The 143,136-nt window shown below is 52.2% G+C and overlaps 1 protein-coding gene across 4 annotated transcripts; it reads right to left on the reverse strand.

The window, feature by feature from the left end:
* Nucleotides 1-6,794: 6,794 nt before the first annotated feature.
* Nucleotides 6,795-98,238, reverse strand: LEF1 (lymphoid enhancer binding factor 1; the record flags this gene model as incomplete). Of its 4 annotated transcripts, none has more annotated exons than XM_084252454.1 (11): nt 6,795-6,874; nt 10,987-11,035; nt 12,296-12,403; nt 16,260-16,422; nt 17,177-17,299; nt 18,917-19,000; nt 20,277-20,367; nt 24,044-24,176; nt 94,223-94,356; nt 95,706-95,772; nt 98,029-98,238. In XM_084252454.1, 11 exons carry the CDS (start codon nt 98,236-98,238, stop codon nt 6,795-6,797), a joined length of 1,242 nt encoding a protein of 413 aa, XP_084108580.1. The 4 variants fall into 4 exon arrangements, with proteins under 4 accessions (XP_084108580.1, XP_084108582.1, XP_084108581.1 ...); XM_084252455.1 differs by lacking the exon at nt 6,795-6,874 and adding an exon at nt 10,468-10,502; XM_084252456.1 differs by lacking the exon at nt 18,917-19,000.
* Between the last annotated feature and the right edge of the window lie 44,898 nt (nt 98,239-143,136).

Genomic DNA, 143,136 nt, shown 5'->3' on the forward strand with positions numbered 1-143,136 from the left:
TTGGGGCTTTTGTTGTATGAGTCTTTCTGCCCCACTGTTCTGGCTGTTTACTTGATGTGAGGTACAGCTACTTAGTGGGTTCTTATAGGATCTGAGGTGGTGCTAGAGCCTCCCCCAAAGCTCTCCTGAGCCTTGTTCTGGGAGGTCGGGGTGGGGGGGGTGTGATGCTGAGTTGTTGGGATTTCACCTCACCCGGGAATGGTAGCTCAGGGCCTGTTTCCGGTGGCCAGGGCAGAGGCTTGCAGGCCCGGCATGGCTGAGCGCTTAGAGGGCCCAGTGTGGCGGGGGCCAGCAGTGAATAGCTAGGTCCTGCAAGATTGTAACTTGGGCCTCACTCTGTTCCCAAGTAGCTGGTGGCTGAGCATGGAGTAAGGGTGCTCACCAGGAGGATGCTGAGGGTGCCGGATGCAGAGCAAGGCCCTGTGGGGCACAGGCTCAGGCCTTGCTTGATCTGCTGGGGGGTGCCAGCAGGCCGAGTGGGGTGCACTTCCTGGTATGACTGAGGGCCAACGGTGAATAGCTCGGTCCTGCAAGGTTGACTCGGGCCTCTGTCTATTCCTGAGGAGCTGGCAGCTGGGCCTGGAATCAGGGCTGCTCAATGAGGGGTTGCTGAGGGTCCTGGATGTGCAGCAAGGCTCTGTGAGGCCCAGGCTGGGGCAGCAGAGTGCTGAGTGGGATCTGTAGCTTTGGTTCTTAAGTTCAAATCTTTAATCCATTTTGACTGAATTTTCATGTATGGTGTTAAATATGGGTCTTGCTTTGTTTTTTTGCATGTGACTCTCCATGTTGCCCAGCACCATGTATTAAAAATGCTAACTTTTTCCCACTGTGTGGGCATTATTCTGCTATGCAAAACTGTGTGTGTACTCATGTGGATTTGGCTCTAGGCTTTCAATTCTGTTCCATTGGTCTGAGTTTGGTTTTGTTCCAGTACTGTACTGTTTTGATTATTCTTGCTGCATAATATTGTTTAATGGTCAGAAGGATGATGCCTCAATGTTATTCTTTTCTCTCAAGATTGTTCTGGCTGTTCTAGGCCTTTTGTGGTTCCATATAAATTTGGTAATTGTGTACTCTATTTTTTTTTTTTTTAAGTCATTGGTATTAGAATTGGTATTGCAGTCAACCTCTACATTGCTTTGGGTAATGTGGCTATTTTATTTGATTTTTTTAGGGTTTTTTTTTTTTTTTTTTTTTTTTTTTTTTTACTTATTCATGCAAGAACTGGGATACAAGCCAGAGGTGGCAGGGGTGGGGTGGGGGGCGGGTGGATGGTGAGAGGATTCACCAGAGACAGAGCGGGGAACAGAACAGGCAGACTGACTGAAATACACTGCTGAGGGGAGCAGCAGGTGAGTCAGGAGAGGTCTGCTGCGCCATGTGGGTCGCCCCCTGACTGGGGATTGAAGTCGTGCACCAGAGGCTGCGGACAGCTTCATAGATTGCATCTTAACCCCTTGCGCCACCAGGGAGGCCTGACATGACCATTTTAATGTTAATTCTTCCTACCCATGAGCCCAGGAAATCTTTCCACTTCTTTGTCTTTTTATTTCCTTAATAAAGTTTTATAGTTCTCATTGCACAGGCCCTTCACCTCCTTTGTTTTTTCCCCTAGGTATCTTATTCTTTTTGGGGTGATTACAAATGAAACTGTGTTGCTCATTTCCCTTTTTTCTGATATATTGTTGGCATATAGATATGTCACTGTATTTCATGGATTGATTTATTTTTCATCCTGCCACCTTAACTGAATTCACTTAGAATCTTTTGGTTTCTTTAAGTGTGTTAGCATGCTACCTGAGAACAGTAACACTGTCCTTTCTGCTTTTCCAGTGTGGATTCCTTTTATGTCTTTTTCTTGCCTAACTGCTCCAGCTAGGACTTTCAGGCTGTGTTAAATAGGAGTGGTGATAGTGGACCTCTCTGGCTTGTTTCAGATCTTAGTGGAAGTGCTTTCACCTTTTTAGCATTTAGTGTGATACTGGCTGTTGGTTTGTCCTATATGGCCATTATGACATTTACATACGCTCCAGTTTTTTTTTTAAAGATTTATTTATACAGAACCGGGGTACAGGGCAGATTCGTGGGCGGGAGAGGATTCAGCAGATACAGAGCGGGGAACGGAACAGGCAGACCGATGAAATACACTGGTGAGGGGAGCAGCGGGCGAGATAGGAGAGGTCTGCCGCGCCATGTGGGACCCTCGCCGGCTGGCCGGGATTGAACCGGCACTGCAGAGGCTGCGGGCAGCTTCACAGCATTGCGCTCAACCACCTGCGCCACCAGGGAGGCCCAACGCTCCATTTCTTCCCATTTTTAAGAGGGTTTTCATTATAAATGGATGCTGGATCTTATCGACTGGTTGGTTGTTTTTGTTTGTTTACATCTGTTGATCATTATGTGGTTTTGATCTTCCGTTTTGCATGTGTGCAACTGGGCTTCCATCTCTGGGATGGCAGCTACTTGGTCGCAGTGGCTGATGCTCTGGATAGGTTGCTGTGTTTGGTTTGATAGGATTTTGTTGAGGATTTTTGCATCTCTGTTCATCAGGGCTGTTGGTCTATAATCATTTTTTGCCCTGTCTCTGGTTTGGGGCTCAGGGTAATGTTGGCCTCATAGTACATATTATGTTCATTCTTTTTAGTAAAAAACTGTGTTCCTGGGTCTCCTTTGTGAGGTTTGGCCCATCTCTTGGGCTTTGACCTTCCAGTACCTCATTGAAGATTTTTACTGTTATTTTGAAGTCATCAGATGCTCCTCTGTTTCTGTCTCTGAGACTTGTCTGTCTCTTTCTGCTTTTCCATCTTGTGTTGCGAATCCTCTGCATCTGCGTTGCCTTATTTGTAGCTGTTGTGCGTGTGTATGTGGGGGGCTGGGGGGGACACTAGGGATTCATCTTTGTCCTCTTGTCAGTTTACCTTGGTGTGTGGCGGAGGTAAGAGGGGGTCTGGGTGGTCACCTGCACCCCTTGTTTTGTTCCGGGATGAGCAGCAGGTGCTGAGACTGTCCTCGCCTCCTCCCCGCCTCCTGGCTGTTCCTGTCCGCTGCGGGTCCTGATCTGTGACGCTTGGGCCTCCGGGTGGGGAGAGCAAGGTTGGGCCCACCAGGCTCTCGGTGTGCGATGGCGTCTCACTTGGCTCGCAGGCGGCGCTGTGTGTGCAGTGGACACCCGTGAGCCGACCTAATGCGACGGCGCCCGCCTGGCCGCCCCGGCCCCGCCCGCGCTTCAGCAGGGCTGGGGGGGGCCGCCTTCCCCGGGAGATGTGAGTTTGCGCTGAAGTCCTTTCTGCTGTTTGGGGTTTTTTGGAGTCCAGCCTGGCCCCACCTGGCTTTCCTTGGATGTCTTCCGAGGGGCTTTCAGTGGCCAATTGCACTCACCCCACTTGTGGGGTCCAGTTTCCCTGGTCAGAGCTCCCCCTCCCTGGCTTGGGCCTGGGCCTGCCCTGCTGTGAGGAAAACGCCTCAAGGAATTTGCAGTGTCCTGGCAGGGCCAGGGCGTGGCTTGGGCCGTGGGTCCCGCCCGACGGTGCCCTCAGCAGGCCCACGGTGGTCCCTGAGCTCCGGGGCGCGTCCTGGCAGGGCCGAGCAGGTCCGCGTGGCGTGGCCTACGTTTCCCAAGGGCTCATGTCCGTCTCTCTCCGCGGCTTCGGGGACAGGGCGATGCCCGCCTGTCTCCTGCGTGTCCGTGTAGTGGGCGCGGTGCAGCGGTGCCCGGGAAGGTGCCTGGTGCCCTCCCTGCGACTGGTGGCTCTGGTCACCGGCTGCTCCCGGGGGCCGGACGAGTGCCGTCGTCTGGTAACATCAAGTTGGGGCGGACACAGCGCCTGTGTGTCCCCACGAGTGCAGCCGGGGTCACTCACGGGGGCTCCCTGTGCGCCCCCCGGGCCGAGCTCATTGCCCCCAGGAGCATGTGTGGGGGGCAGCATGCTCTGCACCCCGCAGTGTGGCTGCCGCGGGGCCAGCTCCGTGTGACTCCAAACCCCAGGTCCCCAACTGCACCCCCGCGCCCCTTCCCAATCACCCCCCCTCTGGCGGGGCCCGGCCCTGGGGGTGCAGGGCGCCCCCGCTGGCTGTGCGTGTGCCGGACTCGCGGGGTGGGGGGGGGCTGCCCCGCGGCCCCAGGTGGGCGCGTCACTTGGGGGTTGGGGGGCGCCCCTGCCAGCGCGGCCCTGGCGCCTGTGAGCCTGCGGTGGGCGGGCTGGGCAAGGGAGGCGGATGAGCGCGGCCCTGCCGGCGGGGCGGGGGTCGAGGCCGGCTGGGGGCTCCTCCTTCCTCAGCAGCCGTCGGGGGGCGTGTTGGATGCCGTTTCTCTGGAAGCGCCGGTGCCAGGGCCCGTGCGACGCCGCGCGAGCTCGTGGGCGCCTCGTGGTCTCCCCAGCACGTCCCCGGCCGTGACCGGGCGCCGGGCCTGGCTGCTCGGGCGGCGCCCGTCGGTGCTGCTCGTCCCGCCGGGGGTCGCCCGGCTGCCAGGCCTTGCGCGCCCAGCTCGGCTGTCCGCCCCGGCGCTGCCCAGCGAGGGGCGGACGGTGCCCCGGGCGGGGTGAGGTGAAGCTGCGTCGCCCCGTGTGGCTCCTCGGGGGCTCCCTGCGGGGCGCGGCTGCCCTCGAGCCTTCCCCGGCCGGCTCCCCCGCGGGCGCCCCGGGCATGTGGGGTTTGTGCGCAGCAGCCCGCAGACCTGCGCGTGGTTGGCGGCGCGGGGGTGCGCGCGTGTCGGGGGGGTGTACCCTAGAAGTCGGCGCCCTCCGCGGCGGTGGTGCCCGGGACTCCCCGCTCGCGCTCAGCAGACGGGGTCCCCAGGTCTCCGCGCATCAGCCAGAGGGAGCCGCTGCACGCGCCCAGCTGCCGCCGGCGGGCGAGGCCCTGCCAGGGGCGGGTGGCTCCTGGCAACCAGACAAACCTTGACGGGCGCGCAGAGGGGCGGCTGCCCGGGCCTTCTGGCCTCGGGCTGGCAGGCGGGGCCCCTCCGACCTGGGCTCCCGGGGTGGCCGACGGGCCTTGCCCTGCAGGGGCCCCCCCAGCCCCGGCAGAGCGGCCGGCAGGATGGCGGGTGGCATCGGCCCTGGGAAGGGGGAGGGGCCCAGGGCGTGCCCGGAGCTGCTCGAGGGCCACCAGCCGCTGCCCTCGCCCCGCTCCCGCGCTCCGTGTTCTCGGTGGAGAGCAGCAGGGGCGCGGCCAGGCCCAGCCGGCTCTCCCTCGGCGCCTCCGCCGCTGTCCTTGCTGGTCACTGAGGCATGACACATGGGGCACCGGTTGGCTTCCTAAGACCCAGAAGGCCGCACCGATGAGCTGTGACTGTTTCCCCAAAAGTAACACTTCCTGCCCCCTCTGCTACCCTTTTGTGGGACACCGTCGTGGTGGGGGGAGAGCTGCGAAGCCAACAGGGAAGCTTTCTAGCCCGTGGGTCCCCTGCGCACCCGAGACCTCCCCGTGGCTCCCGGTGGGGACCCGATGCAGAGACTTGGAGCGCGTCCAGGGCAGAGTCAGGAAAGTGATGAAAGGGCTGCTGATGAAAGCTGGACGGCGGGGGGGGGGGGGGGGGGCTTCGCCTGGAGAGGGGACATGTGCGGGCGAGTTCATGGCCCTCTGCAAGGGCAGCCTGCGGCTGTGGGAGCAGCTGTTCCCCAGCTGTGCTGAAGGCGGAGGAGAAGGAACCAGCACTGGAGCGCAGACGGAGGTTAGGCCAGTGGCGCTGGTGGCTCTGCAAGGGGCTCAGGGCGGGAAACCCCCGCGGGAGGCCCTGGGGTCGCACAGGAAATGCTGGTGTGCGGACGAGGAGGTGCCAGTTTGCGAGGACAGGATGGAACGCCGGCTCCCCATTTGGAAGGCTGACTCGGGGCCAGGGGGAGCGGAAGCCTTGGCGCGGCCCAGGCCCGGCTGGCCTGGGGTCCCGGGTGCGGACCGCGAGTGGGAGGCGGCAGCGGGCCCAGACCTGCGCCCGGGGGAGCACGGGTCCTGGGGCGGACAGGGGCCCTGCGGACGGCCCTCCGCTCCCCGCTGGGCCTCTTCCCTCCTGGGAGGGGCTTTTTTTTTTAAATCGGGGCTCTTTGGAGGTGCCGCAGCGCCTGTGGCGGGGGAGCGGGCCGCGCTGGCTCCGGGAGAAAGGCCGAGACCTCTTTTTGTAACTGTTTTATTACAAAGCTTCTTTTAAAAAATGCTCAGCACGTGAACTCCAACTGGAACGACACACACCAGGGGGCGGCTGGGCCAAGGCTGGGCCTCACTAGTTAAAAAATGGGCAGGCACGGCGACGCGCGTCTCGACAACTGGCATAAAATCCCACTACTCGGCTAATAAAAACAGGGGCGGGGACAGGCCGCGGCCGGGGGCGCTTCAAGTGCTGGGCTTTGTACAGGGGCCGAGGGGGGGAGAGGCGGCGTCACTGCACCCGGTCCGCGGAGCCGACCCTCGTGGGCAGGAGCGGCCGGGAGGGCCAGGGCGGGGCTGGCGCGCGAGAAAGGCCTCCGTGCGCGTCCTGTCGCCCAGGGCTGTGACGCGTGTGAGAAGCGGAGAGCTAGCGCAGCAGACGGCCATGGAAACGGAAAGAGTAAATGGACGAAGTTCAAGTTTAAAAAACACAGAAAGGAAGCCCACCCAAGATGGACGCGTCGCGCTGTTAAATAGAAGCTGCGGGCGGAAGGGGGAGACCCGGGGGCGAGGCGGAGCCTGGGGCCTCGCAGGGGCCGGGGTGGTGGCGGCGGGACCCTCAGGCCGTATGGGGCGGGCTCTGCCCACGGGGTGGCAGTGATTGTCTGTGGGCGGCGGCTCGTGGGTGTCGTCCGGCGGCTGAGCTGGCTTCAGCAAGCTTCCATCTCCAGCAGGGGCCCCGGGGGCGCCGCCTTGGCTTTGCACGTGGGGAAGGAGCTTCGTTTTCCACCTCAGGAAGAAACAGAGGACAGGCCGTTAATGGGAGCGAGCTGGGCCCCCTCGCGGGCCTCACCCGCTTCCCACGGGCCGCGCTCCCGGCCTTGCCCCGGCGGGCCAGGGCCGGGCCCCGGGAGGCCGCGTGAGCGGGTGCGTGTGGCTCTGGCTGCGCCGTGCGGGGCGGCGGCCTCTCGGGCACGGAGGACACCGGCAGAGCCCGCTGCGCCCTATGGGGGCCGGAGTGCCCGGGGGCCTGGTCTTTTCAGCCCCAGGAGCACTGTGGTGTGGTGCCGCCCAGGAGCAGCCTCTGGGGGAGCCCCCATGCTGGGCAGCTCGGCCCACAGCCCTCCGTTGGGGTGCCCAGCCCCCCCCCCCCCCCAGCCTCCCCATGTCGCTCCTTCCTGACTGCCAGGCCGCGCGCCTTGGTGGGTGGCGCGACGCCTCGCTGCAAGGGCCTGCTGTTGGAAAGCGGTGGTCGTGTTGTCGGGCAGCCCCGATACTACCCGGGTGCCCGGCTGCGGGTCTCCCCCGCGCGCTTACAAGGCCTCCTCAGAGCTCTACTGCAGGCGCACGCCAGGGTTCAGAAAAGGTTTACTGACGAGGGCAGGGGAAGTGAGGAAGGACAGCCCCCGGAGAGAGTGGGAGACACAGTCTTACATACGTCCTGCCCGATGCCCCATCCGGCATCCCACAGGGCGCTCTGAGAGCTGCCGCCAGCCGGGAGCCGTGAAGTCAGGAGGCGAGCGACAGAGCGAGCCCCCCAGGCCCACGTGTCTGGTTTTGATACCCGCCCTGGCGGCTTCCCTCCACCCTCGGGTCCCAGCCTCCTTCCCTCGGGTGGGGACTGGCTGTGTCTTTCCCCATGTCCTGATGGCTTTGGTCTGGCGTGGGGGCGGCGTCCACACACCCTGCATGGCATGAGCTCGAGACAGCCTCTCCCCCTCCCAGCAGCCGTGTGGGTGCCGCTGACAGCCGGTCTCTGCCTGCCCGTCGCCAGGAGCACCTCCTTCCCGTCGGGCGAGGAGGAATCCTGCTCTTGGGAGTCTCACGCACAAGCCAACGGAACGAAACCACGGCTTGTTCATGCACACCGACCCGTGTGCTTGGATGCCAGGGAAAGCGTGCGAGAGACCTCCGGACAGACACGGGAGGTTCTCACTCACGGCCAGCGTGCTCCATGTCCCCCCGACCCCCTGTCTCTCTCCCCTCCCTGAGGAGCCGGCCGTGGGCATCCAGCACAGATCCTGCCTCCCCCACCCAGACCCTGGGTCCTCCCCACGATGTGTCCATGTTCCGTCTTTCACCCACACTTTCCGAATGCAGGGCTTATCATGACATGAAGACATCTATGTAGAACTGTGAGCGGGCAGCCCCGAGACAAAACGGGGAGCCTGGCTGCGGGCCCGTCTCCGTGCTCCGCTGCAGGCGCGCGACGCGTTCCTAAGGTTTATTGGCGCGGGAAGGGGATCAGGCCCCAGCCCCCCTGCCTTGGCTGGTGCCGGGCTGTGTCTCTCCCCATGTCCTCAGGGCTCTGGCCTGGAGAGGGGGTGGGGTCCGCACAGCCTGTGGGGCATGAGCTCAGGACATCCTCTCCCCCTGACAGCAACAGGACCTCCCCCAAGGGGAGCCCGGGAAGCCGCCGTGAAGAGAGCTGCTCGCGGAGCCGAGGGACAGAGAAGCCTGTGAGCAGACGGGGCACCGACGACGGGAAGGGGAGCGCCCTGGAGCCCCGCACCCCGCTCTCAACGGGGGAGCTGGCTGCAGGGAGAGGCCCCTGACCGCCCGCCTGGGCTGCGCGCCCTGGCCGGCGGCGGCGCGGGATGTCTGCCAAGACGCACGGCGGGGGCGGCGGGTCCCTCGTGCTGGTGCAGGACGCCCGCAGGAGGACAGGCAGGGTGGAAGGCGCCCGGTGCTGGAAGCTGAGCAGGCCGGGGGCCTCGCTCCACCGGGGGCCCGCACAGGGCAGGGGCCACCGCTGGAGCTGCCCGGCCCGGCGCCAGGACAGCAGTGTGGGCGGGGGGCCCCCGAGGACTCCAGCGGCCGCCTCGGGGGGCATGTGCCATGAAGGCCGTCGGCCTGCGGCTCTGCCGGGAGCAGGAGGGACGCCCCACGATGCAGTCGCCCTAGTCAGGCCACCTGCCTGTCCCCCTCCCCGGGCCTCCGGCAGCCCCCAGGGACGGGCGTCCCACCCCGGATGCCAACGGAGAGCTGGCGGGGCAACGAGCTCGCCCCCCCCCCACCCCGCCTGGCGGGTCTGCGGGCCCCGGACACTGGGTGCAGAGGCCCGGGCCACGGGTGGACCAGTGGGCGAGCCTCCTGCCCCCCCCCCCCTGCCCCCTCTGTGCACGGCCACGGTTGCCAAGATGGGAACGGCTGAGCGCCCCGCGCGGTTGCGGGTCGGGGGGACGCGCAGGGATGGTAGGTGGCCGCGGGCAGCAGACAGCGCCGGAGCCCGGGCCGCGGTGGGGCGGGCGCCCAAGGCTGCCAGTTAGGAGGCGCCCTCCGCGGGGAGCACAGCACAGCTGACAGGGCCCCGGGTCCTGCACACGCACCCCCTCCTCTCCCCAGCGGCCGCCCCGCCGGCCTCCCGGGACACAGGCAACAACATGCCTTCCGGGGGAGGCTCCGGGGCAGGGGGGAGAAGAGTGAGAGACACACGGGGCAGCCCCAGCCTTGCTGCAGCCATCAAGGTGACCCCCGCCTGGGGCGGAGGCTGTGCTGGGCTGGGCTCTGCTCTTCTCCCCGGGACGGAGCCTCCAGCCCACAGCAACTCCTTGTTGGGGCAGCTCTCCCCGCGCCCCAGCAACACACACAGCCGCTCCGCACAACAGCCACATGGGACGCTGCTCACAACTCCGCTCGCTCTTGTCTTCTCTCTCTCCTCTCCCTCCTTTCTCCTCTCTCTCCCTCTCTCTCTTCTCTCTTGTCTCTCCTGCAGTGGCACAGGTACCCCTCCGTGGGGAGGCTGCCCCACGGGACCTGGTGGGCCTGGGGCCCCTGCAGACGGCCGAGGCTGCAGTTCCCTGTGGGCCCAGACCGATGGGGTCGTGCTTTCCCCCACCCCCTGTGGCCTGGGCGGCCACCGCCAGCCTTGTGTCCCCATCCTGCGTGGGGAAGGGGCCCCCGCCAGGCACAGAGGCCACAGCCTGCAGGCCCGGGAGGGGCTGGGGGTGTCAGCGCGGGCCCGAGGGCACAGCCAACCTGGAGAAAAGCGCCTTTCGGGAGGAGCAGGCTCGGCGGGGCTGGGCGGTCTCGGGCGCAGGGCCCAGCACCACACTCCACGGTCACACCTCGTCTCTAGGCGCTTTTTAATGGGGAACGAGAGCCAAGGGGAGTGAGCGAGCAGCGCGGGGTCCTCAGCGGGAGGCAGCCGAGCCAGGGGCCCTGTGTGCGGGCCCCAGGCTGGACGCACGCCTGTGTGTGTGGTCACTGAGAAACCTGGGCGCTCAGACGCGGAGGCCCGTACTCCTCACGCCAGCGCCGGCTCGGCTGGGCGCAGGGTCCGGATTGCAAGCAAGAGCGAGTGCACGGTGCCCCCCGCAGGGCCGCAGCTGCGCCCCCATGCCCCGTGTCGGCGGGAGGACCAGGGGTCGTTCTTACCATGTCTCAGATGTAGGCAGCTGTCATTCGGGGACCTGTACCTGCAGAAAATCGTGGCTTTAACCAACGTGGAAGGAAGAGGGTCGCACATTGCAAACGCGTAGTGGCTACAAGCTCCCCCGGCCTCGCTGCCCTTCCTCTCTGGCTCTGATGCCACCACTTCCGCCTGGGCGGCACAAGGCAGTGGCCTCAGAGGAAGGGGGAATAACTAGGACCTCGGCGACTGCTGCCTTGAGCGAACGTGCTGGAAACAGAAGCCCTAACGGCAGGTTTGCTACGCCTCAAGGCCCGGCCCCCAGAAGACCCGCGGGGAGGCAGGGCGGCACGCCTAGAACCGTCCTTCGGAAGGACTTGTGCACACGGAAACCAAGCGGGAGCGTTACAGCAAAGAGAACCGACACAGCAAAAGCACAGGTCACGGCGGGGACTCCGGGTGACAGGGCGAGGAGGGTTGTCGAGCCTGCAGAGGGGAGGCGCCACAGGGACAGCAGCAGGGGTGGCGGGAGGGCGTCCGGCCAGGCTTACCTGATGTCGATTCCTGCAGTTTCTCTCTCTTCCTCTTCTTCTTCTTACCCTGGAAGGGGAGAGGCAAGGTCCTGTCAGGGACCCGAGACCCCCTGTCCTAGCCGGACCCGGGGCAGAAGTCCTCGTTTCTCCCGGCCCTGGCCGTGCCGCTCCACCTCTCATGGGCTCACGGGGGGCTCCAGTACCTACTCAGTGCCCCCTCGAGGGGGTGTTCCTCGGGCACTGACCACACACTTTCTACGTCGAGCTCACGGCCCCTTGCAAAGGGACACTGGCTCTTCCTCTGGCGGCCAGCCCAGCCGGCATGCTGGAGGCTGCTCTCCCCCAGAGCATGGACACTACCTTCCAGTTTTGAAATCAAGAGCTTAAATAAATTACTCATCTCTATAAAATACCGAAAAGCGAAGTGTCGTCATCATACAGCTGCTCAGAAGTAGACAAGACTACGTCAGTCAGATGCTCAAGCTGTGCGGAAATGCCTGGCCGTCCTATCAGTGAGGTCCTCCTTACCAGGAACCCCTCGGCCCCTGCAGCCCCTGCTCCATCGGGCTAACATACGTCATAGGAAGCAGGGCGCCTTCACCTGGAGCAGGAAACTGGACCCACTTCTGATTAGTCTGTGGGAAAAGTCCATCAGATTCCTCGTTGCAAGACTCCTACAACGACCCTACGTGTCGTGAGTCTTGCACTAGTTCTCGCTTCCAGTCCACAAAGCCGCTGCTGTTACTGTCCTGCAGGAACAGCCCTACACACGTGATGTGCGTTGCAGACGTAGGTCCAGCTGTAAAAGAAGCACCTTAACCACTGCCCCTGCTTTCAGACGTCTCAGGCCGTGTCCTCCCGCTGAAGTATTCAACAGTCATCCAAAGGACCCAGGGGGACGTGGGCCGCGCGGAAGGCCCTGCTGCGGAAGGCCGGCCTCAGCACAGCACACTGTCGTGTCCGTACACACACATCCAAATGGAAAAACACACTAGGTGGAGGCAACTACTTGCAGAAATCTCCCTTTGCCCGCGCTGTCGGGTCCCTTAGTCGCTGGCGGTGCGGAAACCTTCCGTGCGCGCTGCCTGCAAGAGCACGTCCACGCACCGTCTGTGACGGCAGGGACCCTTCGCCCAGGCCCAGGGGCTTGGTCCGGGCATCCGCGGGGTCACAGAAGAGCTCCCCTCGGCCAACGGAGGACGGCGGGGTTACTCATGTCTCCCTAATCCCACGGGCCGCCAATGTCCCCCTGGCACCTTCGGGGAAGTAATGAGCTTTCTCACGAACAGGACCCAGCCCCGGCGCCAGCCCCGGCGGGGATACTCACGTAATTGTCTCTCGCAGACCAGCCGGGGTAGAGCTGCATGTGCAGCTGTCTCTCCTTCCGCGCCAGCTCGTAGTATTTCGCCTGCTCCTCCCGGGACAGGGCGTGCCACTGGGGGGTGGCAAACAAGAGTAAGTACAGCGCCACACTGAGAGGGGGCACCCGTAGACCCCTGCCTCACAAGGCAGGAGGCGACAAGGCTTGGAGCCGAGCAGCCAAAGTGAAACCTGGACTTCACTTTCTCTCTCCTGTTCGGGAGAAAAACGCCGCGGCCAAGCAGAGCCCCCCGAGTCAGCCGCTCGCGGCCCCCACCCCGTCTCTCCTGCAGGCACATGACCGAGAGCCTGGCCCATGTGGCCCTCGCTGACACCACGGCCGGGCACGTGTCCCTGACGCCTGAGGAAGGAGGGCCTCCCCGCAGGCTCTGTCCCTGCCCGACACGCACGCAGACACGCCGTCGCTGGACGAGCCGCAAGGACAGACATCGGAGGTCAGTCTGTCCGTGTCTCTCACCTGCCCATCACACCTGCACGCTCAGCAGCCACAGTGTGTACCCTGGCGGCCGCCCAGGCTGCCGTTTTCAGCTGCCTTATCACCAGGAGCAAGGTGAGAGGCGCACCCTGCAGCACCCACTAGAGGATGCAGCTGCGTGTCCTGCAAACACGCTGCTCCCCACCGTCACGCAGGCCGGCGTGTCAGCCAGCACCCAGGGGCGTCTACACAGCTTATAGCTCTGCGCTGCTTGGCAGCTGTTTGCACACGTCTTGCCTCGGGCACCTCCCACCCAAGCAGTTTCCAAGTACTTTCTCATCTTCCCAGATCTTGCAGGAGAGCTGTGCCTGGCAGGGGAGAGCTGCAGGGGGACCTGAGCCCACACCTTGGCTGCACCCCCCAGCCCCAGGGTGGACCTCCCCCTCTTACTGCCTTCACATTCAAGGCGGGGGAATCTTACCCTGTCACCCTACATGCTGGTCTCATCACTCTGTTCTTGTTTGAAAAGGTCAAACAAGAAAAAGGGAAGGGGAGAGAGAAGTTGGCAGCTGAGTCCTCTTCCTCCTGGACTCCACCTCCACGGTCAGCTCCGGCACCAGGACCTGGCTCTGGCACCGGAAGGCCCGTCTCCCGCGGCGCACCTGAGCTGGACAGGTAGGCCAGGCTCTAAGTGTGTTATAAGCGCAGCAGCAAGGCACACGCAGGCGGGTCCAGCCCGGGCCTAAAGGCCAATCAAGTAATAGTCGTGGTTTTTGTATAACAATCAACCGAACAGGTGACCTGAGGGAGTTCTGTTACTCGGGTTCGGTTGGATCGAGCCTGAGAAGGCACGTCCAGGGCAGAAGTCACCCACCTGGCTACTAGCGGCCGGGCGGCGTCCCCATAGCTAGGCCCTGGCCCACAGGGGCCTTCACAGGGAAGAGCAGCCTGGCGGCTCTGGAGACAGGGCGGTGCAGGCTGACAGAAGCTAGCGGGCGGACCGGGAAAAAGGACAAGGGTGAGAGCGGATACGGACAAGGCGCCCGTCACCTAGCAGTACAGCTGTGCGTCACTTACGGCAGCTGCGCGTGTGTGGGGAAAAGTGGGGGTCACAAATCCAATTCAGGCCTCACGAGACGTGAGCAGGGTCCTGTGCTCAGCAGCCAAGAGGATGACAGGACCCCGGCACGCGGCGCTGGGCTAACCACTTCCGGGCAGCAAGGGCCAAACTCTCTCCCTTCCCTGGCGTTCCTGCTGCACTAACTCTACTCGCAGTAAAAAAGCATTTCCCAGAGGGCGGCGGTAGGTCCAGCGAAGCTGTTAGTCTCTCGTACCAGCTAGAGAGGCCCCCTTCGCAGGGACTTCTGCAACACAATCAACGGCAAAGGGCTTCTATTTCTGTTGCTTCCTGAAAATGTAAAGAGTTAATGTTCTCAAAACATCAGATTTCCTTGTCAGTCCTGTTGGGAGCAATACCTGCTGGATGTGAAGAAACGGATCCAGTCCCACCAGTTAAACTGGTGGTCAGTGAGCTCCCTTTAACAAGCTGGAAGGTCCACCGCGAAAAATCCCATGAGAAGGCAGGATTTGTATTATTATACACACTTGAATTCCTATGACTACACACTTAGCTAGAATGCTGGGGAAGGATTTCAGAATTTTAAGAATTCTAATTATCCCAGGGTGAAACTGCATGATTGAAAAGCCAGGAACTTTAAAGAACTAGCGAGGACTATCCTGCCAGAGGGCACTTATGAAAGCACAGAAAGCCTGATCTTAATCAAAGATCTCAAAGACCTAGAAATAGAACCAGGTGTCTAAATGAGAGACAGGCAGCCGCGCAAATGAGAACCATGCTGGGGCCGCGTGGAGGGAGCTGCGCGAGCAGCGGGCGCTGGAAATGTGCGTTCCCAATGGAAGCCCAGCGCCCCGTGTGTGCCGCAGCGGGACATCGGGCCTCCTCAAGGGCCAGGGAACCTCTGACTCAGACAAGCAAACGCACAAGATAAAGCTGCCTTTCGCACAAGCTGCAATGGCACATCAGCCATTCGTGCCCCCCGAGCTTCTCTCTCCAAGGGTCGGGGAAGCGGTCAGCACCCCGAGCTGGCAGGCAGAGCTCGTCCGCCGCGGCTGGCTTGGGAAGTCGCCGTCATGACTGTTATTAAGTGTTTCAGAATCCACAGGGAGAGCGAGGGCTGTATCCAGGGCACCAAAAGAGCTATAATCTACCACCCCACCCTGCCCTGTACCCCTGGGGTCCTGCAGATTGGAAAGACGTGTACTTTTATTCTCTCCAACAGGCCTCGATAATGCAAGGCAGCCCGCTGCCCGCCGTCTCCCGCCTGCCTGCACCTCGCCTCGGTTTTCGCCAATGAATGCTGACATGTACGAGGTTGGTAACCAGCATGGTAACAATGATCAAACACGATTCCCTAAAATTCACAGACGACCTGCCTCCTCCTCCGCATGTTCATCTGCACCTCCTGCCTCTGAGGGTGCAGACTGCCGGCAGCTACCGTAACAGCAGGCAGCGTCCGCAGTGCAGGCGCAGTAGCGCTGACATGCTCGCGTTTCTGTGCTAGCGCTGTCAGCGGAATGAGAGGCAGGTCAGAGCTTTTCCACTACTGGTCATGTACCCGCGACTGCAACCATTTCCAGCCAGACAAAAGCACCTGAAAAGAGCTAGACTCCAGCCTCCAGCCAGAAGGCCAAGTGTCTGCCTGGCTGCAGCCTCGTGCCAGGCGCGGCTGACCACTCAGGGCCCCGCGCACACTCTAAAGATGCAGCAGGGGCCCAAGTTAGATCATGGGGAAGTGGCTAAGAGAGTCGGTCAACACAGCTGTCATCACCAGAGTAATTAGTTGGTGATGGTACTAACTGGACTTGTAAGCATTTCAAAGTGCTCACCTCTAGCTGTCTGCTCGAATCTGCTAGAATAAAGACTGTTGGAACGCTCTCTCAAGACTCTTCCATCCAAAGGTGAATGGAACAAATCTGCTCTGTCCTGGGTGGGGGGCCCTTTGGGGACTCATCCAGAAGCATGGCTGGCCCCCCGGGCCTCTCTGCAGGAAGCTCTGAAGGCGCCAAGCACTTTCCTGTCGTCTCCCACACGCGTCCCCCTGGAGGGCCCCCCACCCCCGCCCCCCTTGCTGGTCACTGGGTTCATTACGCGGAACAGCTGTGTCCTCACATGGCTCTGCCCTGGGCCCTCCGTCATAATCCCGTTCCTATCTGAGACCCCTGCTCTTGACACGAGCAGTACTGTCACCACTCTACGTACCGGGGCCCTGCCTAGCTGAGATTTGGGTTGTCGGCACACTTTGTGCTCCACGGAGGCGTGCTACAGCCACCACGGTGCCCGGCAGACACAACACGCCCTGCGTAACGTTTGCCGCGTGAGCACGAGGAGAACAGCACTCGCTGAGAGCTGTTTCCAGCGCTTTCCATCGCTGAGCCCCGCCTTCCCCTGGACTGGCCCAGAGCGCGCCCCACTTACCCTCCTGCCCAGGATCTGGTTGATGGCGGCGCTTTCCTTCAGCGTGCACTCGGCGACGACGTTTGCTCTCATCTCTTTCATGTATAACATAAAAGCGTTCAGAGGCTTCTTAATGTGAGGTCTTTTGGGCTCCTGCTCCTTTCTCTGTTCATGCTGAGGCTTCCTGAAAGGTGGATGTGGGTGTCACGGAAGGGGTGGGAGGAGAGAAGCAAGCGCCTCTTTGCACACCCACGGCAGCCAGGCTGGGGACAGGCTCCAGGGTGCTCTACCCCCGCCTTGCAGCGCGGAAGATCAACTCAGGGACTCCGGGGGAACGAGGAGCCTTTGGTTCGAGAAAGTTCACCTACATACGCGTTTACCAGCCCCCGGACCTGGGCGTCACCCCTCCATCCTCTCGACAAAGCTGACACACGGCCGACTCGGGCACCGTTCCTCTTACTTTCGGGGGTGTCAAGGCCCTCGTTTGAGAACCCGACGAGGCAGTAGACTGTGCCCCGCCCAGGAACACTGGCTTGGCCTGCGCTGTCGGGGCCTGTGGACGGTCGTGCTCCCTGCCCCCCAGCCCGCCCACACCCAGGTTCAGAAACGGAGGGGCTCATGTCTTCAGGGGGGTGAGCCCTGCGGTGACAGCCGGGGACCACCCCGGGCCGGCGGGACCCACGGCTGAGAGCAGCGGAGCTCGGCCTCAAGGTACCTACAGCCGCCGTCCGCGTGGCTCAGCACTCCCGGGGACCCCCGGCTAGTGAACGGGCCCCGCAGCTCGAGGTGGCGGAGACGGTGGCCGCGTGGGGCGGTCCCTGGGCCCCATCCGGCCTCAACCCACACGAGCACGGCGCGACTCCGTGGGCACGTCCCCCAGCCCTCGGACCACCGCGGGGCGCAGGGGAGAAGCTCGCCCCTCCGCCGCGGCTACTCACACGTGCATTAGGTCGCTGTCGGGGTGCGGGTGCTCCTGCTTGACCTGAGGCGTTACGATAGCGGGATGAGGGATGCCAGTTGTGTGGGGGCCGGGAGGGCCAGGAATCATGTGGTGGGAAAACCTGGGGAGGAAGCAGAGGCGGCTCTGGACTAGCTGCGTGGCCGCCCCCGCCCGCCGCCAGCCCGCCGAGCCCCACGCTGCTCCGCCCGGCCTGGCCGTGTGTCCCGCCCCTGCCAGCGCAAACCGCGGAGTCCCTGACTGGCAGAACTGCTCTCTGGAGCGAAGGGCGGCATCTGGCATTTTCCCTGGGCAAGCGCTAGGCCACAGGATTTAGACAGACACTTTTCCTGCACAGCAGCCATCGGAGAGGAATGTCAGTAAGAGCCATTCTGGGAAGGATAACACCAGGAGATGCAGCATCTTCAGGGATTTTGACATAAAAGCTGAAGCATTCCTGGGCGAAGCAGCCCGTGAGGCGACGGCTCACGGCAGGCAGCTCGACCCGTGTGGGCACAACTGAGCCCGAGAGGGACAGGCCCCTTCTGCAGGCCGACTCGCTCAGGCGCCTCTGCGCCATCTGGAAGTATCTACAGAAACGAGGGCGGGTGGGGTCCTCGCCTTCTGGACCCCGGGCCGTTGTCCTCAGGGTGAAATGGCTGCAGCCAGAGGCTTGTGCCCAATACGCTTGTGGGACATAAAAAAGCCCTTAAGATTCCCAGCGCCCCCAACGGGGAGGGAAGCCGCCACGCGGGGCCAGCCAGCCAGACACGCTCCCCGCAGCGCTGCGGGCGATGCTGGAGGTGCTTTCAGACTTTGCTTTTCCAACTCAAAAGTAAGCGTTGGCGTGAACGCTCCTCGCAGGCCTCGGCTGGCAGCTGAGCGGCCCATCCCCTCATCTGGGCGGAGAGGATGAGGTGGCCCCGGACCCGGAGGATTCCAGAGCCACATCCTCAGTGCCCGAGGAGCGCCCGGCAGACCCACCGCCCGCTCGGCCTCAGCCCCCCCCCCCGGAGCACCCGCGCAGCTCCCACAGCTCCCGGGAAGGTGTCCCTGGGCGGGGGCGGTGGGGGGTCCTGTCAGCCCCTCCCCAGCAGCTAGAGAGCCGTGAGCAACAAACCCTGGGGCTTTTCCCCCCCAAAGCTGAAACTCATCACAGACACTGCGAGGTTCACACGGAAAAAGAAAAGCAGAGCTCACAACCGGGCGCGGCCCCCACCCCCGCGCCCTCCACAGAGCCACACCACGCCACGCCGCGGGCGCCGCACCCCAGCCATCCTCCCGAAGCAAAGCGGGGTGCGGGGGCACAGCGCGGGCGGCCGAGCGAGCGAGCTTGCACCCGGGGTCCGCAGGGCCTGATTCGCACACTAGGGCGCCGCGCGGCCTCCCGCCGGGGAGCCCCGTCAGCTGCCGGGTGGCCGCCTGGGTCCAGGGGCTCTGGGCGAGCTGGCACATCGCACACCGCCGCCTGGGCGGGGACGAGGGTCCTGGAGGCTGAGGAGCGCAGCCAGCGCCAGTCTCCCCTGGGGTGGGGGGCGGCGGATTCCCCTGGGGGACACCAGGGCCCGCGGGTGCGGCTGGGGCCGGCCCGGAGCCCCGGGACACCTAGTGTGGGAGCCAGGCACGCTGCAGACAGACGCGGCTGGGCTCTGCGCCCTCCTCGCCGCGGCCAAGAGGCAAGCAGAGCGCGGGATGCAAGCGCAGGACAGCGGCCGGTCCTGGGCGGGGCCTCCCCACCTACCTGGACATGGAGGTGTCCACTGAGAGTGAGGACGGGTAGGGTTGCCTGAATCCTCCCGTGATGGGATAGACAGGCTGACCTTGCCTGAGGTCACAGAAGAAAGGAACCCATCAATGACAAAGCACGGGCTCCCGGGCGGGCGTGAGTGAGCTGGGGGGCAGGCGCTGGGGGACTGACCGGGCGCCCTTCAGTGCGTCCTTGCTCCCCGTGCTGCCCCTCCACCCCAGCAGGGCATCGAACAGCAGCTCCCGCCATCGCCAGCCTTCATGCCCCCTCCCTCCCCCCAGGCGCCTAACATGGCTGCGGACTACAGGAGCCCGCGTGGCGCGCGTCCCTGCAGGGTGTGTCCTGTCAGGCACTTTGAGGGTTGCAGGGAAGGAAAGAAAGAGAAAAAGAGGAATGAAAAAGTATTTACAAACCCTGCACCTCCCTCCCCGGCCCATGCCCTCAGGGACATCATCCCCCGTGCCCGTGCCCCGCAGCGTGTCACGCGTCCACGCTCCTCCCTGGCAGCCGCCAGCGCGGCCCTCGGCACAGGGTCCCTGGCCCGGGGCAGCCAACGCCAGGCGGGACCACGGAGGCGGCTGCTGCGAGGTGCTCGCACCATCGGGACTGAGGGTGTGTGGGGGCTGGGTGGGGAGGAGGCGAGAGAGGTGCCTGGGGCTGTGGGGGCAGAAAGCCAGACGAGGGGGAGGGGGTGGACGGCTATTTTCGGGGTGGGGGAGGGACCGGGCTGGCAGTGACAGGACGACAGGCGGCACCGCCCCGCATCATCTCCTCCTTCCCCGCGCCTGCGTCGCTGCCACGGGGCTGAGGGCAGCGCTAAGAATTTTGAAGCTGGAACAGTCTTTGGAGTCAGGGAAAGGAAAAACCAACCCCGTCCATTTTTCGCCTTTTTTTGACGACCGTGAACTCAAACTGACCCTTCCTGAGAAATGAGAAGGTGCGTGCAGAGTCCGCGGCGGGCCCCGGGCTGTGCCGCCCCCCCCCCTCGCTCCCGCGTCAGCACAGAGATGCCCAGTGCGCCTAAGTGGGTGCTCCAAGGAGGCAGTTCACAAAACGAGAGAAGAGAGACCGCACTGCACACTCGGGACGGGCAGAGCCAGCGCCCGAAGCCACAAATTGATTCCATAAAACTAGAAGCTTCAAAGCAAAGCTACCGTCGTCCTCCACACATACTAGCAAACTGATTCAATCCATTTCAAAGCCCGAGTGTTGTTTCATCTTTTAAATGGAAATGAAATAAAGTTAGCACCTGGCTAGCCGGTGGGCGGTTTCTTCGGCTCCCCAAGCGCTATGTTGGCCAAGCTACCCCCCAGGACAGGAGAGGGGAGCAGAGGGCCCCGGCGCCGGAACTTACCAGCCGAGAGGCGGGGTGATCTGTCCGACACCACCCGGAGACAGGGGGTAGAAGGTGGGGATCTCGGGAGCCGCGGGGTGTCTGGACATGCCTGTGAGAGAAAACAGAGGGGTTGGCCTTCAGATGCGCAGCACAGCCGGCTGTCGCTGCCACAGGGACCCCAGAAACTCGGGGCCGTGACCCCGGAAGCCCAAGGGAGTGACGTTCATCATCAGATCCACTAACACAGTCTGGCTGGCGCCCCTAGATCTCAATGCTGGAGTAAACGGGTTGAGACAGTACGGGGTGCGGAGCTCCTGAGGGCCCTCAGACACCCAATCCAACCTGACTCCTCCTCTGGGCGCCCCCCCAACCTGGGCCAGGATTAGGTCGGCTGCCCTGTTCCCGTTTTCACTGCCTCCTTTCTGGACACGCGATCTGGGGGCTGTGATACCTCAGAGGATCAGACATTCATTAGGAATCATCAGCCCCAAGTGGTCACCCGTGATAGGACTCATGCGCTGTCGGCCGCTGCAGCTCCAGCTAGGCTCTTCCTCAGCTCGAGGGCTCTGGGCTCTGGGCCAGGCTGCCCAGGATCAGCCGCTCCCAGGGAGAATGACCGGGCCAAAGGCCTGCCGCGTCGCCTTCCTGGAGGCCGCTGCCCTCAGCTGCGCCTGAACCCGGTCCCTGTGCATCTACTTGTGTGAGTCTTTCCGGGGGGACAGAGGGGCCGACACTCACACACAGGTGCAGACGGTCATGACTCAGACCCAGCGCACCCTGGGGAAAGCGGTTCGAAATGGAACAAAACCACGGAAGTTTCTGTGCACAACGAATCTGGCTTTCAAAGACCTTTCTCACATGGAGAGGTACAAATTCCAGGCTTCCCCCCGAGAATGTGCCCTCAGTGGTTGGACAAATATGGAGGTCACACTGGGAACTAGGAGAGAGAGAAGATGCGCTGAGGGATTCTGCTTTTTCACCATTTAAAAGCCAGCGAAGGTCATTCGGACGTTACAAAGCCACTGAAGGCCTTGACCACGTGGGAATGACTTCAGAAGCGCTGCCTTCAAAGTTGATGCTCCTTTGACTTTGCAGTTAGGACAGTTTCTCCATTCCTACAGGAAGTAGGTGGGAGAGCGCAAGGTCTTCAGTCACCACAGAGAACTTGCGTGAGATCACCTTGTGTTTTTAGGACAAGAGTCTCGAATTTCCTTTCTTACTGTAAAGGCTACAACTACTGCTCTTTTGCCCACCGTGAACCCCAACATTCATTCCCCGGGGAATGTTTCTGGGGGGCGGGGGAGGGTCAGCTGAGCAGCAGGTGCGCCTGAGGGAGCCCCACAGAGGGGTCTCGCACATAAGAATCGCTGAGGAGTCTGTCCAGCTGGCTGCCTCCCCCGCCTGAGAGACTCCTCGAACCTTGGCCTCCAGCGGGGGGCCGCCCAGTTTTGAAAAGAAAACCCAGACCTGAGAAGAACCGCATGGAAATGCAAACTTGAACACCCCGAGTGAGGGTCCAAGGCCGTGTTGGACCCCCCTTTTCGGTGGCGATGAGCGTTCAGGCAGGTACGCCCGGGCGTGCTGGCAGGTTCCGTCCGGGGCTCGTACCCTTGGACTCAGGCCGCGAGTCCTGACTGCACTGCAGGCCTCGGCCTCCGTGCTCCTGAGACACAGCGTCAGAGGTTCCAGGTAGAAACGGAGGAGGAGGGGCCTCCAGGGAGCGGGAACCGCAGCAGAGGACCCACTGCTGGGGCTGGGGGGGAGGCCAGGCCGGCACCAGCTCCTGCCGCGCCGGGCCCGTCATCGGGCGTCTGCTGTTCAAATCCTACCCCTGTCAGGGTCCCGTCCTGGACCAGTCTCTCTTGGAACTGCGGAGTTCGGTCACTCCGACATGAAACGACAAACTCAAAATCATGTGACTCTCTTCTTTCCAAGCTAAGGGCTCCAGAATCCCAGAGACACGCGGTGAAGTCCAGGATACAGACGGAACTGAGGAAGGGCTCTCTCGAGTACAAGACACACAGCGTGGCTGCAGCGGCCGGCAGGCAGCAGGCGCGGCCGTGCATTCCGGGAACAAAATAAAGACTTGCAAGAAAGCGTCGGCAGACAACTTCGGACCGTGCCTGCGACCGCTGCCTTCTCTAGCTGGGCAGCGTTTGTTAAAGAAGTTTGGAGGCGCAAATAAATAATAAATGAATAGTTAAAAGCAAACTAAGACGCCCTGTTGGGCTCTTTTTGCTCGTAGCTGGTTCCAGGCTTTTCTCTCTGCCTCCCAGATGGGCGTCTCTGGCTCCGGCCTGCTGTGGGGAGGGGCCCGCAGGCCGCGGAGGGCCCTCGGGAGGCCGCATCTTTGAGGTCACAGCGTGGCCTTGCGTCTCCCAGCCACCTTCCTCCCGAGACGCCCGTCTCCTGCCTCCTCACTGCCCATCCGCGGCCCTGCCTTGCAAGTCTCTCACCCTTGGACTTCCTGGGTGAAGGGGGAGTGGAGTAAGGCAGGCAGGGAGGGCAGAGGCTGCGGCCACCTGCCAATGTCTGCAGAGGGGGTTCTCGCAGGTCCTCCCCGTAAGGGTGCTTGGGCTCAAGTCCAACGTCCCCCTGAAACTGAGTCCTCGAATCACAGGTTCCTTCTTACCAGGGAGGCCCATGGATGTGACTTTCCCCTGCGAGTGTTCCCTGCAGGGACGACGCGGCCTCTGAACGCCACAGGTGTCGGTGCCCTTACTACGCTTGTCCACTGCAGGTCAAAGACAGGGCTGGACAGGGCTGGGATGCTGGGCGGGGTTGGGATGCTGGGCGGGGTTGGGATGCTGGACGGGATACATCTGAACTTTTAAAGACCAAGCTGTGGTCCGGGAAGAAGCAAAGGCCAGGCTGTGAGTAATTCTTCCCTGGGGTTTGCCTGGTAGAGGGACGAGAAGGCTGCAGAGCCAAGTTCCTGCCCACGACCGGCCCCGCCACCCCATGCAGACAGAAAGCAGGCATCTGGTTTGTCTGGCCTCTTGGCTGTATGTGCCGGTGTCAATGAAATAGAAGCAGAATGTGGCGATAATAAGATTCTTGTTGCTTTGACTTTAAACAGAGATGCTTTTGTACCTTAATTATTATTTACATCTAAGCTGGTGCTGGTAGGTAACAACAAGAGGAGAAAACATGACAGGGATTCAACTAAATAGGCCAAGAAGCCTCAAAAAGAGAACTTTTGAAGTAAAAATCTACTCTGTCCTTTTTCCAACCTTTTAGAAACACGACCCCCACTGCTCCTGCAGGGGGCGCCGAGGACTGACGCGAGTAGATGTGCGGGACTCCGTGGATGATGACACTGTGGTTCCTGGGTTTTCACAGCTGTCACTCTGGAGAGAGCCCTTCTAGTTATTATTATTATTTTTAATTCTAAAATATAAAATCAGCAACAAACTCTGCATTTACAAAAAGTTGCTGTCAAATAAATGACTCTTGTCTCCCACGAATGCGTCCTGCCCTCCCCCCAGTGACAGGGAGCAAAGGTGGTGGGGGGCCGTGAGGTTGTGCAGATTGGCGCCAGGTGGCTCCTCGAGATTTCACTCGTGACTATAAAGCAAGAAAGCAAAGGAACAGACCAAGCCAAGCCAAAGCAAACCCTGGAAACCTGACTGTAGAATCGAGCAGATCAAAGGGGGCCGTGGGGAGCCAAATGGCGGGGGGAGCTCAGGATCTATCATCCACAGCGTTGGGAACCAACCTCACCTCGAAGGAGAATAAAACAATTCTTTAAAAGGCAGGAGGGCGGCCTGGGGGCGACTCCTCACCTTGTTTGGAGTTGACATCGGCCGGGATGTGTGCTGGGTGCGATCCTGGAGAAAAGTGCTCGTCGCTGTAGGTGATGAGGGGGGTGAGAGGGTGGACTGCGTGGGACGGCTGCACCACGGGCACTTTATTGGACTGCAAAGCAACCACAGAGTCCGAGGTTAACACAGGCCTAGGCCCAGCCCCTGTCCCCAAAGGAGCGGTCACGCCACGCAGTAACGGGCACCACAGCACACAAGAGCCCCACCCAGCCCGGGATCCTGGCTGTCTCATCGAGCCGAGCACCCCTCAGGTACATGGCTCCCCCTCCGCGTCAGCGGTCACTTCCCCAGGACCTTTGGCGATCCTGCCCTCTGTCCCAACCAGCGTCTCTGTGCGCTCACAGCACGCTCCTCTTGGGCTGCTGCCTCAGGGTGACTCCCTGGGGCAAATGTGCAGAGCGTTTCATAAGCCCTTTATCCGTTACATGTGTCTGGCATGAGGAAGGCACTCGCTAAAATACTGTTTCACTAACAAATGAATGCGCCCTGCCAATCTGAAAGGGCAAATATTTAAACAACCCAGCAAATGCAAATTTGCTGCAGCAGTATCCCTTAGCTTCCAGAACTCCCAATTCTGTAGCTGGACATCGGCAAGAGTCTGCTGAAGGTTTTTCATGTTGTATTGCTTTGTCAAGCACACGCGACTCCCCACTGTGCTCTCACCCCGCGCCCCCAGCAGGCAATGCCACTTTTTAAAGGTTCAGGTTACTTACTGGACTTCATCGATTTGAAATGGGTGATCCTTTTGTTTGGCTAAAGTTGAGTTCCCCTCCCACCCCGGTAATGGCCCCTGAACTCAGCCCGTAGGGAAACAGGACTCAGGCACCTTCACCTCATCAGGACATCGTTTCAACCCAGAGGACAGGAAACACCGTCGCCGACGGCCAAATAGGCTTCGAATTTTCACTTCTACAAATGAAAGCCTCACCGAGGTCTTGGGCAGAAACACTAGCCATAAGCATGTGCGCACTTAGGCCATCAGCATCTAATGAACTGGGAAGGTGCCCGAGATCTCCAGGTCGGACGCGCCTTCGCCACAATTAGCGTGAATGAGGAAGATTTCCACCGACCGACAGACTAAGGCGCAGTGAACCCAGGTGCCCCAGAACCAGGCCTGCGTCACAAACGTCTGCACACTTGGAGGTGAGAACTGCTCACAGCGTAGCGGGGTCTCAGGGGCCCCCGACACTTCCCCGGCTGTGGCCACCCCGTGACAGACGTGGACTTGGACTTCATGAGAGTTTCATTTTCGCCCATGAGGTATCACAAGCTGCGCGACTCCGCCGGGAAGGTCTGCCCGCGGGAAAACCAGGCACGCTGAGCCCTGGCACACTCCTCTCGCCAGCGAGAAACAGCCATTCTCTGCACACACCCCCCCCCCCCCCCCCCCGCATCGCGACTTCCACCCAGAAGAAGCTTACAGGCAAGAGCAAACGCAGGTGGTTCTCTGGGCAGTGCCGCCCCCAACCCGGATGGCCCTCACGGCACGAGCGCGGCTGCCGCAGGCGGCCCTGGGGCTGGTGGCCCCGCGCGTCCACCCGACAGGCCGCCGAGATCTCGGCCCCGCCCTGCTGCTCTCTCAGCACACACGGCCACGTACATAGTCACGCCAGGTGGGAAATCATGGTGGGCCTCAGGGGTTCATGACGCAGTTTGCCGAATGCACAGAGTGAGTCTGAGCTTCTTAAACACAAAGACTTGAGAACGCTGGGGCTGGGCCTGGGGTTGGGGGCGGGGGTGAACCTTTTCAAAATGGAAGCGAGAATCTCAACACCCCAAGCTGGACTAGATGGATGTATTCCAAGGATCCTTGAGAACAACTGTGCTCAGTTCCATTTCAAAAGTCTCCCAGGACGCATCGTGGCCAGTCTGTCGAGACCTTTTCTTAGGGCAGCGCGAGCAGGGAGCGAGGCAGAAGCCTCCGGGCTGAAGGGCCGGCCCGCGCCCGCCTCGGCGAGCACCACCTCGAGGAGCCTGCGTGAGCAGGCGGCGGCTTCTCAATGTCTGACCTCACCCTCCAGTCAGAGAGCTCAGAATCTGGCGCCACGAATTTCTGCTAAATTATGCTTTCCTTGCTCTCCTCTTAATTTTACGGTTTTCAACACAGATTTGCTTTCCTGTGGGAAGGAGATAAGAAGCTGGGGATTTTCATTTAAGCTCTGGCCTTGTCTTATATTGTGCAAGATGGATGGCGAAAGCAGTACAAGGAGGTGTGTTAGGCCAACAAAGATCATGTCCATTTTGTGGCCAAACAATAAAAGCAACTTGAAATCTCGGTAACAGTGAGGGAGCTGGATCCTAAGGGTTCCGTTTGGCCCCTGCTGCCCCTCCAGGACGCACGGGGCAGGCCCAGCCAACACCTCAGATGTTGGCATCATGGCCAGGAGTCTTGGGCCTAACACTGGGGGCTGTCTGTGAAACTGAGGTGACTGTGCTTCGATACAATCTGCCTCAGTGTTAAAGACAGACAACGCAGCACCCATCCTTAATTCTACTCCTCTGGTCTCCCAAGAATAGGAGGTGTGTTTTGGGGTGAGGGGAAGAATAACTGACCCCGGCCTGGCCTCTGGACAGCTGAGGGGCCTGCCCGGGCACCCATGCGTACGTGTGCACTGATCACAGCCCTGAAACGTGATGCTCCAGCCCAGCAGTGATGGCAACATGGACAAGCACTCCCACCCCCGCTGCTTTCTGGGGGCCTGAAGTGGGGAGGGGGGTACTGGGGACAGAGAAGAGACGTGGGAACCAAACAAGCAGGGTCTGAGAGGTGCCAGCAGCTGCAAAGGCAGGGACCAGGACAGGCCCAAGGGCCTCGTGGGGGCCTTCAGGTCACTCGAGCCAGAGCTCTATGGACCCAGAAGCTCCTGCCGCAAAGGCCTTATTTCCTAAGACGGGAGCTGAGGAACTGAGTCCCCAGGCAGCAGGGGACCAAGCACTGACACGTCTGCTCTTGTCCCAGCCCTGCCCGGCTCAGGCCTTGAGGGCCAGGGAGGAGGGGCTGGGGCAGAAAGCCCCGCTGCTTGTGGTGGAAGTGGAGGAGAGACACTCCTGTGCCCAGGCCCTCCTCCACCCAGGGTCTGTCTATCTCACACCTCTCTCCACAGAACCCGGGCTCCTGACCAACCCAGCCAGCAGAGGAAGGGCAGACCCAGTCAGGGCATCCTAGCTTGTGGGGGCCCCAACTCCATGGTCCAGGGGTAGGGTGCAAGCCATTGGCCCGCTCTTGCATGAGAAGCCTCCCCTCCAGCCCCGAGCGAGTGTTGCCTGCACTCACCTGGCAGGCAGGACAGGGCCACCGCCCTGACCTTCCACACTCACGCTTCATCCCCAGCGGGCGGGCGCGGACGGTGAGAGAGCCGGAAGAGCAGGACTGGGGGCCTCTCCAAGCCACACCCGACGCTCACACCCACACAGGGGTATTCGGGACCCCCCCACACACAGACCCGAGCCTTCCCCATGCTGACACCCTGGTCAGGCCGTCTCATCCACGGGGCATGTAACAATCATAGCCACTAACACAAGTGCCTACTGTGCGCTAAGCCCTTACAGAGCCTCTGAGGCAGGAGCCATTACTGCCTTCCTTTTACAGAGGAGGAAACTGAGGCACAGAGACACTCTGAGACCTTCGTGGCTAGTCCATGGCAGAAACAGGACAGGCTCCAGGAAGCTGGCTGTGGCCACCCAGGTGGTCCCGCAGGGACGGACCCCTTGGGCATCACGGCTAATAAACCCCACACCGCCTGTGGGCACCAAGTGGGTGCCACTTAGGCACCCTGAGAGCCAACCCCGGGGCGGCATCCCCAGGCAGAACTGAGTCGGCCCAAGGCACGCCAGGCGGTAGGCATGTGGCCCTGGCAGGACAGAAGGCCAGAGCCTACACTGGCTGAGGCCCAGGGCCTGCTGGGAGGCGCCTCACAGAGTGGGGGGCCGTCTGCTGGTGGGGAACTGGCCCCCCATTCTGCACATCTCCACATTTCCAGCTGATCCACAGTGCAGACAGGCCCCGCGGTCACCCCCCAGTCCTGGAAATAACTGCAGCCAGGGGAACTGTGACCTCCGCCCACTCGCTGAGCTGGGATGGTGTCCGGCCCGGATGGCCGCGGCGGGGTCTGACTTCTGTTAAACTCTTTGTAATTCTGGGGCGTGTGAAATGGAAGCCAGCTATGACTGTTCACGTCGGTGAAAAGGCGCCCACAGAGGGGCGTGCTCACTTCACTCTGAGAGAACACAAAGATTCTTCACGCACAGGCTTCGGAGTCACCTTCAGGGCTGGGGGCCTGTCCTGAGACCCGCCAACCTTGAGCCTGGCTCGGAAGCGACAGGGCGCTCAGGCCCTCAGCACCACAGGCCTCGTGACCCGGAGGGGGCCTGCAAGCAGGAGACACACTGCACCACCCCAGCGACATCTCGGGCGTGTGGCAGACAGCAGTGCCAGGCCAGAAGCAAAAACATTCGAGGGCAGTTTGTTCAGAGCAGAATACTAGTGCCCAACTCACCAGCCTCAAAGGAATTAGCGGGTCTACCCATGAGCGACTTCCCTTCCTATCGTCCACTGATAGATGATGCAAACACTGTTTAAAAAGCAGGTACCTGAGACAGAGGAAACAGACATAAGAAGACACTGAGGAGGCCCAGGATGTGTGCGGGGCCGGTGGAGTTGCTGGACGCGCACGGGGCTCCGGGGCAAAGGCCGTCCTGCTGCTGCCGTCAGAGGACGCCTGCCGTGCTGAGGGGAGGACCCTGCCGTCCAGATCAGGCCCGGGGTGTGGTCCGTGGGGCCCCGTGTCCGAGCTGCAACCCCAGGCAGCACCCGCAGGGGGCAGCATCTCCCCTAGTCATACAGGTGAGAAGTCCCTGGACACGCAGCTACGCGGCCAGCAGCCCAGGACACCTGTGCCCAGGTCTGACACCGAGTCCCTGTCAACCTGGCCCAGCGCGACCCGTGCCCCCGTGGGGAGCGAGGCCCAGGTGTAAGGGTAACACGTGCCACACCTGGGCCCGTCGGAGGGTACCGAGGAACAGAGCCCTGGAGCAGCGGCGGAAGGGAAGAAGGAAGATAAGGAGCACCCACGGCTCTCCTGGGCCTCCCCGGATGCCATCCCCAGCCGTGTCCTTTGGCCCAGAAAGCACGCCTAGGCGAGGGGTCAGGATGTCTGTTTCGTGCAGGAGAAAACTGAGATTCTGAAGGGCCATTTATACAAAATGACATGGATGTTGAGGAGCTGAGAGACAATTTGAATCCCAGCCTCAGTGCACCCCCAAACCTTCCTCCCATCATGCTGCTGAAAGCCCTCTCACCCTGGAGAACCATCAGAAAGGGCATCCCATGCTTGCCTGAACAGATAATACACCCTATGTTTGCTCATTAAAAAAATCGCTCACAACAGCGTTTCAACTTTCTGCTCCCACCTTATCATTATTTCAAAAATCTATTAAAATACGATAAAAATCACCGAGGATCCTCCTGGGCTTTGGTCTATATGGGTTTATCTATATACTTATGTTAAATATGAAGACTTTTAAAGCACTTTATGATTCATTCAAAAATGAGAACCCCATTCCATGTTAACATAAAAACCACATTTATGAAAAACTGCCACTTTATTTATTTATTTTATAGAGGCATGTTTTATTTATTTGTTTGTTTGTTTGTTTTGTTTATGCAAGCACTGGGTACAGTCAGAAGCGCAGGAGGGTGAGAGAATTCACCAGAGCCAGAGCGGGGAGCAGAGCAGGCAGAAGGACCGAAGGACACTGCTGAGGGGAGCAGCGGGCGGCAGGAGAGGTCTGCGCGCCATGTGGGACCCTCCTCCGGTGGCCGGGGAGCAGCTGGGGATCGAACCAGTGCCGCAGAGGCCGCGGGCAGCTTCGCAACCCAGCGCTCAACCGCTGCGCCACCGGGGAGGCCCACTACCACTTTTTTAAACAAACAGACAAACAAACAAACCCTAGCAGGAAGGGTGGCTTTGTTTTATCTTATTTGCAAATCTCTTTAGCACCCACCTCTCCTTTAAGAGGAGACAGCTGGCATCTCACTGCTGCTTCTGCACTCAACTCCTCCTTCTAATATGTTGTTTTGGTTGCAGAACATAAAGAAAATCTGACCTCACACAGATATATTGTTGGAAATGGGTTGTTTTACTACTTTTCTCAGATAATTATGGATCCTCTGTGATACAACATGCAAATTTTGACAAATGGTAGTTTCTTAAAAGCTAGGAGCAATGGAGGGCCAAGATCATACCAACATATTCTCCTAAAAATCCGCTGATAACCTCGCATCTTGAATTTGCCCACGGACAGCTCTGTATACTGCTCATTGGAAAATACTGGTTCACTGAGCTGACACATTTCATTATACAAGAGAAAATCCACAGCCATGGCCAGCATTACTGATCTCATCAGAAACCCTCAGGAGCTGGGAAGCTATCAAGCTCCCAGTAGCCGAGGCAAGTTTTCTTGCATCTCAAATATTTGCTTGAATATTTTTGCTTAAAGGACTTGGGAAGTTATCAAGCCCACTAGCAGATACCAGTGTTGTAGAACTCCAATTTTTGTGTGAAAGCTCAAATTTTATCACTGGCAATAAACTCAGTCGACTGTTTCCATTCAAGACGGAGACTCACTTTGCTCATTTGTGAGAAAATGTGGCCGAACACCAGCCAGAAGCAGCCTAGCTTGCTTGTTGGCTGAGTGTTCACGGGTCAAGTTTTAACACAATTAGAAACGGTCCCAACTTCACCAAGGTTCTCCTAAGTGACACTGGCATTTTGTTTTCGTGAGCAGGTGGGAAGCTACCGAATTCCATGACTACAAGGCATCCACTAATAGTCCTGCCCACCAATCCATCCATATCAACTCAGCTCCGGCGGGAAAGACAAAAAAATGTGTCAGTGCTACCACGAGAACAGGTTTGACCTTGTGAACTCGTAACCCCCAACCCCAGACCACACTTGGAGAACTGCCGCCTGCAGTACAGTAATAGTAAAAATAAATAAATAAATAAATAAAAATAGGCAGCTGTTGACAGTAGATAATCCAGCCAATAAAGTGAAAGGTATTATTTCAGTTTGGTTGGATTCAGAGAGAACATGATTGACAGGCTACAAATGGAGTTTTTTTGTGGTGTGCTAAGCTATCATCTCCCTTCTCACACTTACTACCGTTGGAAATGGACTCATCAAGAGAAATCTGAAAAGCAAACACAAAAATAATACATACCACATCCTTTTAGATGATAAATTCCGATTTTAACAAACTTGAACTCAGCATGGAACCCCAGACGCCTGTTCTTTGGCTCAATTTTGATTTACTTTCTTTAACAGGATGTTGGCGAGGCGGTAGCTGGGACTATGGTATGTACCCTTTGGTGTGAGCAGCTTTCCTCAGCCCTCTCAGGTACCCTCAGCCCTGTATTTTGCCGCTGCCGCCCACGACCGTGGCTCTCCACGCACCAAACGCATCAGACCGCCCTTATTTGTGTATCTCTGCTCACAGGTCGGGCCTGAGTGGCCTACGGTCACGTCACTCAGTGGGGACCTGAAGATGTCCTCCCTAGGACTGGTGGTCTGAAGCGGGCTTTCAACAGGACGAAGGCCGCTCCTTCCAGAAAGAAGCCATACCTTAAATTAAAACGGGTTGATCTTCGCTTTCATTTCCCACCGCTACAGGAGTTGCCACGCACCGCGGCTTCCCACCTCGCAGCTGACTGGCTTGTGGATCCCGGGGCTCGAGCAGGCCCAGGTCCTGTGTGGCGGCCCTGCAAGCTCAGCTCACGGCTGGCAGATCACTTCCTCCCGGCTGCCCGCTGTCCTCGCGGCTGTCAGGTGGGGGCCGCCCACCTTCCCTGACAAGGGGCCCCCTCTGCGGCTTAAAGGCAGAACCGGCACCTCCAATCTCCGCGTAGGGACCTCCGACTTCCTCCCCTATGACCAGCGGACAAACTCCTGTGCTTTCCGGGCTCCCGGCATTCCACAGGCCCACCTGGCCATCTCCGTCCTGAAGCCAGCAGTGAGGGCGGGCGGGGGGTAGCCAGGATGAGCCAGGATCTGCCAGAGAACCCACTCACCTTTCTCCTTCTGCCTCTTATTCACAAACCCTTATCAGCCGCGAATCAAAGGAAGTGCCAGTGAATTCTGGATTCTGAGACTTGCGCAAGTTCTGAAGTTGAGACTTTTTTCCCTTTTTTTTAATCCAGGGGCCCCCACATCCCGAGGGCATTGCTCACAGGGCGGGCAGAGGGAGCCGTTCAAAGAGCAGGGGACAAGCGTGAGAACCGGCACGCGCCCCCTCCGTCCTCCCGCAGCTGGGCGTCAGGACAAGGGGCCCTGCACCTGGGCACCCGGCGCACGAGGGGCTGCAAGGGGCAACCGCCCAACAGGGCTGAGCGTCCACTTTTTTGAAGAAAACTTTAAAAGGGTGTTGGTTTCCCGGCACCAGCATCAACCAACAGGCCAGACTTGGGCCCATCCTCTGCCTTCTGAAAACACTGTTGACAAAACATCGCTCTTTCACTAAGGGCCACCGTGTTATTATGAACTTCTGTCCAATCTTAAATTTATCTTCATGGAATTATCTGACCCTTTCAGGAGACTAAACTGCCTAATAAATTGTCTTACCATTTATGAATCACCAATAATGCACCTGATAAAATAAACACAGCAGAAAGGAATTCAAGCCAAGGAAGAGGTTTAAGAAGTTATGGTGGCAACAGTTAACATCTGGACGTCTGAGGGAGAGCGAACGAGCCAGCGAGTTTTCCCGTCTTCCGCCCCCAGGACCGACGCATCCACACTTGTGGTCACGTTTATTTCCCTCAAGGACATGGAGGCTCAGAAGGTAAGCTCAAGGCAGGTCCCCCAGGTTTCGACCAAAGTCGCAGCAGCGAGCCTCCTGTGGCCGGGCCTGGATTAAAGATGGATCCGTTTGATCCCAAAAGATGAACTTTTCCCCGGGAACTGCTGAAAAGGAAGGGCAGCAGAGGAGAGTAAGCCGCTCTGGGAGCCCAGGAACGCTCCCTGCTCAGCGACTGGAATCTCTACATGGAGGGAGGGGGCTACGGCCAGGGGTACAGAGAAGATCAGAGAAAAAGGAAAATGACTTCTAATGATGCGAGGTTGCGACATCCGATTATTTAATTGATTTCACAACACCTGCACCACACCCCCCTAATCCTCTGAGAGCTGCACTGATCTTTCAGGTGAGAGACTGTCCTTCGTCCATGTTGAGATTGTCCCTTGAAAATTAAGAGAAAGAACTGGAGTTGATCCAGATAAACAAACCACAGAATAAAACAAAACAGGTTTAAGACGTACCATGTGGTGGTAAAATGGGCCAAGCCAGGTGAAATATTGGCTGACTCAGAAGTAGACGAGAGGGACAAAGCGTGGCTGAAGGAGGGGGCCCCTGGATTCCTAGGAGGCAGGAGACAGAGTGAAAAGGGGGAGGTGGTAGGGCGGAGGCAGCAGGAGGGGGAGGCGTGGGAGAAGAACTCAAAGGGGAGCATGCCTGCATGTCACACGTTGCACAGTAAGGTCACAGTAGAGAGCAGGACTTGGGGGGGGGAGGTCAGATCACTGCCTGGGTCACACACTGCGGCCTGCTAAGGCTTCATACACACACACACACACACACACACACAAGATCACAGGGCAAAGGGCTGGGTGGAGGTTGTACAGGCAGGACAGGAATGGAGTGGCCCGTGGGCCCAGATTAAAAACTGCTGCCCTAGTCCCAGACGAAAGTGCTCTGGCCACTCCCCCTGGTAATCTGTGATGCTGATTAAGCTGGTCCCCAGCCAGCTTGTCAGAAGTGCTATCTGAGCTGGCTGCTGGGACTGAGGGAAGGGGAGCAAGTCAGGGACAGTGGGACGGAAGTCAGGACAGCTTAGTGTGCCCGGGGCTCGCAGGGCAGGGCAGTGGGTGGCAGGAGGAGACGCTAAGGCAGCTCCGGGCACTGCTGTGGACGGACAGATTTGGTCAGGATTTCTGGTTCAAGAGGCTCTCTGCCCTCACCCAAGGTGTCTTCTTTCCTTCCGCCGCACAGGGACTCCTCTGTCACTGGATTCGGAGGGAGGGAAGCTCTCCCCACAGCGCTCAGAATGTCTGGCGAGAAGGTTTGCACCCAGAAGTGGGAGACCCCGGCCCCCCCCGGGAGAGGAAGCCACCAGAGTCCGCACGTTATCGCGGTCAGGGGAGGGCCACGAGTGTGTATCTGTAGGCCACAGAGGGGCGCGGTAAGATTCCACAGGCATCGGGGTGACAGACCCAAGCTAGTAACTTCGCACTGAAAAGGGCCCTTCGCACTGAAAGTGACTATGAAAAGCATTTATTTATCGTGGTTCAAATGACTGCAGATTTGTGGGATGCATTTCTAGGGCACTAATCCGTGGGTGCACATGTCCCCAATAAGCCATCTGTGCTTTCAACAAGTGCCCTGTCAGGAAGGTGTTCTCTGCTTTAAACTGGGTGTTTTGAAAACACAGTAGTAACACTGAAGCCTACTGGGGGGAGGGCGCCCATATTTTTTACTGAACGCCTGAGTAGTCAGACAGCAAAAGAAAAAACACTAGAAATAAATTCTTTGGTGTTCAGCTACTATTAGTAACCCAGAGCTGAAGTTTAGCAGGAGACTCAGATGGCTTTCCAGAACCCTGTGGGGGCAGGGAGTAGCCCTAAGAGCTGCACTGTCCCCCCAGGAGCCACAGGTCACCAGCATCCGAGCCTCTGGCTGGGCACACTCCAGATGGAGAGGACATGTAAGAGCACACTGGGGCTCAAACACGCAGCGCGGGGGGGGGGGGGGGGGGGGGAGGGGAAGGAACATCAAATATCCCCATAATTGTTTACACTGATCACACCCTGAAACAACCCTTTGGCTTTATGACATTGGATACAGTTATTACTAAAGTGAATTTTCCCTGTTTCTCTTTCCTTTTTTATTTTTAAATTAATTAATTAATTAATTAATTTATACAAGCACTGGGTACAGTCAGAAGTGCGGGAGGGTGAGAGAATTCACCAGAGCCGGAGCAGGGAGCAGAACAGGCAGACTGATGAAATACACTGCTGAGGGGAGCAGTGGGTGAGACAGGAGAGGTCTGTCGGGCCATGTGGGGCCCTCGCCCGGCGGTCGGGGATCGAACTGGCGCTGCAGAGGCTGCGGGCAGCTTCGCAGCCCAGCGCTCAACCGTTGCGCCACCAGGGAAGGACCTCCTTTTTTTTTTTCTTTAAATAAATCTTTTTTTTTTTTAAGATTTACTTATTCATGAATACAAGAACTGGGGTATAAGCCAGATGTGTGGGAGGGTGAGAGGATTCACCAGAGACAGAGCGGGGAACAGAACAGGCAGACTGACTGAAACACACTGCTGAGGGGAGCAGCGGGCGAGACAAGAGAGGTTTCCCGCAACATGTGGGTATCTCTGCGGCCGGCCGGCCGGAACCCCCATTGCAGAGGCTGTGGACAGCTTCACAGCACTGCGCTCAACCGCCTGATCCACCAGGGAGGCCCTGTCTTTCCTTCTCTGATGTGGCTATAATAGTCCCAGTCCTATACACAACTGGCATTGTACTCCATCAGCTGCCAATGCTTTACGGTTGGAAACTTTTAGGATCAGCCCCTTCCCTCCGGCAGTCCAACTTAAACAAAACAGAAATGGTAGGAATACTTGTTAGTAAAGGTTTCTTTCATGGCAAAGGAAATGTGCGGATAAGGAGAGGGCAAATGGGAAAAGCTGAGCGGATTTCAACATTCCATGCTGAGGATGGAGTTGCGAAGTTTAAAACCAAATGTCCATAAGACAAGTAATAAAAAAGTATGGCATTTCATGTAGTGGTGAAATTAAAAAAAGATGACTTCACAACGGCTGCCTCTACAGGCTGGATGGAGGCTTCTGAAGTGGCATGTCACATGCAGTTAGAGGCAGCTCCTTCCACCACTCGGCTCAGGTTATTTTTGAGAACACCTAACATGCATTTTCAGACTCAGTACAAATCAATGAGGACCTCATCCCTTGACAGGTAACCATACTTTCCATCTTACGTCACAACAGTTTGTCTGAAAAGAAAAAAAAAAAAAACTAAACAAAAAAACAGAGCTTATCTTGAGTAAAAATGATGCTGATAATACTATCTACAGGATATACCTGTATGAGTCAAAAAAAAGAACCTTTTGCTTTGGACTTAAAACCAAAATCCTGAAATGAGTTGGAAATTGAGGGAGAAAACTTAAATGACAAATAAAGGGGCTTCTGTGGATTGGGTTTTATGTAATGCTGTGCATTTTGATTCATTTTAAAGCCCCCAAATAAGTCAGATTACAGTAGAAACCTTTCCTTGAAAATATGTTTCAATGGTATAAAAAGAGGAAGCAAAATGTAAAGACCTTTCGAAAGATACTCAATTCTATTTTTATATTATAGAAGAGAAACGTTCATTGCTCATGGAAAATCATCACAGCAAAGATGACAACAGCTATTTGCGGGTAGCAAAAAAGGTGCTTCTGTGAATATTAAAGCAAAGGTAAACTCCATTTTGTACCTTTTTTGTGAAATGAGAATTTCCTTCCTGGATTTTACTACGCGCCTCTTTTGAGGAACATGCTGATGGGCTCAGGCAGATAGTGAATGGCTGATCTACAAATCTTTCCCAAGAGCAACCTAGCTCTTGGTTGAGCTTGATCTAGTAATCTCACCCAAGCAGATGAATCTAGGGTTAATCTACCCTTAATTAACCTACCCTTAATTTACAGCACTGCTCTGCAGCTGGCCTGCACCCCCAGCTCCCCAGAGCTGACTGCTAAGTTTTCAGGAACTCGGAGAGCCTGGCAAGACCACCTTGGGGGCATCATCCTGGTCACAGCGGAGTTCTATACTCCATGAAGGGCGGCAAACACGTAAAGGCAGTGTCACTCCTCCCCGCGATGGCTGCTTGACGTGCAAAGCACACCACAGTCAAACCCTGAATCCTTTCCTAAATTACAGGCTGAAAGACACTTTTCTTTCCTATTTTTCCTTGACATGCAACAGGACAGAAGTCCGATCTCTGTCCAAAACCTCTCCAGAGTGAGAGATGGCAGACATCATCACTTGACATGACGTAGGACCATCTGACCCAGGAGTAGGGCCCCAAGGGTGTGGGGTGTGAGGCATGGTGAGGAATGACTCAGCCTGGACACTGGCCTCTGGGGTCACTTGGCAGAAGGCATGAACAGCAATGACAAGAGCTGGGTAAGAGATTCATGGGTGTTCTCTTCCGCTTCTCCAGGGAAGAATTCATAGAGCCCCAAACACGCACAGTACTTAATTGTTTTGGAAAGTCATTCATAACAAATTCATAACAAATGAACCCAGAAAAGGAAGCCATTGAGACGACTTCCTGTGTGCATCAAGGATGGCGGCGTCCAACACAGAGCAGCCCACTGGAGGGCGCTGGCCAGGTCAAGAGCATGAAGTCCTGCACGTGGGCTGACAACTGGCAGGGAGGAGATGGAGCCCACAGGCTGCAGCACATTCACCCCAAACCAGGAACATTAATCGTGGCCAGAGAACATGAGGCTCAATTCAGGGCCTTCCAAAAACAATTCTGAATTGCAGGGAGAAGTGCAAAGGAGCAAAAATAATTCAAGGGCGACCGAAACAATGTTTGCAAGACATTCTACTCTCTGCCTGGACAATGTTTTTCTAGGGTTCTACACTAAGGCAGGGGTGGGGGACGGCTGGTCTTTGGACAAAGAATAACAGCATATTGGGCCTCCCCGGTGGCGCAGCAGGTTGAGCACTGCACTGTAAAGCTGTCCACAGCCTCTGCAGCATGGATTTGATTCCGGCCCACCAGGCAGATACCCACATGGCACAGCAGACCTCTCCTGCCACCCGCTGCTCCCCTCAGCAGTGCATTTCGTCGGTCTGCCTGCTCTGTTCCCCACTCTGTCTCTGGTGAATCCTCTCACCCTCCCACGCCTCTGACTGTACCCCAGTACTTGTATAAATAAATCAATCTTTTTTTAAAAAAAAAAAAGAACAGCATACTGAATTTGAAGTCAAAACACCTGGCTACCAATGATGGTGGGAACTGTGGCAAGTGACTTTCTATCTTTCAAATTCCTCATACAATGAGGCCAGTATCTCCCCTAAGTCTGCATCAGGGTCAAATGAGATCATGCGTGGAAAAACTCTCTGCAAACGGTAGGACTTGGTGTCAACGGAGTATTAATTCTACTTTGGGGAAAAAAAACAGAGCTCACGAAGTTTGTTTCCCACACTGGCAAAGTTATTACCTGACTTTTATAAGTAACAAATAAAGCAAACTTTGGCCTCAGAGACGTCTGTCAGTTACTACTGATTTGCAGCCTCCAGGAAATCTCTGCTCTCCTATTAATTTCCTGGTTTAAGACTGTTTTTTTCCTATGGCTCAAATATGCTACAATATGGTCCATCCACATGCTTGAAGAGTCTCTCAGTTTGCCTGTTCAATATTATCTCCTGCTCCATCTGAATACCAACGTTGTAATGATGCTTAAGTGGAGGTAAATGAATGGATGATGGCAGATCAGATAATGTGGAAAGTAGAGGTTCATATACTGAGGGGCCAAGCAGTGTTCAGGGATGATCCATAAGCATAGGACGTAGCAAGAAAGGTAAACATGAGTCAGAGGATGTGGGGGCAAGAGCCTGTCTTGATAACCAGAAGCTTGTGGATTCTAAGTGGCTACCAACAGAGAAGAAGATAAGCTACCAACAGAGAAGAAGATAAAAAGGATGAGGTACATATGCTCAAAGGAGTACTACTCTGGCATAAAAAAGGTGACATCTTGCCATAGGCACCAATATGGATGACCCTGGAGGAAAGTATGGTTCGTGAAATAAATCACATGTTGGAAGCCAAACACCCCATGATTTCATTCATATGTGGGACATCAGAAACCAAACTAGTAACTCTTAGACTGCAGGAACAAAATAGAAAGGGGCAGAGAGTGAGCAAACAAGGTAAATGGGGCAACAATACGGTAAAGGGGGGAAACTCGACCTATGGTGGCGAATATAACGCAGTATGTCCACGCTGACTCATGAAGTCGTACAACTGAGACCAATATAATGTCATAAGGCAGCGCTCACTCAACGAAACATTAAACACACACACAACATCTTGAAGGATGTGACCCTGAGGGTTGAATTCCTGTCATCGCTAAGTGAGAAATGCGTGGACTGGAATATCTTCAGTGTCCTTTCACGCACCCATGACCCCATGGCCTCTGAATCTCTGAATCCCAACAGCACCCAAATGCTCTGTAGTTCTGACTCTTCCAGAAGTGGCAACAGAAAGAGGAGGTTAGGAAAGCAAAAGTCAGAGCTGCACGTGATCAGAGGGTCCTACTGACCTGAACATTAACTCTATCAAATTAACAGCGGATTGGGTCCCTCGCCAAGGCCCCGTCTGGTCGGGTGGCCGTGGTGGGGTGATGGTGGGTGTGGGAAATCTGAAGGACATCAGTGAAGCTAACAGAACAGAGGGAAGGACCAAGAGCAGGAGCACACTAACTGCCATCAAACTGCATTTCTCCCAGGGCAGGGAATGGCACAGCAGTGCTAATAATGGTGATGGGAAGCAACCTCCAGATGGGGGGGTGATGCAGCCAAAACTCCATGAAGAGGTAGGCAGCAGAGGCAGGAACATACACTCCCAAATCTACCTGAATATCCTCCACTAAAGCAACCTTTACACACAGAGTCAACTGGACCCAATGGTGACCAGGCAGGTGGCATTTGCCGGCAGGGCAGGGAGATGACTCTGGAGGTGCCCAGAGTACACACTGGCCAGCCAGCTGATGGCCAGGACTTCTGAGTCGTAGGAGCTGTGATCACAGACCAACGGTCCGCAGACCAGCCAAGGTGGAAGAAGAGCCCTGCTCCATTTCATGGAATCCAGGTCTCCTCTCAATACTTCATTCCAAACAGGACCTCGCTCGGGTCCTACGTTGGGTCTAGTTTTGAGTAAGCCACTCCAAGGAAAGGCTGGCATCTTGGGGGAGAAAAGCCGTAACTGAACAATTATGAAAACAACCAAATTTACATTAGTTTACCGTGTTTTCATGTCGCTGATGTCACTGGGACGCCACTATTTGCCCTGGAAGGTTTCAGACAAGCTCAGAGAAGTCCAACATTACATAGTAAGTAAAAAACGCTGGACACAATCCATTCTCTTTCTCCCAAAAGTTTCCAAGACCATTTCCTGATAATCCAGTGGCCTAGAAACCCTCTCACTGAGTTGGCCTCAAGAGTGGAATGGAAACACGGGCCGCAGGGCCTCAGAGACAAATTAAGCAGTCAATGTGTGACCAAACAAGACATCACCTTGGAACCTCCCTTCCTCTTGAAACGCCACCACGGTGATCATCACCTGTGTTCATGCTTTAGAAAGGGCGACACAGGGCTCCACTGGTGGTGCAAGGGGTTAAGAAGCAACCCATGAAGCTGTCCACAGCCACTGCAGCACGAGTTCCATCCCTGGCCAGGAAGATACCCACATGGCACGGCAGGCCTCTCCTGACTCGCCCACTGCTTCCCTCAGTGTATTTTGTCAGTCTGCCTGTTCTGTTCCCTGCTCTGTATCTGGTGAATCGTGTCACCCCCCGCACCTCTGGCCTGTACCCCAGCTCTTGTGTGCATAAATAAATCAATCTTTAAAAAGAAAGAAAGAAAGAAATGGTGACACAACACCTGCCATCTTAATTCACTAATAACTAGCTGGATCCAGCGTAAAATGATTCATGAGCCCAGATACTCCTGAGCCAGGTGGATGAGTAGCATGTCAATAAAGAATCTGAGTTATCAACCTATGTAGAAGGAAGCCATCCACACAACAAAGAATCATCCTTTGCAGGGGTCTCAGTGTGAGACGCCCTCAATTTCCCATCTTAGGTTAATACTGTCATTGCTTCGGCTCCAACTCTTCCAGTTAATTAGCAATGCGCAGGGTATCAGCTCACCTGCATTGTTACTGCTTTTATTACCTTAAAAAGAAATGAAACTTTATTTCATCAGAATTTAAAATGTCTATGAAAAGTCTTTAGGACTTCACTTTTTGCAGTGATCCTGGTTCAGCCACTTTTAAGTGTTAATGTGGAGATAACACAAATTATTGTAAAGAGTAAGTTTTCTTTTGTTTAGCATAATTTGATTTTTTTCCTCCCTAGTTGATGACTAATTCAGATGTTTTGGTGACTTGTTTTAACCCCTGCCTCCCTTTAAAAAACTTTTACTAGGGCCTCCCTGGTGGCACAGGCAGATGAGCACAGCACTATGAAGCTGTCTGCAGCCTCTGCAGTGCCGGTTCGATCCCCGCCAGCCTCGGAGCAACCCACATGGCAAGCACACCTCTCCTGACTCACCGGCTGCTCCCCTCAGCAGTGTATTTCAGTCAGTCTGCCTGTTCTGTTCCCCGCTCTGTCTCTGGTGAATCCTCTCACCCTCCCACGCATGTGGCCTGTACCCTGGCTCTTGTATAAATAAAATAAAACCTTTTAAAAAAATAAAATAAAATAAAAAAACTTTAGATAATATTTAAAGCTTTAAAAATATTTAAAAAAAAAAAAGGTTTTTCGGTTCCTCATAAAGTTAAACATAGAATGAATCATATGACCTAGCAATTCCACTCACAAGACCTAAAAGCAAATGTTCCCATAAATATTCATACATAATGTGCAAGGTAGCATTATTTATAACAGCTAGAGTGGAAATAACTCAAATATTCCTCAACTGATGACCACATAAACAAACTGTGATGTAGCTACACAACGGAATATTATTCAGCCATAAAAAGGAATGAAGTCCTCACACATGCTGCAACGGGGTGAACTATACAAATCAGGCTAAGTGAAATAAACCAGACACAGATGGCCACATGCTAAGTGAGTCCATTTATTTATAAAGATTTATTTATTTATTTATACAAGAACCGGGGTACAGGCCAGACACTGTGCGAGAGGGTGAGAGGATTCACCAGAGACAGAGCAGGGAACAGAACAGGCAGACTGATGGAATGCACTGCTGAGGGGAGCAGCAGGTGAGACAGGAGAGGTCTGCGTGCCTTGTGGGACCCTCGCTGGCTGGCCGGGAACAAACCGATGCTGCAGAGGCTACGGACAGCTTCACAGCGCGGCACTCAACCGCCTGCGCCACCAGGGGAGGCCCTAAGTGATTCCATTTAAATGAAATGTCCAGAACTACTGGCAAGTCCATAGAAAGGAAGTAGATGAGAGCAGTGAGTGGTTGCCAGGGGTTGAGAGGAGGGAGATTGAGACCGACTGTTCATAGGTAAAGGGCTCCTGTTTGGAGTGACGGGAGTATTCTGGAATTAGACAGCGGTGAGAGTTAAACAACACAGTGAGTATACTAAAGACCACTGAGGTGCACCGCTTAGCTGGTGAACTTTATATTATGTGAATTATATCTCTATCCACAGTTTAAAGAACTAAAGGTACAAGAACTGATGTGGACAGACATGAAGGCTCATTTTACTTCCTAGGTTAAGGCAAATCTAAGTAAAACGTTACTGTGGCTCAGCACTGCATCTCTGAACCTTGCTATATTACATGCTCTCATGACCCCCGGAAGGCTGACACTGGAATCATCTAGAGCCAAAGCACAGCCCACTGCACAGAAGTACTTTGTGTGTTGAGGGACATCTATGGTGGTCACATAATAAGGTCATATGTCCCCTTCCCTATGCACATACTTGTGGGCTGTCTCCCCACTCTGACATGAGGCCGTTGTCCCCTCCCCTGTGCTGTCTGTAGTCTGTCCATCAGTGACCTCCATCTGGGCTCTGCAGGCACCAGCATGGACAGACAGGTAGGAGCTGGAGGGGTGTCTTTCCAGGTGCCCTCCAACATACCAGAGGATGATCCAGAGGCAAACTCTCTGGGAACCCGTCTGCAGACCCAGAATGCAGGCACACATGGAAAATTCCAGGGCATCATGCCGGCCCCGATACCCACTGGAAACGACACCATTTTAACCAGGAGTGTTAAGTACCATGGTTTCAAATAGTCTTACATTCTAAATGCAGCAGATTCTTAAATGCAGGAGTGCGTGGAAAATTCAGTTCAGACAAGAGGGTTGGAGTAAAAATCTTCGAGGCCATGTCCTCAGGATTTCAAAATTGGTTTCACTTCAAGTATCTCCATTTTCCCAAGTGGTTTCGAAATTAACTTCAATAACATTATTCCAATCCTGATTTTTACTGACATGAATGAAGAGTTTAAGTCTTCCATGTCATTATTCTTGGAAGGATCTGGCTAAATTCTCCTGACAGAGCGATGGAAAGGATGGCGCATCTCCTCCCGCTTACGGCTCCATCAGGCTCTCCTTAGCCCGTCACAGGACACAGGCGGAATGACTCCTAGGCTCCGGAGGAAACACGCGTCTCTCCTACAGGAGGGGGAGCTGCCCCTTCAAAGTGATCCAGCGCGAAGCAGTTTATTAACAGGGATGCGAGAGCTGGAAGGAGGCTGGGGGCTCCCGGCCTGACCACTCGTCCCTGGTGAGGAAGGCCAAGTGCGGGGAGTCAGGCCGCAGGGTCCGTGCTCGGTACCCGGAGCCCCACCAACGTCAGCCCGAAAGGCCCACAGGGAGCCCAACCCTGGCTCAGAGAGATCAAACAAATGTTTGCATCCAGCCAGCTCCCTGGCTGTGAGGGGGCCTCCTGGGCGAGGGCAGGCCCAGCGAGGAGCCAGGTGGAGGGCGCGAAGGGACCCAGACACACGCGTTCAGGGAAAACCCAGGGCAGCTGGCATGCAAACCAGTCTGGCAGAGGGGGGCATGAGCACCACCAGCAGGTGAGGACGGAGAGTCCAGGCTGGGCGGTGGGTGAGGGAAGAGGTTTCCAAACCCGAGGTTGCGAGGCTGCCCTTGGGCCTGGGGGCAGGCCGCGGGCAGGCAGAGCACTGGTTTCTGTGTCAGGGCTCACAGGAAGCAAATCCGCACCACTCACGTTGTGCCACAGAATAAGCCAAGGGACGTGCACGGGTAGAGTGGAGGCGGGGCTCCCGGGCCTGAGTGGGCCCCGGCCATCCCGCAGAGACACGCTACTGTCAGTGTCAGGGGTGGGCTTCAAGCGTAGAAACAGAAGTGGTTTCAAAAGCCACTTCAGCCTGCAAAAATAGATACCAAGAAAAGTGGCATCACAAGATCATCAGAAGTCAGGCGGCTGTGGTCAGCGCCCACGGGTTTGTGTGCCCTTTTGACCCCGGGCGCCGAGGGCAGCCATCTGCAAGGATGTGGGAGGTGGACGTGGGGACCGGGGGAGGCAGGAAAAAGGAGAAGCAGCCCAGGCCAGTGTCCCCAGAGTCCAACTGGGGACTGGCAACGTGGGCTGACTAAAAATTAGCAAAAGACCAAACCCCTCTTCAGAGAAGGGGCCCACTGGTCTTGGTGGAGGGCAAGCGGGCCAGTGAGGGACTCCTCGGCCCCCTCACAACTGCTCCCCACACGTGTCCAGGTGTCCAGGCTCCCGCCCTGGGAGGGGGCTGAGGTCGGAGACCTTGAGGCAAATGTGATGGCGTTTGTGGTGCAGACCAGGAAGGGGGTTTCTTGAAAAGATCACACAGACTTAGAAGCTTTAGTTCTAGGAAAAAGGCAATTTCGCAGTGTCCACACACAGACAAAAAAAGACTTAAAAAATGTGTACTGAAACGTTAACCACAGTGTTAACTTGTGACATAAGAGATGGTTTGTATGTCAATGCTTTTCTGCACGTTCCAGAATTTCTACCCAAAATACGATGTGTTAGCCTTATAACGAAGTGTTGCGTTATTAAAGAGGGGGCCTCTGGGAGGGCTCCTCCGGCTTGCTAGCATCAAGGCACTGGGTATGTCAGACAGCCACTGCACTCAGCCTCCTCTCTAACGCCTAGATTTTTCACAAAACCTCCCTCGTTTCTGTCAAGTAAATGAGAGTGTGTGCGCGCGCACACACACCCCCCCACCCCCATTTTAGGTCCACCAAAGGAAAACACCTGGGTGTCATGCCCTCTGACAGCAGGAGCCCAGCGGCCCAGCTTCCCATTTGGCGCCTCTCCCCTGCCCTTCGTCAGAAGAAGGAGGGTCGGAGCGGCACCTCGCTGCAGGCAGTGGTGGCCACCTGCGGGTCTGCTGGGAGCCAGGATTTCCTCAGGAGCACGGCCCTGCCGACTCAGGCCAGACGCCCATGCTAAGCTGTAGAAGGGGACTGGGCCCCAGGCGGCCGAGGGCTGAAACTTGAACCCAACAGTGCCCTGGGTGTGTGGGGGACACCCAGCACCGTTGCAGTGGTTCTGGAAGGCGAACAGCTGCAGGGAGCCTGAACTGGATGGCGGAACACTGACAGTGAGCTTCAACCTCACGCTTTCTTCTCCCACACCTCACCCTCCCCGCCCGGCACCCTCCCATCTCATCAGGGCTTCACAAGGGATGATGGTTGTGTAGGAAGCCAGCACATCAGCTGGTAATGAAAAGTCCCCGAGTCCCCGGCTTATCTGCCCTCTCTGCGTCATCACACACGCCTCTTTCTGGCCTTTGGCTCAGAGGAGAGAGACCCTGCTCCTCACAGCCTGACCTGGCTGGGAGGTGCGGCGCTCATGTCTCACTTGACTTGGTTTTTCCCATCCGAATGCAAGCAACGACATGCACTGAAACTGGCACGTTCCTTCTGAATATGCTTGAGAAATTACATGAAAATCAGGGAGCTGCTGCTTGGCCTGGGATCTGGGGACCCTTCCAAGAAAGCCAGAGCAGCTGTGTGGCCAGGGCAGCACGCCCCAGCGGCTGGAGACGTGCCCGCTGCCTCTGACCAGCTCCTTCCCACCAGGTAAATAGCGTCACCCGCGAACCCCATGCAAATCACCACCTTCTCAGGTTCCTCATTTATTAGGTGCCCTTGTGTGAGGTTAGGGTTAGCAGTTAAATATTAGGTTCAAAAATAAACAGAAAACAAGCAAACAAGCCCTTCCTGTGGATCTGCAAGTCTCTCCTCCCTGCACCGTCCCCTCCCCCCAAACATTAGCTTCTTAATTACATTAGAAAGAATCTGGAGCAAAGATCTTACAAATAATTAGAGTTGACTTAGGTGTGTTTTTCATCCTCTCTCTGCAACCAGGAACACAGGATTGGGCCTAGACCAAGGAACAAATCAAGTAGGGTCCCTCCTGTGTCCCCAGCTTCGCAAGCAAACTTTGATGCATAAAAACTTACAGGTACCCAGGATGTCGTTTTGGTAACAAAGGAGCTTGGTGGACAAAGGAAGATCTGTTCAATCTGCTAGAAGCGACTTCTCTGCCGTGGGCACGCGATCCGCGGGCATATGTGAGTTAGCGCCTGTGTGGAAGAACTAATTAAACTGGAGGGAAGAGGAGAAACCTCGCACCCGGGAGGCCATGAGCGGGTGAGCCGGGCCCGATGGGAGCGCTCTACACAGCTCCATGATTAACAGACGGCGCTCACCACTTCTGGGCTGCCACCTAGCAGTGTCTCTGGGAACGAGGAGGGGACAGGTTGTCTTCCGGGACAGGACGGGGATGAGGGGAATCCCTGGTGGCTCAGGGGTTAAGCCTCAGCGCTATCAAGCTATCACAGCCACTGCGGTCTGAGTTCAATCCCCGGCCAGGGAGCAACCCACATGGTGCAGCAGACCTCTCCTGTCTCGCCCGCTGCTCCCCTCAGCAGTGCATTTCAGTGCATCCGCCTGTTCTGCTCCCCACTCTGTCTCTGGTGAGTCCTCTCACCCCCCAACTCTGGCCTACACCCCAGTTATTCTATGCATAAATAAAAATTTAAAAAAAAACAAAAACAATGGCGGGTGATAAGGGAGGAGGCCAGAGCCGGGCCACCCGGGTCTGCGTACTTCAGTCACTCACTAGCTGGCAACCTTCAAGTGCCTCCACCTTCACCTGCCACACTTGGAAAATGGGAGAAAGACCCAGAATTGCAGGAAGAGGACAGGTGTTATTATCTGCACGTCACTGAGACCAGTGCCTGTCCGTGGAGAGCATGACGTTAGCACCCACAGACACCATGTATGTGAGGCACTTGGAGGGGCGCCCCACATGCGCCAGCTCTCAGAACTTGTCTCTGATGTAAATTCTCCTCAGGGTCGTGAACACCAAGGCGCCCCACGAGAAGTCAAACATGGCCTCCGGTCGCACAGATTCGTAAAATTGCCAACAAGTTATTTCCCATCATCAAGTCCCAGCTCTTAGGGGGGAGGAAGGGCAGGAACAGCAGGTCCCCGGAAACGCCCGTCTCCCCAGCCTCGTAATTAAAAAGAAGTCACCATTACCCAGCGCAGATCTGTTTGAAGTTCACCGGAGCCTTACCAATACAAATTACTTTCTCCCAGTGTTTCAAGCAATTATCACTTTTAAAGTCCAGGGGGGAGGGTGTGAAAGGGAAAGTGATGAGGATTTGTGGGAGAACTGCCTTTGCCTTCCACTGTTTACGTGTGGCGAGGCGAGTCCCTCTCGGCTCCATGGGGAGGGCGGACGGGCAGAAGGCAGGTGGCAACGCCGGCTCAACAGCCGTCCAGGTAGAAAATTAACATCCCTCCCCACAGCACTTAAGTTTCCGTCTGCGATTTTTCGAGGACAGAACACGGGTCACCAAGGATTATAATCCTTTCCTGATGGGGCCATGTCTTCGCTTTCCAAAATGAACATGATTCATTATTTTATCCCGGTCTGAGGTCAGGATTCCTCACAGCCCTCCGAGGGGGCACTGACTACCCCTACAACCTAATGGCTTCAGTCTGTCCCTGCTGACACAACCATTTGTCTGCTGCCTAGAGGCTGCGGACAGGACGGCTCTAATTGTCTCTGAGATTGACACTTGAGCTACTGACATTAAATTAGGGGGAAAAAAAACAACCAACAAGGTTATTTTCCAATAAAGAGAGAAGAGCAATGTCTTTTATTTCCTCCCCCTCCACGTTGTGCAGGAACCCGCCCAGCAGTCTGCACCCCGCTGGGCACCCTCCTGGGCAGGACCGATGATCTGGGCACTAACCCTCCGCTCCACCCACTTTTTTGATTTTGGTACTTTATTACTGTATCATTTCTATTGCGGTAACAGTGGTTTGCAACACGACATATAATTTGGGGGTGTAAGTCCATACCTCTTTGGATGTGTCTATAATGCCATGCCCACTACCAGACCCCCACATTCCTCCACTATAGCCCACCAGACCCTCCCTGAAGGTCTAGCTAGCTCTGCTAGCTTCAGTTTTGCGGTGAGATTTCTAAGATTTCTTTTGATTTAGTTCATCTGTTTTGTTTCTCCCTCTTCTACGTATGAGTGAGAACATCTGGTATGAACCTTTTTCCTTCTGACTTACGCTGCTTAGCATTACCCCTTCCAGGTCCTCCATGTGGTTGCAAATGGCGATGTTTCTTTTTTTTTTTTTTGGTAGCCTTTTTTATAGCTGAATAATATTCCACAGTGTATACATGCCCTGGCTTCCTAATCCTTCCTCTGTCCTTGGACACTCGACTTTGTCCCGTTTGTAATTGGTGTCCAGTTACCCGGCCTCTCGGCAACCTCCACTGTAAAACAGGAACGCCCCCAGCCTCCACCGTGTTTGAGCATGAGGCCAAACACTGAGAGGACCCGCGGCCCTTGCAGCTGCTACGCATGAACCAGCCACCCATCATGTTTCTTCCAGCTGTGTTCGGGCCTACAAGCCTGTGGTCTCTGAGACCTGTCCCGGCTCCGGGTGACTTACTGCATGGGAGTGAAAAGAATCATTTGCTAAGCGGAGAACTACGGGCGCTCTCTCCAGATGCTAAATTTCCCAACAATTAAGCAAATCTAGGGGAATGACTTCCCCTCAGTTCCTCCTAAGCAGTATATAGGGCTGATCAATTCCTTGCCCCTCCTCCTGCCAGGACGCCCACAGGACACACCAGAAACAGCAAAGCAAAGCTTGTTCATGGTGCTGATGGGAACGGAACCCTGTCCAGGAGACGCACCCAGCCAACCAGACTCCACCTTCCTTCCATTCCCAGCACTTTTTCTGAATGTGGCTCAAGCCTGGGTGACGTCACAAGAGCTATATTTGTATCTGGGTTCCCAGCAAGATTGCCTGTGGCTAAATTTTGAACATAAATACACCGCTGAGTGCACCTGCCCCCTCCCAGCCCCCAGCCAATGAACCACACAGTGGGGAAGTTACCTTTTAGCACTGCCTGGCCCTGGAGCTCCTGCCAAGAGAGGGCAGGAGGGGAAGCAGGCATGCCCACAGGACTTCCCACCCCTCTGCAGCCACCATGTCAGTCCCCAATCCCCACCGTCATTATTCCAACTGCCTCAGTTAGCAAGAGGGAGAGCGGAGGAGGATGAGGTCCAGGAAGACACAAGAAGGTCTTGGCCTGTAGTTACAGGGATGCATCTTCCCCTTCCCTCAAGTACGCCAGGCCGACCTCCCCCCATGGGTCAGCGGTAACTGCCAGGGAAGGAGTGAGGTGGAGACAATCTGGGGGCTGCTTCTGAGCGCAGGTGCTTAGGAGCCAGGGTGTTCAGCGCAGACACAGTCCCGTCTAAGAACATCATGGGAGCAAGTCCCGAAAACAGCAGAAATGTGGCACCAAGAAACCCTAATCACAGAGATATGACTCTCTCAAGTCATTGCACCCAAACCCCTGAGCAACACGTGTCTGAGGAGGATGCAAATCGACAGTGCCAAGACCATCAAGGCCCTGGGAGAGCCCAAGAAGGTCAAGGCCAGCAACCCCAAGGGCAGAGCCGCAAGCTCAGTCCACTTGGCTACACAGCTCACCCCAAGCTCGGAGACAAGCCGGTGCCCGCATGCCAGGGCCTCAGGCTCCGACAAGGCCCGCTCAGACGAGATCCGGCTTAGACGACTCAGGCTCCCGAAGGTGCCCGTGTGCCCACGAGGGCGCCAGAGCAGAGAGCCCTGTCTGCGATGTGAGCCCAGAGGGCTGGTGTGGCTCCGGCTGCTGTCTGCGGCTGCTGTGCTGTACAATAAACCTGAGGCAGGGGCTGTCAAAAAAGACAGTGATGGAAGGAAAGAAACCAAGGAAATGAGGTGCTGGGGTGAAGTGTGTGGGCATGAAGGGTGGGCACCAGCCAACCCGACCCGCTGCTGTCAGGAATGGAGCAAGCGAGGCTGCTGGGTGCGAGAAGCCCTGTCCCTGGAATCCGGTTGAGACCCTGTGGTGGCCGGGCGTGGTCAGGCGAGGGCCCCAGGCAGCCGCTGCCATCGGAGGAGGCTCCGGCAGGGCCCGCGCCATGCGGCTGCACAGAGCGCTCCAGCCTTCGGGTCAGTGCATCCTGACCTTGGTTTTCACGGGGAGACCAACTGCCCCTGGAAAGGCTCCCCAGGCTGTGCTGGCCAACCCCACCTGCAGGCACCCAGGCCGGGCTGGCGGCGGCGAGGGGCCGGCATCCTTCCGCAGCTACACGGCAGGCCCTGATCTCAGCTCCGCCCTCACTGCGTGCCTTTGGCTTATCCTTTCTGCGCCTCACTCCTTCCTCGCGAGCCAGCCAGGATGGCAGCGCCTGCTTCTCGGAGCTCTGACAGAGTAAGTCTGCCACTGTGCAGTTCTGGGGACATTTCCTAGCTTGTGATAACGCTAGACACATCTACTTGTTAAATAGAGAAAACATGAAAACAAAACCAGTATTGGATGCACGAGGAACCAAATGTCATCTGTACAGAGTATAAATGGCTTCACGTGAACAAGAGTCTCCTCATTTTAAACCCAACACTTTCTCAGCAACGGCCCTCTCCGAAAACAGACCTAACCAGGTGGCGTCACCTGTCCCTAAGCTGTCCCCAGGAGCACACCAGCAGGCCGGGGCAGGAAGGCAGCCAGAGACAGCCCAGCACCGGTGAGGCCAGGGCCGGGCCTGGGGGTCTAGAGCCACCCCGGCTCAGTGACTGCCTAGTGCCAGCCTAAGGAGAGGCGCAGACATCCAGAAGAAAACGGGGTGCTTATTAACCGGCGATCCTGGCGAAGACCATTCTCCGTGCTCAGCGCCATCCAGTTCACCAGAGAGACACCCCCACGCAGACAGTCCGCTAGCCCAGAACCTCAATTTGCAAATCAGAGATCAGCCTCAGACAGAGGCGGGAGCACGAGGACTGTGGGGCGCACGCAGAGCAGGGGCAGAAGGCGAGGGGCTGGCTGGGAGGCCTGTTTCGGGCTCAAGGCGAGCATCTCCTGGAGACTGTCCCTTGTCAAGTCCTGACACAGACCTGCTCACAGAGCGGTCGCCTGCCTGCCGTGTGGAGGGGACATGGGGCCCGGGCCGGGGGCACCCACCCTGCACACAGCTGCCGCCTTCCACGCGGGCTGGCCCGAGACATCCTGTTTTTGCCGCAGATCACAAGCACCCCGAGCCCGGGTCTGCAGCTCGTGCTGTGAAAACAGCAAAACAGACTCAGAATTATTCAGCAGGGCTGCCCTGGCGCTCCTGAAGCCAGAGGGAGGGGCCATGCAAAGCGGCGGCGGCTGGGGCGGGCGAGAGGGGGCAGGGAAGACAAGCAACAGCGGCAATTTCTACCAACTGACCGCGGGCTTTCACCCCGCTTGGGGTGACCGTGAGCACACCACAGGGCGGAGTCGCGGCGGAAGTCAGTTTGCTCCACTTCCAGCTCGGAGAGACTCGGCTCTGGACACTGATTACGTCATGTGGACACAAAGAAGAAGAGACAGGCAGCAGGTAGATTTAAAGCAGCCTGGATTCCCCATCTCATCTTTCTTTTATTTTTAATAAAATTTCTGTTTACACCACCAGGTAAGTTTCAGGGGTACCGTTTCACACCTTGAGGCGTGTAAGCCTCACCTCCCCACCAGAGCCCTGGTGCCATCACGCCCTCAGACTGACAGCGGCCCCCCGTCCCGGCCCCTCCACCCCTGGTAACCACCGTGTTTTCACACAGTCTATGAGATACTTCTGTTGTGTTTTGTTAGTTCGTTTGCTTTGGTTATTTATATTCCACACATGAGAGAAACCATCCGGCAACTGTCTTTCACTTTCTGACCTACTTTACTTGTGATGGCCTCGGTTCCATCCATGTTGTTGCAAAAGACAAGATTTCACCTTCTTTTTTTATAACTGAGTCGTAGCCACTGAGTTTTTTTTTTTTAAATGTTGTTTCCAAGTCTTGACTATTAGGAATGACACTGTGGTGAACACAGGGGTGTGAGTGTCTTTTCAAATTAGGGGTTTCATATTCTCCAGATATGTTCCCAGGGGTCCTGGAGTCGGATCATAGGGTATTCCTTAGTTTTTTAAGGCATCCTGGATTGTTTTGCTTTGCTTTGTTTTAAAAAGCAAGCAGGGAAACCTCAGGAAGGAGCTCATAATGGTTTACCTCTTCTAGGGAAAGTTATCAGAAATCCACTTTTTTGTTCTGTAAATTCTGAAGTCAGAAGTTGCAAACATTCAAACTCGGTGACTCTGGAAGAGCCCAGAACACGTACTATTCAAGAAAAATGAGAGACCAAAGAAAAACTGTCCTCAAAGACTTTCTCCTTGAAAGCTAAGCCATTTGGTAATAAGCAAATTCACCTAAACAGTGTTTTTAGGCTCAAATAAAGGCATCGGTGTCAGTAAGTCAGAGAGGACAAGACTTGCCTAAATGACAGAGGTAAGAACAATCTGTGCAAAGAGCCACATAAATAGTCCCAGCAGCATCCCCACCACCATCATCACCAATGCCACCCTCAGCATCACCACCATCATTGCTGTCCTGGACATAGCAGATGGTAAGAAGTAACAACTGGATTCTTCCAGAAAATGGTTATTGAAAAAAAGAGAACTTCAGCCACCACTGCGCCCCAGGTCCTACGTTCAAGGGGAAAGTCGGCAGGAGGAAAGAGCCTCTCCACCGAGGAGGAAGAAAAACAGGCCGAAGTACATGAAAACATCTGTTCTTCAGGAAATGCGGAGGTGCCATTGGTGCACGTACACAGCCCTTCTCGCAACGGAAGAAACGGGGTGCCGTGTTTGGGGAGCCAGGAGACTGTGAGTGAACAGCAGCTGAGGGCAGGGAAGCGCCGCGCGCACTGGGGGGTCGGGAGGGATGCAGAAGCACCATCACTGGTGCCCAATGCACAGAAAATTGGAGCCGGTCTGCTGGGTCTGAGAGCACCACCGTCCACACTCTGAGCAGACCTGTGAGTGTCTTTGTGACCAGAGGCCCCAGAGCCTGGGCCCTCAGTGCCTGGGAAGAAAGGACAGGAACCATCCCCACTGGCCCGCTGAGGATGGTCTACATCCAAGAGGCTGATGTGATGCAATTTATCAATTATTTAAATGATAAGTCATCAACTAAAGAGCCCCTTCCTTGTGTGTACACACGCTTATGTACACACACACACACACACACACACACAATTCTCCTCCGTGGAACGTATGGCTCCACTGGCCATGCAAAAACCCAACTTTCTCTCCTGGCCATAGGCTGCCCACACCAGTCACGCTCAGAGGCACAGCTTAGCCTGCGTGGCAGGCAGAGGGCGAGCACAGGACTTAAGGAGAAGGGGCCACGAGAGATGCAGGGCCTGGTCTAGTCCCAGGTGAGGGAGCCGCCTTCCCTCCCGGGGCCTGACACTCCCCTCTGTGCTACTTGAGAAATTTTCCCACTTAGGAGCTATTCTGGAGAGTTTTACTTGAAAGACACTGGTCTTTCTAGAGACAAGACAGCTCATCACCTCAAAACAGGTAACTCTGAGACCCCCATGGAAGGTGCATCCGGGGCTGATGCTGCAGGACAGGTAACAGCTGTTTAAACCATCAGGACGGAGCCAAGAAGCTCATCAGACTGGAAGAGGCTAAGGAAAAAGGCAAAAGATAAAGTTTTGTGGCTGCTGTAGCAACAGATAAGACTCTAACCCCTCTCTCTGTGTCTGGAATATACTAGAAAAAACAATCTGTAATGGAAACTGTCAAACAGTGCTCTGAAGCTTTTCCAAGAATTACAGCAGTGCAAGACCTTGAGACTCACGGACTTGTCCTTGAGTCTTTCCAGGGAGGGAAGGGCGTCCTCGGGAGGCAAAGCCCTCTGCTGAAGCGCTGCCCTCGACAGCCGGGCAGGCCGGGGTCTCTCCTCTTCACCCGGAGCTCCTGCCTTTACAGGAAGACTTGGGGCTGTGCTCACGCACACCCCGGCTCTGCTTTTCGGGTATAATGAGCAGAATCCCATGGCTGTGTGGGATGAGGATGGGAGCCAGCGGTGAAGAGGGCAGGGGCACGGGGCTGCACTCAGCCCAGAGGACAGAGAATTAACGAGAGGAAAGTGCCCACAGAGTCCCTTGAGTCCACTCCTAGCTGCATGTTCCCACAGGACCCCGATTTGCCCACCATGGCCACACATCTGAAATCCTCGGCGACGGCTGGCACGGAGCTGTCAGAGCTCAGCTCAGGGTGACAGTGACGGGGTGGTGGGGGGAGTGGGGGGTGGCTGGAGGCGGAGGCTTTCCCACTGGCTTCTGAGGCCGCTGCCTAACTGCCCTGTGCCTCACCCCCCGCCCCCCAACCAGGGAAGGATAACAGGATCTACTTGGTGAATAAATCCAGAGTCGGGGAACAGGGCCGGACACAGGAACCATCCAGCAGGGCCCATAGTCCATGGAGAAAGGGGCAGGCTCTGCTCTGTGGCCTCCAGCCTCTTTGGGAGAGGGCCCGTGACCACAGGGGCTGGGGGAGAAGGGAGGTGGTGTGTGGAAAGGGGGGGCACTCGGGGCTCCACTGCACACATCCACACATCCTCTCTTCTCTGAAAAGTTTAACCTTTTCATCTGAAAGAGGATTTGGCTTCTTTCTTTTGAAAAAAAAAAAAAAAGAAAAAAAAACAACACTTTTGTTTCTCATTAGAATTGTTAACTCACATGCAACAACTAGAAAATCCAAATTGAAACAAAGGCGACCCAACTTTCTGCCGCCCAGGAAAAAACCACTTAACACAGCCATAGCTCTTCCCAGTCTTTCCCGCCACTGAAGTTTCACCAGCACGCGTGTATTCAAAACCCAAGTGCCAGCACCCTGTGGTGTGTTGGTGTGTTGTGCAGTCTGGCCCACTGACGTTCCTGACGCCAGCATAGCTACGTGGGTGACGCTGCAGCTGCATGCACCGCTGTGAACACCTTCACGTCCACACTCAACCTCCACCTTCCTCACCTCGCCAGGATCCCCAGAAGAAATCCGAGACAACCACTAAAGCTTGGGACAGTGACACCCCCCCCCCCAAATATGCTCCCTGAATTCTCGCTGAGGCCTAGGGCTAGAAAGTGGCTTCTAGAAAAGCCTTTCCACCAAGGAGCGAAGCGGGAGGCTTCCAGCAGATGGGAGCTCCAGGAATGCGACCTTCCCCAGGCCTTTGATCTAACAACCTGCTGGTGGAGGGTGGAGGGTGGAGGGCAGGGCGCTGACTGGCCAGGGCTGCTGGGGAGGCAGGGAGGGGGGTGAGGGACCCTCCACTGGGCAGCCCGCCAGCCTCCTGAAAGCCACTCCAAACCTCCAGCTGGAAGGATTTTGGAGCTCACCTACCAACTCCCCATTTTCGAGATAAGAGAACCAAGGCTGGGAAGATAACAGGACTTAATGAGGACTTGCGAAACACAACTGCATTTTAGCCAAGATAACAGCCACAATTACTATTCCTACCACTGGGAGTGTTTACTGGGCACCCGAGACAGCGTTCCACAAATGTTCCATCCCAAGGAGAGCTCCAGCCGGTGAGACGGCTGTAATTATCCCCATTTCAGGGAGGAGGCGTGATAAGGCTCAGGAAGACTCAACGGGCTGCCCCAGATCGCAGGCTGGAAAGGGGTCGAGGTGGGAGCAAGCCCAGAGACCACGCTCTCTGTGACAGAGAGGCCTTCTTGCTTCCACTGCGCTGCACACTGCCAAGATGAGCCAACAGGTACTCTCTGCTGATCCCGAAGGTGGCCAAGGAGCCCTGCTTTCCTCCGCGACGCCCTCTCGTTACAAACATCCATTTCTGCACTAGCTAAACCTCCACCAGAGGACCTGCTGGTGGTCAGCCCCACAGGGAGGATGTGATGGTGATTCCGACACCAGCTGGAGGGTAACTTAGGGGACAGGTGATCACCGACTACAAGAGCAGGCAGGTGACAGGCTTGCTGAATTCTTCTACCTTTCTGGTGAGGCCACTTCAGGCTTGGAAAGGCCTCGGGCCAGGGACTCTCCCCAGCTCATAATTACAATGCTTCTCTTGCGTGATTATCAGGTAGAAGACAAAGATTTCAAGTAGTTTGTTTACTTATTTTTTTAAAGGCAGAGTCTCCTCTCAGAATGACTCATGTGAGCAATTTAAACAAACAGCTGTGGCCGTGAGGGCCCGGGCTGGCCCAGCCGGTGAGTGGGCAAATGTGCTGAATCCGTGTGAGCTAATTACATCAATCTTGACTCATTTTCTTTAATGAGACCGTGTAGCGCCACATCCACCCGACCTGTTTTCTGGGTTTTGTTTCACATACATTTGTTGATCTGGTCTCGTCTGTTTGGGGCTGTTTTGGTTGAAGCAAAAACTTTCTATTTTGTTTAAAACCGTATTTGCGTCCAAGGCAACCATGTGCCATTATGGGCTGTGGTTGGGATCAAATACACTGACACAACACCCACCCACGAAGGAGACAGAATTGTCAGAGGAGGATCTGCACGCTTCGCCTGCGCCTTCCCCGCAGCCGTGGAGATCACAGATACGGCCGCAGTGCACACTTTCTGGGGGGCTTTTTCTCCTTTCCAGAGTAACTGGATGGGGGCATGGTACGAAGGTTTTTCTCTTTCTTGCTCCCATTTTTCTTAATTGGGCTTATGGAATTTTGAGGTCGAAAGGTCAAAAGGAAAGGCTCTGTCTGGGGTGGGGAGGGGCACCTCCCACCTTGAGGGTGAAAGCTCTTGTCCCCCTGCTGAAAATCACCAATGGAGAGAAAAGCAAGCCTTCCATCCTCATTCTCATTCATCTTTTTTTTTTTTTTCCTTTAAAATGGGGACATTTTCTGTTTTCCTTTCATTTAGGGGGAAAAGTTTGCATTCTTGATCTGCTTTGCACCTACTGAAGTTGTGTCTTTGTTTTAATGAAGTAAAACCTAGTCATTCTCATCACAAAGACATTTCTGAGTCTGTTTTAAATATAGGATAGGGTTCATTTAAGAATGCCATTTCAAAATGGAAGGTCATGTACAAAATGACAATGAAAGCGACCCACTTAAAAAAAAAAAAACAAAAAAACAAAAAAACGCTGTAATGCAGAAAGAAAAAAACTCAAATGCTCAGTTGAAGGTTTTGGGTCTTTGCCAGAGCAGCCTACTTGGGATTATGCTGAACAGCTCATCCCCAAGGGCCTTCATTACAAAACCACCACGATGTCTCATGGATTTGGTAGACTCAAGTCTTTCATAGCAAAGAACCTAAAAATGTCAGACTTACTGAACTAGCAGTTCTCAGATTTTTCCTTTCAAGATCCCTTTATACTTAACATTTATTCCGGATCCCCAAAGAGCTTTAGTTATAGGGATCCATCTATCAACATTTACCTTATTAAAATTACAACTGAAGCCAACTAAAAACAGTAGTTTACTTAAAAACAACAGTAGTAAGTTCACGAATGGAACGAACGTAACATTTTGGTGAAAAGTAGGTGGCAGAGTTTTAGTTTTCAGAAAGCCCTGCAACATTCAGCTGGGTAGGAAACAGCTGCATTTTCCTACTTGCTTCTGCGTAAAACCTGTGGTGATACGTTGTTTTGGTTGAAGTAAGTGCAGGAAACCTATCTTCACGCAGAGGAGTGGAAATAACTATCCTAACAGCCTTTGGAGGTCATTATGCCACTGAACAAAGAGTGGCAGCTTCCCACAGGTCAGCTGTAACCTGGAGTGTGGACCGGTACCAATGACCCCTTCTCTGTAACATGAAATCCATTAGCCCCTTCATACCAGGCAAGCCGTGGGACCAACCTAAATGCCCATGGACAGATGACTGGATAAATAAACTGTGGAAAACCACTCAGCGATTAAAACAGATGAAATAGGACCTTTTGGGAGAAAATAGATGGACCTTGAAGTGATGATGGTAAGTGACATGTCAGAAAGTGAAAGCTGTCACCAGTTGTTCTCACTCACTTGTGGAATATAAATAATAAAAGAAAATAAACTAACAAAACAGAACAAAAAAGAATTCTTAGACCCTGTGACAAGTATAATGGTTATCAGATGGGATGTGGGGGGAGAATAGCAGAGTGGGGGTGATGGGGTGTTGGCCCTGGAGTTTTGGGGAAGGGAAGCATGTGAACATTCGGAGAGTGGGGTTGTAATCTCAAAATTCTATAATTGTGTAAATGATGGATGGGCAAGTCAATAAAACTGGGCAAAAATAAAATCCATTTGTCTATTTTGCACATTGGATGGTCAATATTTGTAACAGGCATGGATCACTTGATGAGTGTTCATTAATTTAATTATGCAGATCTTCCAGATGTTGGCACATTTCATTAAATTACAATAACAACATTAAAGTTGTCAATGTCCCCCACTATCTCACCAGAAGAGACTTTAATGATCAAACTTCAAGCTTATGGTGAGGGATGTAAGATTTCCAAAATTCTAATTTGCACTTCAAAGTCTGAATTTTATCACTGGTAACAAATATATCTGTTTTCCTTAAAGTGACAGGCTCAGGTCCTTTAGGGCTGGTAAAAGGTTTACCAGATGACCCAGTCTGACACACCATATTTGACTACCGTTGAACTATCCAGTCAATCATTCTGTGAAGAAGAAACTCAAGCACTCAACAGACAGCCTTGGCACTTCACCACTCAAGAAAAGCAAACTATGTGCATGCCCATTTCATCACCAAAATGCTGAAAAGTACTTGAGGGCTTAGGTTGAAGAGGATAGAATTAATAAGATTTATTGTTTTCTCAAGCAACGTGTCCCTTCAACCCAGTGTCCTATAGTAAAGGAGAGAATGACTATTAGGTATAATTGGTGACACAGCCTTAGTTTGTGATAAGCCACTAACACTTCCCCCAGCATTGCTTTCATACCACCAGTGAAAAGGACAACATAATACGCGTGGCCAAAACCAGAGACTTACATTATCATAAAGCGGCCCTGATCTCATAGATGTCCCCAAAAGTAATTTAGGGACAAGGAATTCAGAGACTAGACCTTGAGAACCCAGCTACTAAACCATACTAAGCCATTATCTAACGGAGCTGGTTTCATTTTTACTCTGGGCAAAGAACAGAGAAACCAAAGCACAATCCAAACATGCCCTAGTATTTTGGGAAGCAGTCAACACTTCCCTTTTCCACATCCACCAGACCAGCTGTTCCCAATAACTTGGATAACATTTTCTGGCCAAGATCTTGAAAGAGTGACTTCTAATAAATAATTTATAAACATTCCTCCAATGTGGACTGACGACTGCTAGCAGCAAAGGAGGGTGGCCTCCTGCATGCTCTCTGCTACAGCCATGTCTCATGCAGCAGTCATTGTCTTTTATCCACCACATAAGCATGGCATATACATGTATTTTTTTTTATTTCTTATTTGCCATTATTAGCATTTAAGGTTATAAATTTCCCTCTAAGTACCCTTTTGGTAGCACACCACTGGCTTTGAAAATATAAACTTTTAACTACTACTCAGTCTTAAATATTTTCTTGGACCTTTCCTTACTGATAAAAGGGGGGTTTCCTCGGTGTCTTTTTCTAATTACCAGGTTTGTGATCAGAGAACATGGTCTGTGAGATAAGTAATCCTTTGAAGTTTGGTAACAGTTGATACCTGGCCCAATATTTATATGCTGGAGTTGTTGGATACAGCGATCCACATAATCCACTTGACCAATCTTGTTAATTGTATTGTTCAAATTTTCTGTAGCTTAATTACATTTCTGAATGGAAAGGGGGTACCTAGTGACTTATCAATTACTGAGATATGCTGCAATCCTTTATACTAGCAAATATATTCGTATTTCCTTAGGGGCCTGCCAATGTTTCCTTTATAAATTTTGAGGCAGAATTATGAGCATAGCTGTTAGAATTATATCTCCTTTTGTCTGATATTATATTTAGATCAGATTACTCTGCATTGGTCCTTGCATGTAATAATCTTTTTTCCATGCCTTAACTTTCACAATTTTCCTTTTTTTTTCTCCTTTCATATACTATATTTTAGGAAATTTCTTCTGATCTCTCTTCAATTTCATTAATTCTCCCATCAGCTAAGTCTAATCTACTCTTAAATGCATCCAATATGGTTTTTAACTTGAAATATGTTTTTGTTTTCTACACGTTGTTTCTTTTTCAAGATAATGCCATCATATTTATAGCCTCATGATCTTTATATTTTTTTGACTCCCATTTCTATTTGTTAAACATAACTAAGCGTAAACTAATTGTATTTTCTAAAGCTGTATGGGTCAATGCAGTAGTCACTAGCTATGTGGCCACTTAAATGTAAATTAAAATTAAATAAAAATTAAAATTCAGTTCTCAGTTGCACTAGATAAGCGCTCACAGTCACGTGCTGGGGCCATGACCATACTGGGTAACATGTATGGCAACACTGCCTAAAAGACATGGTGTCCAACCCAAGTCAACCTGTTGACTATGGTTCAGGGAGTCATGTTTCCTTGTGTGGTATGATTTTCTTTACCATGAGTGCCCGTGTCTTGTAAGTTTATCTCTATTGGCCAACATTGAAGGTAAGTGCCTCCAGAATGGACTTTCCTTGGCTTCTGCCACATACAGGGAAGTATAAAATTAGGATGCAAGTAAAGAAAATTCTCAGCTAGAGGCCTTTGAGTCCAACCAGATAAAATGAACTCAGGTGGCAAAGTCAGTTCTGGTTATAATTCTCAGGGAAGTGTTTCTCCTAATCAGTGCCAGGATTTGAGAAAGAAACTTCTCTTATGTTTCCATAAGAAGGTGGGTTCATCTTATTTCTAATTCACCTTTACACTGAAGAGGTAGTCCATGGGATCCCAGTTTTGTGCTGGGATTCAGATTTTTCTATCACACTCCATTCTTTGTCCGGTACACCCTGTCAGATGTAAACTGAATTTGATATACTCGGCTCAACAAAATTTAGCTTGCACGGCCCACTTACATCACCAGTTTCCACTCTGACTTATTGTCTTAGACTCTTGGTCTCCCTAGTCAGCTTCTGGATTCAAAATGTGCATTTTGATAAAGAAAAAAACCTTTTTATATCTGATATGCATATACATGTTTGTGTGTATATACAGTATATGTGCACATATTTGTGTATAGATGACTGTAAGTAAAATATGTGTCTGCAAATTTGGCTCATTTTATCAGAAGGGTTGGTGGGAGTATCTCATCTACTGTGATGCCAGAATTAGAACACCACTGCCATTTCTAAGATGCCTGCTATCAATTTTAAATCTAAAATCATGAGCTACCATTTATGGAGTATCTCAACTTAGCACTTGTCAAAACTTGTGTTTTGAAACTTTCAAAATGAGTAACACTACAAAGAATTACTTTGGTCATTAAGTAAACTGTCCCCGTTCTCACAATAAGAAGGACAGATTGAACCCCAGATCTGTCTGCTACCCAAAACTTTTCTCTTAGCCAAAACAGCTCAGCATGTTTTTTCTAACATACACAAGGCAGTTGGCCCTGGTCCTCAGTGTGAAAACCGTGGAGCCAAATGCTATTCAGATTTCAGAACTGTCATATATAACAGGATGTATATTATGTTACATCCCTGGGAGTGGCTGGAACAGCACACCTTCATAAAAGACAAGAACACTACTTCAGCAAAACTCAACAGCTCTCACACCGAGAGGAGCAGATAAACTCTTTCAAATACCTCCCCTTAATTCTTGTCAGCTTTGACCACCAAATAAGTTATAAAGGAGCTTTCCGATTTCAACTTTCATCCTTTGGATTTCCACATTCTTTTACCTGCAAATAAGCTGTTCAGGGTCTAACTTGGAGCTGGGACTAAAACTTTAAAGGTGTTTTCTAATTCTCCATTCTAGGTATCACAGATAGTTCCACATATTTTAATGAGGCATTGTTGGAAGCAAGCTGTGGACATTTTAACTTGTTCAATCTGAAAAGATTTCGCTAATGAAAGCTAATGATAAGGAATGTGGCTCCTCCCAACTTAGAATCTTAACACACCTCCAGGTTTCCTACTGCTGACTGGCAATTGTTTTTCTCTGGACTAACACAGTGAGTCCTACCAACGGCCCTCACCCCATCAGTATCATCTACAGCCCTGGACTCCTGCTTTCAAACCTAACCTTCCACACTACTCTTTTGAATTTCCTACTGTTACAGGAGGAGTGCTTAGTGTTTTAGACTTTACACCATAAACTAGTGAAAATGTGTGAAATGTCAATAGGTATGTTCTTTGTACTGATAGTCGATGTGCCATTAGTGGGATTTTTGCAACTATAAGGTCTTCCAGAAAAATCATTTATTTGCTATATATCACCATCTTAGAAACATGGGTTTTGTTGCTTGTTTTTTTTTTTTTTTTGGTTTGGTTTGGTTTTTTTTTTGAAACACACGTTTAGAAAATATTTTAGTCCTCAAAGTTTAGAAGCAACTGATCCACAACAGAAGGCTTAAACGCAGTGGGGTGAATGTGCCGTCTCGTCCCCAGGCAGACTTCAATTTCACGTCATCCACCAAGAGTGATTAAATCTGCTGCGATTCACGTATGAGCCAACCCTCAATGGACCATGTTGGATTATTTCAAACTCGAGATTCAGAAAATTACTAATCCTAACAGTGTGAACACTGTGGGCTTTTTTTACATGTAAACTCACAAAATGACCCACCATCTACCAATGTTGAGTAGTTAGGTTCTTAGATGGACATGAGACAGCTGTAGAGGAATGGGGTGTCTTTTTACTGTTTGTTTCTGGAAATGGTTCTTCTCTAGAGTCCAGTGGTCTTAATTCCATGTGAAACTCACTCATTTCCCACTTAAAGACTTAAATTTTCAATTCTAACTGCTGGCTAAATTGCAGAAAAGCTTACATACATATGCATAAGAAGCCCATTTTAGATTCTTGATAAAATAAAAAACACTTATCATGGATATTTTTAGTAAGTATTTATAAGTTATTTTAGTCAATATGTCAACTTCCCCAATCAAAATTGTTCACCCACATCCTTAACCAAGACTTAAACTGAATAATTTGAATTGGACCTTCCAGTACTTTTTGGTATGTACACAAAGGTGCAACCGGGATGAAGGAAAGGTATGCAGGAGAATCAGAGTTAGGAGAAATCACAATTGGGATAATGAAGCATGACCGTAACATGATAGTTTTCGACATGTCAACTCCTGATATTTTACCCAAAAAAAAAAAAAAAAAAAAAAGAGGCAAGCACTGGTCCTTTAACCATCGTTGACGGACGGGTGCATTGGGGCGCAGCTGGAGGGGCAGTCACGTGAAGGGGGGGCCCTGAGCTGAAGCATCTGTGTGCAGTCCGAGGCCAGGGGAGAAAGGCGGACTGATGACTGCCCACCCCGTGTGGAGAACGTCCTGAGGGACGCAGCCACAAAACACTGCCGGAGTAATGAAGGCCAGCTAGGGACCCAGGGGCTTCCCGGGAGGACAAGCGAGCCAGGTCGGAGATGGGGGAGTCATCTTCCCTGTGGGGCACAGCCGGGCAGAAAGAACAGCAGAGGCAGAGGGACAGGTGACCCTGGACAAGTCGACTTTTGGGTCATCCTTCTCTGGGGCTCCTTGCCCTGCCGCCCTCTAACCCGAGGGAACTAACCAGTAAAGGAACAAAAGAAACCTAAAAGCAACCGTGGCAGGGTAAATTAAAGAGCATTTCCGAAGGATGAACTCAGAGGTGACGTGTCACTGTCACTCTGGAAAGCAGCGCGGGTAAAACCCCAGCGCACCCCGCTAGGTCCCGCCTTCGCCCTCTCCCGCCCCCACAGCTGAATGGAGAGTCTCTCGTGCTGCCAGTCTTTCTCCAGCTTCCGACACCACCCAACCTGCTGCTTCCAAGAGGAGGAGGAAGGCGAATTTCCTTGCACACCTTGGCAGGGTGCTGGATCCCCCCCAGTCCTCCTGATTATATGAATTCTGGTCAGTCCCAAATTGTTTCTGCTATGAAATTAGTCAAACCATTAGTTAAGCCAACTCACTAGAACAATATAAAGCCTTCCATTCCCAAGAAGCAGGGGCCAATTTGATTGCTCTCCTGCCTCAAGCATTGTGAGCACTAAAATTCCAAAGCAAATTATAATTTTCAGAGGAAAAAATATCTCTGAATCATAGTTTTTCTAAGCCTCAGAGTCATAATTTCTCTTCTAAGGAGTAGTTACAAGCTCCAGCCATGTATGGATTACATGAATTTTGAAGGTTTTGTTCTCAAGAAAACATAGCCCTCCATGAATAATGGAGAGGCAGAAGGAGAGAGAACAATCCAAGTGAAACAAGACTTTTCTGGATTCTGAGAAAGTTCCAACTATGCAGCAGAAGCCCTGGCCTGGGTGTTGCACTTAAAAAACAAACAAGAAAACTACAGTCCCCCTCACTCTCCATATGTCTATCCAACAACCAAATATCGCCAGCGAACTGCAGCCACGGTCTGGCATGCAAAACACTTCGCGCACCAGAGACCAACACAGTTTAGCCAGCGTCAGAAGCAGCCGGTCACGAATCCTAGGCACAGAAATGTGACGTTCTCTTGGGATACTTTCTCGGGGCCACCCCAGGTATCCCACCGTCTGCTCCAAATGCCTGAGCCTGTCTGACCAACTGACTCTGCGTGGCGGCTGCTGAGGAGAGGCCCAGGGCCCTCCAGAGCGAGCGGCCTGCAGAACGCGGGAGCGACCACCCGTATCAGCGCCAGCCTGAAGCTCGTGGGAAAACAGTCCTTCATGCACGGCCCGCTCAGCTTAAGGATGCCTTAAAATAGCCCTTCGTACAAGGCTTTCAGGGCAGCAGCTAAAAGTTAGGTTAAAAAGGGAGGACGACGGCTGGGCGCTGCGGAACCGGCGAGGAAGCCCGCACGCGCGACGCCCTCCCCACGAGGCCGCGAAGAGCTCGGTGGACACCATGGGCGCACGCTGCGGAGGAGGCCCCTGAAGCAGGAGGATGCGCTCCCGGGCCACCCGGCAGGCCCACGATGCCAGGATTCCCCCACTGACGACTTACAGCTCGGCCCCCTGGCCCGGTTCCTCTCCCCCTTTCTGGAACGCAGGCTCTTCCCTGACCAGCGCGGTGAGAGTGAGCGTGTGTGTGTGCAAGCACATACATAACCACGCATACACGCACTGGTGTTAAACCAGATTGAACTCTCACATGCGCAGTTCTTTCTCACTGAAGCCACTCGGGAGTACCTGGCAAGGCCAGAGCACTGGGTGAGAAAGACGCGGGTCTCTCTCCTGGCCGTCACGTCGCCTGAAAGAAAGACATGTGGCAACACCGGCCCCTCCAGTGCCAGCGCCCAAGTCCACCCCTGTGAGGGGCTGGAGGTGAGTGAGGTACCCCCGAGGCCAGATGTGCTAGCTGACACAGCGCCTGCCAGTGGGGCATGGGCCCTGAGAGGATGTAAGCCAAGTTTAAGAATCCTAACAAGCTAAAACTTAGCCCGCACCAGCCCTGCTCAGCACGTGGTGTGCGGTAAATCTTCTACCAGAAAGCTGGAAGCGAAAGATTTAGGGATGTGCTGCACGGGGTGTGATGACAGACCAGCGGGATGTTAGAAAGCACACAAGAGGTCAGGGGGCTCTTCCTCTCTAGCACGGCAAGCGGAGAGACGGTGTCGGGATTGAAGTCAACCCGGAGGGAAATGTCAAATGCAGGTTCAAAGTTTTTAAGGATGAACTGGATAAGAATGATCTAGTTGGGCCATGGGGTTGACAGAGTCAGGAGCCCGGAGCATTCCAGGGCCAGACGGATGTGTCCGCTCAAGCAAGATGAAATCTAAAGCGGAAAAGTAGGGGAAGGCCCTGGGTCCAAGAAGAACTTACCTCAAGTGCGCAGAGTGTGAAACATGCAGTTGGGAAGCTGGCCGAGTGCGTTGTCTTAGCTCCCCGCTGCTTGTCTCAAGTCAGCTGAGTACCCCAAGGGGGAGGTTACCTGAGTCAAGAAATCTTTTCAATTCTGTACCCCCCAAATCTCACTGTGTCTCAAAGCACACCCTTCCCATGAGCCCCTTCTCACTGTCCTGATGAGAATCCCTTTCTTCCCCCACCCCAATTCTCCTTCTGCACTTTGAGCTTCATTTACTGGCCCGCAGCATGGGGTGGCCTGGGCCCCCCTCCCAACCACACTCGTGCCCTCCAGGCATCTCCATGGGAAGGACCCCAGGCTGCTCACTGAGCAGAAGACAAGCACCACCTGGAGGGTGGTTTCTAGAATCTGCCTGCGGAGTTCTCACTAGGTGGGGGCTGGGAGTACAAGTTTGCATGGCAGGAGATTCCCAGGGGACCGGACGCTGCTGAGCCAGGACCACACTGTGAGAACCGGGGGTCAGGTCAACGTGAAATGCAAGTCCACGCACAACCTGTACTTAGGAGCTCGTCTTTACAATGGCTACGGCATGGGAGGTAATCATGAGACACAAGAAAGAACGTAGAGCAATCACAGGGAACTCTGTCATTAGGGGCCTGCACCCCCTGGCATGCTCCACTCCCCCAGGTGGAGCTTATGTCCTCATTCTCAGAGCTATGGGGCTCATTCTCCAGAGCGCGGGGGCTAAAGCGACTGCCCTTTAAGTTACTAAAGCAGAACTGGGAGAAACTGACTGGTCCTCCCTCCTATCAACTCCTTGGCCACATCCTTGAAAGAGGGAGGCGCAGCACTCACGCCCCCACCAGGAGGGGCTCTGTGTCTCGGGTGTCGTTACGCTGGAAAGGTCCGTCTGACTGTCAAGTTGTGAGCAAGTCTTCCAGAAATCGGGCTGGTGTTTGTCTTCCCAAGACGCCTAATGACACACTGGTATAGCTCCACGATCTGACCCTTCGGACCCTATGCTTTTATACAATTTTCAGATTTTAGAAGAGTAATAGGGCATGTGTACTTGTGTATTACACAAGCCCTCCGTGGGACCCCGGGGGTACTCTCTGATCGATACCTGTCCAGGTCTGTAGTAAGGCATAGGAGCATTCACATGGGGTGGGGTAAAGACTGCAAATAACTTCACATTAATTAGGGTCTGATTTTGCCACCCAATTCACCCCCAGAACATCTCACTCTTTCAGCTCCAAACTTATGGACAAAGGACTATGGACAAGAATGGTGTTGTCCTTGGCAATGCACAATGTCCTTCTACACCCACGGTCCTTCAACCAAGTGAAGACGGGGCTCCTAGCCTCCCCAGCACACCTTGCCGTTCTGCTACGATTATCAACCAGTGTGGTGTAATGAAAGCTGATGAAGGAAAAGGTCAACTTCTCACCCCAAGAGGCCTATGTCTTTACTGGAAGTTCAAACGCACAACAACACGCCTCACAGGAGAGCAGACCAAAGAGGCGGTGCTTATCCTAGAGAAGGCCTGTGAAGCTGCCAGCTGAAGGAGAGATTCGGTTAATTCCGGACGCAAGATGCCCACATGGTGCTGGCATGGCCTTTGATAAAACATGCATCAGCTTTCCCTTTGTTGCTCTGCCCTTCCACATACTCAATGGGTTCCCCAAACTGCAAGAGTTCAGCTGCACTGGGTATTTGGCCAAGCTGCCCCCAACCACATCAGATGCCATCTCTGTGCTTACGAAGCAGAGGCCAACAGAGCGCGGGTCCTATTGCCCTCCACGCAGCCAGCGCTGTATCTGACGGCGCCCAGGCTGATCTCCCACCTCACAACTGCTCCAAGGAGCCAGAGATAGCAGTATTTCACATTTGAGGAAGTTAATACCTCAAGAAGTTCATTGCTGGGCCTCCCCAGTGGCGCAGCGGTTGAGCGCTGGGCTGCGAAGCTGCCCACAGCCTCTGCAGCGCCAGTTCGATCCCCAGCCGTCGGCAAGGGTACCACATGGCGCGCAGACCTCTCCTGCCGCCCGCTGCTCCCCTCAGCAGTGTATTTCGTCAGTCTGTCTGTTCTGTTCCCCGCTCTGGCTCTGGTGGATTCTCTCACCCTCCCGTGCTTCTGACTGTACCCAGGGCTTCACACAAGACCAATAAGGGTCGGGCTGTGGGGCCCCACAGTCCGTTCTCACCCTGCAGCACATACTGCCATCAATCTACGCCTTTGCAGAGGATGAAGAGGCTGCCTTTCCAACAAGTAATCAGGACGAATAGAAAATGCTAGTTCACTGCATTTGGTGAAATGGGACCAGTGACGTGGAGGAGGGTTATAGCATGGACCGCTGCACAACCTTGCAAGCTGAGGGGTCCAGACACCAACATAGGAAGGCGGACAGTGGCCCCAAATCAACACCAATTGCAGGTGTCACCAGGTCATCAGAACACCAAGACACGCAGCTACGTTCATGGAACTCTCTGGAACAGAGACAGGGACGCGCTGGAAACTCCGCTCTCTGGGCAGACCGCACTTCAGCCTTTCCTGAACTGAGGGAGAGCAGGGCGTGGAGGAGGAGGCCCAGAATGGCGGGAGCTCTGAAACCAGAATGCTTGTGAGGACTAAGAATGTTCGTTTAGCCTGGAAGAGTGGAAAGGGCCAGAGGAAGGCGAAGAGCGCCAATTCCAGACACATAATGGAGGGTCACTCCATTCTCTCAGGGAAGGCCCTCAAGGGCACGCGCCCTTCCCAGCAGGGCCGGGGCCTTGGGGAGCGAGAGGTGAGGGGCTTGTTCTGGCAGAGGGCTGGCCCCACCTCGGGGGAGGTATCGTGCTGGTCTTCCTGGCCCAAGCCCAGGGTCTCAGCCAGGGCCTTGAACAGGGACCTGTAGCCAACAAAGCCTCTGCTTTGTCCACAGCCTCTGCTGGCTGGAGCTGGGAGCCAGTGGGGGTTTGAGTGACACTTCAATGACATGCCAGCAGGGGAGGGATTTTTAGGCAAGCAGAGACTTGTAGCCTGCCTCGAGCCCTACAGTGTAGTAATTATCCACTCTGAGCCCTTCGGGGGCCAACCTGCTTGGAGCCTGCAATTCCTCCTGCCCTCCGCCCACTCAGCCCCTGGGCTGGCTCCCAGGAACCTCTTCTTTTTGGCTTCACCCTGCCCCCCTCCCAGCCACCCACCCTTGCCCAACTGTACATCAAACAGGACGTGCGATTAAATACATCCTTTTAAAATTCCTCAGGCTGACTTCTTCCTTACCCATCCAGAAAGAAAATCAGTCAAGCAAGCAGACCAACCCAACAGAAACTGGGCTGGTTTCAGCTGCGAGCAGTGCCACGGTGCCCTGGAAGGTGATGATGGAAAGACTTCATTCGGCCCTTCAAGGGTTAACTTTCAGGTAGAAAACAAAATAAAACAGGAGGCAGACAAGAGCAGAAAACACCTCTGAACACAAAGGCAAAATAACTAGCAGAGGACTCTCCTGTTAAAAGCCTTAAAATCAGAAGAAAGCCGAGCCCATGTCTTCCAAGACACCCAGCCGGTTGGTGGCCTCTCCCCAAATAACTTCTTCAAGCAGCACACAATTTTGAGACTAAAAGAAGTAAAGCCATTAAGCTTTTTTCAATTTCTTTTTCCCCCACAAACAACACACAAATGAAGCTGGAGGTTTCCCACCCAAACAAAAGGTGCAAATACTGTTTTAAATACCAAAGCCACCTTCACATCAGGGCTTACTTAGGTTTCCAAGCAGCTTCCTGGCCTGTGGGTGTGATGGTGGAGCGTGGGAAGGCACAGGGGGTGGGATGATTAGGCCCATGTGGCCCAGTCTCTGTACCTGGAGGAATGGCCCAAGCCAACTATCTGACCTCGCTGGTCTCATCCACCATCTTCCTGAATATCACACATTAGTTTCTCCGCCTACATATTTTTTCCTTCAAAATATGTGAATTTGGCTTGCCCTTTTTCCCATTCCAGATGCTAGTGGCTTACAGAGGCAGCGATTCTGGAGTAATGACTTCATATTGCCCTGCAGACTGCGCCCAACTAAGCAGGTCAAAATAGAACATGCATATCACTGAGCTTTCCTTCAAAAGATAAGCTGGTCTCCTTCATATGAAAAGGGATTTTAATAAAAGGTGAACTTTTGTTTTTTCTCAATCCCAAGTGACTAAAACCTAAGAGTTTAATGAATTATTAACGGCACATCTTCTCCCATGATCACAAATAGCCTGTGGGGCCAAAACAAAGAAGCTCCTATTTTTGCATCTTCACCAGAAATCCTAGCTTAGCTGAGACATGCAGGACTGACCCCACCCCTCCGTGGACTGGGCGCTGCTGGGGACAGGACGTGCAGAAAGCCAAGTATCAAAAATGATCAACAGAGGAGACAGTGCCTCTCCAAAGTCTGCAACAAGGTGCAAATGCTATTTTAACTGGGTGCAGAATAGACTTGCTCTTTTCTAACATCAACAGCAGCAGCCACATTGATTAGCACCAGTGTCAAGGACGCTTTGCAGTGGTACTGCCTTTCCATAAAGCCCACGGGGCCTACTCATATTGCTCCTGTCACACAGATAAGGAAATCGAGGATTAAAATATTTAGGGAACTTGCTTAAGGCCCCAGAGCCACTAAGGGGTGGAGCTGAGATTCAGGTCAGGCAATCTGATTCACGAGCTGGAAACGCTGCATGACACAGACGTGCACATGCGTATCTGTACACGCATTACCTGCACATTCAGGGAGTGTGCCTGACAGCAGCCCTGGCACACATGTTTCTACATAAAAGGGGCTCAGGAACCAGGGTGGAAGGGCTTGCAGGTGGCATCTTGAAGGTTTTGACTTGGCACAGGTGGTCTATGCGGGGGGCTGAAGATACTGCTGGAGATTGCAGTGCATCCCCGCCACCCTTGGAGTTGCCACTGGCTGGGAGAGGAGTTCAGGAGTGAGGGCTGTGATGTCAGGAATTCCAAGGTTCCCACCTGGGCCTGAAGGCACCTGTGCAGGCATGCACCCTTCCTCCTGTGCCTGTGTCCTTGCGTGTGGACGTGAAGCCGTGTGTAACCGCATCCCCTCAGTAGTCTGGAAGGATGACAGGGTGGGATTAAGGATAGGAAACAGCAGAGAGACTGGAGTGGAGATGTTGGCAAAGCTGGGCCTGAGGGAAACTTGGAGGGCAGAGGCCTAAAAATACAGAATGCCATTCCCTACCACAGCTTCCTTCCACGAACTAGAATCTTCAAGAAGCTTCTGCTCTCAGGGCCTATGGCACATACTTTAAGTTTTAGTGTTTATAATAAAGTGCATGAATTAATAGTAAAAAAACAAACAAACAAACAACCCTAAGCCTGGGGAGAGTGGCAAGGGCTCCGTCATGGTTCTGCTGGTGAGCGGCACACCAGGAGACAGAGGCTGTGACCTGAGGGCCGGGTTGTTTTCCACTTGAGTTTATTTAATTTTCAAAACAGTGAGTCATCTGCTCTATGCAAATCAAAGCTATGATGGTTTTACTCCAATGCAGAACTACAGTTTATATACAGAACACGTTTCTTTAAATAGCGAAACACCCAGTCCTGTAACGCCAAGCTAACTCTCACCTTCTCCCGTAAAATCTGGAAGCTGATTTCCCCGCAAGGGGCAGGCCGGATGCGGGGCAGCCTCTGACAGGAACACAGGTTCAGGGCTCACCGGTGAGGGGGTGAGGGAAACAGAGGTGCCAGGGGAGGGAGAGGAGCTCTGCTGCATTTAATGAAAGACCTTCAAGGAAACTAACTTGGGGCTCCATCTTGGGGCATCTCAGAAATGCTGATAGCTGTACCATGACTGAGCAAATCAAGGTCACTAGAAGATGATCTAAAAATATAAGCCTTTTTTAAAAAACAAAAAACTGTAATTTGGATTCGTAAAAACACATTCTGGCTCATATATCAAAATGCTGGCCAAAATGCTTTGGAGAGATGAAGTTAATCCCCCCAAATATCTGACATTACCCACAAGAAACGGAGGAAAAACACAGATTTCTTTACCTCGCGAGGAATTCACCGGGGCTTTCCAGCTCTCCTTAGAAATTCAGCTTAAAGAAAGAACACACGCTAGAGAGATTTGCCTCACTTTTCATGTAAATCTACAGCTTTCAATAAACATTCAAAAAAAAAAAAAAAACCTCCCCTCAATTTATATTCAAAATATCAGGGGATTACTGAAACCCCTAATTTGCTGTTGAAGTCTGTGGCAAGTTTTATACCTCGAGTGAAATGCAATCCAATTCCTCTGTGGCTCTATTTAAGAGGGAGGGGACGCGAGTTTATTGAAGCGATGCCCCAGGCAGCCCTGGGGCGGACTGGATCCAGTTGGAAAATAACTGGCAACCCCAAAACTTTTTGATAAGATAAAAATTCCTTGATGTTGGCTCACGCGAGGCCCACTTCAACTCAGCGCTTGTCCTCCGAGTCTCCTTGGCTCTGCCGTTCCTTTCCTCTCTCTGCTTTAGCATAACTTTATTTTTCTCTTTTATCTCTCGATAACTGCACCCAGGGACCTGGAGGGGATTGATTTTTTGTTTTGACTTATTGTTTGAAGCTCTGTAACTCAAAGCAGCTCTCACGCCTCTGATGTCGACGCTAGAGCGGCATGAAAGGTAAACCCGGGCCTGGGTAGCAAGCTGAGCACAGGCAATGGCATTCTAGAACCAGCCCTCCAGGTTTTCATCCCATTTCGCCTGCCCCCTCGGGAGCCCCCAGCCTCAGCTGGGGGAGCTGGCAAAGCACAGGGCTGTCCGACGTCTTTGTTAGGTGACAGGAGCGAGTTAAAATGAAACGACATGCCTCCGCTCGGCTCGGCGTGCCATGGCGCGGAGATTAAATACACGTCGGCGTAAAGCAGAAAGTGGTTTCCTACCTGGAAAAAAGGCCCTGCTTTTGTTCACAATGAAAGGAAACTTCAGCACATTTCTCAGGGCTGCCTCAGAAAAAATCTAACAGTCGAAAGCAGGGGAAAGTCGGCCCAGGGACAGAATCATTTCCCCAAAGGCCTTCAATCAAGATGAAAAGAACGCCGGGCTTTTGGGGAGGCAGGTTAACGCATTCAAAGCAAAAAGGTTGCTCTCGCCCCCTGAGATGTTTAAAGACACACTCGACGAACGTTAGGGGGGAAACGTAGCCGTGTTTTCAGCCTGGTGTCAGCAGAACACACGCCAACTTAGCAAACACCCGAAGGTTGCGTCCTTTCTCTTCCAGTGCGACTCCCAGGTGCTCACGCGTGTTCCCCCCTCCTCCAGCCGGCAGCCAACTCTCCCGCCAGTCTGCACCAGGGCAGAATCCCACGGGAGTTTTTGTGGGTCTGTTCCCCGAAGTTGCTCGGCGTGCTGAAATATGGTTACATATGCAAACATCATCTCCCAATTGTATCCTCATTTTCTGCTCTGCTGGACAGCGTGCCCGGCGTTTGTCACCGTGGCCCCCCCGCCCGCCACATCATTCATGTGTCTATAATTGTCATCGAGATGTGGCATGTCAGCAGGACCCCACTGTTCTCGGAGCTCCGTCCCCCCACAGTCACTCAGGTAACAAACCCGTAATCTCGCCCTGTTTTCATGATGGTTGAATTACACATAATTGTTCCTGCACAGTGATTGATTTCTGCCTGAATAGAGACCTCTGCCTTTTTTCAATGCAAGCGAGTGGCAGCCAAGTCTCTCCATCTAGGAGAGGCAGCAGCCTTTGAAGAGATCAAAGCCAAGGCCGCAAGCAGTTGTGCGCCCTGGGAATATGGAAAGCCTTTATGCTCTCAACCCCATTTCCAGCATCATGCTGGATTGCAGCCGCATTACATTCTGCCAGCATTCTTAATGCTTTTAGTATTGACTCTGACATCACCGATAGCTGTTTTAAAGTAACAAAAGCCGAAAGATGACTTATTTTCACAACTCTGTAATTGGAACATGCAAAGATGGGGGGTGGGGAAAGCAAGCAGGAAGGGGAGGGAAGTACATTTGCTTTTAATTTAAAGCAGCACAAAAGACAGCCCAGCCAAAAAATAAATATATATATATGCATATGTGTACACACACACACACACACACACACACACACACACACACACGTTTCCACAAATGAAAAACATGTTTTTCATATGGAAAGATCAGCAGGGGCATTTTTATAACTCAGACCACACAAAATGAACTGATGGGCAAATACTCACTTTTTCAAGTCTGAGGGCAAAATGAAAACGAGGGGTAAGTGATTCCAATTGGGAAGAGGACCCTAATATGCTCTGGGGTGGAGAGACTGCAGACACCTGGCACAGGTAAACCTGGCACAGGTGAACCTTCGCCCCCTCCCCCGGGACGTGGCCTGGTCCATTACTCGCGCAGGTCTGAGACATGCGCTTGTTATGAACACAGGTTCAGTTGGGGAATGGTAAACATATAATTTCATATCAACACAAGCAGAACAGAAAAGTCAAAGGAGGTTTTCACTTCTGATTCCAGACAGCGAGGCAGAGGTCAGTCTGCCATTACTAGACCTTGACACTTGATTCAAAGCCTCAAGCCACCAAAGAGTAGAAAAATCCTTAAGGGCAGGAGAACTAAATTATACCCATGCCAGCATTCTTTCTTAAAATGGCAAACAAGAATGAAGGTATTTCTGAGCTGTTTTCTTAATTAAGGCATGCTGGCTGCTATTACTAAGCACACTGTGTAAATCACCCATTACTGCGTTTGAAATCGACATGTACAACAAACAGGCCGACAGAAGCAGCGTCATCTATCCCTGGAATGAGTGGCCTTGTGCTCTAGGCCCAGGAACCTCCAAACCCTGATGCTCCAGTACTGAATTGGCTGTTTTTGAAAATATCTGCTTAATTAACACATGTAGTTCTACACGGAAACTCCAAACATAATAAACAAGACCGTAAGATGGGGAGAGTGGGAAAGCAGAAATTTTTGAGAACATATAAAGTTGAATGCATCTCGTTTATCAAAGTCCCCTTTCCACCAGGATTTAATACTGTCTAGGGAGATGTTCGTGAACCACCAGTCTTTACTTTTCCAAGTCTGTAAAGTTCTAAGACTTACTGACATGGAAGAAAAGTCTATAACCTGACTGGCCCCTTCCATACCGTACAGAATCTTTTAGTTCTGAAACACTAAGTATCAGGCGAACAAAAGCTGCCTTTGTCTGGCTGATCAGACTGTGAACCAACAAGCCTGGTTGTAAGGTACCCAAATTTTCTTTGAAAATTTTCTCTGAAAATGTGTTGAACTGAAAAAACTCTCTCATCAACCTGCCGGCCTCAGTTTACATGGCTATACTTAAAACATTTGTTTTCCTTGGGGTTTGTTTTGGAAGAAGGGGTGCAAGCTGCATGAATTCAGAATGGTGACAGTAAAATCCAGCAAGGAAATACAAAGAATGACGTTTCAAAGTCTGGATGTTTTTCTCGTAAGCAAAACGCTCTTTCCTCCTCTTAACCATTTTCAAAAAATGCCAGAAATAAGTTGCAGTTATTAAGTACTTTTTCTCCAGGTTGCATTCCTAATAAGCTTATCACATTTTCCATGTCCCAAGGCCTCAATCTAATTTCAGATTATCAGGCAAAAATGGTTCCTTTTATGATTCCATCATTAGCCTTCTCCAGCACAGTAACAAGCAAAACAGCCCCTGGAAGCTGCAGGCCTCTCATTCAGGCCTGAGCAGGAGTCAGCGTGCGGCCAGCTGCAGCCCAGCCCTGCTCACCAGCCAGCACTGCCCTATGGGCTTTACGCAGGGAGGCCCGAGGTCTTCCAGGCTCTTCTCAGAAACCTCAGTCCAGAGTGATGGGACTGCAGGTGAGGGGACCAAGCACCCTCAGCCTCCCTCCAAGAGAGACTCCTGGGTGACTGCAGAGACCCAGGCAGCACTGGGTCCCAAGTGGACCTGGGCATCAGGCACGCTACTCCTGCCCCTCAGCAAGAAGGCCCCTGCACACTGAGGGGACAGGCTGGTAACACAGATAGAAGGGAGACTCGCTGGGGGCAACTACATGCTGGCCTGGCTATTCTGCCTTTCAGGGAGGGTTTGGATGCCGCTTACTGAGGAGAAAATGGCACAGCCTCAGAAGTGAGGGGGCAGCTGCCTGGAATAGCCCAGCCTGGTGGGACCCCTCCAGGGGAGGCAATTCAACCACTGCGAACCAGCATTCCCAGAACCTTCGCACCATCAGATGCCACGCTTCCCGGGAGGAGCCGAACCGAGGCCAATGAATTGCGCCCTCTGAGGCCGCTCTCCACCTGCCACTTGTTCCACATGGCAGCCCTCTTGTAGGGCTATGTAGCTGGCCGCCGCCCCCCAGTTCAGAACGGCACAGACGGGGCTGATGCTTGGACAAAGTTTCCACCTGCCCACCTCTTTCTCCACGTCAATGACTGCACACCCGTGGGGACAGTGAAGGCCTGTGCCATCAGGCCCCTGAGAACATGCCCATGTGATGAGCAGGCATGTGCTCACAGAGGTCACCACTGCGCCATCACTGACAGACACGGGACACATCTGGGCTTAAAACAGAGCATCCTGCACCGATGCCTAATGGAGGGGAGGCAACAGCAGGGTTCCCCAGGGGCTGGGCAGGGCCAGGCCAGGCGACAGGACGCCAGAGGTGAGCATGGAGCACACTTCCAATGAGGGAGTGACGATGGGCCCAGGTGTGTGCACTATACTGTGTATGCACAGGGTCACATGACCAGCATCACAGCAGGGCCACAGGCACCAGGATCAAATGGCAGCGCCACGGCCAAGCTCCACTGCGCACACACAGCGTCACACACTCCAGATCACATGCACAGGGGTCACATGTACTAGAGGTCACTAGACCAGTGTCACACACACCAGAATCACATAACCAGAATCACACACATTGGGTCACACACCCACTGCCACTGTGCGGCCAGCCTCCGGGGTCCTGTGTTCCCTGTAGGCACCCTACATGGCAAAGAACCAAACCCCTCAGCCAAAGAGAGACTGTATTCCTGAATGCTGAGTCATCTGCTCTCACGGAAACGCCACACGGACACAGCAGCCAGATGTCAGCAGTCTCGGGGGTCCCTGTGCGTCCAGCCAGCAATCCCAAGCACACATGACACCACGCACCGCCCACCGTGGGGAGAAAATGCACGGCACCAGCATGTGTTCACAGCGAACATTTTACGCTTCACGGGACGTGGGCTGGGCACACGGTCACGGGCCCCTGCTGTGTGTCAGGCGGGCAGACCTGCGAGTGGATCGCAGAAGGGTGCTCTGTGTGCAAATGTCCACGCCCACGGATGAAAATGGCAGTGCCAGCGGTCGCTTCCAATGCTAAGGCTTCGGGAGACTGCAGCAGAGACATGGCCAAGCTCCAACGAGAAGCAGGCACAGCGAGCAAGGTCTCAGCTGCACTGGGAGGCGTCCGCCGTGACCATAAGCATCACGCCAGGCGTAGGCACAGCCCGTGGTCCCGGGCGGCAAGGGAAGGCAGTGGGCCGTTCCCATATGGTGAGCCGCGGGCACAGTGTCAAATGACAGCGGCCTGCTATGAAAATATTCTCACCACTGACCTGAAGACATGGACGGTCAGCTGGCTCGGACTTCCTTCTTCCCCAACAGACTTGGCTGATGCACAGGTCCGCAGCAGGGAGCAGGGCGGAGCCCTGGGAGTGACATGCAGCCCTGACCGCTGCAGAGGAGGGAGGAGACCCGCACCGCACGGCCGGACCGGGCTCACCTGACCCATGAGAGCAGCTGGCCACAAAGGCCACAGTCCACATGGGGACATGTAGTCTAAATCATTAACCATGCAAATGTGCTGACATTTATGTAAAATGTGTACACACATATTCATATATATAGCACAGTCATTTGCATACACACTCATGTATTATATATTATGTACGTATGTGTGCACATGTCACACGCTCTATACGGTGTCTGCAGGTATATGTGCAGTGTGTTACCTGTTATGGAAACGTATGCATATCCTGTGTATTGTTACATGCACACAACTGCATGCCCTGTGTATTATGTTACACATGCATACTTGCACACTGTATTATGAATATACCTACACACTGTTACATATGCATGCGTGAACTGTACGTTACATGAGACAATGCACACGTTGTGTTTATTACACATATACGCATGCATACGTTGGGTATTATGCCTAAGTCAGCACATGTGCATCCCCTCCATGCTACGTTTATCTCCACATGCCTACACATCATAACGTGACCCGAGCAGGGAAATCTATTGAGAGAAACAGACGTCCAGTTGCTTAGACCTGGCTGGAGGTGAGGGGTAGGGAGCTAAAGGGTCATTCTTAGAGGGGATGGAAATGCTCTAAACTGACTGTGGTGAGGGCTCTTACCCCCGTGCACATCCTGGAAACCAGGAAACAGGGCACTTCAGGTGAGTGAACTGGGGAATACATGGAGTGGACCCCCATAAAGTCTTCGTCACTGAATAAATGTCAGCTGAGTGAGTGAATAGACTCCTCCTCCCTCACTGGAAAGAGAAAGTCAGCAGGGCGAGCCTTGTGATGAGCCCTCTGAATAGCCAACCACCGTGCGGCTGAGTCCGTGACCCTGGAGCTGACCCATGACTTGAAAATGAGCCAGGTGTGGGCAAGGGGTTCTGGGAACGCCTTGGAGAAGGGGGTGAGGCAGAGCAAGGTGTGGGTGGGTCTCTGCGGACAGACCTCTTGCAGCCGTGAGTCCAGCCAAGCCTGGCGCGGGGTGTGGCGGGGCGTGCCAGGTCTGCCTTGTGCCCCTGTTACCAGAGTGCAGACAGGTGCCCCCAGACCAGGGAGGCAGGATTGGGCGCGTTTCCTCCCTGCCCCATGCATCCGCCCTTGCTTCACACTGAGAACAGGAAGCCCTCCTTGGCCAGAGCACTGGGGTCAGTGCTGACGTGTCCAATACAGTAGAGGCGCCGAGGAAGAGCGGGCATGCTTCCCTCTGCACTCGGCTCAAGGGTCTGGCACCCAGCAGCCCTGAGGCTTTCAAACAAGGGATTAGTGCCCGCACACCCTCGGTGCCTGCACAACCACTGTTATCGCCACTTCCAGACAAGAAAGCCTGTTCCCAGAGGGCCTTGCTCGAGGCCTTGGGACCAGTGAGTGACGTGCCCGCCTCCATGCGCGTATTTCCCCACCAGGAAATGAGCAACAACAGAAATTGTCTTTAGAGCCTGTTAACATTTGTTTTTCCTCAGGTAGCCAAGTATTTCCTAACACACACATTATCGAATTTACTAAAACACCATGAACAAAACAAGCTAATGAAAAATAAACATCTCAGCGGTCCCTGAATTGCCATCTGCTGCCAGGAGGCTTCAGTCCTTTCTGTTGTCCAGCCGTGGTAGGAGGAGGGGAGACTTTCTCTTTGAAACACTTCCTCTCTGAACACTTTCCCAAATAGGTGAAGACCCCTCATAAGATCAGGGAACATGCTCCTGCATTGCTACGTTGGGCGTGAGCCTCCTACGCGTGGTGAAAGGCGCCCCACATGGGTGCTGGCGCCTGAAGCCACAGCTCTGCCTGGGCATGGCCTTCACCTGCAGGTGAGGGACCCCCTCCACGGATCCTGACAAGCGCTTCTACTGTGCGGGACAGACATCATTTTCAAAGGAGTTTCCTGCTGGGTTTCCACCTTTCAGGACCGTTTCCAAAAGGTTTGTGAGGAAGGGCATGGAGGCAGCAGGTCAAAGTCGGCATGCCCAGACTCGGGCTGTGGCCACCCAGGCCCACCCGTCCGCCTTCCCAACACCCTGACTCTGCCTGCCCACACCAATGGCAGTCAACGCTCCAGACCACCACCACTCACGACGGGACCTGAAGGCACACAGAGCAGACGTCGCATGGGCAAAGGTTTGGGGGGGAGGGGCTCCTGACATATGTCCCACCCAAATAAGAGAGGAGGGTCAGCCTCTGGGCCTTCTTTCTGACCAGCACTGGCCAACCTGGCAGCCATGCTTAGCAACGGATCCATCTGACATGCTTCCTGGTGATGTTTTCACTCACTTTATTTTTCCATAGTTCTGGGGTTTCTGAAACAGTCTTAGATTACTTAATATGCATAATCTTTTAATTAAAACATTATCTATTTAGCAACTTTCCTGGCCCAACCCAAACACCTATCCCCAATAAAGAGAGTACCTCTCACCCAAACTTCTAGTGGGTCACACTGGACTGAAAGCAGAAGGAATGAAGGGCAGAGGTGTAGACCGAGCCCTGGGTCTGCGGTGACGGTTTCCCAGATCCAGGGAAACCAGGCTGGTGTCTGTCCCTCTGGGGTGTGATCCAGTGGGACTTCGGGTGCCTCCCTGTGTGGGCTCCCTGAGCGGGCACTGGCTTCTGTGTCAGGATCCACAATGTGGATAAGCATGGGTGCTTTCCAAATCGTCACTCCAATTCAATGAGTACTTAGGAGTTGAACAATTAATGCTTCCTGAAATGAGCACTCTTTGGTGGCTGTCTGCACTCTGCCGGGAAAAGCTGGCTAACCCTGAACTTAAGGGCGAGTTCAGAGACAGCTCCCACGATACAGGCTTCTTGTGATGAATACACTGGCATGAAAAGGCCTATCTGGTTCCTGTCCAAGCCCACAAGGGTTAAAAGAGCTTCACCAGCGTGCCCTCTCCTAAACTCATACCAACCAAGTGAAATGCTCTCGTGTTAGTCAGTTGTTTATACAATAACCAGCAGGTACATCTCAATTCTGTTGTTAAAAAACAGAAAAATGACCAGAAATTTGGTGAATGGTTTTCAACCATTATTATTTGAAGTATAGTTGATCAAAATGGTAAATATGTTGCATAAATAAAAAGCTTCCAGGCATCAGGAAAGATATGGACAAACAAGTCACATAAATATGTACAGATAGATATTTATGATGTATTTCTATAAGCTTCTACTTAAATAGATTATAATAGACCTACCTCTACAATCAATTTAAATCTACATAACCTATAAAAATATATTCTACAGAAATATAGATTTTTAACAAGGTCTCATTTTAGCAGTTTAAGCAATAACAAAAACCTTCATTGCCATAATCGAGGATAAAATGAGTAAACCGAAATCTTTTTATAGCTATTAAGTATGAAGCCATTAATTTTAATGGTGATACAGATCTATATAGAGCTATTCACACGGCAAGATGAGTATGCAATATTTTCATGAAAAAAAATGCAATAAAATAACCTGATGGGTTCCCTGTATAGAATTATAAATGCAAAAAGCACAGGGAAAACACGTATATGTTTGTACATGTATATATACTCCACGCATTAAAAAAAATTTTTATCTGAGTGATAGAAAAACAAGAACTTTCTATTTACTTTTTTCTGATCTTTAATGCGCTTTCCCAACTTCTTGAAAAATACACTACTTAAAAAAAGAATGCCCCAGAAAAAAAAATAAACACATTTCCTTTGGCAAGAAAGAAGCTTGCTCCTAATGAGTCTTTCCTCAATGAGAAAAGTTTCTTCACTTTTAAAGGAAACCCACTGTCACAATTTCTCAGGAATGATAACAATTCCAGTTAATTCTAAACTAATTTCTCTTCCTTAACCTAACATCATGCTACCGCAAAAATCACCACTAAGAGCTTCTAAAAAAGCATCGCACACCACATTTTAATTGCTTATTGTGCAAAGAACACTCTTTGGCAGATTTCTCCCTGCAAATGTTCTTACGGAATAAGGAGGCAACCGAATTTTTCAAAGAGATTCCAAGAATCACAAAACCTTTGGCTACATAGCTACGTGATTGATCTATTTAGTCCTCAAGACTTGGGGACACCGCACCCCTAGAAGTGAACAATCAGAATTCCCATAAAAATGCTCCATTTTTTTCAAAACATGTCAGATACATCCAAGGAACAAATATTCCCCAGGAGTTTTCAAGACCCCATTGAGCAATCACATGGTTATGTGTTGAATGAACCAGGGGACAATTTTCAAGTATTCTTAGAACCTGCTATTTAAGCCACCACTAAAGCCAAATCATTCCCACTGTTTAATAAAACGCAAGCATAACGGATGCTTTTTATCCTCAAAGTTCTTTCTTGCCAGGGACTAAGGACTATTCTCAACACCTTTTCCAGGCAGAAACTAGTGGATATTAGGGGTCCCAGCTCTTGAATCAGGAATACTGGCTTAGATTCTAAGTAAGTTTTGCCACTTATGAAACTTTGGGACTAGTGCCTTGGTTTCCTTACTGGAAATGGGGGATGGCTGGTGGGATTCACTCCACAGCCTTGAAACGCACAGCCTATCATAAAGGGGCATGCCATGGGCACCCCCAGACTAATGCCAGCATGCCATTACTCCCCTCACCCTGGGCAAGGTGTAATATCTTTTCATCACTCCACAGAGGCTCCTCACCCAGGTGCAGATAACTTCACAGGTATGTGATCTTGCAAGGCACTGAGGCTAAGCCATGGACACAAGCGTCCCAAAACTTGCTCCTGCAAATTTATTACTTCCACTAATAACCCTGCCCTCATCATAGGTTAGGGGTTTCACCATCTATGCATCTCCCTTCACTACATCCAACTGGTTGCCTTTGACCTCCGGCTCTCTAACAGCTATGACTTCCAAGAATAAGGTCAAAAGAAATGTATGCTTTTGCAGACTGTCCCCTTTTATTTTCACAAAGCTCCTGTAAGGCAAAAATCATTTGCAGCTTCCTCATGAGAAATTCCCTGGCTCTACTCCTCTAGCATCTTCTGCATTCCATGGCAGAGATGGCAGGAGAAACTGCCATGTACAGGATATGTGATGTGAGCACATGCCCACTTTATCTGCTACTCCACTGTCCAGTCTGTCTTACAAGATCTTCAGCCCTTTCTGTGCCACTGTTGCTGCCTATGCTCTCTGTGCCTCAGTCACCTCATGTGTCACCACAGACATATGGGACATCACCAGGGTATTGCGGGGATTCAGTGACTTGCTATACATGCAGTGCTTGGAACAGACCCCGGTCTGTGCTCCATGCTCCGGACTTCTAGCAAACGTCCAGTTTCTGGACACTGTAATTCATTAAGCTGACACCATTTCTAAGCTCAATTTCAGGTTGGAAATCCTGTATGAGTTTGTATTTTTTAATCTCTCTCCATTTAAATATGAATTGACAACTGGTATTCTTGCTTTCCCTCAGTGAAGCTTCAAAATGTCTTCTGTTTATACCACAAACATCTGGAGAGTAGCCTGCTCTGTATCAGGTGGTACACAACAGGGCCTGAGCAACAGAGACCCAAAGATACTTCCAACCCTGAAGGAACTGATAACAGTTAAGTGATTAGACACAGAGACAACCAACTATTATAGATGTGGAACAGGGGGATGATATGATCCTATCCTATGGAAACTGTTGGAGCAAGCACCTGGCTTAGCTGGTGGTGGTATCAGGAGGGGCTTCCTGGAGGAGGTGTCACTCAGCCTAGACCTTGAAGGATGAACATTTTGCTGGCAGGGAATTGGGGAAGGGATTAGGGAGTAGGTCAGGGAATGTAGTTGAATTGTGAACAGTAAGGTCAGGCTTGAGAGGTGTGTGGTTCCATACTGTGGAAAGTTTTGAAAGCAATGCTCAGGAATGTGGGTTCTACTTGGTAGTGAAGGAAGTCTGAAGTCTGACCAGCACTGCAGGGCCCTCCATGAGGGGTAGGGCTGGGGCCAAGGCACCTGACCACCGTCTTGATCCTCTGCTTCCAGGTGAGCACAGAGCAAGTTTTCCAGCTCACTGAAGCCTCAGTATCAGCTACAGTATCAGTGTTTCCCAAAGTGCACCTCAGTAAGTCTGAAGGTGACTTGTTATAAGAGCAGAACATGACCTGGATCAGGAGATCTGAAAGGGACACATATCAGCCTTTTCAAGAACTACCCAGTAATTCTCAGGCATCCGGGCACTTCCAAAAACACCACTACCAACTGAATCTTTTCACAAGTAGGAGAGGTGGAATCTGTGTTACAGGGAACCCTCAGTTCAGAGAGGTTAAGAAAAGGGCAGATGCACACACAGCTGCTCAGAAGCACAGCACTGGACCCTGGGCTTCTGACCTCACAAAAGTGCTCTGCACAACTGCAGGCTCTGTGTGTGTGTGCATGCATGAGTGTGTGCATGCATCCGTGAGCGTGTGTCTCTGTGCCTGTGTATGAGTCCACCTACATCTGTGTAGCGCACGTGTTTGCATGTATGTGAATGTGCATGTGTATATACATGTAATCTTGGTGTGTGCTTGTATGCACACACACATGTGTATTTACTATTGCTGTTCTTGGCCTGCATCAGAGCAAATCTGATCAGAGTTTGTGACTCAGGAGACAACCCCATCCCCCCGGCTCCCTCCCACATAGTCTGGCCAATAAGATAGCACTTCTGTGCTCTTGGCAGTAACTGGCCTTTCCTCCACCCTCATTCACTTCCCACATGGGAGAGAGCCCCTCACTGGTGCCTTGAAGGAGTCTGTGACAAGGAAGGCCTGCTCTGTTCTCTCCCGGGGCTGCCTGCCTGAGCCTGCGTCTGTTCCTGTCTCCAGTTCCACAGGGCAGAAGCCCCAGCCGCACTGGGGAGGCCTGTGCCTCAGTGTGTGTTCTGTGTGGACGTCAGAGGAGTCCAAAATCAGCCTTATTAATAATTAAGATGATAGTCTGCTGTCCATCTGGCTGGCTTGCTGACTGCCACCGGACTGATTGTTGGCTGGGAGGAGGTGTGAACATACTTCTCCCAAAAGCAGCCAAATGTGAAGGTAACTAAGTACACACTTTTATGTGCGGATTTCAATAAAAGTGTTTTCTTAAGGTTTAAATGGCAATGTTGGGTTAATTCCAACTTAAAAAGGTAGATTGCCTTGGACTCTGTTTCTACTTCTGGCATTGTACCCGAAGGAAACAGCATCTGAGCAGAGATTGAGTTGGAAAATATGCATTTCATCATAACGTTGCTTAAGGCGGGGAGGGAAAAAGTAACACCATCTTTATGTACCAACAAGAGACTGATGAAATAAATTAGGCGATCATTTAAAATGAGAACTGAAGAGCAACAAAAGTATCCACTGCATATTGGTGTGAAAAGGAAAGTTACAAAGTGTTGTTTTCATTGCCCTGATGTGTAACAACTTGTTATCTTTGAGTCTGTCTCTGTAAGTGCATGAGAGAGGTCTCCAAGGATGCAGGGCCACTGAAGAGTGATGGACTTTTCTAGTGAAGCCATTGCTTTTAGTGAAGGTAGTATTTCTTTTTATTCCCATAAAATTAGTTATTGAAAAGAAATCAACAAAGTCATCAAAGAAGTAGCTGCCTTTTTGGTATTTCAGTCAATATTTAGATTCATTTCAGCGTTCTCAAAGGCAAACGTACTTAAAATGAAAATAAACAAGTCTTTAGGCCTTGAGGATGGGCACTGATCTGTAACTTGCTCACCTGGTGCAGGTTATAGCTGTCCAAGGAGCAGACACACACACACACACACACACACACACAGTTTTCGGCTGGGATTAAGTGAAATAAGACAACCGTGTCAACTGTACAGCACGGTTATTTTGTGGCCCAAAGCAGCAGATATTTTAAAAGCTACTTGCTTTCCCTTTAAAAAACAACAATAACAACAACAACAACAAAAAAAACCAAAACCAAACCACCAAGCCTGTGTGTACAGAAAGTTGAGAAAAACCTAGCGCAAGCAATACTGGGGTGGCTTCCTTCTTTCCCTAACCCAACTGAATAGCCCAGATGAGCCCAACTGCAGTGACAGGTCAATGATTTCTCCTTCGGCACTCTGGCCTCATCTCAGTCTTTAAATGTCCACAAGCTGGAGCCTGAGGCAAAGCCTAGATGCTGGCCTGAGACTTCAGTCCGTCCCCCTTGGTCCCAGCCTGCGCCGGTGCCCCGCGATGGTGGCCGCAGTTCTGACAAGGCCTCAGGGAGAGCACCGAGTGGCAGGACTCTGAACCCAGAAAGCCAGGCGGGCTCCACGCTGAAATACACTGACCACTCAGGGGTGTAACTGAGAGAAAAAATAAAAGTCTTGAAAAGAGAGAAACTGGAATTTTCCACGAAGCTGGGAAAGCACTGATTTCTCCCGATTGTGGGGCCAACAGGCCCACTTGGGCCTGACCCTTGTAGGGGCCCAGAAAGCAACAAAAAGTCAAGTCAGGAGAAAATACAATGCAGCCAAAGCTGACTTGCCTGTTGTCCTCGGCACCCACATCCCAGACCCCTCTCCACGTACTTTTCACACTGGGGCAAAGAAACCCAGCATCTCACTGATGACAGGGGTGGGGGGGAGGGGGGTGATCCAGAGTGGTGCTGTCTGGAATTCACCTCTCAGATATTACAAGGACCTGAGGCTCAGCCATCTGCTCTCTCACACAGCTCCCTCCCTTCGCAAAGGGCTGGGGGCCAAGAGAAAATCAGGTGGGAAAGGGATCCAACAAAGAAAGTGGCCTCTGGAAAGGACACAGCGGGCGCCCCCCGCCCCCCCACTTCTGCAGTCTCTGAAGGTTAGTGGAAGGTCCTCACAGTGTCCCTATTCCAGGGCAGTGTGGTAAGAACCAGAAACTCTTTTCCTATCTCAGGTGCTTCCTGGGTACAGCCAGGTCCCTCCTGTGGCTGCAGCCTCACCACCAGGTGGGGGCGCCCCAGCTTGCACCACCTGAGAGACCCGCTGCGCTCTCACAACTGGGACTGAAGCAAGCGCTCGGTGGGCTCTGTGCTGGCTGAATGGTGTATCTCCGCCAGAGGCCCGCAAGCCAGAGAGGAAGAGACCATTTTGTAAACAAGAAAGATGGTGGAGAGTCACCACCTTCCCGAGGCTTCTGGGAAGGAGTGGCCTTGGACCAGACCCCTCTCCTCCTCCAGAGGCCCCGCCTAACCCCACCTGGAAGGCTCCTGACTCCTGTCTGCACACTGCAGAGGGGCAGGCTGCCTGGCTGGAAGAAGGGCCCTTTCTCTCCAGGGAAGAACACAAATGAATTCAAAAGCATTGTTAGCCACGTGGCACTAAAACAGCAACGAAGCTGGCTTACTCCCTGTTACTCTTCTACGTCCATCTCAAGCACCCATCTAAAAAGAAGCATTTCTAGCCTCTCCTTTTCAGTTCATGCTCTAGGACCTATGTAAAAGGTAAGTACTTCTTCCAGTCAGTCCTCATCTGGGGTGAGCCCCATTCTTGCTGCAGAAGCAGCTCCCCACTGACTGTATTTAGCTGACAAATGGAAACCTCACTTTCTGGAAGGGGAGCCTTTGACTTCCTCATCCAAGATACTGACGGATGCTCTTGCTTCCCAATGATGCAACACGTCAGAGAAAAGGCAAAATAACACCAAGGGTTACGAAGTAGACACTTTTCAGATTTTGCTTTAAGCATCACGTTTGCTTTGATAAAACAGGAGCCTTTGAAAAGATCTACTGCTCACTTTAACACTTCTAGCACATTCTTTATTAATTCAGCAGATCCATTCAAGTGTCTGCTGTGTGTGAGGCTGAACGCAGCTGAATGTAACAGCTCCTAAGCCATCAGTAGCGGTCAATGGGTCACACAGCCAGTCCGCATCAAGCTGATTATCTTGGATTCCAAATTCTTCAAGATTTAAAAAATAATCCTTTTAAATTTTTAAAAGGTTAAAGTCTCCTTTTGGCGTTTTATCCCAAAACTGGTGATAATAACACAAGCAAAATGGACCCTGCAGCCCTCAGTCAACCTTTGTATTGAGCAGAGGGGCAGCTGGTTTCTTTTAAAGAGGGAATATAACATCAACCGTCAATTACTATGATGATCAAGACTTGATGCTGCAGACCCGTCATCAAGTTCCATCCAGAATTATTTGCAGATAGAGACGCAACAGTCAAAAATCTAATCCTATTCAAAGAGCCCATCCCCCCCCATTAACTGCTAAAGTAAAACTCATTTCTAGACCCTTGGAGGTGTCACCTCTCGGCCAGCACTACTTGTCCCACGATGGGGCCAAGGGGACAGGTAACCAAATGTCCTTGCAGTTTTGCCCATGCGTGGGGTAAACGAGATGGTCAGGCTTTTGCGTCATTGGCCTCTGTGGCTATCACCTGTGGCCTTGATTGTGCCAATGCAGGAGGCGCTTGGGAGCTGGGCGCGGGCACGCGAGCCCGATGGTGGACACGTGCAGGGCGGAGGCGGGGGCTATAAGGGCGGCGTACAGAGGATGAGTGACTGCAGAGGCAGGATGATGCCGGAGACAGCCCAACGAGTGAAGACTCATGGGGGGCTGGGAGGCCTGCCAGTCTCCCGGCCCCCCAGCTCTACCTGGCCCAGGCCCTGCAGCATTGCAACCTGAAAAAGCCACGGGGGGCTCTGGGACCGCCCTTTACCCGTCTGCCCACTCTACAGAGAACCGGCCCCGTGCTCGCTGCACAACAGCACACGAAGGCGGCGCGGCCCACTCCTCAGTGAGCCTGGTAAGTGACCTACAAAGAGAAGCCGATCGATCCAGCAGGTCTAGACGGTTAGCGAGCACGGTTATTGCGTGTAAACATGCTTAAGAGACTTTCTGATCTGAAGGGCCTCTGCCAATGGAGCTGGCCAGATTCCTACACTGCTGGAATGTCCAGGCCGCAAGCGGCGCCCTGTCCGCCCTCTGCTCAGCCCCATCCTGCCCTTCGGTGTATTTTCGATCCTCCCCAGTCTCCGTCAAGTCTGCAGGTGCCTCCAAGGCGTAGACTCGGGAGCCCCGCTAGGCCTGAAGTGGCTTCCGCCTGAGAGCAGAGTCCACATTCCTGGACTGGGACTTCAATGGCCACAATTAATATTTTAAAAGTGATAGAGAGCCTAGCATGTCTTTTCTAATTATGTTGAGGAGGTCTGCTGGAGGCCTCTTCCCGGTGGGGGTGAGGGAGGACCTGCTAGGAGGGCACGGAGCAGCAAGGGGGCTCAGTGCTTTTCCACAGACAGGCCTCAAGGCACTGTCAGGACACGAGTCTCCAGTAAATATCCATATCCTCTTTTTTTAAAAACCTCCAGTGCATTCCAGCACCCCCGCGTGGGGCTGAGCTCTACTTTGCCTGCAAACAAAATGCGTGCTTTTCTGATGCCCGTGGACAGAGCTGGCATGTGGCTCTTTAAATCTTAAGCCCACCTCCAAGTCAAAAGAAACCAGTTCTAGAAAATTCCACTAGTCTCTAAAATACACAGATGAGGAGCACAAGGCGCCAGAGAGGAAGGGAATGATCCAACCATTTAAAAATAATTCAGTCATATATACCAGAAATGCTTCTGCCTGAAGGACTGACCAGGTTAATTCAGAAAACAAGACTCAACTGCTCCAAATTTTGCTCAGTTGCTATTAGGGAAGAGAACTTGGGAGGCTGGAGTTCAAGTCCAGGTGGACCCACTTGTGAGCCCCATCTTTTAAATCCCTCACTGGTGTCTGGCCACAACAGAGACTGGAAACACCTAACGGGGTGGATGAGGGTGAGCCCGGGACCTGCAGGGGGCGTGGGGGGGGGACTTCCCAGAGCAGATCTGCCTGATGGTGGCTCAGCATTCTTGTTTTAGGAAATCTGTCCTCCTGTCTTTATGCGCGGACAAGAAATGGCCAAGGACTTATCTGAACAAGTGTCACCCTCTTGTTGCACTGCTACTCCTGTGGGGCCCCGGGAGACATGGCTGCTGGAGACACTACCCTGTGAGGCTGTCCCAATACTGGAGCAGAAGCAATGAAGGATGAATCAAATGAAGGATGAATCAAATGAAGGACTATGGGGTCTGGGCGGAACTTCCACATGTGCTCCTGAGGTCCACATTTCAGATCTGAGCCAGAACACACTTTCTAAAGGGTAACTTCTGGGCCTCCCTGGTGGCACAAGGGGTTAAGCATCCCACTATGAAACAATGCACAGCCTCTGCTGCACAAGTTTGATCTCCGGCTGGCCAGGGAGCTACCCACATGGCGTGGCAGACCTCTCCTGTCTCACCCGCTGCTCCCCTCAGCAGTATATTTCGTCAGTCTGCCTGTTCTGCTCCCCGCTCTGTCTCTGGTGAATCCTCTCACCCCCTGCGTCTCTGGCCTGTACCCAGCTCTTGTATGCATAAATAAATAAATCTTAAAAAAAAAAGTTTAAAAAACAAAATAAAGGGTAACTTCTGCAGTGGAGGCAAAGAGGAAAGCCCAGGGCGCTGAGCTTCAGGGACACAACTCAGATCAGCAAAGTAAAAGTTATAAACCCAGAAGTTAAACTCTGGTTCCTGGCAGTCAAGTAAAAAGACTTCATCTTTGCTTGACACTCTCGCTCAACACACAGGCCATGGTCCCCTCTCCCCTGGCGTGACTTGTAAGTCAAGTAGCGGCCGAGGAGCGGCCTTCAAAGCTGACCGCTCACGGCAGCCCACCTGCGAGCCTTCGCACCGAGGTGGGCAGCCACACACGCTCAGGCTTCGCTGTTTGACCCCACACACAGACGGGGGGTGAGGGAAAAGACAAAGTGTTAACAAGTATAAGTCTGTTCACCAGAAATCAAAATATTGATTCCTTGAGGCAAATACCAGGCGCCGGGAACGAGTGGCCCGGATGCATGAAAACAAGAACCCCCGACTCCTCTCAGGAACAATGGCTGCGAACAACACGGAAGCGAGAAAGGGAGAAAGCCAAGGCGAACAGCTTCCTTTCCCACCTAGAAGTCCATCCCCAGACAGAGCAAGAGACACAAACACGGTGCAGCGGATGCCACCAGGTGCTCCTGCGGTCGGGGCCACACGGCTTCCTGCCCTGGGCTGCGCCTTGCCCTCCACAAGCCTCTGAAGGGAAATGAGAAATGAGCTGTTTCTCTTCGAAGGTGCTAAGCATTTGAGCTGCATGAGGAACAAATGGAAGCTTGACACCTAAGATGAATAACCACAAGGCTCCAGGTCCCAGAACTTTCACTGGGTTCACACCAGCCAGGCCCTGGGCCCCAGGGGGGCGGGGGGGGGGCAGTGAGGACGGAAGGAAATAGTTTTTCTTTGAATATTTGATCATCAGCCCACAGGGGATTTTTCATACATAAGGCTCAGGGAAAGCGAGGCTGGGGATGTGCTGCTAATAAACTCTCCGGAGCCTTTGCTCTGAAATATTTAACAAGCTTCTGCATTTTCTTCTCACTCTATGAAGATGAACTCAAGCCGAGGTTTACTGTGCTTTCAGAACTCACACGGACACCAAATGTGTTATTATCAGAGGCGTTCTGGGTAGGCCCAATCTATCCCAACTAAGAATTCTTATTTAACATTCTGTGAGACACCCATTCGTAACATCCCTGGGACAGACACACCTCTCAGAATCTCAGTCCCGGAAAGGATGTAATTAGCCAATTAATACGTCCCTTCAAGAAGGAAGGAGGCTGGATGGTGAGAGTGGCTGGCAGGAGTAGGTAGCCCTGCCTAGTCTCAGGGGAAGCCGGGCCAGCGCACCGTCTTTGCTGGTCTGAAAAAGAGCAAAAGCTCTTTGTTAACGTTGTCAAATGTGAGCTAGCAGCAGAAACACCTCCGCGGGCCAGGTGGTCCTGGCTGGTATGCTCTGGATTACCTGAAGCCACACAAACGGAAAAGACTGGGTGGGGAAGGGGTGGCAGGGGCCTCCCTGCAGATGTTTTTGATGGTAACACCTGTGGGCAGCAGCTGCTGTAAACAAGCAGTTGTTGATAATGCAAATGTAAGCAACAGGGTGGCCACCGATGGTGTATGCTCCCACCCCCAGCGCCCACCAAATGGTCCCCCTTGCTGCCCGACTCCCCAGACTCCCCAGAAGAAGTAGAAGTCAGTCACACACACCAGCCGAGTCCTGCTGGGGGCAGAGCCTGAGAGCAAGAAGACAGAGTGTGGTTAGGGTAAAGACGAGACAGAGGCTGCCTTCCGGTTCCATGTTTTGGATCTCAGACACATTAAAAACAGCTGCTAGGTATTAAAAACCAAAGGTTGCAACTCACTTCAGTGGGCCGGACCCTAAAAAAATAATGGGTATTGCTTTGTGGTGAAAGTCCAGAAGCTTCTGGAATTGTGCAAACTGCAGAAAATCGCATGAAAACCTGCCTAAAACAATATGCTCTAAAATCTAACAGAATGAAACACAGTGGGCCATAATGGGGCAGGCCAGGTCCTGGCCACACCCCTTTTTCCTCCACCCTCTACCCACCAACATTTATTCTGGCCACAAACCTTTCCCAAACAATGAATGGCTGTTTCACTGACCTCAAAATTTTAATACAAAACCTAAAACAATAAATATCCTCTGTTCTTTCAACATTTCAAAATGAGGAGTACAGGGTGGAGGCTGGGGGCGGGGACTGAAGAGACCTAAGGCAGGGTGCTGTTCAGAGAGAACAAGCAGCTTCGTTTTCAAAAAATCTTGGGGATTATTAATGACAATATTTTTATTATATTGACTACAGAAATTTATTTTGAAAGAAGTCGTTGAATTGAGGAATAAATTCCACAAACAATCAGCATTCACCGTCTAAGACTGTATTAGTGGCTATTTTGTATTGTTACCAAGTCAGAAACTAATTTGTCAGAAAGGTTATTGTCGAAAAAGTGTTTCAACAGAAACCTTCAAGTAATCCTTATCGAGACATTCTCCTCCCCCTCTCAAAAACACCAACAAAACAGCCAAGAAGAAAAGGAAAATCTGAACTAAATAAGCATTTCGTTCAACAAATATAGTCTCCCACAAATTTTAAAACTCAGAAGACTTCATCGGGTGGTCTGTAAATATAAACCTACATTGGCTGGTGATAGTTCATTTTTTTCTGTAGGAGATACATCCACGTGGCAGAGACAGCTATGTCGTTAAACATCTGCAAAGCTTTTTAACATAAAAGGTTAAATTGCCATTTCCTATAACAACCGTCACAAGATCTCCCAAATCACCATTTTAACTGCTCTGTGGAACTGAGAAAAATCATATTCCCTACTTGAGAGGTCAACTATACATTTGAAACGTCTGGAAAACCAATGAGTGTGACTTCTGAATCACAGCATTCACATAAAGTGGTTCTATCATTTCCAAGAGAAGGAATACAGATAACGGAGGTAAACACAGCACTGTCCCTCACTGACCATGTCAGGGAGACCACGCCCTCCCTGCACCTTTGGTCAACTTCTGACTCCCAGATTCTGTTCACAGGGGTACCAAGCAGAGCCCTTTCCCTGAGTGTCTGTGCCTGATACGTTTCACTTGGTGGAAACAAGGCCCAGTCCACAGGCACCATTACCATTCTGGCTTCCATTCCCGTGAGGCCCGGAGGGCCCAGTTAGCCCTGACCCCTCATCCCTAATCCCCAGCCACACAATTAGAGTTGGGGTTTGGGTGGCAGAAAGGAGTGAGGCTGGAAAGAACATACAACACACACACAGTAAAAATACATCCATGACGGAGGGGGTGATGCTCAAGGAGAGCCCCAGCCCAATACTAAACCAGTCTCTCCTCAGAAGTTTTCTTGTTCTTAACAAATGAGGTTTCCATGCCCCAGCATGAGAGATTATCAGCACGAAACACACCTGAAATGCTTCCCAGTGCATCTGCATGATGCAGTCAGAATGTCAGCGCATTTTCGGGACTTTTAATGCTGAACGAACCCACAAGATTAAAAAGGAACACTTTTCATGAGGGGATCTTGAATAGGTACTTTCTCAACAATAGACAATCAGGAAAAATGGCTCTCCCCCAACAGATCTTAAGGAAACAGCAGCTAAAACCACTGTGTTAAAAGCCGAAGTCATATTCCAAACGCTGAGCTCAAAAAGAGCCCAAGTGGTGATAACTCTAGTTAGCTTATGGGCAGTATTTAGTTAATGAAAAGTTAAATCCATTTTTCCTTCTCACCAGCACAGAAAGCATAACGTTCATAAAATCATGAATTTGTTGACTGAACTTCACTTGATTTCATGTTAACCCATGATCTGTTTTTTATTAATCTTAACCAATAAAGCAAAAGTTAAAATTCCCAGGGCAAGACATCAAAAGTAGCACCAGTTAAAGCAGCCATTTCTCACAGCAGTTCTTACATAGCAACGACCTGTCATATAATGAAAGCATTTCCCACATGTTTAAAAAAACAAACATTTGCCGAAATATAAATTAATTTGCACTTCGGAAAATAATTTGCAACATCAGCATGTTACTCACTGTTCTCGGGATGGGTGGAGAAAGAGATCCATTTGACATGTATGGGTCATTATTCATATTTGGCATCATTATGTAGCCAGAATAACTGGAGTAAGAGGGTCCCTTGTTGTAGAGACCTCCGTCTGGATGCTTTCCTGGGGAGCCAGAGAACCGTCAGTGAGGACTTCCTTTTTACATCGCTGTATTTTTCATCAGAAAAGCTAATACATAAAAGATTTGCTTACAAAATATTGTAACTGGATTATTATGCTCCCGTGGATTGACAGTATTTATTCTCTTAAATGGCTTAGCAGTGAGCCAGATGTTTTAAAAACATGTGGTTCAATTTACTTCCACTACTGACTGGTGTTTTTACAAAAATAAGTGTTATCCATGTAATGCAATTTGTTCTAATACTAAAAACTGGGCTAAGAAATACAGACACACAAAGCCACATAAAGCTCAAAATCTGTGAAAACAGATACACATGGTCCTCTCCCTATGCTCACAGATAAATTTCTATGATTGTCAGTAAGGCAGAGCTTTACACGAACCTCAAAAAATCTACCTGTGTTTTAAGAGTTGCAGAAAATTTCTAGATTTCACTGTTTCTAAGGTTTGGGCCAGTAACCAAATCATCAGGATTCACTGCAGGAGACTTCATTGTATGTGCTGCACTTTTGTATGCCTGTCAGAGACATCTATGTGTGTTCAGTATATATGTTTCTTCTCTTTGACTTGTGTGACTACTTTGTAGCGCAGAAGGAAGCTTGGTGTCACGTTCTAGTCCTTTCTTTCCTAGCTGACATAATGGGCGTACAAACACTCTGTTCAGGCCTGGCCAATTGTACCTAATTAAAGAACAGACATGCAGCCTGTTTGACAAGGAAACCCCACAGATCACTAGATCTAAAAAACAGATCATTTAAAAAGTTTTGAGCAAGAATCAGAAACATGGAGAACATGTGAGCGTGTTCTCTGTACATGTCCCTAAGGTGAAGACCCAAGTTTTCCGTTTTTTACAAGGCAAATTGTTTCACTGAGCAAGTGTTGCCTGCCCTCTCCCTGGAATCACAAACGGCAGTTTGACAAAAGAAACTCTGCTTGCAACGGCTCTTGTTAGCAAACAAGCCAGGGTGCACTGTCCTATAACCATGCAGGAAAAATGAGGAAAGATCCAAGCCCATTAGAGGTTAGGTAAAATGAACAAGGGTATACAGCTCATTAGACATTTCCTCTTTCACAAGAATCTGGAAGCCACCTGAAATCCAAAGGCCCCTAACTCATTCAGAGCCGGTTTTTCAAGTATCTAACTACACATTCAGATTTAGGAAGGTACAGGCTTCTCATTCCCATCTTATTAAACCAATGGGCATGGAGACTCTTATCACAACAGGATGCCGGTTTGTTGGGCAAAGGAAAAAAAAACAAACAAACAGCAAAACACGGGTAAGCACCACACACAGCTAGAAAGTAAAGTTGGGAGAAACAGAGCAGGTCTTACCATCATCACTGTGCTCTCGGGCCTTGTCGTGGTAGGACTCCTGGGAGGTTTGTGCTTGTCTGACCACCTAAGGGCAGAAATCCCCATCCCCAAGAGAAAGAAAATCACCTTGGAGTTCATGGCAATCATGACTTAAGAGCGTTGTCTGCTGGGAAGTCGGAGGACTAGGCGCAACTCCAAACTACCTGTTCTAATCATGTAAGAAGGGTAGGCTGGGGCTGAGCACTGGCAACCTTTCATGTTCTCTTTTCAGCAGGTATTTCTGAGTGACTACCAGCCGCCCAGGAACAGAAAGGATAGATGACAATAACAAAAACAACATGGTAAGTTGGGGAAGATACACAGGCTTTCTGACTGCTCTTTGTTACAACTCACTTAGGCAGGCGGCTTGATGCCGAAGGTGTCAGCAGTTTAAGCTAATGGAGGCTGGTTTTGCTGGCCTCTCCCACCAGGGTTCAATCAGGGCTGATTAAAAAGCCAGCTGAAATATTTTGCTACTGAAAAGGACTTTTTAAATGTAAACAAGTCAGCCACTCACAGATGGAGTTTGGAGGCCCACTGCCCCCAAGCTGGAGCCAACAGGAGTTGGGGAGGGCTGGGAGCAAGCTGACAAGCGCGAATGCCCACGGTTTAAGGGAGGAAAACTTGAGAGTCTGTTGAGACGCCCCAAAAGGTAGCCCAGTTAATATCAATTCCGGTAACCACTATCCACCAGCCTCAACCACGTGCAGCGGATGGCGCTGGGTGCCCTGCCTGCTCCTCACCGTGGCAAAGAGGCACAGAGCCTAACACCTGGCTCCGGACCCCAAGGCCAGTGTTCTTTTCCCAACGCAGACGCGTGTAGGAAAGGGGAAGTGGGCCGGGAAAGGGCACGCAAAATGGGTAGAAAGAAACAGCTTGCTGTGCAAAGGCCCGTCTGGGCTGTTATCTGGAGCCGTGGACTCGTGTCTGCGTATTCCCAGTGACCTCCTCCCTTCCGAAACTCACAATCGCAAAGCTTTTACTGGGTTTTGGGTGCACCCTAACCCCTCCCCTAGGGCCCCCCCCCTTCAAATTAGGACCGCTAGGTACTCCTCGAACCCAGTCTTCCCAGACATACTCACCCCAGCCATTGGGATAAAGGCGATAACTCAGAGGTGTTCTTAAACGTGTGGTTTAAAACCCAAACGTCCCCGCCCCAAAACCACACAGTTTCTTTCTGGGGGCAGAAGGATGCCATTTAAGGGAAAAGGGTCTACCCCTCCAAGTTTCTTTGGAGGGAAAAAGTCTTGACGAAATCATCTGAATGTCAGGCAGGCCTTTTCTACCGGATTTCCTCTAAAGCCCTTCTCAGCTGCTGAACAAGGGTGGCCGGGGGAGTGTCGAGTATCAGGGTCCATCTGCGCTCCCCGCGCCGGCCCGCCCCCCCCCCTTGAAGCAGTCGGTGCAGCCCGAAATAGCCCTTCCGCAGCCAGCTCTCCGGTTCTCGCCCGCACCCACGTGTCTGTATTTACTCTCCTCGGGTTACAGGCGCGCCAGCCCGCAGCGCCCGGAGATCTGATAACGCGCTCCCCACCCTCCCGAGTGGGTGCCCGGCTCGCCACTCTGCCTCGTCTTCCTCTGGTGTAGATTTCAGGCCTGATTCGGGCCCTAACTAACCCCCCATCAGCGGGTGCTTTTTCCTTTTTCTTTCTTTAGGCGACGAGGGTTGAGGAAACCGATGTTTGGGGCCGCCGGGCTGGGCGCGCCTACGGCGTCCCTGCAGCAGGATGCCGCGGGCGCACGGCCGGTCCCGCACCGCCCCCACGGCCCGGAGGCCCCTCGGCCGCCCGCTCCGCTCCGCTTGGGGCCAGCTCCGCGGCGGTTGGGGCGGCCCCGCCTGCCTCCGGCCCACGCCCGCCTCCCTTCCTCTGCGCCCGCGGCTCCGCTCGCCTCCATCTGAGCCTTTAGTGGTTTAACGCGCTTCTGCAGAGGCGCCCGCGCAGAGCGCGCCGCTTTCCGCCCTACGGAAGAACTTGGCGCGGGTGCCGTGCAGACAGCCTCGCGCGCGGCACCGCGCCCTCCAACCCCACTCAAAAGTCCCCAGGAGGAGCGCTGCGGGCGCGGGATGGCTGCTCCGCCCGAGACCAACGGCCGGCCACCGAGCCCCCAAACCGATCCGGCAGAAGTTTCTCCGCGCACCCTCCAGCTCCCAGCCGAGACGCGCGCACAGCGCGGGGCAGGGCCCGGCACGCCGCTCCCCGGCCAGAGCCCACCCGGGCCCCGAGCCCCGCGCGCTCCCCCGCCGCGCCTCCCCGGCCCCGCCGCGCGGCCCCCGGCTCCGGGCGGCGCTCCGCTCGCTCACCTCGTGTCCGTTGCTGGCCGGGATGATTTCGGACTCGTTAACCAAGGAGGACTTGATGTCGGCTAAGTCGCCCTCCTCCTCGGGGTGACTGATCTCAGCGAAGATCTTCTCCTTCTGGGGATCGCCCTCGTCCTTGAAGGGGATCATCTCGTCCGTGGCGCAGAGTTCCGGGTCTCCCCCGCCGCCGCCGGCCCCGGAGAGTTGGGGCATCCCGACCCCTCTGTAATCTCCGCTCCGCGGGGGGAGCACCCAAGGCGACAGCAGGAAAGAGGGGGGGTCAACGAGAGCGGGGGGAGGAGCCCTGGAAGGCTGCGTGAGGGAGCAGAGCGGGCGGAAGCGGGACCCGCAGCGGGGGCCGCCCCGGCCGCCGCCCGCGCCTTCCCGCTCGGCCGCGACGGCCGCTGGCGCCCGCCCCCGAGGCCGGACCGCGGCGGGCGGCGAGGGCCCCGCAGCCGGCGCCTCCGGGGGCGTCTGCGCGGCGCGCTCTAGGCTCGGCCGCGCCGCGACCACCCCGCGCCCGCGCCGCCGGGTCTGCGCGCGGAGAGCGCCGGCCCCGAGGGGGCGCGGAGGGGTGTTCCGCGGGCCGAGGAGGGGCCGTCGGCGCGGCGCTCCGCCAGCCGCTGCGCCCTGGCCTCCCGGGTGCCGATCTGGGCGTTTGTTTTCCGAGAAAAGAGGGGAGCGCGGCAAAAAGGCTCCGTTCGCCCCCGGGAGAAGGTGCAGGGAGACCCGAGATAACGAGAGTCCACTTCCTGGAGGGTGAAAAATAAAAAAACCAAAATACAAAGCAAGCGCCACTCGGGCTGGAGATGTCCGTTTAGAGCTTCTTGTTTCCTGCCCTTTCGCTTTGGCGTTCCTGCTCCAGGCGCATTTGATCTGCTGGAGGGGAGGAGGGGAGAGAAAGAGAAGTTGGCCAAGAATAAAGTTTGTGCCGGCGAGCGCTGGGCGTCGGCGTGGAGGGCACGGCCGGGTCTCGGGGAGTCACAGCGGGGGCCCGGACCCCAAAGCTTCTGCCGGGAGCGCGAGCCGGCCACGCACGCTCCCCAGCCCGACCCTTTGTTCCCGGCTCGAGTTCCGCAGCCCTGCTCGCCGGCTCGCTCCCTCGCCGCTCCGCGCCTCCGCCGGGCCGCGCGATCAAAGCGGGCGCTGCCCCCTCGGGTCTGCCCCGCCGGGGGAGGAGACGCCGGCGCTGGGCCGCGTGCCGGGCTCCGGGCGCGTCGCGGCTCTCCCGCCCCAGAGCGCGCGGCCCGGTCCCTCCTCCGCGCCCTGCCCCGCAGGTGAGCGGCTGCACCTCCCCGCCGCTTCTCCTCCTCCCGCGCCTCGCCGGCGCTGAAAAGCTGCCCACTTGCGTCGCTTCTCCTCCCCGCCCCTCCCCCGCCTCCAGCGCTCCGGCTGCCCGCTGGGGGCGTGGAGGGGGATGGCGAGAGGGAGGTGGTGATTGAGGGTTTTTTTTTTTTTCCTTTCCCAGAGCCTGTAGGACGAGTCCCAGTTTGGGGATGTGTGTGTGTGTGTGTGTGTGTGTGTGTGTGTGTGTGTGTGCGCGCGCGCGCGCGCGAGCCCGGAGGAAGGGCCGTGCAACTTGGCTGGGGGGCGGGGAAGGACCCCGCGCTTCTCGTGGCCCACGGAGAGGCACGCTCTGCCCGCGAGAAGCTGAGCTGAAACTCTGCCCCGGTGGCTAAACTTCGTCATCCAAGTGTCCTCTTTTGCCGACCCCCACCCCCCGCCGGCTCGCCCCCCTCGCGCGGGCGGGCGGGAGATGAAAGGGAAGCCGCGCAGCTGCGGTGGACGCCGCGGCGAGGGATGCTCCGGCCGGGCCGCGGCGCAGGGCGCAGAAGGGAACCGGGAGAAAGTACCAGACGCCACTAGTCAGAGGGAATGGAAGGCAGGGCAGGGCAGAGAGCTGCGGCTTCCCGAAACACAATGTCCACTCGGGCGAGTGAAAACACAGTCTCCAGCCTTGCCGAGGAAAGTCCGACGAGGAAGAAACCGAAGCCTGATCTCTATCGCTCCTTAAACAAGATCCCTTTCATTACATCCCCGCCGTGGGATGCACAGAGAGGAACGCTAGGTCTCCTGTGGGTTTTCGGAAACACAAGGCACAATGTGTGGGCACATCTTAGAGACAGAAGAAAGAAAAAAAAAAAAAGAAAACCACGGAGGGGGAAGAGAAGTCAAAAGGAACCGGGAGGGCCAGGCCAGGAGGAGGCAGGACGGGGCTCTGGCACCTGGGACCGCGCACTCAAAGGGACCCTTGAGGATGCAAATCCAAATCCAACCTCCAAAACCCCCAGCCTCCACCATCTCTTTGATGTATTCTGTACAGGGACAGGACTTTCCAGGAGATGCTTTGTGAACGCTGCAGTGTAAGGAAGCTGAAGTTTGAAAACACGCTTACATTTCGGTCCTTGGCGCTCAACCCTCCTGTTAGAAGTCCAGGCAAAATTATGATACCCAATACAGCAGCCAGCTGTAAAGCCTCAGGACAGTAAACAAAGGACAGGCAGAAATAGGTCTCCATGCCCCTGAAATTGAAAATAAGGAAAACGCCCTAACCCAGACTATCAGGCAGGAGTACTCAGGGCAAGACCCCGCCGCCCGCCTAAGGGGGCCGTGGCTTGCTGGTGGCCACTGCGGGTGTCAAGACATCAGCGTCGCTGTAAATGGGCACCAAGGTCGTTGCTACTTAACAGCTACTTCCTGGCTGTGGGAATTTATTAGGGAGCACTTTCAAAGACCATGTCCTCTAAAGGATTCAGCTGGTCAGATAAAGCTTGGCCAGGAGCCCCCCGTAAATTCTATCTGTGCGATTAAATACAAGCACGGGGGATGGGACCCAGGAAAGGAAACAGATTCTATCCACTGCCATGCTTTAGGGAAGGGAATCAGAAAGAATATTCTGTTACAATCGGGCTGTAAGGCAGTACCAACACCGCTGGAAAGAAACCCAATTCTGGTTTCTGGTTAGCGGCTCCGAAAGCAAGGACACCAGAACTCACGCGGAGGGCATGGGTGCAGTGCCGCAGCGATGCAAACGCCTAGCTGGATCAGATTTTATAGGCTCTGTTCTGAAAGAAATATGGGAAAACAAAGTCAAAAACGTCCTCCCACCAACGCGCCAATTTGACCAATAGGGAAAGAACTGGTTTCAGCAAAGCAACCAGACTCCACGCTCCTTTTCATCAAACTGTCCGGAAGGGGAGGTGGATACACACAGAAGGGCCAGTGGGCATTTTCTGGACCCCGAGGAGAGATTAAATGAGGGCCCCGGCATCCCCCCCACGCGCCTTTTTAAGTGCTGTAACTAACTCGAATTCCATTTTTCCTTCATGTTAATTAGCTGGGCTCCCTGGCTCCCCTGGAGCTAAGCGCCCGCCCGGTGTCCTGGGGATTAGGGTGCTCGCGAATGTGGGAATTCTTTGGAACAATAACTGGCGGGGACTGTTTCCTAGAGGGCAGAGGGCGGAGGGCCGGAGGGTGCCTCTGGTATTCCGCGGCAACCTCTCCTTTGGAAACGGTTGCTAACGAAATCTGCCGGCGCCCCGCTCCGCGCGCGGAGCCGCTGATGCTCCAGGTGCGTGGCGTGCGGGGTGTCCACCGTCCGCTGCGCGGTCGTCAGTCTCCCGATGGGCGGCACGTAAAAGGGGCTTTAGTAGAAAACTTTCACCAAGTCCTTGACAGCTTTGTGGGGGGGGGAGGGTGCCACTTCCACTGAGGTCCGCCTGTCCTGGAGGGGGTGCAGGGGTCGCGGGACAGCAGTGCAAGCCTGGAAAACGCGCCTCCCGCCCTGCGGGCTCGGGGACGTCTGGCAAGGTCACCCGGCAGCCCGGTGCGCCCTGAGGGGCGTGGGGCTGCCGTCTGCGGGAGCGGGGGGGCCCGCGGGAGAAGCCCCGCCGCCCCCGCTCGCGGGGGTGCGGGCAGGTCGTTGGTGTGAGCGCGGCGGCCGGCTGCAGGCTGGCCGTGCAGGTTCGCTCCTGCAGGATGTGGCTTTCAGGGGGCGTTCTGAGTGATTGAATTCCGACCGTGAAACGACTGCCGGGGGCTGCCGGCTGGCTGCTGGTTTTCCCCCTCCCGGCGGCTTGGGTGGGTTTGGGTTTAGCTCGGGAGCGAGGAGCGCCTCGCTGTACATCAACACTTCCTTCTGCGCCCCGCGCCGTCGGCCTCGCTGCGCCGGGGGACACGGCGCCGTCCCCAGCCGGGATGCGGGCGGGGGGCGCAGAGACGAGCCCCCGCCCCCAGGGCGACCCGGGCCCAGCGCCCCGCGGGGCGCGGGCTGGGGGCCTAGGAGCGTGACCCTCCCCTCGGCGACCCTGCCGCCCGGCGGGGCCCCCACGGGCACTGCAGCGAGCCCTAATGACGGGGAGGGGCGAGCAGCGCGGCGCCGGGGCCCCCCCCCGCCCCGCTCCACCCCTCCCTCCCGCCGACCCCGCTCTCCCCCGGGGTGGCCTGGACTGTGTCCCAGCCACAGCCTCGGTGGGAGCCCGGCGGACGGGGCGGCGGGGCCCACGGAAGAGGCAGCGGGAGAGACGCCAGGGGCCGGCGGGCAGGAGCGGCAGCCCGAGCCCGGCCCCCGCGCCCGCCCGCGCCCGCAGCTGCGCGGACGCCGCGGAGAGGGAGAGCGGCCGCGGGAAGTGGCAGTTTGCGTCCCAGGGGCTCCTCCGCCGCCCCCAAGACCGGCAGATCAGCCCCCGCCCGCGGGGGTAACGAGAACTCGCGGACCGTGACAGTGTCGCTCCCAAATCCGGCCGCCCGCGGACGCCGGCTTCCGCGGGGCCCGCGCCCTCGGCGCCACCAGCTCGGCGCCTCCCCGAGGGCCCCTCCCCGCCCCGCGCGCGTCCGTGAGGCCCAGCCTGGGCCCCGCGTCCTGCTGGCCCCGGCCTCCGGGGCGCCCCGCGGGCGGCCACACCCTGCGCGCGAGCGGGCCCCGGCCCCGGCCCCGGCCCTCGGGGGTCGGGCGCGCACGTCCCGAGGCGCCCGGGGGCGGGGGGCGTGGTGGAGCCGGCGGCCGCGGGCGCGCGGAGGGCCGAGGGGAGCGGCTCCCCGCCCGAGAGAGCCCCCGCGGGCCCGGCCAGGGACGCCCGCGACGGCGCGGACGGGCCGTGGAGGCGGCGGCCGTGTGGGGCCGCGGGCCGGCCGCCGGGCGGGCTGGACGCGGGGCGCTCTCCCCCGCGCCGGGAACTTTTCTCAGGCGCCCGGACTTGGCGCGGGCACGGGCCGGCCGCCCCTCCCGCCGCGCCCCAGCGCCCCGGGCCCGGGCCGCGCGCGAGCCGCGCCTTCCCCCGGCGGAGGGCGGCGCCTGCGCAGGGCCCGGGCGGCGGCGCGGCCTTTGAAGTCCCGGCGGCCGCCGCTTTCATCCTTTCTTTTCTCCCTCGCAGGCCCCTTTGTGTGACTAAATTTGGCAAGAACATGGATCCCAGCCAGCCTTTCCACGTGTGCGCCCAGCTCCCAGCTGAGAAGGCCAAGGGTTCTCTTCCGGGTAAGGAGACAGGGAGAAAGATCAAAGCGTGTGGGGAGCTGGATCTGCAATGCGAATTGAAAATAAAAATCAAGCCTGGACACATTCCAGTTTCTAAAGCAAAACCAACCCTCAGCGCGGGCCGGCTGCTGGGGCTCCGCTCCCCCCTCCCCGGGCTCGCCCGCTTCCCGCAGCCCTCCCTGCGCACGTGGAGTCCACCCGACATGGGGAAGCACTTAGCCGCTCCAGATTTTGTTTTGCAGTCATTTTATTAGGGAAAATATCTTGTTCGTAATTACCGTTATGTGAAGCTGCATTTCTGCAGCCATAAATATTGTCCCACTTCACGAGGCTTCACACTTTGCTCCGCGGCCACGGTGGGGAAGACGAGGCTGACAGGGCGCGAGCGCGCACGGCGGCCGGCGGGCCCTTTCTCCCTCCCGCGCGGCGCCGAGGCCGGGGCCTCCCCGAGGAATCGGGGCCGGAAACCAGCCCCGGGGGTTTCGGTGAAAGTCCGCGTGATCCAGTCACTGGCTGACCTCTGTGACTTGAAATCCTCCTGCTGAGAGACTTCAGAGTCTTGCCCCACACCCCACTAGTCAAGAAGCTCGTCTTTGGAGTTTAAAGCCTGGGGCCCCTGCTTGAATACATCTCTTGGTCCGTGTTCTCCACCCAGAGATGGGTAACAGTGTGCTTCAGAGGCAGAAATCTCGGGGCGCTAAAGCTAGACTCCCCCACTTCTGTGGGAACCTCAGGCAGTCCATTTCACCTCCCCCCGCACTGTTTCGTCTCTGCAAAATGGGGGGGTGGCAGCCTCTTTGGGAAGACTGCAGTGAGAGTTCCGAAGGTGAGCCTGTCTGCTAATGTCAGATCTCATTAGTCCAAGAAACAGACGATTCTTCACAAGTCCTGTCATCCACTAAGCTGAAAACCTGCAAAGTGCTGGGAAGCTTAACCAGGGAGCCTGCGGGGTGGTCCCACACCCCTGTCCACATCGGCCACAACTGCGACTGCCTGACTCAGTCACCTGAGCAGGGGCAAGCCCCAAGGGAGGAGGAACATTCCACGGAGTCAGGGGATGGGCCTCACACTTATGATGGGCTCCTAGTGAAGTGCTGCAGGGACAAAGCAAAGTGACAAGGGAAACAACAGTGTCTGGGGGAGTGGGTATCTGACAGCTCCTGCGAGCCCCAAGAACAGCCTTAGTCAGACCGGCCTGTGAAGGGCGGGTGGGCGTGTGGGTGAAGAACTCTCAACAAGAGCAGCAACAAAACCAGGAAAGGTATAGAAGAGGTGGTCTGGGGGACTGCAAATTCCACCCACTTGTATATTCCAGAATAGACCACGGTTACCTATCTCAGAGCGAGGCTTCTCACATTTACCGGGCAATAAAGCTTGCGGCTGGGCTGGGTGGGGAGTGCTGGGGGACCGTGGCGTACCAGGGCGTTTCGCTGTCTGTGCTTCCAGCCTGAGCCTCCCTATCCCTCGTGGGGGTGCCAATGTTCCCCTTTGCTTTCGCCATGGCCCAGGCTGCCCAGGGGCAGAATCCTCCAGAGCTGTGCCATCTCCTGTGGCTGCCACACTGGGACTTTGCAAATGGTGTCCAAGGGACTCTGATGCAATTTGGGGGCTGGGAGGTGGGGGCTTAGGATGCATCTTCTGTTTTTAACATTTCCCCCAAATGTCTCATATTGGAAGTAGATGGGTTTGGAGTTCACTGGTCCAGTTCCGTCTTCCTGTCTTCCCTTTCACTTTACAGATGCAGCCATTCTGAAATTTATTCTTGGCCCAGAGAGGAACATGGACAGAGGCGCTGAGGGGTCTGTCTTATTGCCTTTGTTTTTCAAGGAGATAGAGCGCAAGGATGAGACCCTGAAAATAGTCCAGAAAAATCCGGGATCCTGTATTGAAAAACATCGTCTCTGAAGGGGAAGGCATGGCTAAAGGATTCTCTTATTTCTATAAATCTGTTTCCTGGGTGGAGCCAGCAGTGGAGGTGTTTCTTGAGTCGTAATTGCACCTCGTAAGATGGAGGCCATGGTAGTCTCCTTCGGCTTCCTGGGCTTTCGGAGCAGGGCCCTGGGCACTGTCAGCTTTGGGCCAGCGCCTAATCCCTGGTTCGAGGCCAGAAGCCAGAGCCACAACCTTCTCGCCTAGAGGCAAGAGCAGAACCAGCAGAGCCATATGGAGATTAACGCAGAACAAGGTCATTAGCCGCATTGTTTATCCAGCCACTACACAGGGCTTGTGTGAGGTTCAGCTGCAGTGGTTGCAGCCAGCCTTTGATGTGTGTAATCTGGACGGCTGAGTCCTCCAGGAAAGTGCCCAATGAACAGGGACTACATCCCATGTCCAGGAAACATAGCGACCCAGACACAGACTTGAACAGTCTTCTAGTGAGTTCCATCAAGCGAGGAAGCCAAACTGACGGTCAAGAAAGACCCACCTTAGTGTCAGGGCATGACTGGGGAGTCCTGGGAATGGAACGGTGTGTTCATTTTCATTTGAAACCTGGTGACTACTTTAAATCTTCGTTTATCTCTCTGAGGAGGAACTTGGCCTAGGTAACATTTGATCTTGAGGGTGTTTTCCTTTGTAAAGTGCTTCTGTCCATGAAGACAGATTCGCTGAGTGGTTGTAGCCATACTAATATATACATCAGTCCAAAATGCAGCTTCTTGTTCTTCTTCTAACTCCTTAAGCAGCTGTGATTAAACTCAGAATTAGCAATTATGGGGCTAATTCAGAAGGTGGAGAGAGCCAACGCAAATAGTTTAGGCTACAAGATTGTGATCTGGCTCGACAAAACATTTCTCTTTGGCAAAAATAAAGCAGTTTGCCTGATCCGAATTTGATTTACAGGTCCCGCCATCCCATTCCGCAATTACAGATCTCAAGTCCGCTTCCCTCAGGTTAAATTGGCAGAGGGTGAGGGACAGAGAAAAACTACCAACATGTGGGCATAGACGACAATTCCTGCCTGTTCGGATAACTCCACAGACTCCCGAGTGCATCTGGACGCTTGACTTACCCAGATATTTGCCCTCTGTCATTCACATTCTCTGGATGATTTCTAGATTATTTTACTTTGTATTGCAGGAACAGCAAATCTCTGGAGGCTGAGTCAGATCGAGCTCACAGGCCCTCTCCCGCCCCATGGCAGCAGCCTCCTGAGACCGGCCTCCGGATTCCACGCTTGCTGAGCTCAGCGCGTGGTGCCTGCCACGGTCCCTGCGTCACAGCAGTCCGCCTTGGCCTTGACGGTCTCCTAGCCATCTCCTTCCAAGGCTCACACCCACTGCTCTCCAGCCTCCTCTTTAGCTCCTGCCCTGCCCCCAGCACCTCCAGCTGCCCCCAGCACCTCCAGCTTCCCGGCTGGTCCTGCAGTGTGTAAGGTATGCACACATCCACACACACACAATACCAACAACCACCACACATACACACACCTTTATTTGCTGTGGCCTCTGCCCACAAGCTCCTGCCAGATAGATATTCACAGATCACAATTATTTCTCATTATTACCTTGTTATCTGAAAAGCAGCCCCTCCCTCACCCCAACGCTGAGCCCTGTCCGGCCCTCACAGGCTCCACCTTTCTCTACAGTCACTGCTTGCTCTGCTTTTTATTCTTGTTGTTCACTGCCTTTCTCTCCCACAGCAAGGTGAGTTCCACGACAGTTGAGACTTGACTTTGTTCTTTGCCCACTGCCTATCACAGTCCTCGGTGCGCAAAAAAGACACCAGATACTGTGTTGAATAATGAACCAATGAACCCTTGAACCTCAGCGTCCCCATCAGCAGCGCCTCCCCCTCATGGAAGATGACATGTAAATGATTACAGTTACCTGGCCCGTAGGAGTCCCTCCATCCACAGGTTGTGTCATTGTGTAGATCAGCACTGCCGATAAAAACAGAATGCAAATCACTTTAATGACACAGCTAGGAACCAGTTAAATTAACTTTCATATACTTTCTTTAGCCTAAATGTCTACACTATCACCATTTCAGTGGGCTATCATTACAAACACTTACCCGTGAAAGAGTCTGCATTCTTTCTGCTTGCCAAGGGTTTGACGTTTAGTGTAGTGTCACTTCCCTACAGTGCTCTTGGTTCAGCCCAGCCACGTATCCAGGGCCCCAAGTATACACGGTTAAAACTCCTCAAGCATCAGTGGAGCGTCAACTCTTCAGTGACACGTTTTTGTCTGATTTTTCTTTGCAGCTCCTCAGAGCACGTCACACAATTCGCTCAAAACAGTGGGTGATCAAGAACGCGCAAAACAACATTATTAACAATGTTGTTAAGGACAGTTTTTTACAGCCAATTGAGACTTGCAGTTTCCTTAGAGGGTGAAATAATGTCTTTGTGAACTAGCTGGAGATTATAGTAATCATTCTTTTTAAGGGCATTGTAATAGTCCTTTGCATAGAACAGGGCCTCAGTAAATGGTGTGGCTTCAATGCTGAACTGCGTCTGAGTTCATTTCTACGGTCTCCTAATAGACTTACCACTGGACTTGAGGAAATAGCTAAGTCAAAGATTTCCTATAAAGTATTTTCTATGGGCCTCCCTGGTGGCACAGGCGGTTGAGCGCCGCACTGTGAAGCTGTCCGCAGCCTCTGTAGGGCCAGTTCGATCCCAGCCAGCTGGCAAGAATCCCACATGGTACAGCAGACCTCTCCTGCCTCGCCCACTGCTCCCCTCAGCAGTGTATTTCGGTCAGTCTGCCTCTTCTATTCCCCACTCTGTCTCTGGTGAATCTTCTCACCCTCCCACGCATCTGGCTTGTATCCCAGCTCTTGTATAAATAAAATAAAATCTTAAAAAAAAAAACCTTTAAAAAAAAGTATTTCCTAGAGTAACTTTTTTTCTCCCCTGTAAAACTACTAAGTTCAAAGTTGTCTAAGTTCTAGTCATCTAGGATCACTGATTTCTCAGAAAATCTGTAAATGGGGAGCTCTGACACCCACCCAGAATTCATCTGTAGCTCTATTTCCTCTCTGATTCCTTGGCCACACATGGGCCAGACATCCCTCTGTTCCCTAACCCAAGATTTCAACGAAAATGCCTAAATAAGGCATCAGCCTGAGGATTAGGCACATGCTTGTTAGTGGCAGAAATTGTTCCTCCCATTTCAGAGATTTAAATCCAGAGGCAGTAAAGAAGGCAGGGTGGTTTCCTAGAAGAAACGTGCGCAGGACCTTGCCAGGTTCTGGTGAGGGATGCACCCGCAAGGCCTTGATGTACCTTTACGGCAGAGAAACTTGGACATAAGGATGTGAACATGTCAGCCTTTATTGTGACTTTGAAAATGACCTATGGATGCTTCCATCAAAAGCAGTCAGGTATCAAGCTGTCACGTATGTCACCCCTAAGTGAAGGGTATTTAAAAAGGAAACAGCTAGGTATGGTAACAATGATTCCTGAGATGATTTTGCAAGCAAAAATATATTCAAAAGACTCTCAATGAGATGTTCATAGAAATATATAGCTCATAACTTTGACAGGTCTAGCTGTTTGACTGGGGAGGTGGGGGGAATTAAATATGTTCTAGTGTCAGACACACATTGCTTCATTGACCTTTTGACCCATGGCACACACGTCCACGGTGTCCATTTACAGCCGAGGTGGGGGGCAGGCCAGACCAGCTAGGTCTGTGTCTCTGTCCCCTGATGACCACTCGCTAACACCCCAGACCATGTCCTCGCTCATCAGTGGATGTGTGTTTGCAAAAGTACAGCAGAGCCCTGGAGCTCTGACCCTCATACAATTGTTTTCAGTCACATGAGAAGGATGTTACTGGCATATTGTTCACAGGGAGAAGCAGACTATAGGAGAACCAGTGCAATCCTGCCTTATCTAAAATCCAATTCTAAAATCCTTCTGAATGTACTTGTCGCCATGTAAGCTCGCAGGACCAGGGCATGCTCATGGCTGTGTACCTGGTGCCCGGGACAATGCCTGCCAAAGGGTCACTCAGCCACTGCCTTGAAAAGTTCCAGAATGACAGATACTGAAGTCCTAGTTTTCTCTGAAATAGTGGAGGCATAAGTGATTTTTATTTTCTTCTTTGTGCCACGTCTAAGACCTTGTATGCAGTGAATCAACAGTCATAAAGTAAGAGAAATAGATTTTAAATGTGATATGGTAAAAAGTACATTTAAAAAATAAGAGAAGTGGGCCTCCCTGGTGGCTCAAGGGGTTAAGACGCAACCTATGAAGCTGTCCGCAGCCACTGCAGCACGAGTTTGATCCCCGGCCAGGGAGATACCCACATGGTGCAGCAGACCTCTCCTGTCTCGCCTGCTGTTGCCCTTAGCAGTGGATTTCAGTCCATCTGCCTGTTCTGTTCCCCACTCTATCTCTGGTGAATCCTCTCACACTTCCCCCCATGCCTCTGGCCTGTACCCCAGTTCTTGTATGCATACATAAATCTTAAAAAAAATAAGAGAAGTGATTATAGGGAATTTGCACAGTAATAACAACCAGCAAACAATAAAAAGGAAAGAAATTGATAAGTCATCAAAGGAAAGAAGAAAAAGAGGCAGCCTAGCTGGGCACCACGGCGGAAGTTAATCACAAGGACTCTGTTTACAGCCGCAGAAGCATGGGTTTTTAAAAATTGTAAAGTAAAACTTAAACACAGTGAAATGCACAGAACTTAGGTTTACAATTCATTGAGTTTTGATAAATATATTACAGCTGTAAAACCATCCACCTGAGATAAAGAACATTTCAATCCACCCCCCCATGCCCCCGCCTAGAAATTTCCACATGGCATGAACTTAATTTGAAGCGACTTTAAGGCTCTATTTTGGTAAAATGTCCTCTGTTGCTAGTTTGTTCTTTTCTTACTGGACACTTTGAACATGATCTTTAAACTCTTTACCAGCAAGATGAGATGTCTTCATCTGAAAACCTTGGCAGACTATAACATTCAATTCCTGAAAATGTGCTAATAATGTACCTTAGGGGAAGGGCAAATTGCTGCATGGAAACATGACCAGGTAAAGCAATGAAATGCGTATACTGTCAGTAGTTTTTCAGTGTGACAGGTGAAATGCATCTGTTCCCTGCCCTCCACCCCCCAGCCATCCAGACACAATTCAGGAGTGGCCTGGGGGCTTCAGACATGGATTTCCAGGGGAGGAGCCTGTGGGAGTCAGTTGGGAAGGAAGTGACGCAGTGACTTCCGGAGGCAGTTGCCACCCAGGGGCTGGGAACAGCAGCTCCTGGGTGGGTGGAAACCCAGGAGAGTGAGACAGTGGATTTGAGTGTACGTGCATGCCTCCTGGCCTAGCAGGCCTCCCGCCTCTGACAGACCTAGTCCCCTACATCCAGCAGGAGGGGCTGGGGGATGTAGCACAATGCGGTGCTCATTGCTTAGAAAGAAAAGAAAGAAGAGCATTTCCTGGATTTCTCTTATGGGAATTGTTAAAAAATACAGACATTTAAGTCTGAAGTCCTTGTGCTCCCCCCACGCCCTCACTCCTTCATGCAGTTAAACCTGGGCTTCCAGGAAGGGGACATTTCACCACCTGATATGGGGCCAAAGGCCCCTGGCAGAACAGCAGGATGAGCAAAGGCGTCAGAGTTGTGCAGAAGACGACAGTCAGACAATTTCACAGCTGAGAGTCGGAGCGTTCGGGGGCTCTCCTGGCATGTCAGAAAGACGCCACGAGCTGTGAGGGTAAGAAAAAGCAGCAGGTGAGGACAGCACTGAGGGAAGTCAGCTCCTCGCTGCCCCTTGCAGCGAGGACACTGAAGGGTGTGCGCTCTGAAAACCCTCTGAAAAATGATTCCTCGGGTGAGCCTGGAGAATTTCAGTTCACCTCTGAAAAGGAAGGGAATCAAGAACCCCCAGGAAGGGAGCTTGGGTGCCCAAAGTGTCAAATTGTGCCCGAGCAACCCCAGGGCCCCGGCGCCTTCCCATAGGGGCGTGCATCGGCAGCACGGTAAATGAGCTGAGGGTGAGCTGGTAAAAGGGGTTCACTGCTAAAAGCAGGCTGGCTGGACAGAGGGCAATGGCCCGAGCTCAGTCCTAATCTGTGGACAAAAAGCAGGAGAGGAAGTTTACTTAATAACTAAATATTTTCTTTTGCTTCTCCCCTTTGCTTGTGTGGGTGTTTGTGTTTTTCACGCAAGAGTCAATAATACTCTGTAATTAATTATCTTCATTATTCCAACAATAACAACACCCCAAACAATCTCTAAATGAAAACCGGTGTTGTTGCAGCTATTCATTTTCTGATGAGGGAAAGAGAAAAAAAGGCCGGGAAGCAAAGGCACACTGCCCGCGAGGCCGCGCGTGTCCCCGGCTCTGCTGACGTAACGCTCCTGCTAAGTGACGTGCTCTGCAGGAACATGGGACTGTTGCTAGCCTTCCCGGCATGTGGTGGAGACACTTCATGGAATCAGCTCGAGTTCGCTGTGCTGTCTCTCTGGTCCTCTTTTATTGAAGGGGGGGCCCCAAGGGGGAGAAGTGGAAGGAAAAAAGAGAAAGAAGGAAAATAACAGTAATTCTTTTTATAGCCTAGAGCTATGATCCTTTGACTCAGCCTGCCCTCACGTCTCGTAAATCATGGGGGAGTGATACCCTCTTTCCTCATCCTTCCTTCTTGTCTTTGATAAAGGGGACTTCGCAATGACCTAAACATGACACTGCAGACGTCACAGCTGACCCACCAGCTGCAGGACTGTATTCAGACCCGCCCGACGCAAGGTTTAATGTAAAAGGAAAGAGGGACGATGCCCCCCTTCTCCCTAGCCTGGGCCTCCCCGCTGAGGACCTGCCACTGTGTGGGTGCTCCCTGGGAACGGGCGCCCAGCATGTGCAGGCTGGCTTGGCGAGCGTCCAGAGGGCAGCTTGTGCCTCCTTTCTTCCCCCAGTCTCCTAACCCTCTCTTTCGGTCCCTGTGCCTCGGCAGCAGGGAACGAGCCAGAAGGCCTTTCCTGACCGTGCGCTGTGCCCACTGTCTGCAGAGGGTGAGCCAGTGGGCTCTGCCGAATACACAGCTCACTGTCTGGTTTCTATTCACTGTCTGCGCGAGCAGACAGCCCGGTCTTCAGCTCAAGCAAAAGGCAAAGCAGGGCCTCCCTGGTGACACAAGGGGGTAAGTCTCAGCACTATGAAGTTATCAGTAGCCACCGCAGCATGAGTTCAATCCCCAGCCATGGAGCAGGACCTCTCCTGTGTCGCCCGCTGCTCCCCTCAGCAGTGGATTTCTGCCAATCCACCTCTTCTGTTCCCCACTCTGTCTCTGGTGAAGCCTCTCACCCCTGTACCTCTGGCCTGTACCCCAGTTCCTGTATGCATAAAAGATGAATCTTTAAAAAAAAAAAAGCAAAGCAGAAAATTAAGCCAATCTTATCTTAAGCAAATATCCAATATCTTAGGCCAAACACTCTACTGCTGAAGAAAAGTTTGTTTTTTAAACTTGAATTAACCAGTGAGTCAATTACATCAAGCAGCACTAATATTCAGTGATCGCTTCATTTGTCAAGGGGGGAAGCAGACATTCTTTGAGGTGCTTAAGTCACAGGCACAAGAAGAACCTCTTGCTCGCACTCTGGGCTTGCATCGGGCCCTAGTTTTCCACCTAAACTGTGCACCTTGATGTCACCCCTCAGTGCCACACATCTGCCCCACCAACTGCATCCGACACAGCTGACCGATTCTCTTGCGTCACTTCCCCCACTGGCTTCTAGGATGCCATCTGCTTCTGGGTCTTTCCTGGCCTCCTACCCTGCCCCCCCCACCAGCTTCCTTTGCTGGCCCCCATCTTCTCCCTGACCTCTGAGGGCAGAACCCCTCCTCTTTGACCTCATTCATTCTCTTGATGATGTCACCCAGCGTCATTCCTTTACACATGTTGCAGGCGCCAGCCGCCCCTGGCCAACGTCTGTGGCCCGGACCTCGCCCCTGCCTCACAGATGAGCCCACAGGTCTCCCCACTGGATGTCTAGTAGACATCTGAACCCAAACAAACTCACAGTCCCTCAGCTCCTCCTCACATTGCCCTCCTCTGAAGAGGAGATAGAGGCCACTGTTGGCTGCTCTGGTCAAGCTTGGAATCACCATCAGCCTTCATGCTCCTGACCCCTCTCATCAGATCTTGACTCACTGATTGGCACCTACTGCAAATTCTCACCAGAACCAACCGCTCCTCCCATCAGGGTCAAGCTGCCTTCATCTTTCAAGGCTTCTGACCTGGGCCTTGCCTGTCTCCCCGTTCTTGCCCGAGTCACACTTGCTACTGTCTGCAGAGCTGCACAGGCCCTGCTCCCACCTGCTAGAGCAGGTCTGCCTGCTGGGAGCTCTCTCCACACCACCAGTGCACAGTGCCCCCCCCAAACCCCCACCGTGACCCACACTCACCTCTGACTTCTCCTAACTGGCTCCCACTGCCCTCCCCAGCTCACTGGCCCAGACTCGCCAGTTTCCTTGCTGTTCTCAAATCTCAGGCACTGCCATGCCCATGATCTTTGCACAGATGTTCCTGTGTCTGTCGTAATCCCTCTCCAGATCTTCACCTGGTTTATTCCCTCACCCACTTTGGGGCTTTCCAAATGTCCCTTGTAAGTAAGGTCGTCTCAGATCATCCCATTTACCATGATGTCACCCCACTGCAGACAGTCCCCCTGTGCTCCTGCTTCATTCGTGGCACTAACTGACAGCTCATATGCTTATATCATTTATCTATTTCTTTTTTTTTTTTAAGATTTATTTATTTGTACAAGAGCTGGGGTACAGGTCAGAGGCACGGGAGGGCAACAGAATTCACCAGAGACAGAGCAGGGAGCAGAACAGACAGACGGACTGAAAACACTGCTGAGGGGAGTAGCGGGCGCGACAGGAGAGGTCTGCCGTGCCATGTGGGAATCTCCCTGGCCCTCTGGGAATCGAACCCGCACTGCAGAGGCTGTGGACAGCTTCACATCGCTGTGCTCAACCCGCTGCACCACCAGGGAGGCCCCATTCATGTATTTGTTGACTTTCTTCCCCATTAGAATGCTCTTTCCCAGAAGGAAGGGACTTTGGTGTTTCCTTCAGTGCTGCATCTCCAAGCGCCCAGCACAGCTCCTGGTATACAGAGAGCCCAGTAATGCTGGCCAGGCAGAGCGTCTACAGAAGCACACATAACACAGTCTGGACACACACAGGACCCATATGTTCTATCCTTTGCTGGACTGGTGCGCTCTACATGGGTATAGTATAGTTTTTAAATCAACCAATCAATAAGCCATATTTCAAATATATCAGGGAAGTTACTATACTACAGGGACTTGGTGGTCCTTTTATAAGGGCAAAAATCCACTGACCAGCACGGCCCACTATCCTCATCCGACTATGCTGTCCATATAGATTTCCATCCTCATGAACTGCTTCCATAGACTAGACATTCTTGCCAACCCCACCTTGCCGGGCAGGTAGAGATGGTGAGGCCATTTCTAATCAATGGGGAGGAAAGGAAATTTAAATTGAACCATATTTTGCAAGGTATGTTTTCCGGTGGCTGTGGTTGGTGAGACTCAGCAGGCCCCTCCACAAAGATGGGGCCAGGTGCCCCCTCCAGAGCTGCTCCCGGCCTTCCCGCTCGCTGAAGCCTTCCTGGTGTGGGGCAGCCTTTGCTTGCCAGTAAGGGAGATGTGCTTCAGGAGGAACAGGCCCAGTGAAAGTTCCTTGGACTCACATAACGAGAACGCGACTTCCTTTGCTATTCTCTTCCGGTCAGTTTGGTATCCGACTTGGCTGCAGCCATCCCCACATGTTCCCTTTATCAGGCCAGTGGCCTCCTGCCAGATTTCTCTGCTGAAGTCACCTCTTGCCTCTGGGGCCACTTTACTGCCCACCAGGAAGACCAGGAATGTGGGGGATTCAAGTTCCAAGGATCAGCCTTCAAGCACTGACCCAGCAGTTGGTGGATGAATCCCCAGCAATCACACCTTGTGTGCCATCCTATTCCAAGGAGAGTTCCACACTGGCGCCCGGGGTGTCCCTGGGGGGACCACGGTTCATTTGCCTGGAGTGACCCACTGGCTGGACAACACATCACACGCTGGCTTCCTCCCTTTTCCTGCTCACCTCCCACTCCAGGTTGGTGTTCCCAGGCCCCCTCGCTGCTCAGGCCCACTTCTTGCAACTGGATCCTTGTCAGGGTTGGCTTCTGGAGGAATCCAAACCAAGACAGTACCTGTGAGTCCTTACCAGTTCCGGTGCCTGTTAACCTGCCTTTAACCAGAGCGCCAGCTCAGGCCTCAGCCTGGAAGCGTGGGCTGCGGTGAGCAGCTGGCTAGAATCCCCAGCAGTAGTTTCTTTCCATTGTGCTAGCCTTTCAGTTAGTTTCTATTCATTGTGTTAATGACTCTCCATGGACCCTTGTAATACGGTATTCCCCGCTTCTTGGCAGTTGTGTTACGTCACTTCACTTTTGTGAAAGACCTATTCTTGACAACAGAAAAATTACAGAATATTTGATGACAAAAGGCAAAAAGGAAAACACCTTCATCGTGGGTTTTGCAAGAGCTGTTCCAAAGGCAGCGGCAGCAGAGAGAGAAGAGAGAAACCACCAAGTCCTTCTCAGAACCAATTCCTAAGGCTGTGGATTCATCATTTCATTCCTGCCTTACCAGAGTGAATGCAATGTGGATTCTAATGTATCTTTGGGGTATGGTTTAGTAGGTTATTTGGGGGGGGGTGTGTTTGGGAATGCTCACAACGTTTCCACTTGAATGCTCACTGCTTGTTTACTTGTTCACTTTAAGCCATTAGGGTTAGAGAAGGTGAGTAGGGGAAACCTGTATATATGGATCCAGTATAATTTAAAAAGAAAGTTGGCTTAATATATATTTATTAAATAATAGGCCTAGTAAAGGGATTTGATAAGCATCATGGAGTTGTGTGGCTGAAGCTTGAGGAACACCTTGCTTTGGGCTCCTGAGTCAGTTTTGTGGGCTCACTGGGGAGCCAAAGTTTCCTGCTATGCTTATGTTGCCACTTTCCCAAGCAACAAGCAGCGTTACGTGGTGGTAACGATACCTGACAACATATCTCCCAAAGTTAGCGTCTTTCTGTGTCACTCCAAAAGCCTGAGCGCCCTGGCGACGCTTGCTTCATCCATATAGTTCTTAAATGTTTCCTTTCGGAAGAGCGCGCCTTCTCCTTTCTCCCTTGCCCGCAAGTCTGCCGGGAACAGAAGGCAAGAGCACGCACCATAATCTCAGCGCCACAGTGACTACTGGCAGTGTGGCATGTTCCTTCCGGATCTCCCTCACCAGCACGCACAAGCCAGGTGCGGGCGCCTCACGCAGCTCCCCGAGCCCACTGAGGGCAACACGGGTTTTCACTTGGGCCAAACCACTTGTTCCTGGGCCGCCCTGGCAGCACTGGCCCTTCTGGGCGTTCTGCCCTGCCTTACCGACAGGAACAGCTCCCCTGTGCCCCCCACTTACTCCCCCCATGTGCTCATTCTCTCTCTGCTCACAAGGGTCCCCTCTCTCTGCTGGTTCTCAAACACAGGCTCATCTGTTTCCCCAGAGCCATCTTGCTGATGCTTGAAAGTTGGTCCAGCCAACTCTTGAACCCAGACTTCTCAGGGCCAGAGGGAACATCCCTTCCTGGAGAGCCCCGGTCACATCAAACTCATCATGTCCAAGATGCTGCTTATAATTTTGCCACAGAAACCCAAGCTTCTTCGGTATTTCCAATCTCATTCACTGAAGCCCAAATCAAGATGTCATCCTTGGCTCGCCCAGCTGTCCCCCTCGGGACTAGGAGGACCAGGGCCCCGTCCCTGCCCAGGGCTCCTCTGGGCCAGCTCTCAAGGCTTGGGGTGTCCCCCAACTCCTGTCATCCCTCGGCTACCTTATCCCCAAAGTGCTTTTTTACACAAGATTTCATCATGACACTTTTGGTTGTTTTTAAAAGTCTTCAAGGAAGAGCCCGGAATGATAAACAGGAAGCTGTTACCTCTAGGGAATGGGGCAGGAGCATGTGTCATGTGTCTTCGGCACTGTCCGAGGACTTGCTTCAGCTTTAGCAATGAACATATGTTATTTATACCATGAAAATGAACACAGACAAAGATTTTCAAGAGGCCAACATGCTTGGTGAGCGGGCCCTGATGCATCCAAGAGGGTGTGCAGCCCCTCCGCTGGCAGGAGGATGCACATTCACCCTTGGCTGCCTCCTCCCTCCCAGCGTCTGACGCCGCCCTCTGTCTAGACACCGCTGGCCTGTTCCGAAACATGCTCACGACTCTCCTAGGAAGGGCTTCCCCAGCCCAGAGGGCACAGCTGTGTCCATACTTTGCCACCAGGAACCCAACCCTGTGACACGCCTACTCGCTGCCCACCCGCGTCCACAGGTCCCTTGAGGGTGTCTCAACGAGCACTCCCCTGCAAGAGACGCCCTCCCCAGGCCAGCATTCTGCACGCCTGTGTCTTTCTAATCCTGGCAATGATCTGCAAAGCTCGTACCCTGGCTTGCAAAATGAAGACTGGGCTTCCGGGGCGAAGCCAGGTGGTCATGGAGAGCCAGGCCCCGCAGCTGTGAGCCAGGGGCGCGGAGGCAGGGCCGCATCAGAGTTGCTCACTCAGGCAGCCCCCATGACTCAGAAGCCCGTCCACACTCATGTCTGAGCCGTCGGGCAGGATGGCCACGGCCTCCCAGTCTTACAGGCCTACCTCACTCCAAGTCCTTTCTCCACATCCTCCCTGAACGAGAAGCCCAAGGGCACCCAGAAGACCACAAAGCAGTGTTCAGGGGTGGCCGGTGTGTCTGCACCCTTGTAATGTGCCCAGAGGGCACTGTGGGTAGTCATTTAAGGGCATTTGCCAAGTTCCATACAGAATAGCAAGTCCTCAGGCAGAGTAACTGTGTCGCTGACCAGGGTGTGGGCCAGATGAAGGCTCTGGGCGGGGACTCCGCCCCGGGGGGAGCCATGGCTGTAGAGCCCTTGGGGCCTCTGGGCAGTGGGAAGGGAACCAGCAGCTACTGCTGCTTATATCACCAGGGCCTTCTGCAGGTCTGGGAGAGGTGGGGCCTGCCCAGGGCACTGAGCCTGGCAGTTAATTGTATGCATGTGCACATCTACGTGAGCCTCTCTCAGTGTGTGGTGGGGGCAGAGCGGAGGCTCAAGGCAAAGCACAATAACGGGGGACAGAGACCTCTGGGCATGTCAGGGCTGGAGAGGTGGGGGTGGTTTGTGACAGCCTGGCCTCGTTTGGGTCTGGGAGCTGGGGTATCTCTTCCGGGAGGTTCTCTTACCGAACTTTCCAGACTGAAATGGACTGGAGAAGATGCAGGCAAGTGGCAGGAACTTGGAGACACCTGGTCCCTCTTAGGGGCACCTGCAGCAAATGTGTGGGCCCAATGAAAGACTGAAAGTCAGTATAAACTCAAGTTGCTTTAAAGATGTTCAAAGAACCTGCTCTGAGGTTCCTTTCTGGAGCCAATGTGCAAACACAGAGAGCAAGGAGGCAGGCAGGCAGGGCCCAACCTCCTTGCATGCCCACCACACCCCAGTGCCCCAGTACAGGCTCTGGGCTGACCCAGGACCACATGGGATCCAGTGGCCAGAAGGTGCAAGGTAGGACCTGGGCTCAAGTGCATAGCTAACACCAAAATGTGTTTCATGCTAACACCTGGGGGGGTGGGGGAGGGGGAAGGGATTGAAGGGTTAGTGAAACTCTGTTTGCAAGGATCTCAGGGCAAGATGGAGCACACCCCTGTCCTCAGGGCTGGACCCAGCAGAAAAGGGGAAGCAAGCTGGGCTACAGTGGTGTTGCAAAGTGGAAGTCTCCCTGCTGAACACTGTTCGTCTTTGCTATTCAGGATTTGGACCACATGGTACTTTGATCTGAAATTTTTAGTAGATAAAGCATGAATATTTATTGTTTTTATGAGCATTGTTTTGTATGAAATAAATTTGGGGGAGTGGGAAGGAATAAATATTTGGGACAGCAGACATTTAAATTGCCAGTAGTTAATTTACTCTGGTACCTTGATTTACAATGGTAACATTTGGGTGGAAAGCTGAAAGAAAGGAACACTCTTTTGTTCTTGTTTTACTTAGAATTTCTAAAGTCTAGAGGAATGTTTTTATTGCAAATACATAAAGTAATGAAAAAAGCTCCCAAGGATTTAAATGCCACTAGAGAAGCTTAACCTCGGGGTGTTAAATGAGCAAATGGATATTCTAGCAGATTTCTTTTGACTCATTTTCAAATTTTTCCTTCCTAAATGCCTTCCTAATTCAAATTTGTTGTTACCAGGAAAAGGGGGAAGGGGAGGGGAGAGTGTTAAAAAAGGGGAAACATTCAAAAGAACCTGGAGCTGCAGGCAAATAGACCCAGGGCCACCCCACAGAGAGCACTGTGGAGCCCTAGCGGCTGGTGGAGGGGACCGTGTCCTATGGACTAGAGGGCTTTCCGTGAGTGACTCAGATGTCTTACCTGCTACAGCTGGACGGCTCCGCCCAGGGCCTGCGGAGATCTGGCTCCAGGACCAAACAGCCAGCAGCTTCGGAGACTTAGGCCGCTAAACTGCTGAAATCGCAGAGCTGATGGGATGCCCCACAAGGGTCACTGGAGAGGCAGCAACTGCCTGGCCCTGGATAGATTTGTGCTCTTGACGTTTCAAACATACCACCAGCCTTCATCACATGTTATTTTTCGGAGAGAAAACTGCCATGTCGCTGGGACTTTGCTACAGCAAAAACTGCTGGGCAATTTTAACATGCTAGGAGGTATCATAATTCCTGCAAGTATCCAAGGGAAAGAAAAACCCCACGGCTTGTGTTTTGAGGGGTCTGTGGTTTTATCTGAAATTTCATTTTCCTCAGGTTTGACTGCTTTACATCCTCGTGCCTGGCAGAACGGTGTAGCTATGGCGATGGGGACAGAATGCGTGTGTCACGCTGGCGGTGGTGCTGTGGGCGGCTGGCACGCCTGGAGGGAGGAAGAAGATGACATCAAAGAACCTGAAGACTGAGCGCATTTACTTTTCTGATTCAAATTACTTTGTTTGGAAAAGAGTAAACACAATTACCTTAACAACTGAGCTAGGAGGCTTTGAGGGTTTAAGGCCACATTGTTTTCCTAGGGAGAGGGTGGGGTTGCCTGCAGGGAGGGACCTGGAGGACCAGGCTGCGTGTTTGTTTTCACTTTCTTCTCAGAAATGCGCTGAGCAGTCGCAGGGCATTTGATTGGCTTCTTATAAAATTACCTTGTTTCATTTTTCTTATTTAAAATGGAATTAACGGTCATTAAAAAACAGATCGGCCAAAAGAGCAAACCTACAAAGTCCTGTCGAGTCTCTTCCTAGATGGATCCCCAGAATTTAGATCCATTTATAAACACACATCTCCCAAAGGTTGCATGTTATTCATTGTTTGCTTTGCTTTTACTTAACGGTTCACGTAAAGAAATGTGGAGGCCTTTCTATCTCAGTCCTGGGCTGCAGTCTTGCTGTGTGCAGCCTGGTATTCCATCACACGGATGATCCCTAGTTTATTAACCTGTCCTCGAGTGCACGTTTATGTTGTTTCTTCTGCTTTCATCAACAACTGATATTCTCCGAGTTGTGGGATTTGGTGATTGCGAGAGTATGCCTGGGGTAAACTAGCGTGGGAATTGCTAAGGCAGGAGGTAGGAACATTGGAGGGCTTGCCGGAAACTGTGTTGCATTGTTTTCCATGAAGAGCGCAGCAATATATACCCCCCCCAGTCAAAGAGGAGAGCGTTTGTTCCTCACATCTTTGAGAATGGTGTGGTGTCAAACATCTGCATCTTTGCTAGTCTGGAAGGTGCAAATATTGCCTCTGCGTGGTTTCGCCTGTACAGCTATAGTAGGCAAGGCTGGACATCACACCTGAATGGAGAGAGTGCTCTATATTTCCTACTCTGTCATTTATATGTTCACATCCTTTCCCCTTTTGCTATTGGGTTGTATTCTTTTTCCTATTCATTTGCTATAGCTCTTTACATATTAATAATGTCAGTCTTCCTGCCTGGGATACAAATCACTTTGTTGTTTGCTATATTGTGGGTTTTTTTTTAATTAAAAAACCCCACATATTTATTTATACATACAAGAACTGGGGTACAGGCCAGAGGTGCGGGGGGGGGGCAGGGATTTCCCAGGATTTCCCAGAGACAGAGTGGGGAGCAGAACAGGGGGATCTACTGAAATACACTGGGAGGGGTGCAGCAGGTGAGACAGGAGAGGTCTGCTGTGCCATGTGGGTCAGCTTCCTGGCCAGGAATTGAACTCGTGCTGCAGTGGCTGCGGACAGCTTCATAGTGCTGAGACATAACCCCATGCGCCACCAGGGAAGCCCTCTTTGCTATATTATTTAGGGTCCTTCCTGCCATGCACAAAGTTTTTATTTTTATGTAGTTAGATATACATATTTCTATCTTTTTAAAAAAAAAACAGTTATTTATTTATTTGTACAAGCACTGAGTACAGTCAGAAGCACAGGAGGGTGAGAGAATTCACCAGAGCCAGAGTGGGGAACAGAACAGGCAGACAGACGAAATACACTGCTGAGGGGAGCAGTGGGCGCGGCAGGAGAGGTCTGCGTGCACCAGTACTGCAGAGGCTGCGGGCAGCTTTGCAGCCCAGCGCTCAACCGCTGTGCCACCAGGGGAGGCCCTCACATTTCTTTCTTTTTTTTTTTTTTAAGATTTATTTATTTATTTATATAAGCACTGGGTACAGTCAGAAGCGCAGGAGGGCGAGAGAATTCACCAGAGCCAGAGTGGGGAGCAGAGCAGGCAGAAGGACTGAAGGACACTGCTGAGGGGAGCAGCGGGCGGCAGGAGAGGTCTGCGCGCCGTGTGGGACCCTCCTCCGGTGGCCGGGGAGCAGCCGGGGATTGAACCGGCGCCGCGGAGGCTGCGGGCAGCTCCGCAACCCAGCGCTCAACCTCTGCACCACCGGGGAGGCCCTGAGGCCCTCACATTTCTATCTTTTATGACTTTCAGAGATTTTTAATGAGGCTCTTCCCAAAATAGACTACTTTTTAAAAATCCCTCCACCTTGTCCCCCAGTTTTTTTGAGAACTGACATACCTTCCTCTGTTAAGATTAAGAAGCACAGCAAGGTGGTTTGATTGACATATATTGTGAAATATGGACACTAGAGGTTGGGAATTCCACCTTTTTGTCTCTTTGCTTGTGATTCCATATTTAATGCCTTTGGAGTTTATTCTGGTGGGCAGTAGAGATGAAAAACAAGGTGAAAAATGTCTCCCTTTTTGGGCCTCTCTGGTGGTGCAGCGGGTTGAGCGCAGCGCTATGAAGCTGTCCGCAGCCTCTGCAGCATGGGTTCAATTCCCAGCCGGCCAAGGAGATTCCCACATGGTGCAGCAGACCTCTCCTATCCCGCCCACTGCCCCCTTCAGCAGTGCTTTCGGTCTGTCTGCCTGTGCTCCTCCCTACTCTGTCTCTGGTGAATACGCTCACCCTCCCGTGCCTCTGGCCTGTATCTCAGCTATTGTATAAATAAAAAATAAATCTTTAAAAAAAGTCTCCTTTTGTAATGTCTCCATATCACTACCCGCTGGCCTCAACGCCATTTATTGAGTAATACATCTTTTTGTTAATGCTTTGAAAAATTAGTATTGTATGTTAAATTACTTCATGAGTTAGGTCTATTTCTGTTTTATTCTTTTGACTGTTTTGCCTAGCGATATACCAGTACCACTTGTCTTGAAAACTGTAGTTTTATTGTGTATTTTAAAACAAGGTAGAGCTTGTTCTTTCTCATCACTCCCTTCCTCCCTCCTAAACTTGAGGCTACTCCTGCTTGCTTATGAACACCTAAATCAACTTGTCTAAGTCCCCCTACGAAGACTATAGGAGGTTTTAGTTCAAAACCTGTTACATTTATAGGTTTTGATTATTATAGGGAGAAGTGAATTTTATGATGTTAAGTCTTTATCCGAGAACATGCTTATTTTTTGCTATTTTTTTCAATTCTTCTTTTGTGTCTAGTAGCAGATTCTTGTAATACTTCAGTAAAGATAATCCCTCCTAATGAAGTACTGGCAAGAGGATATGCTCCCCAGAGAGCGATTCAGACAAAGCAAGATATTGGCTTAACCTATGTATATTTCTAATCTTTGAGAATCATCTTTCTCTTTCTGTAAATATACACAATGATTTCACATCTGCGTAACCATATTAGTAACATGTAAAAAACATTTGCAAAATAATCCTGCCTGGTTTTTGTTTTCCCCTTTGGAAATAAGAGGCTAGGCAAGATGATTTGCTGGCTCTCGAATTTCTCTCTCTCATTGTTTATATCTAAATTTGACTTTAGTTTCTTAAGTCAAATCTTTTAGTTGGGAGTAATTTTACAGAAAAGATAACACACCTGTGTTCCCTTCACTAAGTGTAATAGGCATTTAAAATAACTGTGGGGCATTCGTGAAAACTGAGAAATGAATACAACATGTTACTTTTAGCTAAACTCTGGACTTGATTCGGGTCTCACTAGTTTTTCCGTTCGAGTCATTTTTATGTCTCAGGACCTTGCACTTAGTATTGCAAATAGTATTGCTTTTTGATTTACCCACAGAGGGAGGCAGCCACCTGCTATTTGCAGACGCTGGGGTTAACCGATAGGCTCCTGCATGGCTGGAGGAAAACCCCTATGACCACAGAATCAGATCAGTTGATCACATGATACATCCTTTCTGCCCTCCACGTGCCTTCCTGTGTTTTCACTGTTCATTAATATAACCTAAATGTGTGTGCAATCAGACAATTCAACAAAAAAAGAAAATTAAAATTTCTGAGCCTCTGTAATGTCTCCTTCAATTGCTATCAATCAGGTTGTCATATGAACTTTGATGAAACCACTACTTGTTAAATCATTAAATGGCTACTTTTTCACACTGCCCGTGTTGACTCATCTATGTAGATAAGCAGTTTATAGTTTGGCTCTGTGGTTAGAAGCAAGGGTCTTAAAGATCTGTGTTCAAACCCAGCTCAGATGTGTCCTCGCCACATGAATTTGGGCAAGTTAAACGATGTCTGTGAGCTTTGGTTTTGTCTTCTGTCAAAAGCAGCAATCACCGATGCTTCCAGAGACAATGCAGGCAGAGTCCTTGGCACAAGCGGAATTTCTAAGAGAAGTTAGATTTTATGTACTGGCCACCTCATGGGGCCCCTGTTCTCAAATAAGGCACATTCCTCAGGACCTCAGCTTGGAATCCAGCAACGTAATGTTGGTGCTGTGACGAGGGTTCAGCCATATGGGTTCTGTCAAGTGGAGACACTACACACTGATGTAGCTGCTGTTCTCTCCATTCTTTGCTCTTTCATTCTGTACTCAATGTGGTTTTCGGGGCGTGGGGGTTGCTGGTGGCAAGGGTGGGACTGGCTTGGTGAGACAAACAGAGAATCTCCCTGCTCTCACGTGACTCGTGTGCGGCTCAGATGCTTGAGTGTCTGCCCAGTTGAGCACTGCCAAGAGCAGGATGGCCCAGCAGGGCGGAGCTCACGGGCCTGATTCCAGGTAAATCTCTGGCTGGCTGTTCTGAAGCTGAGGGGTTGCTAGGAGGGCTTTTGCTGGGGTAACTCTGGGTCCTCTGGACACCACTTCCAGGCTCTGCTGCCCAGGGGGAAATTTCTAGTTCACCTGGGAGCATTTAGGAAAGGCCAACAAGCAGGTATACTGGCACAGAGGGCCGGGAGAACTGTCAAGCCCTGAGATGTGAGCTCAGGATGTTTCTGGGAGACTTCCTGTCATTAACATTTTCCAGTCAAGGCTATTATCACTGCAAAAGTTCACATATTTGGCAATATGGAAATAAGTATTCTTGGCTTTACATATAAAGTCTTCCATCTCAGCACACATTTCTTTACCTGGGGGTGATGCTAATGATTCCATCTTCTTTTTTCAATCTAATTTTTTCTATCGAGCTTAAAAAAAAAAAAAACCCAATTCATATACATGTATATATGCAGTACCATTATTTAAGATTCTGAATGGAAAATTCTTTATGAGGAAAATAGAACCTTAGGTTACAAAGTTGCTATGTTTTCTAATGATGTGTCCTTAATGATGTTTGGAAATGTCTCAGAGATAATACATAGCCTCCCTCAAACCTATTCAGCAACAAAATCCTTCTCAAATCCAGTAATGACTAGTCCCCCGTGCCTGCAGCTTTCTTGCAGAGATGCATATCGTTTTTTTTTAGGGTCAGGGACCCAGGGGGGAAGAAAGGTTGATTTTTAGCATATTATTTCCTTGTAGAACAGATTGAAAAATTTGCTTCTTTGCTGTGGTATATTTGACATAGGATCCTATTTTACTTTTTTCTCCCCTTCACACTCACTGTTTTATATTTTCATCGTCTCTCTGCAAAGCCGGTGGACGGATCTTTACATCCTTGAATATGAATGTAAATTGCCACTACGGTACTACGGGGAAGAAAGACGTCTAACACAGACAGGCCTTGCACTGCTTTCTTCTTCCTCTTCCAGGAAAACCAGTTGGGCTATTAAGGAAACCTCTCAACACAGAGCAGAGAAGAGGAGGCAGGGTTTCAGAGAGAAGGGCTGTTTACCATCAAAGCGCTGGGCCGCACACAGACACGGCGTATTACACACAAAGCGAAGGTAAATGCGCCATGGTTTTTACGAGTAATTTGCTGCGCTTATATAAGTGCACTAGAGCCTTTAGAATTCTTGCTGATCATGTTACTTGCTTTTCCATTGTTCAAAAAAAGCCAGATCATCAAATATAATTAAAAAATTTAAAAAGCCATGGTCTGGATTCTGCCCCCTCCTCCCCTCCAAATAGTGCTCTGTGGTCCTGCCAACGTCTAGCTGTCGGGCACGATCTGGTCAGGTGATCAGTGCCAACTCGCTGATGCCACGTGATCTACATTGGCTGCCCTCTCGTTCATCACAGCGTTTTTCTTTGCTGAGTTTCAAAAGGCAGGGATTTTATTTGGGGTTACACTTTCCTTGGGTTAATTTATATTTTATAAACACGTGAAATTATTAATTCGTTCTATCTGTGGCATGTGGACCCTGAAGCTCATGGCGGGGCTGTTATCTGTTGTAAGGATGCAAACATGCTCTTTGATGTGTCATTCTCGGGGAATGGGGAGGATAAAGAGGGAGTACTCATTGGCCCAGCTCTGCGCGCCGGCTGAAAAGGCAGCCTGGCTTATGTGCGTCTCCACAGAGCAGGGCCATAGCTGCTCCTGGTACCGTGTCACAGATAACAGCACACTTCGGGGGTGGCAGCCTCAGCCTGCCTGCTCTGACCTCCTAGGAGGAGCTACTGGAAGCCACCAGTCCTTCCTGCACAGCTGGCCTCAGCTCACTGCCCTGTATTCACTGCATGGTGAACTTCATTGGTACCCACCCAGGAGAAAGGCCGGGGTGAATTATCAAAATAATAACTACACGCCATGTAGCGGCTGTCACATCCTGTCCTAAGTGCTTCACTTCTATTAGCTCACTTAATCCACACAGCACGCTGTAAGACAGACTTTTTAGTATCCCTGATTTACCAATGACGAGACGGTGGCACAGAGTGGCTCCCCTGTTCTGCTCTTATACGCTGGCCCCACAGCAACGCCTAAACTGTGCACTGCTCCCTCAGTGCTGGGCCAGTAGGTCAAGATGTCAACTCAGTAAATGTGGACACTGAAGTCTGTGCAGTCGACAGCTGCCATTCTAGAATGTTCACCAGTCTGCACTGTAGGCTTTGAAGGGGGTTACCTCCTTTACTTGTCATCGCATCCTCTGAAGCTGGTACTGACGTGTTACGGCTGCTAGTCCAGAAAGCTGAGGCAGAGAGACTTGCCCAGGATGCAGAGCTGGCAAGGGGAAGGAGCCAGACCCCTCCTTACCCCATAGGTGAATCAGTGAATGAGCCAAACTTTCTGCCTTCTCTCACCTGTCTCTGATAATACGTGAACATGCTGCCCGCGTGTGACACCCACCCCACCACCCAGGGCAACCGCCACTGTCCTTTCATGGATGAGGTGACACGCGGCACTCACTCCCACCTCCTCTATGGCTTCGATGCTAGACCAGAGAGAGGAAAATGCAGCCACTGACCTGTTTTTGTTGCATGTGATGAGCCTCTGAAAGCACATTTCTGAGAAGACATTTTCTGCAAGGGAAAAGAATATGTAACAAGGCGTCCTTATTTTGAAAGGGTGTGCAGTTAAAGCACACACGTGGCCACAGAGGATAAGGACCTCCTCAAAAGCACCAGGATCCTATGGCTTCTGCTTGCTTAGCAACTCTCCTCAGTGGGCCCCTTCCTCCTTAACCACCGCCTTAACCCTTCCTCCTTAAAATAATTAACAAATATATTCTGCAAATAGAGGGTGCTGAGACAAATACATGCAATCTAGGCTGGGCCCAGTGTTACATCTTTCTTGCTAACAACTTCTGCTTTCTTCTGACCTTACATGCACATTAAAGCATCTGCATGCCTCTGGGGGCTGCACTGCCACGGCCTCTGCCTGAGATGGCCCTGTTTCCTAGTCACATAGCATATGAGAAATAAGCCAGAAGAGGAGGAGGTTGTTCTGACCTGCACCCTGTCTCTCGAGGAGTCAAGGCTGGATAAAAAGATGATGCTAAGGGGTCGTCTGCAGCACGGGCAAAGATAGCACAGGCAGCTGGACAAAGTCTGGCGTGCAGGGGAAGGAAGGGACAGGTGCATGGGAGAGACCAGCCGCAGGCCCCTTTCATCTGACGCCAGCTGCGAGCTCTGGGAGGTACTGCGCGGGTTGGGCGGAGGCCTAAGGGGCCAGTGTGGGTGGGGAAGGGCCCAGGGGACGTGGGGTCCTCAGAGGACCCCGAGATCCACAGAATGGGAAGGGCAGCAGGGCCATGGCAGGAGCAGGGGCAGGACGGGGCAGGGCAGTCTCTGGAAGGCCAGGCTGGAGCTGGAGGACGGGTGCCCAGGATGTGGTCACTCGTATTCACAGCAGCTCCCTCCTTGCGCCGTGCCCTGTGCCGCCTGCTTGGCGGGCTTTCTGGACATGAGTGACGTTCTGCTAGTCAGAGCAGCCTCTGAGACTGGGTGCAAATTTGTGAAAAGGCCTTTATGTCCAAATCCCACTCCAGCCTCTGTCTGCATCCTCTGGACTGTGCCCATCACACGGCTGAGCCCAGAATAAAAGGGGGGGGGCAGGTCCCTGCAAAGTTACGGGGTGCAGCATCCCAATGGGGGGCAGGCACTGGGGTTACAAAGGGGATCCACTATGGGGACAACGGGAGACAATTTTTAGGTTAAAAGGACCACAAGGCAGTTGTGTGGACAATAGATTTGGGGGCCCAGGAGAGGAATGAGAGAACAGGCAAGGGCCACAGGCTGGCTTGGAAAGGGAGCAACGGTGGAGAGAGTGCACACAGGTCGGGTCCTGGACATAATTTTTTGGTGACCTCTAGGTTTTGGGCCTGAGCAAGGGGATGCCATCCATGGCTCTCGCAGTCCAGGAGGCCATCGCTCCTGATGCCATGAGTGAGCCGTATCGTGGTCACTCACAGAGCAGCACAGGCAGGCACTTATTTATATTATACACACAAGAACTGGGGTACAGGCCAGAGGCACCGGGCGGGTGAGAGGATTCACCAGAGACAGATCGGGGAGCGGAACAGGCAGACTGAGATACACTGCTGCGGGGAGCAGCAGGCAAGACAGGAGAGGTCTGCTGTGCCATGTGGGTCAGCTCCCTGGCCGGGGATTGAACTCATGCTGCAGCAGCTGCTGTGGATTACTTCAAAGTGCTAGCGCTTAACCGTTTGCGCCACAGGAAGGCTGCTGGGCCGGCAGTTATTTGCATGCTTTCCGTATGCATGTACGCTCTCATTGTTAAAACTAGGGAAAAACTGGTAGAAAGATGCTTAATAAACTCTGGGAATCCGCCTGGCTCTTTCCTAAGGCTACCCCCTTGGCTCATACTCTTCTTACAACTCTCTGGCAAGTTTCCTCTGCCTCTCTCTTGTTTGTACTTCTGTTCAGACTTCTTGCTTGGATAATCTCAACAGAATGAACTTATCCACTGCTTCTGATCCCCTGTCCATCCTCCCACCAGAGCAGAAAAATCTTCATAAAATGCAAATATAAGTGTTCTGCCCAAAATTAGTTCCCTAAAGAATAAATGTCAAACTTCAATATTTGTGTTGTCAGCCCTTTCACCCTGCTGCTAATGTCCACCTGGCACCTTCACGTCCCCTTGTGCCCGTGGTCCAGCGCCACAGGTCTGCAGTGTGTCTGCCTCCCGGGGCTCCCCCTGGAGTGCTTTCCTTCTGCGGTCCTGGAGGAGACCCCGCTCAGTGCTCTCAGGCAAAGCCTCACCCCTCCTGTGGACAGTGCAAATAGCGCACTGCTGTCCTGTGGACAGTGGAAATAGTGCTCCTTACTGTAATTTACTTCTTTTTTAAGGCAGATCAGTGGATGCTAGAGGTGGGGTGAGGAAAGGTGGGCAAAGTGGGTGAAGAGCATCAAAAAGTACAAATTTGCAAATACAAAATAAGTCCTGGGGATGTGATGTACAGAGAGGTGACTGATAATTGTGCGGTGCCTATTTATTTATTTATTTTAGGTGGAATTTACTAATTTTATGATTTTCTCCTACAAATCTGTCTAAAACCTTGGTACCTTACATTATCTGTCCTCTAACAAAATACAGAAGGGTCAGAGTTAATGAAAAATAGCAAATAAATATGAATTGTAAAATATGGGAATGGATGACAATGCTTATCAGAAATTTAAAAGCTGCTGAGAGTAGATCTTAAAAGTTCTCCTCATAAGGACAAAATTCTTGTCACTACGTGGTGCAGGAAGTTAACTAGATCTGTTGTGGCGATCTTTGGCAACAGAGACAACATTGCATCGCTATGTTGTATGTCTTAAGCTAATATGTAACATGTCAATTATGCTTCCAGAAAAAAATAAATTTTATATTTATTTTTAAACACTTCATTTCTGTTTATTAAATATTAATTGCTATTAATGATTATTTTAAATCAGTATTTAAAAAGCGAGAGCAGGAGATTCAAGGCGGTGACAAGCTCCCATGAACTCTACTGCCTGGTCACCCTAGGTGTTACCTGGCTCTCTGAAGACTTCAGCTCGGCTGATGCTGTTGGATCCTGGAGTGGAAGCTCTGTGGAAGGTGTGAGCGAGAGAAACTTCCAGAAATCTTCCTGCCAGGACGCCTTGCTGCTCACAACCCCCTGGGATAGGTTCCTTCCCGGGGCACCAGGTCAATCTCTTGAAAACAAAACTAGAGGAAAAGAATAAGCGCGGTCACTAAGAAATAACAGAAGTATTTACTGTCTGACTATGTTCATATAGATTTAACTACTAAATTAAGTGACCTGGACCTGGTAGTTAATGAGCACTATGTAATCACGAGCTGTCACTCTTTGTTGTTATTATTTTATTTACTATGCCACGATAAATCAGGAGAGACCAGAACCCACGGATCCTTGAGTTGGTCCCAGCTCACTTTTGCTTTCCGCGGGGTTAGAACCTCCTCACTGGAAGATGATCCTGACTTTGGTTCTCGTGTCTGAAGTTCTGATCTAGTGTTTCATGCAGCCTGACTCCACATGCAAGCCCACGACTGCTAGTGCTCACCTAAAGAACAACTTGCCTTCAAACACCGATGGAAAAACTTGCTATGTTAGATGTAGGAGAGGTGACAGGCCAATGTCAACCTACCACAGTCGATCCTCATTGTGTGTGGATTCTGTCTCTCACCTAATCATTAACATTTACTTCTCTCTCCAGACCAATACTCGTGTGCTTCCGTGCACACCCTTAGACATGCTCAGAATGGGGCACCATCTGAGATGCCCAATGCACAGGTTTTCTGAAACTGGACAAGGCAACAGTCTGTCTCTTGTCTCTCATGATCTGTTTTGTGGCTGATTTGGCATCATGCTTCCTGCACTTCTGTGGTTTTTGTTGGTGATTTTGTTATTAAAATGGCCCCAGTGCAGCACAGCAGTGCTGTGTGGTGTGCTATGTGCGGGGGCTGCGGCGTGTTGGGTAGACACCACAAGTGTCAGGTCAGCTTCGTCCAGCTGGCGTGGTCAATGTTAATGAAGCCACAAGATGTTAAATTAGGTGTCTTTAAATAGAAACACAGACACAGGAGTCCAGCAAGATGGTGGCTGAGTGAGGACTCTGGACTCACATCCGCTGAAGGGTGACACTATGTCACATCAGAACACGGTCAAGACAGAGGGTACATACTGGAGAACTATTGGAGCAGGGGTGCAGACTGGCTTGAGGCTCCCCATGTAGAACAGTCAGCAGGGAGAACCAGCTGGATTACCTATGTCTCCTCACAGAAGAGGTTACTACTTAGAGCCTGGGGCTGGGGTAGCCGAAACACCTGCCACCTCCCAGCCCCTCCCAGGGCAAAACCAAGACAACTGAACACTAACCAGAGTTTAAGCACCTGTTAACAACAGGCCCAAATGCCCCAGGATATGACTCTGCATTGGAAGAGAGAAGAGAACGACTCCTACTTTATGACCCTGTCTCTTTTTCGACCCATGCCCAGCGCTGTATCTAGTGCATAGACTCGGCCTAAAGATGGAAGCTGACGCGAGACGGCGAGAGACATTTAGAAGGAGCTGGCCAAAGGGGTTCACTGTGGATGCTGCACTCTGCCCTGGCACCCACAGCACATGGGAGCCTTGAACCCAGGACCCTCACTGGAGTGACTATTCCGTGCCCTACTGCCCCAGTTCCTCTCTGCCTATCACCCCCTTGCCAGCACCAGTCCCTCGTCACTTCAACAGGTGCAAAGGCAGCTGCCTGAAAGTTTACTCCAACTATAACCTACAGAAAAGAAAAATGAAGAGACAGAAGAACCACAAATGCTGAAGCAAAAAAAAAAACCAAAAAACAAAACCAAAAACCCAAGAGACGTCTCAATCCAAGAACCTTGAATACGCCTGAAGAGGAGCTCAAGGTAACAGTTACATCAGTGCTTTCTGAACTAGACACAAACTAACAAAATACGATAGGTAATGTAAAACAGGAACACAATAAATACTGAGAAAATCTGAGACCGTAACTGACAGATCTAAAACATACTATAACCAAACTAAAAAAGACAACAGAGGGCCTCAAAAGCAGACCAATGCAAGTAATGGGGAGAATTAGCGAGCTCAAAACCACAATGTCAGAGAACACACCAACAGAACAACAAAAAAAAACAGAATTCAAAAAATGAAAATGGTGTAAGAGCCCTTTGGGATAACCTAAAGAGAAACAACGTCTGCATTGTGGGGTTCCAGAAGAAGAGAAAGAGAATTAAAGAAATAATTTCTGAGAACAACCTCAAGCTGGGAAATGAACCATACGTGTTCATCTAAGAGACCCAAAAACGTTCCAAACAAAATCATACCAGAAAGACACAGTCCATGACACATTTTAATAAAACGATTGAAAACCCAAGGCAAGGACAATACTAAAAATATCAAGAGAAAAAAGGGTAACTTATGAGGGAACACTAAAATTAGTCTGTCAGTGGATTTTTCCATAGGCGCATTACAGGCAAGAAGCGAATGGAGGGAGATATTTAAAGTACTGAAAAAGATTTCTACACTAGAATCCTTTACTCTGCAAGGTTACCATTCCAGACAGAAGGGAAGGGGAAGGAGCTTCATTGAAAAGGAAAAACTAAGAGAATTTATTAACACTGAGCTGCACACGAAAGAATTGTCAAAGGGGCTATTATAAAAAGCCACAGAACAACAAATACAGAAGTTCTACTAGAAAACAGGGGGAGGAGGAGACTAACAATGTGGCCTGTCAGAAGGAGTTTGAGCCCAGACTGTACAAGAGGTCACACAAATAGTCCATCACGTACAACCTCAGCAGAACCTTCCTAGAAAAATCAACTGAAGTAGCACATAAGACAACAGAAATAACAAATGTAAAAGGAACACCTCAAAAATAAAAATACAATGGGCCTGCCCGGTGGCGCAGCTGTTGAGCGCTGGGTTGCGAAGCTGTCTGTAGCCTCTGCAGCACTGGTTCGATCCCCGGCCACCGGCAAGGGTCCCACATGGTGCGCAGACCTCTCCTGCCGCCTGCTGCTCCCCTCAGCAGTGTGTTTCGTCAGTCTACCTGTTCTGTTCCAGGTTCTGGCTCTGGTGAATCCTCTCACCCTCCCGCACTTCTGACTGTACCCAGTGCTTGGATAAATAAATAAACAAATCTTAAAAAAAAAATACAAGACAAACTAAAAAAACATAGCAGAATAGCAACGATCACTTACGTCTCAATAATCACCTAAGTGTAAATGGACTAAATTCACCAGTCAAAAGGTGCAGAGTGGTCAAACAGATTTCCAAACAAAGTATAACCTTCTGCTGTTTCTAAGACACTGATCTCATCAACAAAGACAAGCACAGACTTAGAGTTAAAGACTGGGAGACAATCATACTGGCAAACGGCATTCAAAAAAGTCAGGAACTGCTAATTTTTATCAGAAAATGTAGATTCCCAATTGAAAAAGGTAATGGGAGACAGAGACAGACACTATATTACGATAACGGGCCTAATACAAGAAGAAATGACACTCCTGAATATATATATGCACCAAACGACAGAGCACCAAGGTACATAAGATAATCAATACTGGAACTAAAGAGAGATATCAGAATTAATACCCAAGATATATTAAAAACTTCCACAATTCAACAAAAGGAAACCAAAAAGCCCAATTAATAAATGGGCAGTGGATCTGAACAGGTACTTCACCAAGAGGGTATACAGATAGCCAATAGGTCTATGAAAAAACGTTCATCACCACATTCAAGAAGGGAGCTGCAGGTTAAAACCACATCAAGATACCATCCCCCACCCAGAGAATGGCATGTATTCCAAAACACCCCAGTGACTGCTGGAGAGGATGCAGGGAAAGAAGAGCCCTATTACACTGTTGGTGGGAATGTGGAATGGTGCTTCCATTAGGGAAAGCAATTTGGTTTTCCCTTAAAAAACAAAAAAACGGAAATACCATGTGACCCAGCACTGTCACTCTTGGCCATCTATCCAAGGAACATAAAGCCATCGCTGCAAAAAACTACATGCTCTACTGTGCTTATTGCAACACTCTTTACTATACCAGGACATGGAAGCAGCCTAAACACCCACTGATAAAAGACTGCATCAAGAAGAGGTGGTCTGTCCACACTAGGGGATACTACGCGGTCATAGGAAAGGTGAAACACTGTCAAGTATAGCAAAATGGTGGGAGTTCAAGGAAATTATGTGTAGTAAAGCAAGTCAGAGTGATGAAGATAAACATTGTACATTCACATAGTGGATGATTTGACAAAGTGAAATACTTACAAAAACTAGTGGACATTCATAAAGTAAGTAAGGGTTCTGAGGTTAAGAAGGGGGAAAGTTAGAAGGGGCTAGGAAAAATAAGGGAAGGTGGTGGGAAAAATAGAACAAAAAAGACGCTCACATTGGCTTTTTGAAGTTAAGAAGAATATATGTTTAAGAGCAAGGAGGAAATAGACATGGAATCCTGACCACCACAATACTCAATGATTATTTTATAACTACATGGATTAAATTTGAAGAAAGTCCCTCCCAAAATCCCTATAGGAAACATTTCATATATTGCAATATTTCAGCCACCATTAACTTATCCTAAATTCAAATGAGAGTGATTCTGAACTTCTCTGTTTAGCGCATGTGGTAGATCATGTTATTGCTGTGTATATTGCTGCACCACCCTGGGAGATTACATACCCTCTCTAATGTCAAATAAAACAAAAAAAGGAAAACATATAAAAGGTTATGAATGAACCCTTTGATGAAATGTTGGGAGCAGAGTCCCAGGAACCTAGTAATGGCTCAGTGTTTGCTAATGCCCTGTTTACGGGACACTATTGACCATAATTACTGCAAATAAGGAGAATCAAGTTACTTTCTCTCTCTCTCTCTTTTATTTTAAGATTTATTTATTTATTTATTTATACAAGCACTGGGCACAGTCAGAAGCGCGGGAGGGTGAGAGAATTCACCAGAGCCAGAGCAGGGAACAGAACAGGCAGACTGACGAAGTACACTGCTGAGGGGAGCAGTGGGCGTGGCAGGAGAGGTCTACGCGCCATGTGGGACCCTCGCCAGTGGCTGGGGATCGAACCAGCGCTGCAGAGGCTGTGGGCAGCTTCGCAGCCCAGCGCTCAACCGCTGTACCACCGGGGAGGCCCTCAAGTTACTTTCTTAAGGGAGAGTTGAGGTTACTGGGGTTACTTGGGATTTTTGACCTTGAGTGTTCTTCACATCACCTCCTGCTTCTCACACCTGGAGTTCCCTGTATCTCACTCGGGTGTTGACAGGAGGCATCTGGATGGGTGTGATCCCCACTCAGGAGAAAATCCCAGGGAGAGATTTTCATTCTCTGTTTTATATGTTAGATATTCATTCCCATCATTTTGAAAAAAAAAAAAATGGTTTGTACTGCAATACAGAGAATACCATTTTTAGGGAAGGAAAGAAAAATGTACGCTGATTAATGCTGTTGTGGATTCCTCGGTGACTTAGGAGAGCATTTCCTAACCACACAGTGTCCCCAGCACAGCACTAACACTTTATATACATTATTCTATTGTATCCCCACAACAGCCCTGCAAAATCGGCTAATCTTCATTGTACAACTCAGCAGCTGCAGATCGGAAAGTTCGATTCAAGTTGAGTCTATTTCACCCGAAGTCCAGGTCTTTCCACGGAGGCATTCTCAGCAGGCACCACTGGTGAGTGGGAACTGCCCTTCCTCTGGACATTGGATGAAACATGGGAGACCCAGAATCAAGCTTGTTCCTCTAAACTGGACGTGTCAGGTCGGCGCCACCTCAACTCCAGGGAAGCAAACCAACATGGAGTATGGGGGACAGCCTCGCAAATTCTATGCATGGTTTGATACTTTAACCGAGAGAGAGAGAAAAATGGCTGGGGGTAGGAACGAGGGGGGAAAGCAAGGCGCACTCCAGACCATCTGCTTTAATGTTACATAGTAAGTACATCTGCATTTCCTAAGCTGGACAAGAATACCCAAATGAACACCTGATCCTTTAGCTTCAGCATCGCAGACACAAAACAGCAGAGATGCTGCCGCGAAACAGAACAAGTCCTGCTGTCGAGGCTTTCAGCATGATGGAAATTACACAGATTTTGGTTACTCCTGTCCCATAACCTGCACAAAGTAGATGAACCTGTTTAATGAGTCTACGAGAATGACCAAAGCTGACCTCACATCAAAGAGCCCATTGTTGCTGTGTGCTGACCTGAATTTTAATTGTGCGCTAGGTTTTTTAATTGCACCACAGATGTGCTAGAGAATAGAGGAGGTATTTGAAGGGGCAGTGGGTTTCCTTTCCCAGATGTGCTCGGGGCCTCCTAACGTGCATGATTAGATGCTGTCTGCACAGCCAGGCCTGAGTTCTCTGCCCCTCTGCAGAGACAGCCTAACAGATACCTTTGATACAGTGGGATGTGACCTGTTTTATTTAGATGGTAAAATTCAACCTGATGTATTATTAAACATCACAAAGGAGTTTAGAAAAAAAATCTGTCAATAAGTTGACAGTGAATAAGGGGGTCTCCAGGACGACCCGGAGGCCTCCAGTTGCCTTCAGCCTCCAAGAGGATCTGAGAGCCCCGACACAAGGGCCAACCGTTACTTCAAGCTGCAAGTACCGGCCTATAGAAAAAAGGAAGCTAGTTCTTAAGTGGTGACATTGATTTTTTAAAACCCTAAAGCTCAATAACATTTGCTGCAGTCTTCTTTCCAACTCCTCTTTAACTTGTTTTGTTAGCAAATTGAAGAGGGTGTTTTAGCGATCTATACACAATCAGACCCTGGCATTCCAAATTCATGTCTCATTGTGGCACTTCTGTCTTTTTTAAACATTGAGGGTCCTATACTTTCATTGCTTAAGCCTTAAAAAAATCAGTTGTCTTAAAATCTTTTTGCAACAATGGTGTTTTGATTGTTTTTTGGAGGAGGGGCAGGGAATACATAAATAAGGGTCAGGACAGTTACTCCACTCCTGAGTGTGAAACAGAAGACTACGAGAGCACTGATCTGAAGAGATAGCTGCACCCCATGATTCCTGCAGCACTATTCACAGCAGTCCAGGCATGGAAACAACCCCAGTGCTCAAGAGCAGATGCACAGATGAAGATGTGGCCCATGTACACAGAGAACTGCTCCTCAGCCATGAAAAGATGAAAGGTTGCCCCTTGCAATGATATGGATGGAGCTGCAGGGGACGATGCTAAGTGAAGTCAGTCAGAAGGAGAAAGACAAACACAAGATGTTTTTACTCATTTGTGGAATAGAAAAACAAAACAAAAAGCAAATGAACCCTAAGACCCGGACACCAGAATGGCTGTGACCACAGGGGAGGCTGAAGGAAGGGGAGGGAGAGAAGGGCTGGTAGGTGGGTGGTGGAGGGGGGCTGCACTTGGGTGGGGGGGGTGGTGAGATCCACGCAGTTGCAGGAAGGGCCAGACGACTGGCATCCACGCAGCGCCCAGGGCCTGGGGCAATGCCGCTGCTGCAAAGGCGAGAGGGCCCCATCCCACGTGGGGGTTGGAGTGTGAGCCCTGGGGACAGGCTGGAGGCAGCAGGGTGTGGGGCTCCCATTTTTGGTGGGGTCCTTTTGGGAGGATGAAATGCGTGATTTCCAGCTTGGGTTCCAGTAAATGAGTTGTCTGCTCTGTTGTGATCTCCTTTTGAGATATTTGACTAAGGAGATGATTAAGCTATTTCCTAAAATCCCTTTTCCTTTTTGAGATATCTTTGGATTTTACTTCACGTTTCTCCACCTGCACCTATAAAAAAAAATCCAGTCTACTGGTTACAGATAATCTTGCAGGCAAAGTTGCTGGATCCCTGAGAGTCTCCAAGTGATGTTGGGGTTTCCCCCACGTGAGTGTGTTCACTTTCCTGAAGAGATGAGCCTCCATTTGAACGTGCAGGTACATTTTCACAGCCAGCCAGGGCCCATGTGTAGGAAGTCTGGAAAGGGGGGGACAGTCCAGAATGGGCGTGACTTTGGTGAGATCCAGCAGTGGCCATTCTGTCTCCAAGTAGAAAGCATTCAATTGTTTTCCTCTTTGGCGGAGACTGCTAGCCATCAGCTGGGCCTCTCCTTCACACTCTAAACAGGAGGCTGAGGAATTTCTGTCCACGGCGTGTCTGGTTATCACTAATCCACATCTAAGTGGTAGTGTTAGGTTTCCTCACTGTGTCACCGGGTGTCCTGACAGTGGGGCCACTCTAAGTGCTGACGGCAGTAGCAGAGGCTCAGAAAGACCCTCTGGAAGGGCAAGGTCTGAATCTTTCCTAGGGTTGTGTGCTGGGAAGGTGTCCTGAGGCATGTGGGGGAAGTAAGGAGGGGGTCCTGAGACTGGAGGAGTGATATGGAAGCAATTCTCCCAGAAGTCAGCTACCTCTTGCTACACTTTCTTCAGCATCAGTAATCTTTTTTTTTTAAAGATTTATTTATTTATTTACACAAGCACTGTGTACAGTCAGAAGCACGGGAGGGTGAGAGAATTCACCAGAGCCAGAGCGGGGAGCAGAGCAGGCAGAAGGACCGAAGTACACTGCTGAGGGGAGCAGCAGGCGGCAGGGGAGGTCTGCGCGCCATGTGGGACCCTCGCCTGACAGCCGGGGATCGAACCAGCGCTGCAGAAGCTGCAGGCAGCTTCGCAGCCTAGCGCTCAACCGCTGCGCCACCGGGGAGGCCCAGCATCAGTAATCTTTTGGGCTTACGATGTACATCTTTTTCAGGCCCGTAGGTCTGATCCCTCTATCTCCCCAGAGGAGGGAAACCGCGTCAGGCAGAGCATGGGGGTCTGGACATTGGGCCACATGCTTCCTCAAGACCCTGCAGAGGGAAGACCCAACATTCCCGCGGCCCATACTCTCCCCAGCAACTCTCCCCAAGAGGTTTGCCTAAAACCCGAAGAACTTATGGTCAAGGGGTGGAGGTGGAGCGTCGCCCGAAAGCATGCTCAGAAGAGTGGTGCCCAGCTCTCTGGCGAGGAGTAGGAATGAGGGGCGAAGACGCCACATGGAAGGTGACTAAGTAGCCGGAAGCAGGAGGGAGGCTGGGGGACAGTGGACGTGCCCATGGGCTGGCCCGCTCAGTCACCTACCAGCTGGGCGACCTCGGGTGCCCACTCTCAGGGCTTCAGCGTCCTTATCTGTAAAGCAGGGGTCATAAAGGCACTTAAGCGAGGGTTGTGGTGAGCACGGCCCAGCACAGTGCCATCCTACCACACAAAGGCCTGGAGAGAGGCTGGGGTAGCGATGGCGAGGGTGAGTGTGGGGGGTGTGGGGCAGAAGCCAGAGGGAGGCGTGTTTGTTAGGCCCAGGAGGCTGGCGGGTTCTTCAGAGTTGGCCTGCTTGGCATGAGAAGGAGCGCCTGCTGCCGCGGCGTGACCTTCGGCGTGACCACACAGTTAGGTGGGGAGGAGGAAGAGCGGAGACCGCTGTTGTGGGCCAGGACTGCTCTCATCTTCTGAATGCTGAGCTTGGCGCCCAAGTGGAACCAGCGGGGCGTGCTCCCTTCTGCGGACCATTTGGTTTGGAAGCTTGAGAGAAAGCTGGCCAGCCTGGAAAAATCGTTTGTCAGCAGACGCTTCCGTTAAGCGACGTGAGCAGAGGCGGGTGGCGGGGGTGCCAGCAGCATGCGCCCAGGTAATTCCAGGCTGGGAACAAGCTGGTTACGCAAATGAAGGGTTTAAAAGAATCTGAATGAATTATATGGGTTGTTGATGTGGTCTGCCTTCACTGATCTTAAAAAAATGCCAGTGGGGACAGACTCATACCTGCCATCAAATGCTGTCAGTGTCGGGCACAGGCCTGGCGTTTTTTTCCTTCTCATTGCCAGAAAATAATTCCTTTAAAAACCGAGGAACCGGACTTTCTGTGACTCTCCAAAATGACAGGAATTACTAAAAACCAAACCAACAATAGAAAAGCGCCACTTAACTTGAGCTTGTTCCTATATTTGTTCATTTATATGTGATCCAGTGTATTCTGTTGGAAAACACTGAATTCCCAAACAGAATAATCAGCTTAAAATGAATGTGGTTTATTAACAATTAAAAGTGATAACACAAGCTGAAGAAGATTGGAGGTGAAATGTTGGGTTTCCTTTGATAGGTAGAATAATTACAAAGTGTGCTTTTGAAGTTCAAGAAGACAGCCTTAGGACACAACATTTTTAAAGTAAAAATTGGCTTGCACTCTGCTCAAGTGATTTATTTTGCACTAAGAAATGGGTGTGAGACATGATGTGATTTAAAATTTCATCCCTTGATGGAAATGCTGGAGGGTGACATGATTTCTTTTTTCTCTCCACAGCCGGCTCAGCCGATGAGGTTTCCTATCTTAAAGTTAATCTTCTGAAATTCCTTAGGAATTTAAGGAAACCTAATATTTCGGTGTGTAAACAAAAGGGACAAAGGAGAATGTGCTCCCTGGGACACTGAGGAGCTGGAGAGAGGGGGAGGGCAGCTAACAGGGGTCCAGAGCTTGCCACAGTCAAGCCAACTCAGCCATTCTGTTTGGCTGCCTATTAATGCTCGTTGTAAACTTCGCCTTTGCCTTAAAAACACTTCAAATAAGAGACCAGGAAAAAGACTAATCAATACAAAGTAAAAAATCAACAAGCAACTATAAACCAGAGACATACGACGGGGGGTGGGGGAGAGAGGAAGGACTAGAGTCAACATAAGGGGGGGGGGTGCAGTTGTATGGGGAATAGAACCATAATGAAAATGCATACATTGTGCAAAGATGGAAAATGATGTAAGAATTATATAAAATAAAATACAAAAAACAAAAACCACTTCTCTGTCTTTAAGAAGGCTAGGAAGGTATGGGGGTGAAGCAGTGCTTGAGAATTTCCTTGGGTTAAATTCCCACACGCAGGCAGACTGCACCCACGTGACGTCACGGGATGTGGCCCGGGATGGGGAGCTGGTAAGATGCGTTAGTTCTCTAGCACACAGGAACAATGGCATGAATAATGCCAAGAATGAAGACAATAGTCAAATGTAGTTAAGGAAAAAAAGGAAGTGGTGACTTTTGAGTACTTATCTTTGCTTTTAATATCCTTTAAGTTTGGCTGAATTGTTTTAATAATGACTGAGTTTAACTACCAGCTCATAACTTCCCTGAAAATCAAAGTAGACTCTCGGGAGCCAGTACAAGCGGGTACAGCAGACGTCGCACACCCCACACTCTTGACTGGGGTAACACCTCCTAATGGGGGCGTGTTGGGGGTGTGTGTGAGACCTTCAGGTTTTACTCTGCACACATGTATTTTGTATGTATTGCTAGCGCAGTAAGAGTGAAAAGGAAATGGTTTCCATGAGGCATCTGTTGTTTCTGTGCCCTCCCCTCCTTCCAGCTCAGTCCAAGCCCAGAGCCCAAACCGCCAAGGTAGCCAGGACCCACAGAGAGCGCGTTCTCGGGGCACTCGAAACTTGGCATTTAATTCTAGTTGGGGCTCTGGAAGCCTGGACTATGGAGCACAAGTTATTTAATCTCTCTGAGGCTTGGGGATCTTTGTCGAATCTATTTGGTCTTTATCTCTAAGAGTCCATGTAGTCTGACCTTTACATTTTGGATTCTTTCTGTCCCTTGATATGCCTCCGATCTGCAGGAGACCAAGAGCAAGCCCACACAGAGGGTGCTGTGAAGTCCCAAATCACCACATTTATTACTTATTATACTTCCTGATGATTCCAAAGATTATGGACTATAAACTCAAGCTCTGCTTTTGTAGTCATAAGCTTGGCGGCGATGGGAGAACTGAGGTTTGGAGACCAGCTAAGGAAGGCCAGGAAATGTTCTTTCTGGTCCTTGACTCCACGCAGAGAGCTTGTGGGATTATTGGCTCATAGATGCTGGGCAACAGGGATCCTGGAGCTGTGCTCTCCATGCTGCCTGGTTTGGATTCTTCTGGAATGTTTTAGCTGGAGCAGCGGCCCTGAACAGCAGTCTGCACTGAGGTGACTCTAGTCCCTGGCCAGGAAAACTAGAAGTTTGGCCCCCAACCAAGATAATAACATCAGTTTTTATTGTTTCTATTTTTAAAACCACAAAATATGACATGTTTATTATAGAAAATGTAGTAAAAGCCGAGGAGAAATAAAGAAAAGAGGGAAGGTTATTGATTTTCAAGTGTAGAGCTTTCTGTTTTTGTTATTATGTTTTGTATATAGGAACTGAAGATATGGGTGTGTGAAATCTTAGGAGTGAGGCAGTCATTTATAAGGCTCTGGAGCTGGAAGGCTCAGCTTGGAATCCAGGCTCTACCCATTGCTGTGTGACCTTGAGCAGTTTACTCTACCTCTCTGTGCCTTAGTTTGCTCATCAGTAAAAAAAGGACAATAAAACCTGCCATGTAGGTTTGTTGTGAGCTCTTACATATGAATTGCATAGAGCAGTGCTTGGTACTCCATTCAATGAATGAGCGTTATTATTTTAAAAAGTTGTTGTATATTGGGCCTCCCTGGGTGGTGCAGCGGTTGAGCGCTGGGCTGCAGAGCTGCCTGGCACCGGTTCGATCCCCGGCAGGCTGGCGA

The sequence above is a fragment of the Talpa europaea genome (assembly GCF_964194135.1).
Source record: "Talpa europaea genome assembly, chromosome: 13".
Lineage (NCBI taxonomy): Eukaryota > Metazoa > Chordata > Mammalia > Eulipotyphla > Talpidae > Talpa > Talpa europaea.